This window comes from Thamnophis sirtalis, unplaced genomic scaffold (genome assembly GCF_051295495.1).
Source record: "Thamnophis sirtalis isolate CommonGarterSnake01/CBP01778 unplaced genomic scaffold, rThaSir2_p1.2 scaffold_2, whole genome shotgun sequence".
NCBI lineage: Eukaryota > Metazoa > Chordata > Lepidosauria > Squamata > Natricidae > Thamnophis > Thamnophis sirtalis.
In genome coordinates, this window is record NW_028261382.1 from 44,307,443 (window position 1) to 44,431,601 (window position 124,159).

General features: G+C 46.9%; 4 protein-coding genes across 7 annotated transcripts; 2 read left to right on the forward strand and 2 right to left on the reverse strand.

Moving 5' to 3' along the window:
- Window positions 1–13,831: 13,831 nt before the first annotated feature.
- On the forward strand, window positions 13,832–24,128 carry LOC106553224 (dual specificity protein phosphatase 10). Its single transcript, XM_014071688.2, is given in 5 exon segments — window positions 13,832–13,953; window positions 20,076–21,295; window positions 22,042–22,341; window positions 23,826–23,919; window positions 23,921–24,128. Coding segments are annotated over 4 exon segments (1,770 nt in total). The 5' UTR covers window positions 13,832–13,953; window positions 20,076–20,088; the 3' UTR covers window positions 24,090–24,128.
- Window positions 24,129–28,943: 4,815 nt separating this feature from the next.
- SPINDOC (spindlin interactor and repressor of chromatin binding) lies at window positions 28,944–48,588 on the reverse strand. Of its 2 annotated transcripts, XM_087705240.1 has the most exons (9): window positions 48,438–48,588; window positions 46,567–46,633; window positions 41,893–42,078; window positions 40,202–40,471; window positions 39,974–40,075; window positions 36,756–36,851; window positions 34,456–34,575; window positions 31,655–31,705; window positions 28,944–30,202 (listed from the first exon to the last, which is right to left on the reverse strand). In XM_087705240.1, the coding sequence occupies exons 1-9, from the start codon at window positions 48,498–48,500 to the stop codon at window positions 29,769–29,771; spliced, it is 1,389 nt and encodes a 462-aa protein (XP_087561366.1). In that variant the 5' UTR covers window positions 48,501–48,588; the 3' UTR covers window positions 28,944–29,768. The 2 variants fall into 2 exon arrangements, with proteins under 2 accessions (XP_087561366.1, XP_013927164.2); XM_014071689.2 differs by lacking the exon at window positions 39,974–40,075.
- A 2,316-nt stretch (window positions 48,589–50,904) lies between these two features.
- On the forward strand, window positions 50,905–61,589 carry ZFTA (zinc finger translocation associated). Its single transcript, XM_087705242.1, has 5 exons — window positions 50,905–51,003; window positions 54,724–55,203; window positions 57,553–57,933; window positions 58,285–58,707; window positions 59,870–61,589. The coding sequence occupies exons 1-5, from the start codon at window positions 50,913–50,915 to the stop codon at window positions 60,394–60,396; spliced, it is 1,902 nt and encodes a 633-aa protein (XP_087561368.1). The 5' UTR covers window positions 50,905–50,912; the 3' UTR covers window positions 60,397–61,589.
- A 6,149-nt stretch (window positions 61,590–67,738) lies between these two features.
- On the reverse strand, window positions 67,739–121,508 carry RTN3 (reticulon 3). 3 transcript variants are annotated; one of them, XM_014070463.2, is made up of 9 exons: window positions 121,251–121,508; window positions 98,272–98,322; window positions 85,592–87,541; window positions 76,851–77,058; window positions 75,574–75,712; window positions 74,342–74,411; window positions 72,312–72,358; window positions 70,733–70,791; window positions 67,739–69,646 (listed from the first exon to the last, which is right to left on the reverse strand). In XM_014070463.2, the coding sequence occupies exons 1-9, from the start codon at window positions 121,360–121,362 to the stop codon at window positions 69,601–69,603; spliced, it is 2,682 nt and encodes an 893-aa protein (XP_013925938.2). In that variant the 5' UTR covers window positions 121,363–121,508; the 3' UTR covers window positions 67,739–69,600. The 3 variants fall into 3 exon arrangements, with proteins under 3 accessions (XP_013925938.2, XP_087561369.1, XP_087561370.1); XM_087705243.1 differs by lacking the exon at window positions 85,592–87,541 and having other exon boundaries at window positions 121,251–121,492; XM_087705244.1 differs by lacking the exons at window positions 85,592–87,541; window positions 98,272–98,322 and having other exon boundaries at window positions 121,251–121,489.
- Window positions 121,509–124,159: the final 2,651 nt, after the last annotated feature.

The following is a 124,159-nucleotide window of genomic DNA, read 5'->3' on the forward strand; positions in this document are numbered from 1 at the left end:
CTTGGTGCTTTAACCACTAGGCCAAAGTGGCTCTCGTATTTAAAAAAAAAATCATGGTCATAAAAGCAAGTTAAAAACAGAATTTAAAAAAGATTAAAATAGAGAGTGAAAAGGTGGAGAGTACATATTATGGTCTGGGCCAATGCAGGAAGGCAGTCCTTGACTTATGGCTTACAAATGAGGCCAAAAGTTCTGTTGCTAAGCAAGATATTTATTACATGAACTTTCCGCCCCCCATTTGACATCATTTCTTGCCGCAGAATTTAAATGAATTTACTGCAGTTGTTAGCATAGTAACAGGTTTGTTAAGTGAATCTGACTTCCCGATATGACTTTGCTTGTCCGAAGGTCGCAAAATGGGATCGCGTGACTTTGGGACTTTTGCAACCGTCATAAATATGAACCGGTTACCAAGCATTTGAATTTTGACCATATGACCATGGGGATGCTGCAACGGTCGTTAAGTGTGAAAAACAGTCATAAGTCACTTTTTCCAGCGCCGTTGTAACTTTGAATAGTCACTAAATGAACTGTTGTAAGTCGAGGACTACTTGTGGATCCCATAGAAACCCATGGAAATTTCCCCACATACGCATAGATGTTTCAAACTTGTTCTGACCGAGGCTTCCCAAGAGCACGAGGCAAACTCCTTGTCTCAACAAAAAACCCTTTTATTAATTGACTGTGAATTCTGCTCATTCAACTCCAGCAAAGATTTTCAAAGGAGGATTTACAGTCACAGACCTTATCTGGCTTGGAGAGCTGCCAGGCCGATATCTGCACAACTTGGCCAGGAGTCTCGGAGAGTCACGAACCAATGAAGTGAATTAATGGTCTCCTGCAAACTCCACTCCCCGGTTGCTCCTCTTTTATTCCCTCTGGGAGGGGCCATTCACCGTCCACCTGTGGCCTTCCTCCCAAGTTGACCCCTGTTCGTTAGCTCTTCCCTTCGTCTGGCAGCTCTGCGCATGCGCACACTGGGAACAGGCTCCAGCTGTTCTTCTGCCTCACTGATGCCTGACTCCGAAGGCAGCTAATAACTGTCAGACAGCCCTGGCCCCCTCTCTGCCTCCGACACAGAGCCCTCCTCCGAGCCTTCCCCAGACTCCAGGACTGGCCCAGGTTCCTCCCCAACCCTCCTCAGTGTCTGAATCGGCTGCCTGCTCCACTGTCTGGCCACAACAACACTAGAAAATACTTAGGACTGACTGGGATGTGGGAATCGGGTCATTATGTATCCTTGCCACCTTTATCTTGTCGCTCTTGTCACTTGTCGCCACAATTTGGCACAACCCCAGGTGGAGGTGTGTAGTGGAAGAGGCAGATAGGAATTGGAGCCGTTTCTGCTAAGCTGGTTAAGCATGATGGGTGAAACTAGTTCTGAGCTTATCCTCAGATTATTATGAAGCCGCTGGGTTTCCAAACAATTGGGAGCTTTAATCTGCCTTCCTTCGCAGATGAGATAAGACATTTTCCTCGTTTCTTGTAAAAACACGTGAGAAAACGAGGGGAACCTTCCTGGCATGGAATGGAATGGAGTACAGTGGAATAGAATAAGAATAGAATAAGAATAGATTAGCATAGCATAAGAATAGCATAAGAATGAATGAGAATAGAATATAGAAATAGAATAGAATAAGAATATATTAAGAATAGCATGAGAATGAATAAGAATAGAATAGAATATAGAAACAGAGTAGAATATACAAATAGAGTAGAATAAGAATATATTAAGAATAGCATAAGAATGAATGAGAATAAGAATGAATGAGAATAGAATATAGAAATAGAATAGAATATGTATAAATTAAGAATAGCATAAGAATGAATAAGAATAAGAATGAATGAGAATAGAATAGAATATAGAAATAGAATAGAATAAGAATATATTAAGAATAGCATAAGAATGAATAAGAATAGAATAAGAATAAGAATGAATGAGAATAGAATAGAATATAGAAATAGAATAGAATAAGAATATATTAAGAATAGCATAAGAATGAATAAGAATAGAATAAGAATGAATGAGAATAGAATAGAATATAGAAATAGAATAGAATAAGAATGTATTAAGAACAGCATAAGAATGAATAAGAATAGAACAAGAATTTATGAGAATAGAATAGAATATAGAAATATAATAGAATAAGAATAGAATAAGAATGAATAAGAATAGAATATAGAAAAGAATGGAATAAGAATAGAATAAAGACTAGAATAGCAAAGCATCGCATAGCATAAGAATAGAATAATATAGCATAAGAATATAACAGAGAAATAGAATAAGAATAGAATGGAATTAGAATAGCATAAGAATTAACAATAGAATAGTAAAATACAGAATAGAAACTTGATTGCCACTTTTAAATGTACACTAATCAGCAGACATTGAAATCAAATGTCATTGCATTCAGCTCTCAAAGGATAACCATTATGCAGATGCTCGCATACACACACATATATGAGACAGAAAAACATCAGTCTAGTTTGGATGTATAGATATAAATGGTGAGAAAAATAAATCTTGCGAGTTTACATAAGGACAGATGACATAAAGCATCCACCCCTTACAGAATCGACCCGTTCTATAGATATTCGACTATATATGCAGTGGCTATATGTAGAGAGGGGTTTCTTCTTAAAAATAGAGGATTCTTGTGATGATCTTTTCATCGTCTTCTCAATAAATCTTGTAAATTATCTTATTATTAGTATTTTAGTGGCGTTGCAATGGAAAAAGAGACTTTTTTCAAAGAGAGCATTTTCCGCACTTATGACCGTCGCAGCCTTCCTATCGTCATGTGATCAGAATTCAGACACCTGGCAACTGACTCGTATTTATGATGGTCGCAGTGTTTCGGGGTCAGGTGATTCCCCTTTTTATGACCCTCTGACGAGCAAAATCAATGGGGAAGCCAGATTCACTCAACAACCACGTTACTAACTTAATAACACTGCAGCGATTCGCTTAACGCCTGTGGCAAGAAAGATCACAAAGGGGGACAAAAACTCACCTAACCAGTGTCTCGCTTAGCAACAGAAATCTGGGGCTCCGCCGGGGTCGTAAATCGAGGACTACCTGCATTGTCCTATTTTCCGTCTTGAGGTTGCAGTACCAGATTGAGCCACCAGGGGCAGCCTCCTCTTAAATTCCATTACATGGCCCTATTTTACTCCCTGAGCCTTTAATACCTGAAGTATTGCATTTTTAGTGGGTTAAACAGGGCAACGTGTAATACAGGAATTTTCCATATTGAAATCGCAATACCAGATTGAGCCAACAGAGGGCAATATTTCTTATACAGTAGTTAGTAGATCCTATGTTGCTATTTTCCCTATAGAGGCTGCAATTTTCTCACTGTGCCATCAGATGGCGGTATTTCCTATAGAAACCATTATTTATTTATTTACTTATTTACTTACTTACTTACTTATTATTTATTTATTTATTTATTTATTTATTTATTTATTTATTTATTTATTTATTTATAAAATTTATATGCTGCCCAATCCTGAAGGACTCCGGGTGGCTTACAAAAAAACAATTATAAAACCACGTTGGAAAGGATCTTGGGTATTGCAATTCTAGTCCAACCCACTACCCATGCAAGAGACCCCATACCATTCTGGATAATGACTGTCCAATCTCTTCTTGAAAACGTCCAGCAATGGATCGCCTACAATTTTTAGAGACAAGCCGATCCAATGAATAACTGTTCTCACCCTCAGGAAATAAGATTGTCCTATTTTCCAACTTGACCTTGCAATACCTCATTCAGCCACGAGGGGGAATAATTCAGGCTTGTGCTGGGTTTTATTAATCAGCAAATGCTCCAAGTTCCTAGTTCTCATTGGCGCCTTTCACTCAAGACTTGTAAAGCAAGGAGAGACCCTTTAGCAGAAGAAATATGAAGACGGGTTTGCAAAATGAGATAATTTCCATTTTACTCTTTTGAAAGGGAGCAGGCTAGGCTCAGAATTTCCATCAAGTTAATGAATGTCCTCTCTGCCCCGTCTCTCTAAATATAGAAATCTCGATGCATAAGAAAAGTGAAACTCATAATTTCGCAAGAAATTCCTTAGGAGCAATGAAAAAAAAATCTATAGAATGCTGGAAACAGAACCAACAATTACAGACAAAGCTAACCCATGAAAAATACAGAGAGAGGGGGAGAGAGAGAGAGAGGGAGGGAAAAAGAGAACAAGAGAGAGAATGAGAAAGGGAGAGAATAAGAGAGAGAGAAGAATGTGAGAGAATAAAAAATGAGAGAGAAAAATGAATGAGAGAATGAGAAAGAATGAGAGAGTAAATAAGAGAGAGAAGAGAAAAATGACAAAGGGAGAGAGTGAGAGAAAGAATGTAAGAGAATGAGAGAATGAGAAAAAAAATGAATGAGAGAATGAGAGAGAAAAATGAATGAGAGAATGAGAGAGAAAAACAAATGAGAGAGGATAAGAGAAAGAAGAGAAAGAAAGAATGAGAGATGGAGAGAATAAGAGAGAGAGAGGAAGAATGTGAGGGAATATAAATGAAATCGAAAGAAAAATGAATGAGAGAATGAGAAGGCATGAGAAAAACTAATGAGAGAATAAGAGAGAGAGAACAGAAAGAAAGAATGAGAGAGGGAAAATAAGAGAGAGAGGAAGAATAAGAATTAGAGAATGAGAGCGAAAGAAAAATGAATGAGAAAAATGAATGAGAGAGAGAATAAGAGAGAAGAGAAAGAAAGAATGAGAAAGGGAGAGAATAAGAGAGAAAAAGTGAGAGTGAATAAGAAAGAGAGGAAGAATGAGAAAGAATGAGAGAGAAAGAAAAAAGAATGAGAGAGAGAATAAGAAAGAGAGAATAAGAGAGAGAATGAGAAAGTGAGCGACTAAGGAAGTAAGAATGATAGAGAGAATAAGAGAGAGAATGTGGGAGAGAAAAAAGAATGAGAGAATAAGAGAGAATGAAAGAAAGAGAGAGAATGAGAGGGAATGAATGAGAGAGGGAGAAAATAAGAGAGAGAAAAAAAGAATGATAGAGAGAAAGAAACACCACAGAAGGCCAAATAATAAAATAATAATTCTTGATATGCCGTATTTCGAAAAAGCCGCTCACTTTTTCTAAAATGAAAATTTTAAATTACTCATTCCATCCATTCTCTCTCTCTCCCTCCCTCTCCCTCCCTCCCTCTCTCTCTCTCTCTCTCAGTTACAGATGGAGACACAAAACCCGAAGAAGAATCTGTCCGAATAAATAAAAAGGAAGATTTACAACTGGGGTGAAAGGAGAGGGCTCCTATTGGCCAGAAGTGACATCATGGTTTCGTTTCCCCCCCCCAATTGGGGGGGAAAGAAGCTGAAGGGGGGGGGCTTTTATATGCGTGCGGAGATAGGCCAGCTGGGATGAATCCGCAAAGGAGATGCACCAGCCATAGGCAACGCTCACCCAGCTTTCTTACCCGTTGCTTCCCATCAAATCCTGGGTGGAAATGCCCAGCTCGAAAATGCTTAATGAAAAAAGTGTTGTTGTTGTTGTTGTTGTGTGCCTGAAAATATGACAACAACAACAACATCCAGTTAACTCATAGCAACAAGCTCTCCTTTCGTATAGGGGGAGTTTAATCTTTCCAGCAAGGTTAAAACTTACGAAGAAGGGTTGCAGGAACTGGGTATGTCTAGTCTAGTGAAAGGAAGGTTTAAGGGTGCGGGGGGGGGGGGACACACACGATAGGAGTCTTCCAATATCTGAGGGGCTGCCCCAAAGAAGAGGAGGGGGGGGGTCTACCTGTTCTCCAAAGCACCTGAAGGCAGGGCAAGAAGCAATGGGGGGAAATGAATCAAGGAGAGAAGCAGCATGGGATTATAAGGAGGAATTTCCGGACAGGGAGAACGATTGGCCGGTGGAACAGCTGGCCACCAGGAGTTGTGGCTGCGCCAACATTGCAGGTTTTAAAGAAGAGATTGGACAACCATTTGTCTTAGATGCTATAGAGGCTCCTGCTCTAGCAGGGGGCTGGACTAGAAGACCTCCAAGGTGCTGTCCTACTCCTTCCTTCCTTCCTTCCTTCCTTCCTTCCTTCCTTCCTTCCTTCCAAAAAAGAATGTTTTTAAGAAGGGAACGGAGAACCATTTGTCTCAAATGCTATAGAGGCTCCTGCTCTAGCAGGGGGATGAACTAGAAGACCTCCAAGGTGCTGTCCTACTCCTTCCTTCCTTCCTTCCTTCCTTCCTTCCTTCCTTCCTTCCTTCCTTCCTTCCTTCCTTCCTTCCTTCCAAAAAAGAATGTTTTTAAGAAGGGAACGGAGAACCATTTGTCTCAAATGCTATAGAGGCTCCTGCTCTAGCAGGGGGATGGACTAGAAGACCTCCAAGGTGCTGTCCTACTCCTTCCTTCCTTCCTTCCTTCCTTCCTTCCTTCCTTCCTTCCTTCCTTCCTTCCTTCCTTCCTTCCTTCCAAAAAAGAATGTTTTTAAGAAAGGAATGGACAACCATTTGTCTCAAATGCTATAGAGGCTCCTGCTCTAGCAGGGGGATGAACTAGAAGACCTTCAAGGACCTGTCCTATTCCTTCCTTCCTTCCTTCCTTCCTTCCTTCCTTCCTTCCTTCCTTCCAAAAAAGAATGTTTTTAAGAAAGGAATGGACAACCATTTGTCTCAAATGCTATAGAGGCTCCTGCTCTAGCAGGGGGATGAACTAGAAGACCTTCAAGGACCTGTCCTATTCCTTCCTTCCTTCCTTCCTTCCTTCCTTCCTTCCTTCCTTCCTTCCTTCCTTCCTTCCTTCCTTCCTTCCAAAAAAGAATGTTTTTAAGAAAGGAATGGACAACCATTTGTCTCAAATGCTATAGAGGCTCCTGCTCTAGCAGGGGGATGAACTAGAAGACCTTCAAGGACCTGTCCTATTCCTTCCTTCCTTCCTTCCTTCCCTCCTTCCTCCCTCCCTCCCTCCCTTCCTTCTAAAAAAGGATGTTTTTAAGAAGGGAACAGAGAACCATTTGTCTCAAATGCTATGGAGTCTCCTGCTCTAGCAGGGGGATGAATTAGAAGACCACCAAGGTCCTGTCCAACTCTTTCTTTCTTTCTTTCTTTCCTTCCTTCCTTCCTTCCTTCCTTCCTTCCTTCCTTCCTTCCTTCCTTCCTTCCTTCCTTCCAAAAAAGAATGTTTTTAAGAAGGGAACGGAGAACCATTTGTCTGAAATGCTAGGCTAAAGCAGGTTAAAAAATGCAAGTAGAAAAATAGGAACCACTTTTGGTGGGAAGGGAACAGCGTTTCGTGCGCCTTCGGCCTTGAGTCATGCCGACCACATGACCACGGAAACATCTTCGGACAGCGCTGGCTCTTCGGCTTTGAAACAGAGATGAGCACCGCCCCCTGGAGTCGGGAACGACTAGCACACCTGTGCGAGGGGAATCTTTACTTTTTAGGGCCGATGAGCTATGACCTTATCCAGTCCACAAATACCAACCCAGATCGAAGCAAAAAGCACAACGTTCAAACCTGCGGTTCTTAAAAAGCCAGTCGGGAAAGCCAACTGGGGAGAGATGGATATCAAACGCACTTTTCGCCACGTGTGGCAAAGAATATGAAACATTCAAAATCCCCAGGAATACAACACAATTCCCCCCAAAAAAGGGCAAAGGAGAAGGCTGGCACCTGAAGGAGATTTCACATTTTAAACTCTGCATTCAGCATCCGCTCCCAAAAACCTGTTTGCGTAACATGGCAAGGTAAACAACACCTCTGGATGTGGTCCAACGGGTTTTTGTGTGCAGTAAGGGGATCATTAGAGGCAAATCCACCTCCTTCCAGCGCCTCCTTCCCGCGGGCGTTATTATGAGTGTGTGAAAAAGGGCAAGATTACAGTGGGTTGGAGATCGGTTGATCCCCATGGGTGAGTTCTTCAGGGAAGATATGGCGGCCAATTTTGGGGTGCTTCTTCAAAACGAGGGATAGATAGGCAGGTGTCAATATCTTCCTTCGGGTACCTGCAACAGAAAGCAGAAGAAGATTGCTTAAGGTAAAAGGTAAAAGTTCCCCTTGCACATATGTGCTAGTCGTTCCCAACTCTAGAGGGCGGTGCTCCTCTCCGTTTCAAAGCCGAAGAGCCAGTGCTGTCCGAAGACGTCTCCGTGGTCATGTGGCCAGCATGACTCAACGCCCCCGAAGGCGCACGAAACGCTATTCCCTTCCCACCAAAGGTGGTTCCTATTTTTCTACTTGCATTTTTTACCTGCTTTCGAACTGCTAGGTTGGCAGAAGCTGGGACAAGGAATGGAAGCTCACTCCGTTACGCGGCGCTAGGGATTCGAACCGCCGAACTGCTGAACTTTCTGATTGTCAAGCACAGCGTCTTAGCCATTTATCTTCCTCCCTTCATTTATCTATCTTCTGCAACCGAAAGCAGAAATGGGACAGGAATGGAGATGGTGATGGAAATCGACAGGCCCAGAAATTGAGGCTGGGAGCAAAAAATATCAGGGAGTTTCCACCATGGGAGAGAAGGGGTGTCCCTTTATTTTTTTGGGGGGGGGAAGGGCTGACAAATGAGGAGGTTAGGCAGGTTGTGTTTTGGTTAATCCAGCCATGATGGTTACCTGTTTAAAAAAGGGGGGGTATAGAGAATTGGGGAGGGCTGACAACGTTTGGGGAGCGGATATCTGGCAGATGGGGGAACATTCACGTTCGAGCCAAAATCTGGGAGAAGAAAACAGACATTTCCATGGTTAGAATGGTGTAGGGTGGATATATGTAGGATGCTGAGTTCCACAATGATGGGACCAGGAAGGGCTGGAAAAATGGAGAAGAGTTTGGAGGGAGGGAGGGAGGAAGGAAAAGAAAGAAAGAAAGGCAGGAAGGAAGAGAAAGGAAAGAGGGAGGAAGGGAGAGAGGAGGAAGGAAAAAGGAAACGATATAAAGGAAGGGAAAGAAAGAAGGCAAAGAGAAGAGAAAATGGAGGGACGGAGGAAAGAAGGGAAAAAAATAAAGAAAGAAAGGACTGGAAGGAAAGAGGGAGGGAGGGAAAGAGAGAAAGAAGGAAGGGAACGAGGAGGAAGGAAAGAGGGAGAGAGGGATAAAGGAAGGGAAAGAAAGAAGGAAAAGGAGAGGAAGGGAGAGATAGAGGGAAGGAGAGCGGGACAGAGGAAGGAAGGAACAGGAAGGAAGGAAAAGAAAGAAAGAAAGAAAAAGAAAAGAAGGGACGGGTTGGAAGGAAAGAAGGAAGGAGAGGAAAACAGAGGAGGAAGGAAAAAGGAAGAGAGGGATAAAGAGGGGAAGGAAGGAAGGAAGAAAAAGAAAAGAGGGAGAGAGGAAGAAAAAAAGAAAGAAGTGGAAGGAAAGAGGGATAAAGGAAGGAAAAGATAGAAGGAAAAGAGGAGAGGGAAGGAGAGAGAAAAAAGAAAGAAGTGGAAGAAAAGAGGGATAAAGGAAGGGAAAGATAGAAGGAAAAGAGGAGAGGGAGGGAGAGATAGGGGAAAGGAGGGAGAAACTGAGAAAGAGAGGAAGGAAGGAAGGAAGGACGGAAGGAAGGAAGGGAGGAAGGAAGGAAGAAAGAAAGAAAGAAAAAGAAAGAATGAAAGAAAGGAAGGAAGGAAGGTAGGAAGGATGGAAGGAAGGAAGGAAGGACTCGGTTGTTGTTTTCTCTGCGAGAGCCAAAGTGACAAATCAACTCCCTGATCAGACCAGAGAAGCGGCTTCCTCCTGCCACATGTAATTAAACGATGGAATTTGTAGTCACCGGATGTGGGAGGGAGAGCGGTGGATGGTTTCAGAAAACAGGATCGCCAACCCCTTCATGCAGCACAAAGTTTTTGCCCTAAAACCACCAGAGCCAGTTCCACTGAGGCTAGGTGGAGCTTCCAAGGGCCGGGGCAGTCTACCTGACTCTTCTTCTCTCCCCCCCCCCCCCCCCCGCCCTGCCGTTCACGAATTCTCGCTCAGTGGCGGCTTGGCCTCCGTGCCAGAGTCGGACCAGCGTTAGCATCTAGCTGCTGGGCCTCCCTCCCCGAGCTCAAGGCCAGGAGGATTTTGGCTAACCCAGATTCTCAGCACCAAGGGTGCCAAGAGTGAGCACACACAGGGACAGGCAGAGAGCAGTGTGTGTGTGTGTGTGTTTGTGTGTGTCAAGTGCATGACACACCACCCAAGATGACACATGCACACACCATTCCAATGACCAATGTATAGGCTCACCCTTCTTGTAGGCGGCTGGGCGTTGAGTCACACTGCAAATTTGGGGCTGAGGTTGAGCGAAGTACAAACTTCCCTCCTCGCCAGCCCCAGACAAAGGAAAAACAGAGAGGGCAGGCGGATGGGGGATTTCAGAGCAACAACACACAATGTGTGTGTGTGTGTGAGTGTGTAATTGTACACTTCCCCTATTTCTCCCTCCACTCTCTGGTGGGCATATAAATATTTCAGCCCAAAAGAGTGAACAGCCAGATGTGGTACTCAGCCGGTTCGGATTGGTTTGGCTCAGGGGTCAGCAAACTGCGGCTCTGGAGCCGCATGTGGCTCTTTCCTCCCTCTGCTGCGGCTCCGTCACCGGTTGGCGCCACAATTTTGAGACGAGCTTCCCGGGGGGGAGGGGGGAGAAGCACAGTGCGCCAGGAGGAGACTCTATGGCAAGGGGAGGGTTTTCCAGTTGTCTCCACAATTGATAGGGCTTTCGGTTGGGACAGGTAGAGGAAAAAGTACGCCGCGCTAGGAGGAGACTCTATGATGGGGAAACTGAACTTCCGGTCAGTTCCAGAATTGAACAGGGGGCTTCTGGTTAGGACCTTTGTGGCTCCCGGTGTTTTCTTTTCTGTGGGAAACGGGTCCAAATGGCTCTTTTACGTTTGCCGATCCCTGGTTTGGCTGAACCGGTAGCAGAAATCGGCTCTATGCCGTCCTATTCAGGCAAGTTTTTTGAGGCCAGGCGCATGCGTGGAAGGCGGGCACGAGCGATCAAAGCGCATGCGCGGAAGGGGAAGCGAGCGGGCCACGTGCGAAGCGACGGCCATGTGCGGGAGGCGAACCGGTGGTAACAAAATGTGAAACCCACCGCTGGTAACAGCTATCAAAATGCATCCATTTTAAACACCTTTCGGTGGTGAGATTCGTGTAACAACCAACCTGTTTAGCAACGGAAATTCGGGTCCCTCTTACGGACGTAAATTGAGGACTGTTGGTGTCTATCTCTACCACTTGAGGCCAAGGTGTTGCCTCGCACTCTGGGATCAAATACTGTGGGGGGGGGGAACAAGACATTCCTAACACTCCTTGGGGTCTGTGTTTTGTTAAGATACAGCCTGTTGTGCCTTTAAATGGCTTCTAGTGTCCTGCCGTAAAATGGCTTCTACTGTACAGTGCAGTGAAGTTGCCATGGTAATAGCTTCACAATACATAACAAGGTGGCTCCCTCTGGTAAGGGGAAAAAATCTAACATTCGAAATTACATTTGGTCCGGCATTTTCCCTCTATAAATAAATAACGCTGGATTATATCGGCTAGTTGTTAATACAAACAGTTATAGTAACAAACCAGGTTTTTTGTTTTTTTTTTAGAAAAGATGCCCATTTATGGTACTTTTTAAAAGTTCAATTCTCTACAGTTTGTATATTTTTTTTATTCATTTCAGCTTCCTCCCCTTCTTTTATAATTTTGCTTCTCCTTTCCTCTTTCTTTTTATTTATTCAAGTAATGAAATTCTTAAAACGTATCTTTTATAGATAACAAAAATAATAATATAAATTGGAGTGTCAGCTTGTTGGGGAAAATCAGTTCTAATTCTTTTCCCTACCCCACTTATTCTTATCATCCCATATTATGCCTTATAAGAGAGTATCACAAAATATGAATATCAAGATATTCAACTGTTGTGCAAAAATAGGGCAAATATATATCTGTTCTTCTTTTGCACCATTAGTGATATTTATAGGGATTACCATTGAGGATTATCATTAATATTGAATTAAATATCAAATTCACATTGAATTAAATACCGCATTCATATTGAATTAAATACATCAATATTGAATTAAATATCAAATCAATATCACGATTTCCCATTGTTGTTAAAAAAAATAGGGCACGTAAGTACCGTATCTGCTACTTCGTTCACATAATTCCGGGACACTGCAACTGTTATAAATATGAGTCAGTTTATATCTGAATTTTTGTGGTCGTAAGTGTGAAAAATGGTTCAACCCTGAGTTACAAATATTCTTCTTTAAGCCGTCCTAAATCACTTTTTTCAGTGCTGTTATATCATTTGTAATGATTACCTTTGATGATTATCATTAATATTTAGCTAAGTATCAACTTTATTCATTTATAAAATGTATTGGCCACCCATTATTGGGCCCAGATAAATGAGGACAATATTCTGATTTTGTAAATGGCTTAGAGTGGGCTGTAAAGTAGAATGGAATGGAATAGAATAGGAAATATACGGAATGGAATAGAACAGAATAAGAGGAATAGAATAGAATGGAATATGTGGAATGGAATAGAATAGAATAAGAGAAATAGAATGGAATGGAATAGAATAGGAAATATATGGAATAGAATAGGAAATATACAGAACGGAATAGAATAGATTAAGAGGAATAGAATGGAATGGAATAGAACAGGAAATATATGGAATAGAATAGGAAATATACGGAATGGAATAGAATAGAATAAGAGGAATAGAATAGAATGGAATATGTGGAATGGAATAGAATAAGAGAAATAGAATAGAAAGGAATGGAATAGAATAGAATAGGAAATATATGGAATAGAATAGGAAATATACGGAATGGAATAGAATAGATTAAGAGGAATAGAATGGAATGGAATAGAATAGAATATGAAATATATGGAATAGAATAGGAAATATACAGAATGGAATAGAATAGATTAAGAGGAATAGAATAGAATGGAATGGAATAGAATAGGAAATATACGGAATGGAATAGAGTAGGACGAATAGAATAGAATGGAATAGAACAGAATAAGAGGAATAGAATAGAATAGAATAAAAGGAATAGAATAGAATAGGAAATATACGAAATGGAATAGAATAGAATAGAATAGAATAGAAAAGGAGGAATAGAATAGGAAATATACGGAATGGAATAGTTGGAAGTGACCTTAGAGGTCATCTAGTACACCCCCCTCCCCCAAGCAGGAGACCCTACACCATTTCTGACAGAGGGCAGTCCAGTCTCTTCTTGAAAGCCTCCAGTGATGAAGCTCCCACAACTTCTGGTGGCAAGCTGTTCCATTGGTCGAATAACAACAACAACGACAACAACAAATCATCATTGTACATCTTAAGAAGGTCGATCCCTAGGACGCTGGCAGCAACCCCTATCACCAGTCAGTGGTACTTGCAATGCATTTTTGAATGTTCAGTTGAACATTATAACAACAACAACAAGATTTTCCAAAAACCCAATAACATGGCTTTGAATTGGCCAAAAGCAGAAAAAAAAGGCTGTAATGAGGAGAGTGCATTGCCCTCCACCTTCTCTGGGGGCATCCTGGACAAATGCACGGAGGGAGAGAGGGAGGGGGGTCCCCCCTTCCACCCCCCCTCCGCCCCCCCGCCTTTGCCAAGGGGGTCTCCCCGCGCCGCCCGCCTCCCTGTGAATGGAACCACCTGCCGGCTCACGTGCCGCCCCGTGACGTCACCTTCCCCGGGAGAGCCGCGCCGCCTTCGGATTGGCGGGCGATGAGGTCATCCTGCCAGCTGCCTCTCCTCTCCCCCCCCCTCCCTCCCTCCCGCCCTGCTTTCCCCCAGCGAGGGAGAAGGGAAAGAAAAAAAACCACAACACAACACAACAACGCAACCAGACGGGGCGCAGGTCGGGAACGGGACGGGGCGGGGGGGATCCCCGCCTTGCAAAGCCTGCAAAAAGGGATCCAGGCAGGACGTGGGATCCACTCGCTTTCTTTCTTTCTTTTTTTTGACCCCCAATTTTCGGCTGGAGGATGTGATGCAGGTGAGTGCAAAACACCTGGGGGGGGGGGTGTTGCATGGGAGAAAGGGGTTGGGGGGGGACGAAGATGCTTGCCTTCCCTTTGTCCCCCCACTTTACCTCTTGCAAAGAGGAAAGCGGGGGGGGCGATTTGGGAAGGAGACCCCAATTGCGCTTACCCAATTTTGTGTTGTTTGTGTGCAGGGGGGACAAACTGGATTGGCGTTGGGGAGGGGGAGGGGAAAGGAAGCGCAGCCAGGTGGTCTAACGGTGGAAAGCGCCCCCCACACCCCCAAAAATGCCCACCCCCCCACCCCAGAAAGAGCCCCTATACCCACAAGGGAGCCAAAGGCAAATTGCATCCGTGTTTTTTTGGCATGAAGGGGGAAATTGTGGGAAGAGAATCAAAGGGTTTCCCCCCCCTCTGCCCCGTTTTGGGGGTGCAGAGGAGGTCTTCAAGGGCTGCCCCCCCCTCCGCAGCCACAAAGGTCCCCGGGCAGAGAAAGGTGAGGAGGGGGGGTGCAGGGTTGCTTAAGGAGATGGGCACAGAAAGGAAGAAAGCTTTCCTTCCCCGAGTGGGTGAATTGTGGTGTCTGCCTTGGAGTGTTGTGACAGATCCATCTTCCTGGGTGCGTGGGAGACGAAGGATTAGGGGGGAAGGTTCCTAGGGATTTGGGGAGGGTGGGGGGTAAGGGAAGGGATCTGTTTTGCATCCTAGGTACTGGTTTTTAAAAAAAAGGGGGCATCGTGACTGCCACTCCATGACACCCAGAGTTATTTTTAAGCCTGTGATGCCACCCAGGGTGGGTTTGCAAAGGTGTGTGCTCTGTGTGTGTGTGTGTGTGTACGTGTGTGTGTGTGTACGTGTGTGTGTGTGTGTGTGTGTGTGTGTGTGTCTGTTGCGGGAGGGGGAGTTCTGCCTGTGTGTGCCAATCCACATGGGCATCAAGAAATAGGTTGGGTAAAACAAAGGGACCCCCGGGTGGCTTGAGCTCAACATTATTATTATTTTAATTAAATTTTAATTCGGTTGCAGAGATTTTAATTAGAGGTGTATGTGTGAAGCGGGGGGGGGGAAATGTCTGTTTAAAGACATCCCACCCCCCCCAACCCCCTCCTTCAAAAGCGCAGGGTTTTGGGGGTTGCAAAAAAGGCGAGATTCGAAATTAAATAAGTTGATGCTCAGCATCGCAATGAAAGGGAGAGCCGATTCTCTTGGGGTTTTGGGGGGTTTGTTTGAACAATCCCGTCGTTGCAACAATATTTGTAGATGAGGCGATGCAACAGAGAGAGAGATGTGTGTGTTGCGGTTAGTGAAGCTGTGGACAATTAGGCAATTTATTTGGGGTTTTTTAGATTTATAGATCGCTTTTGCAGAGAGAGAAAAAAAGAGCTCAAATTTGGATCAAAGCCGATGAACCAAGCTTGTTTGGTTTTAAAGTGACTTGGTCGTGCCGTCCATTGGCAAGAAGGGTTCTCTCGGCCTCAGTTTTTCCACCTGCGTAATGGGCATTGCATGGTTGGCGCTGACTTGGCAACAAAAATCTCCCCGGGGGGATTTAGATCGGAGGTTTTCAACTCTCTGCTTGGGGACTCTGGGAGTTGAACTTGAGGCTATGCTGATGTAAAGCAGGAACTATTTTCTGTTAGGCTAAGCTGGTTTATTTAATTAAGCCGCTGGGTGGTGCCTTTCTCACAATTAGATGTGTGCCTTTGCATCTCACCTAGGTTAGATTGTCGTCTGTTCAATCTAGAGCAGTCATTCCCAATCTTGACAGGTTTAAGATGGGTGGACTTCAACTCCCAGAATCCCCCAGCCAGCAGGCTTTGAGATGGGTGGACTTCAACTCCCAGAATCCCCCAGCAAACATCCTTTAAGATGGGTGGACTTCAATTCCCAGAATCCCCTACCCAGCATGCTTTGAGGTGGGTGGACTTCAACTCCCAGAATCCCACTGCAAATATGCTTTATGATGGGTGGACTTCAATTCTCAGAATCCCCTACCCAGCATGCTTTGAGATGGGTGGATTTCAACTTCCAGAATCCCCCAGCCAGCATTCTTTGAGATGGGTGGACTTCAACTCCCAGAATCCTCCAGAAAACATGCTGTAAGATGGGTGGACTTCAACTCCCAGAATCCCCCAGCCCTTATGCTTTGAGATGGGTGGACTTCAATTCCCAGAATCCCCCAGCAAACATGCTTTATGATAGGTGGACTTCAACTCCCAGAATCCCCCAGCCAAGATGCATTAATCCCTTTGCATGGGATTTGGAAGCACCTGTGCCCAATGATTTTACGGTACACAATTTCCCGAATCGAGTTTGCAATCTTGGCGGGCACGTGTGATTGTCATTGCAGGAAGGCCCTCGTTTTTGGCATCATCGTGGTTTGTTGGAGGCAAACTGGCTTATTAAGATCTTCGATGCCCTGACCTCTTTAATCTAACTTAAGAGGGAGTCCCTCATAGGCGGAAGACGTTTTACTCATTCTGAGTTCTTCCTTCTGGGCACAAATGAAGCGTGGTGGTTTTTAACAAGCCAACTCCAGAGACTCCGCTCTGATTGGCGAACACCGGGGCTCGTCTCCATGGCACACGCCAGGAAGCTGCCGTGGCTGGATGCCCGTCGTTGGCAAATCCAGAGGACTAGGAACTTCCCCAAAGAGGCATGTGGGGCTGTGAAGCCACCCTTCCTATCAGCCACCGGGTCAGGATGGGGAAATTCTCACCGACATTTCAAGTTGGGTATCTTAAAGCCGGTTTCCGCTCAAACTCGTCAACTTTTAAGATGGGAGGACCTTAACTCCCAACACCTATCTTAAAACACGCTGGCTGGGGGATTCTGGGAGTTGAAGTCCTACCTTCTTAAAGCGTGTTGACTGGAGAATTCTGGGAATTAAAGTCTACCCATCTTAAAGCATGCTGCCTGGGGAATTCTGGCAGTTGAAGTCCACCCATCTTAAAGCATTCTGACTGGGGAATTCTGGGAGTTGAAGTCCATCCATCTTAAAGCATGACGGCTGGGGGATTCTGGGAGTTGAAGTCCACCCATCTTAAAGCATGCTGGCTGGAGGATTCTGGGAGTTAGAGTCCACCCATCTTAAAGCATGCTGCCTGGGGAATTCTGGGAGTTGAAGTCCACCCATCTTAAAGCATGCTGGCTGGAGGATTCTGGGAGTTAGAGTCCACCCATCTTAAAGCATGAAGGCTGGAGGATTCTGGGAGTTGAAGTCCACCCATCTTAAAGCATGAAGGCTGGAGGATTCTGGGAGTTGAAGTCCACCCATCTTAAAGCATGAGGGCTGGGGGATTCTGGGAGTTGAAGTCCTACCTTCTTAAAGCGTGTTGACTGGAGAATTCTGGGAAGTGAAGTCTACCTATCTCAAAAATATGCTGGCTGAGGAATTCTGGGAGTTGGAAGTCTTATAGCATGAGGGCTGGGGAATTCTGGGAGTTGAAGTCCTTCCATCCTTAAAATAGCCAAGTTGGGGAAATCCTGGCCTGCAAACAGCCAGACTCCCATCCCATTATTTATTATTTTTAAGTCCGGGGAAAACGTTGACCTCTTTCTTCACCCCGGCTCATCTCACTGCCCGCCTCTTCCTCCTTGCCCACCCTGCTTCCCTCAAGAAAGTCGCCCAAGCGTGTCCAGGGCCAAACGGTGAGCTCATCCCGCATGTGAAACCCAAGACCCCCAATGCCCTCATCGCCATGCCAGGCGGTGAGCTCAGGCTGGTATTTTTAGAGGCACCGTCCAACTTTCTCTGGCTGGTAGGAAGGAGAAAAGTACCTTAAAGGGACCTAGCAGGCTGTGGACAGGTTAAGAAGGTAAGCTCTGAAGGTGCCCGCAGATGTGTGTGTTTGTGTGTGTGTGTTTTGGGTGAGCAAAAATCTGTTATTCGACTAGCCTGCGCTGAAGTGTGGCATAACATGCGTGCAAAGAGCCTGCCCAGTTCTGCACAGATTCACGAGGTAGGAGCCGCGATCAGATCCGGGAGGCTGTGTTTCAAATTCCCCTCCTCTACACACCCCTGCGAGGTAGGCCGCAGAGAGATTCAGGGATGAGCTGGGGTGGGGGGGAAAGTGAGATGGGTCCACCCCCAATGGACTTGAACGTGGCTTGTACGGGAAGCCAAATTCGCCCGTGTGCACGTCCCGGCGGGGATTCCCTCCCAAGAGAATTTGCACACCTGTGGATCTGTTCGTAGCCAAGAGCTGCCTCGTGCTGGTTGTGTGTGTGTGTGCGCGGGTGAAAAACACACTCGTTGGGCATTGGTTCACTGGTGCCAAATCGGTGGGATTGGCGCAGAAAAGCGGCGTGCCAAGGAATTTTATGGTAGATTTGAGTGTGCAGCTGGTTCCAGAGAGTGATTTAACTTTGATTAATTGTGATTAGTCAAGGAGACGTTATAAGCAAAATACAGGCAATTCTCAGTTTAGAACAGTTTGTTTAGTGACCAATCGAAGTCGCCGTGGACTTATGACCGTTTCCCCACACTTACGACCACTGCAACATCCTTGAGGTCGCCTGATCAAAATGAAAATAGATTAGATTAGATTAGATTAGATTAGAAGGTTTATTTATATGCCGCCCTTTTCCCTGGGGGGACTCAGGGCGGCTCACAATCCAAATGCTTGGCAATTGACTCAAATTTATGACGGTTGCAGCGTCCCAGGGTCACGAGATCCCCATTTGCGACCGTCTCACCAGCAAAGTCGAAGCCAGACTCACTTAACGACCGTGTGACTAACTGAACACCTGCAGTGGTGTACTTAATAAGCGGGGCGAGGAAGTTGGGGAAAGGGGGCAAAAACTCCCTTAGCAAATGTTTTGCTTCACGACGGAAATTTTGGGAGGGGGGGGTCTCCATTGTGGCCGTAACTCAAGGACTTGCTAACCCAAAGTCTGGATGACAAGTGGAAGTTTTCAGGATTTCTTGGAAATTTGTTGCTAGAGACAGAAAAGGGATTTGGAAAAGGACTTGCAAGAAATGCAAATTCAACTCGGTCCCTAAAAACTCTCTCCTGGCCTCAGTTTCCAGGTCCCTAAAATGGGCATAAGGCTCCCTGAGCTAGATTGTAAACATGTAGCCCTCTGCCCGAGTGGCAAGGATGTGACGGCACGACTGGGAGCATCTGGGAGACAGAATACGATCCGGCTGAGGAAGCTGGAAAGCTGACAAGGGAGGCCTTGCTCAAAAGCTGGACTGGTCCATAAAAAGACATTCGCCTAAAGGCATCGAAATGTTCCTGGATGACAACTGCGTGGCATTGGGGTGAGGGCAGCACGGAGGGTGGCAGCCGTGTGGGAGGCATCGGTAAATAAAAAAGGGTCTCGGAGGCTTCGGGGTTTGAAATAGCAGGAGAGATTGAACTGGGAATGTGAATGATGTGGATGAAGTCCCTTCCTTCCTCCTTCCCTGTTTTCCTTCCTTCCTATCATCTTTCTTCTTTCCTTCTTTCCATGATTTTCCTCCCTCCCTCCATTTTCCTTCCTTCCCATCAGCTTCCTTTTTCCTTCCTTCCTTCAATCCTTCCTTCATGATCTTCCTTCTTTCCATGATTTTCCTCCCTCCCTCCTACTCTTTTCCTTCCTTCCTTCCTTCCTTCCTTCTCATCTTGCTTCTCATCTTTTCTTTCCTTGCTTCCATGATCTTCTTTCTATCCTTCCTCGCTTCCTTTTCCTTCCTTCCCTTCTTTCCTTCCACTTTGCTTTCCTTCCCTCCCTCCCACTCTCTTCCTTCCTTCCCATCTTGCTTCCTTCTCTTCTTTCCTTGCTTCCACCCTCCCTTTTCCTTCCTTCCTTTCTTTCCTTCCTCTTTGCCTTCCTTCCCTTTCCTCCCATTCTTTTCCTTCTTTCCTTCCTTCCCTCCTTCCCATGATTACAATGCAGTACTACAGGTGAACTGCCCACTGCCAGCAGTTCGATCCTGACCGACTCAAGTTTGACTCAGCCTTCCGTTCTTCCCAGGTGGGTCAAATGAGGACCCGGATGGTTGGGGGCAAGAGGCTGGCTCTGTAAACCGCTTAGAGAGGGCTGTAAAAGCACCGTGAAGCGGTATATAAGTCTTAGGGCTGTTGCTAGAGCATGCTAGGAATGGAGACCATCGTAATAATCTCGCTTTGGCCTTTTCCCTTCCCCACAGCTCAGCTTTCCCAATGCCACCCTCGCCCCTCGAAGAGCGGATCGGGGTGCTGCAGAGGCCCAAGACTTTAGCCCTGCGCCTCACCCACAGCTTCGTCACCCAAGGCAGTGGCGGGGAGAAGCCGCTGTCCCCGTCCACCCCCGCCGCGGGCCGAGCGGGCAGCCAGGATCCCTGCGAAGCCATCCGCCGAAGCAGCGTCCTTCTCCCCGGCCATTCTCACACCCTCGACCTCAAGCCTCAGGGACGAGGCTCCGAGCGCGGCTTGGCCTGGCCGCCGGAACTTAAGCAGGGCGAGAAGAAAGGGGCGCTGACTCCGCAGCTGAAGGCCCTCCTGCCCCAGGCCAGGCTCAAGAAACGGGGTCTCAAGGAGAACGCTGACCCTTTGGGGGAGGCCTCCCCCAGTTCGACGCTCTCCAGCCCCGCCACCACCATGCACCCCTTAAAGTGCGGCTGCTGGGGCTGCTGGCGGCTGCTGCGTTGCGAGGAGGCCGGGGCCAAGTCCGGCCTGCGCTCCTTGGGCTGCTTCTCCTCCAGCCGATCCAGCCTGCGCTCTCTCAGCTGCCCCGGCTGCAGCCCGCAGTCCATGAAGAAGCTGGGGTGCTTCTCCTGCGCCCCCGTGGCCCTGCGCTCCCTGGCCTGCCTGGCCTGCAACCTCTCCGTCAAGTCGGCCAGCTCCTCCTGCAGCTTCTGCAGCAGCGACCCCATCGTGGCTTACGACCCCCGGGTGGGGCCCTCCCCGGCGCCCAGCTGCTACGGCGGGGATGAAGAAGAGGACGAGGAAGATGATGATTATAACACCCGCCCCGCCTGGCCCGACGAGTTAGCCAGGAAGATGAACAAGAAGTCGTCCCTGCCCCTGTCGCAGCCCCCGTGGGGCCAGCCGCCATCCTCCCCCTTGATCCTGGACTGCCGCAACCTGGTGGAGTTCACCAAGACTCAGCTGCAAGGCGCCATGCGCTTCGGAGTCGCCGACGCGCCGGGACGGCGGCGTTTCCAGCAAGGGAAACTGGCTGTGCTGGACTTCCTCTCTTCGAGGGGCACCGGCGACGGCCAGGACTCCTCGCGGCAATGCCTGTGGTCCAAGGAAGGATCTGGCTGCGGAGGGGTCCTGGAATCCCCACCGGCTAGCCCCCCCAAGCCGCCCAAAATCCAGCCTATGCAGAACCTGCACCTGGTCCTGGATTTGGTACACAGGGATGAGCAAGGCCTTGGGAAGAGAGGTAAGGAGACATTTTGGGCAGCGGATCTCCAAGGGGTTTAAGCGAAGGGGCCCGAGATAGGATTGGGTGGTGGCTGTTAGCTTGGAGGACGGAGGAAGGGAGGGAGGGAAGAAGGGAAGGAGGGAGGGAGAAAGGAAAGAAGGAAGGAAGGGGAGGAAGGGAAGGAGGGGAGGAAGGGAGCGAAGGAGGAAGGGAGGGAGGAAAGAAGGAAGAGGAAGTGAAGGGCACAATGGGCAAAGCATCTTTTATTCTCTCTCTCTCTCTCTCTCTCTCTCTCTCTCTCTCTCTCACACACACACACACACACACACACACACACCTAGGGGAGCATTTCATCCAGGGGTCTCCAAACTTGACCACTTGTGCACTTCAACTCCCAGAATTCAGCATTTAAAAAAAAAAAAACTTTACGACTGTGTTGCTTCTTCACAGAATTGTGAGTCTCGGTTGCAGTTGGTTAAGCGTCCACTGGGAGGCAGTATGTGACCGGTTTTTGTCCTATCTATAATCCCACCCTGCCTCCTAGTGGTCAGTCTAAGTAAGAACATGCACAACAAAAAGCTAGAAATTAGCTCGGCTGACGGGGGAATTCTGGGAGTTGAAGTCCACAAGTCTTAAAAGAGGCCAACTTTGGAGACACCCCCTCCCCCACATCCCCTGCGCCGCATCTCTCCCGTTTTGCCATGCAATGCATTCTCCGGGGGGCACAAGGAACGCCATCTTCACGTTTTGTATTTTGCCCGCAGGCAGTCCGATTGGGTCGGACGCCCCGGAGATCTCGGACGAGGTGGGCTCCCCGCTGACCCCCGACTTAGAGAACGCCGAGCTGAGCCCCATCCTCCCCTTCCTCTACCTGGGCAACGAGAGGGACGCCCAGAACCTGGAGGTGTTGCTCCACCTCAACGTAGGCCATGTTCTCAACGTCACAACGCACCTGCCTCTCTACCACGCCGACAGTGGGCCCCTCCGTTACAAGCGGCTGCCCGCCACCGATAACAACCGACAGGACCTGCGGCAATATTTCGAGGAGGCGTTTGAGTTCATCGGTACGAGACGAATCTTGACCCAGGTTGAAGGGGCGGGGGGTATTAAGTGGGAAAATGCTGGCAGGAAATCCTCATGATGCTCCCCCCTCAATATTCTTTGCAGGAAACATTTCAGCGGGGTGGGGAAGCTAAAATTCGTGAACCAGAAAATGGAGGGAGTTCAGTTAGTCCCCGAAATGCAGTTCATTTAGCGACCATTCGCACCGAAAAGGTGACTTTTTAAGGCCAGTTTTCACCCTTACGACCATTACAGTGTCATGTGGTTTTACATTGGGATGCTTCACAACGTACGACTCACATTTATGACAGTTGCCGTATCCCAGGGTTGTTGCGTGATTCCCCTTTGGGGGCTGTGTGACTCAAGCAAACTCAATGTTGAATTCAGATTCACTTAACGAACGCCTGACTACCTTGAACAATGGCAGCGATTCGCTTAACGGATGTGTGAAGAAAGGTGGTTGAATCGGGCGAAATTCAGTTAACGAATGTCTCGCTTAGCAACTGAGGTGTTGGACTCAGTTGCGGTTGTAAGCTGTCGTGTCTCCTGCAATCCTTCTTGGGTGTGGGTCATGCAGGTAGTCCTCGATTTACGGCAACAGGGACTCGGAAGTTCCACTGTTAAGTGATGCAGTTCCGTACGGCTCAATGTATATCGGCCGTCCTCAACTTACGACCAGAACTGAGCCCAAAATTTATATAGTCATGCCAGCCACTTGACCACGGAAGCGTCTTCAGACGATGCTGGGTCCCTCGGCTAGGAAAACGAGACAAATACAACCCTAGATCTGGACAAAACTGGACAGGGTAAAATCTTGTTTTAGCTTAGAGTAGGGGTCTCCAAACTTGGCCCCTTTAAGACTGGACTTCAATTCCCAGAATTCCCCAGCTCTTCTGGCTCTTCCTTGCGTGTGTCCTTACTTAGAATGACCACTGGGAGGCAGTGTGGGATTAAAAAGGTAAAGGTTTCCCTTGCAGATAGGTGCTAGCCGTTCCCGACTCTAGGAGGCGGTGCTCATCTCCGTTTCAAAGCCGAAGAGCCCGCGGCATGACTCAGTGCATGGAACGCTGTTCCCTTCCCACCAAAGGTGGTTCCTATTTTCCTACTTGCATTTTTTACCTGCTTTCGAACTGCTAGCTTGGCAGACGCTGGGACAAGTCACGGGGAGCTCACTCCGTTAAGCGGCGCTAGGGATTCGAACCGCCGAACTGCCGAGCTTTCTGATTGACAAGCTCAGCGTCTTTAGCTGCTGAGCCGCTTAGGATTATTGTAGGACAAAACCAATCACATACTGCCTCCTAGTGGTCACTTGCCAACTGCAACTGAGACTGTCTTAAGCAGCAATTAGATTTTAAAGCATTAAAAATGCTGGCTGGGGAATTCTGGGAGTTGAAGTCCACAAGTCTCAAAAGGGGCCATGTAGTTTGTGGACCTTAGCATGTTCTGCCTCCTAACGCTGCCTTTTCTCTCCCTCTCCCAACTCCAGAGGAGGCCCACCAGAGTGGCAAGGGAGTCCTTGTCCACTGCCAGGCCGGCGTCTCGCGCTCGGCCACCATCGTCATCGCGTACCTGATGAAGCACCTTGATGACCATGGGCGACGCCTACAAATACGTCAAGGGCCGCCGGCCCGTCATCTCGCCCAACCTGAACTTCATGGGGCAACTTTTGCAGTTCGAAACGGACCTCAACGCCGGCGTCACGCCCCGCATCCTCACCCCCAAGCTGGCCGGCGTGGAGACGGAAGTGTGAACTGGGATGGAGCACCGCCGGGTGATCTCCATCAACACTCAGGGCTAGGGGGGGGAGGGGAGGGGAAAGGGAGGGAGGGCGTGCAATAAGGGGGAGGGAGGCAGCAGGAGGGTATCCGCTCCCCCCCTCCGAGACGGTCAAAGCAGCAAGCGGACTGCCAAATCCAGAACCTCATAGAAATCAACACACACACCCCTCACCCCAGGGCAGTTCCAATCTCCGTCTGCCTCTGCACGGCGAATCCTTGAGTTGTGTCTCCACGCACCTGGCTGCTGTTCACTTGGGGTTGTGGGTCTGGGTGGCACAAATGGAAGCGGTGACGGTTTCAACCGCAGCTTTTCCAAGCTGGTCTACTACGTTGGCATCCGGGTGGGAAGGGAATGGGGAGTGACTGGGGCGGGGCTGTTGTGTGCCAGGTTAATTTATTGGGTGTGGTGAGGGTGTGTGTGTGTGTAAATTAGAGGGAGTTATTCCTTACCACTGCCTTTTTAAAAAAAGATTTAAAAGCTCCAGTTTACTTCCTCGATATGCTGTGGACAGCAGTATATATATATCTATAATCTCCTGATTCCTTGTGCCAACTGTCTCTGTGTTTGTGCATCTATAAGGAACAGGGAGGGTTTGATGGTGGTGGGTGGGTGGGGGGTTTAAATGGGGTGAGGGTAGGGGGGTGAGGGTGGAACGCATCCCCCAAACTGGGTACTGCAGATTTTCCTTCTGGGCTGGCAAAAGAAAAAAAAAGCTGCAAATAGAAAACCAGGGGTGTCGGAATCATCCTTTTCTCCCCCACTTAAATGGGGGTGGGGGCAACCAGGTTTCTCCCCCCCCCCACACAATTTCTGCTCCTCTCTCTCTCTCTCTCGTCTGAGCATTTCAGAAGCGATTGCAAAATGAGGATTTGTAACGGCGCATCACTGTGGGCTTTTTAAAGCAGCTTCCCCCACCAAGGAAAAAATAAAATAAAATAAGAGGCAGCTGCTTTAATGAGCTGCAAGTGGCACTTACGTTTCACACACTCCCTCCCAGGAAGATATCCAAAAACCTTGCATGGCGAGGATTTAAAGGGGGGGAAGGGATGAGAAACAGGAGCCCCCCACCACCTCTGAGCAGTTAAAGCAGCCCACCTCTCTAAAATGAAGCACTCTTAAAAAGACAAGAGGGATGTTTTAACTTAGAAAAACTCAATGGGGCGGGAAGGATGCTGTGGCTCCCTTCAAAGAGGGGGGGAGAAAGAGTACCCTTCCCATCCTCCTCCACAGCCAGTGACCATAGAGGCCGCTATCTTAATAAAGCAGGGGGTGGGCAATTTTACGACCTGCGGACTTCAACTCCCAGAATCCCTGAGCTGGCTGTGCTGAGGCATTCTGGGAGTTGAAGTCTATAGGTTATAAAGTTCGCTGCCAGTTTCGGAGGCATCCATCACCCACCCGAATTCATTTGGGGAGGGTTAAAGTTCCACTTCTGACTTCAGATGCAATACATAACACACCTTTTTTTTATCGGGGGGGGGGGCTCATTTTATTAAAGCCCCCTGCGCCACCCACCCCCACCCCTAAAAGCGGGGAGTGCAAAGAGCTTTCTGTAGGCTCTGTGGCTTTTTCACTACTAGTCTTCCGGAGTCTCACTTCTCTCTAATCTGCCAGTTTCAAACTGCCAAGCGAGCATAAATATGGGTATGGGTGTGTGTGTGAATGTGGTTTTAGAAAATTGGGGAGGGGGCAATGCAAGGAGTGGGCAGCAGGCAGGTCCTCCATTACCTCCGCTCACTCACCATGCCAAAAGGGGGGGGGGGGGAAGATGCCACACAACTGTGATAAAAAACACAAAATCTTTGTAGTTTCCATGTTTTGTCTCTCTTTGAAAAAGTATCTTGGGTGAGCTGGTTTTTTTTTCCCCACTGTTCCTTTTCCTGTTGGAAATGTCTGATTTTTATTCTGAATCCTGCCAGCGGCAAGGTTTTACAGACCCCTCTGAAATTCCCAAGATGGGGGTATGGTTAGTCCTCGACTTACAACCGTTTAGCGACCACTCAAATTTAACGACAGCACTGGGGGAGAAAAAGTGGCGTTTACGAAGAGTTTTCATGTTTTACAATTGTTGCGGCACCCCCGGGAGGGAGGGTGGGTAGGTGTCACGTGTGATCGAAATTGGGGCGCTTGGCCCAAGAATCCAGGGAAGCCAGATTTGCTTTTGTGACTGTTAGCATTCACTTAACAACGGCAGAGATTTGTTTAACAGCTGTAGCAAGCCAAAAAACAACAACGTCAAACCAGGTTAACAACGGTCTCGCATAACGTTTGGCTCGGTTGGGGTCGTAAGTCAAGGACTTACTTGTAACGGGGGGGGGGGAATGCTCATTAGGATGAGACTGGGGAAGGGGAGACGCTTATCTTGCTGCAAATGCTTCCGTGAAGGTCGGGGTGCAAAACTTATTTTTTTTCCAGCGCACCGGATTATTGTGATGAAATATTGGGAGGGGAAAAAAAGGGTGGAGAAATTAAATAGATTTCGCGGGTGGAGAGATGCGAATTTCAGCATCTGCAAATTGCTGCTCCAACTGAGCAGAACCTGTGATTTAAAAATCTCGGCATAAATATTTTTAAAAGCCTGATCGGGGTTTTATTAAAAGGTGCGATGCGGGGAACGGGCGGCGAGACTGAGAAACATGGACTCTGGTTTCTGAAAACTCAGAAAAGCCAACGGAGGAACCACTTTTAAATGCACACGGCGTTCCAACGCAAAAGCTTCATGGCCGATTTCGTACCTGCATGCGAGTGTACACACAACCAGCATTTGTAAAACCTGCGCTCCTGGCTTTGCTTAAGAGACTCCATACGCCCCCGATCCGAGCAACACCCGCTTTCCGTAGCAGTTGTGACAGTGGTGGGTAGCGAGTTCAACGTCTCCTCTATTTCTCTCTTTTTAGACTATTTTGTACTTTTAAAAAAAAATACTGCCTCTCACTGTTCGGTTCCTCCTTCTGCCTTCTCTCTCTCTCTCTCTCTATCTCTGTACCTTGTTTTTGTTATTTATTGGGCTCGACTGTAAAGGGCCTCTCCTTAATTTATTAAATGTGATTTCTGCTTTTGTAATAAGAGTCTCTTTTGAAGGTGGGGGGGGGAGGCAGGAGGGCTCCCAGCCTCTCGGCCAACTGGTCCCATTTTAATTCAAATTGCCTCCATCAACAAGAGTTGATTGACAACATCCGCAGGAGGACAAATGCTATTCTGGATTCGGTTCCGTCCATTGGCAAAGTCCAATATTTGACATGGGTTTGGGGCAGGGGTGAAATGCCCTGAAGCATGCTACCGGGTTCGCTTCGCGCGTGCACCGCGGGCGCTACCGCACGGAGCTGAAAAAGGAGGATTTTCTGAGCCTGCAAAGGTAGGTAGAACAGCCGGGGGGGGGGGGAAACAGCTGTGCCGCGCTATTTAGATTCGCTAAGAAAGCAGGATTTCTTTTCTAGCGAATATAAATCAGACGGCACAACTGATCGTCAGAACTACCCGTTTGCCGAACTGGTGGCATTTGTTTTTTAGGACCGCTTTGGGTGGACTGGTACGAACCGGTAGCATTTCACCCCTGGTTTTGGGAGGGGTTGCTTGTAGGAGATTTAATTCGCCCTAAAATTGCTTTTATGTAGGATGCATGAAAATGCAGACAGGGGGGGAAAAAACATGCACCTTGCAATGTATGCGCCCCCTATCTGTTTTCGGGATCATCAGACCACAGAAGCAAATATACAGAGAATTCAAATTATGCAGGGGCGTCTTCTCTAGGATTTTGTTCCTCCTCCTCCTCCTCTCTCAACCGGCCCCTTTGACAAGTCAAAGGGCGCCCTCAAGTGGTGGATTCCGAAACTGCAAGCAATAAAAAAGGGGAGGGTTTAAAAAAAGGTCCGTCCCCCCAGTGGTTTTATTGTAATTAAGCAGCGGCACTAACAATCCTTTCACTGGAATTAGGAGAGGACACGAATTGTCCTTCCTCTACCTTTTTAAGTTTCAAGTCAGTTATATAAACCTGCTTTCGTCTACTACAGCACGAAAGTCTGTCCACCTTTGAATAAAGGGGAAAATCTTATTATTTACCTGTTGAACTGCCGCCTGACACCTGGATAATAAAGGCACACACACAGAGATTGCTGCTTCTTCACACGCTGGTTTTCAAAGCTAGGCTTTGCTTAGGTTAGGGGGTCAGCAAGCTGCGGCTCCGGAGCCGCATGTGGCTCTTTCTTTCCTCTGCTGCAGCTCCCTGTCGCCGGTCGGCTCCACAATCGATAGGGCTTTCGGTTAGGACAGGTAGAGGAAAAAGGACACTGTGCTAGGAGAAGACTATGGTGAGGGAACCGGACTTCCAGCTTAGCTCAGGAGTCAGCAAGCTGCGGCTCCGGAGCCGCATGTGGCTCTTTCATCCCTCTGCTGCAGCTCCCTGTCGCCGTTCAGCTCTACAATCGATAGGGTTTTTGGTTAGGACAGATAGAGGAAAAAGGATGCAGCGCTAGGAGACGACTCTATGGTGGGGGGGGGGCAGACTTCCAGTCGGCTCCAGAATTGAATGGGGGCCTCCCGTTAGGACCTTTGTGGCTCTTTTTGAGTGTTTAAAATGGCCGACCCCTGGCTTAGCTGAACATACACACCAGCGTTTGTGGGCCAGATGCAAAACCATAAAGCAACTGAAGGGGGATGATTCAGCACAATTTATGGATCCGGCTACCTTTTTCTTTGCTCAAAAATTCTAACAAAAGATAAATGCCCACCCCATTTCCCCCACCCCACCACCACCACCTGCAGAAGTACAAGAGAAGGGGTGATTGGAACGCAGAACTCAAAACGTAGATAGATAGGAGGCCGCTGGTAGAACATAAAATATAACTTTACTGCTCCCTGTGGTTCAATGAATCTGTTTTTAAAGGCCCAGGTTGATATATTGTAAATCCCCCGGTTAAATCAGGAAGGCCAAAAGCACAGGGGGGGAGGGGGGGTTTGTCCCTTGAATTGCAGAGACACAGCGCTCGGCAATGAACATGACCTCCTGTGGCTGCAAAAGGCAGTCTCAGCCATGAGGAGATGTCTTACTTACTGTCTTCCTGCAGTTTTTTTTTAACGTAAAAAAATTTAAAAATGAAAAAAAGAAAAGAAAAAAAGGCAAAGGGTTAGACTGCAACTGAAAAAAAATTTTTTTCCCCCTGAGTTCCTTTTACTTTTATCTTTTCCTTTTTCAATAAACAGACCCTGTAATAAGGGGAAGGCAGTGGCAACAATCTCCCCTCTCCACTCGCTGACTTAGCGTTGACTCCGTTCTCCGTGGCGGTGTGAAAAAATAAAAATAAGGCTGCGGCCTGAAAGAGAAATCAGAGCTGCTTCTGCTTAGGATGGGAAAACAAAGTTGAAAACAGAAACAAATAATATATATATATATGTGTGTGTGTGTGTTGTGCGTATAAAAAAAAAAGCAGAATTAAGAGTTGAAAAATGGCGGCAGAGTTAGAATCTGTTCAGTTCTCCAGCGAGGGAGAAGGGAGTGATAGCGTTGGGGGCGGGGCTTCCGAGGAGGGGTGGAGCCTCCTTCCCTCAAGCTCCGCCCCATGGCGCCTGCCTGGTCCAACAGAATTTGGTCTCTTTTTAACCCTTTCTCTTGCGGCTTCCCGAGAAAGTCAAGTAGGATGGAGGAGTGAGTCCGTCACTTCCTTGGGGCCTGGGCGGAGGGCTGGCACCGGTTCTCCCAGACTTCACGGATGGTACGCCGCACTTCGCGGGGCATCTGCAGCGTCTCGGCGTGGCACTGGAGGATGTGTTGCTTGACGGTGGCCAGGCAGACGCGCCGCAACGGGTATTCGCAAACCATGCACACCAGGTGGCCGGTGGCGTCGTCGAAGTCCACCAGGAACCGAGCGCGCCACGAGGGGTTGAAGCCTTTCCCGAGGGCAGTGGAGGCCTCCTTGCCAGCAGGGGCTCCCCGTTTGGCCGCTCCCCGAACTGCCCCACAGTCTTTGGGGCGGCTGTCGGCGGAGCTGCCCAGCGGGCAACGGGGAGAGAGGGTGTCCTGGCTTGGGTGGAGGTGACCGCCAGCGTCCCTGGAGTGGAGCCGCAGCAGGGAGACGGAGCAGTCGCGATCTGGGGAAGAGAGGCAAGGGCGCGCGTCATTGGTCAGGTAGTCCTCGACTTACAACCGTCGGTTTAGTGACTGTTCGAGGTAACAACAGCACTGGAAAAAGGGACTCACGACCATTTTTTGCACTTACGACCACTGCAGCCTCCCCGTGGTCACATGATCAAAATTTGGATGCTTGACAACTGATTCACACTTACGACGGTTGCAGTGTCCCGGAGTCATGCAATCCCTTTTTTGTGACCTTTTGATGAACAAAGTCAACGGGGATTCGCTTAACAACCGGGTTACTAACTCATCCATGGCAGTGATTCGCTTAACAACTGTGGCAAGAAAGGTCATAAAATGGGAGCAGAACTCACTTTGCAAATGTCTCATCCCACAAGGCCCACAAACAACTGAGCCTTTTTGTCTTGAGCAGGGGGGTTGGACTAGAAGACCTCCAAGGTCCCTTCCAACTCTTTTAATTCTGTCTTTGCCCATCAAACCGGTCAAGCCACGTCATAACCAAGTGAAGCATCTTCTGAACACGACTTAAAACTGAATTAAAGTACTTCATATGCACACACAGAGATTCAAAACTGAATTAAAGTACCTGATATGCACACACACAAACTTAAAACTGAATTAAAATACCTGATATGCACACACACAAACTTAAAACTGAATTAAAATACCTGATATGCACGCATACAGACTTAGAACTGAATTAAAGTACCTGATATGCAAACACACAAACTTAAAACTGAATTAAAGTACCTGATATGCACGCACACACACTTAAAACTGAATTAAAGTACCTGATATACACGCACACACACACACACACACTTAAAAGTGAATTAAAATACATGATATACACGCACAAAGACTTACAACTGAATTAACGTACTTGATACACACACCCGCAGAATGACTTGCCAATCGGAAATATCCCTTGCAATCCGCGTGCGAACGGTATGGGGCTCGAACCGCACACATTTTTTTGTTTTATCACCGTTTTAACCTGGCATCATTTAAAATAACACTTTTCTAGTTCCTGCATTGCTGACACGAGGCGAGCTTAAAAAAAGGAAGGGCCTGCAATTTGTCAGCTTCCCAGAACTTCACTGCTGATTAATGTACAGATGTGGTAGGATAACCACGTTGCTTCTTAAAGGATCCCAAGACAAACCAGAAAAACAAGGGGAGAAGCAAGACAGCCTCCTATATTAAGTGGGGGGGGGAGAGGGGAAAAAAGGAAGAACCCCCAACTTGTTAATTGGTTTCAGGGCTAAAACATTGACGGATGGACAACAGAAGTCTCTCCTTGGAACCAAGGGGAATCTTCTTACTGGACAATATTAGTGACCTCTGGCGGGGGGAATCCGCCGCTGACCCCTTCCCCGCCCAATGAAACGCAGCCTGATGTAAAACGAAGACCAGCTATTTCAAGGAAACAAAAATATCATGCTTACCCACTGTTTTTTTCCTTGTGTTTGCCTTAGCTCCCGTGCCTGGCGATGGTTCTGCAATCGAAACACATCACAGTTGTCATTGTAAGATACGCACAACAATCCAAATACTCAGCTTCCTGTCCTCCCGCCCTCCTCTTCTCCTGGCAAGGAGTTTTTCTGCAGTTTTGGGGGAACCAAATATCAAGCCAAACACCCAAAAGAATGCAGCCACTTAACAAGGTCGTAAAATGGGCCAAAACTCACTTAACAAGTGTCTTGCTTAGCGACATACATTTCGGGCTCAGTTGTGTTCATAAGTCGAGGACTATTTTATTTGGCCAAGTATGATTAAACACACAAGGAATTTGTGTCTGGCTCAGAAGCAGTCTACATGCAAAGCAACATAATTCCAGTACTAATACTAATAAATAATAATAATTATCGTCGTATATTTTAAGAAGGGACTTGATTGATACCTAGTATGCCGGCAGCAACCCGTATCAACCATCAGCACCAGTCAATGGTATTTGTGATGCGTTTTTGAATGTTCAGTTGACTTGAGTGCATGTTTAATGAAGAAAGTATATAATAATAATAATAATAATAATAATATCATCACAAAATATCGCAACCTGGCCATCGAAACTACCCATTGTCATCGGGGCGCTTGGCACCATGTCCGAGAATTTTGCAAAACACATCAAGAAATTGCAGCTTTCTGCAATAACACCAGTGGGACGGCAAAAAACTGTGCTACTTGGCACATCGTACATCTTAAGAAGGTCCTTGGTTGATACCTAGGATCCTGGCAGCAACCTATATCAACCATCAGCACCAGTCAATGGTATTTGTGATGCATTTTTGAATGTTCAGTTAACTGAGTTGCATGTTTAATGAATAAAAGAAATAATAATAATAACAACAACAACCACCGCACAAATGCCATTAAGGCCAAAATCGAAAAATCCTCTGATGATGCCAAATGCAGACTTTGCAAAGAAGCCGATGAAACTGTTGATCACCTACTCAGCTGCTGTAAAAAAAATCGCGCAGACTGATTATAAATTGCGGCACAATTCAGTAGCATAATTGATCCATTGGAATTTGCGCAAAAATTATAATATTAAAACAGCAACAAACTGGTGGGAACATCAGCCTGAAAGTCACCGAAAATCAGATGGTCAAGATCTTGTGGGATTTTTGCATGCAAACAGACAAAATACTGGTGCATAATACACCAGACATCACACTGGTTGAGAAAAATAAGGTCACAATCATAGACATCGCAATAATAGTAATACCAGGTGATAGCAGGGTCGCCGAGAAGGAACATGAAAAAAATTGCAAAATACCAGGACTTAAAAATTGAAATTCAACGACTATGGCACAAACCAGCAGTGGTAATTCCAGTGGTAATTGGCACACTGGGTGCTATTCCAAAAGCACTGGAATTACATTTAAAACAGTTAAAAATTGGCAAAATCACCATCAGTCAAATGCAAAAAGCCGCACTGCTTGGATCCGCACGCATATTATGAAAATACGTTACGACGTCCTAGGCCCCTGGGTGGGGCCCGACTAGTAACCAATGCCAAATCCGGCGAAACAACTGGCCGCTGTGATACAATTGTATAATAATAATAATAATCTTAAGAAGGTACTTGGTTGATACCTAGGATGCTGGCAGCAACCCGTATCAACCATTAGCACGTCAATGGTATTTTTGATGCATTTTTGAATGTTCAGTTGACTTGAGTTGCATGTTTAATGAATAAAAGAAATAATAATAATAATAATAATAATAACAACAACAACAACAACAACAGTTCCTAGGTCCTTGGTTAGGATTTGAGCTGTTGAGCTACCAACCAGCCCCAAAGGCTGTGAATTTCACCAAAGATTAACCACGCAATAATAATACCTAAAGGGCTACCTTGTTATTTGGAAATTTTAAATTTATCAGACTTGAACATTCTGACTCTACAAAAAACCGCCCTACTTGGAACATCTTATATCCTCCGACGTTACCTTACAAGTTCCTAGGTCCTTGGTAAGGACTTGAACTGTTGAGCTACCAACCAGCCCCAAAGGCTGTGAATCTCACCAAAGATTAACCACATATAATCATCATCATCATCATCATCTTAAGAAGGTCCTTGGTTGATACCTAGGATACTGGCAGCAACCCATATCAACCATCAGCACCAGTCAATGGTATTTGTGATGCATTTTTCAATGTTCAGTTGACTGAGTTGCATGTTTAATGAATAAAAGAAATAATAATAATAATAATCTTAAGAAGGTACTTGGTTGATACCTAGGATGCTGGCAGCAACCCATATCAGCACCAGTTAATAATATTTGTGATACATTTTTAACTGTTCAGTTGACCGAGTTTCATGTTTAATGAGTCAAGTAAATAATAATAATACCACCAATAAAAGGGAGAATGAAGACGATAATAAGAAGGATAAATAATAATGTTACAGCACATGGATTAAAGCGACGTTAGGCAGAGAAGTAGAGGTTCGGCAGAGAAATGGCAGGAGGGGGGGAAAAAAGGGAAAAAACATCCCAGGAACAGCCGACTAAACAATCTCTTTTTAACGTAACAACACCCCCACCTCCGAAAACAAAACAGAAGAGGATTTCCATGTCTGGACTGCCGAGATACCGGATATTGTTGTGTGTGACCTTGGTCTGGTGCAACAGTTGTAGATAAAAACTTTTTGTGATCTTGTGCCAAGGCTGGAGTGGCGCCAATATTTCCAGAGTCTTCAAAAACAAGGTTTGCAAAAAATTGCTTTCGAGTTTCCACCTACCTGGCTGAGAACGGCAGTACAGCTTTAGGGTGAATCCAGCTGGGAAAGAGCCGTCGGTGAAAATGCGGATTTCAGCCGGAGCCGAACTGGGAAGTCCGCATTCTGACAGCCACTCCTTTCCTAGAGAGCAAAAACCAGTGTGAAAAATGACACCGCGCTTATTCCGATTCTCGCACATCTAAAGCCGACGGAGTCCTAAGAGTGGAAATTCAGACTTACGACGGTTCGTTTAGAGACTGTTAGAAGTTACGACGCTGGAAAAAATGACTTACGACCATTTTTCGCACTTACGAAAGTTTCTCGCACTTACGGCCACTGCAGCATCCCCCAAATTCAGAGGCTCGGCAACTGACTCATATTTACGACGGCTGCAGCGTCCTGGGGTCATGTGATCCCCTTTTGCGGCCTTCTCACAAGTCAAGGGGGAAGCCAGATTCACTTAACGACTCTGCTGCTAATTTCACAGCTGCCGTGATTCGTTTAACAACGGTGGCAAGAAAGGTCGTAAAATGGGAAAAAACTTACTTAATGAATGTTTCACTCAGCAAACGGAAATGTTGGGCTCAATTTTGGTCGTAGGTCAAGGATTACCTGCATTTAATCTGAAGATGGCAGGATGTAAATCTAATCGACAGAGATTTTATTTGTTAGTCATTTTATTCTAGAACTTTTAACTAGATACTCTTTGTGTATTTCTCATTGTACTGGTCTTTGAATTAAGTATGGTCTCCTGCTTGGGTGGGAAGGGGTTGGACTAGATGACCTCCAAGGTCTCTCCCGACTCTGTTAATCTGTTATCTGTTAAAATAATAAGTCTGATGTCCTCTCCCGCTGCTCTAATCCAATTTTATTCAAGCCCTGATTAACGGCATAAAAATCAGCAAAGGACGTTTTCATGGCTTCCTCCAGAATCTTGAGGACTAGAAACACCCACAGACCGGGAATCTCAAAGGTGCTTTTTCAGGAGGCAACTGGACTTTTTTGATCAAGTCCAAAATCGCCATCTCTATGGAATCAAAATCCCCCAAAACTTTTGCCAGCTTTCAAGCTTCCCTTTCCTTTTCATAAGGGCTAGAAACTTAAGTTTTGACATCCTGAATTTGTTCCCCACCCCACCAAGTCTTTGATTTTTTTACAAATATATCAAATCAACGCATGAACGGCGTGGCACCTTGGTGTCATACATTTGAATGCAAATAAAACTAATAAAGTTAATCATAATTATTACATTCAAATCAACTTACGTATTTCTAACAATGATACACATTTATATTAGGTTGCAATCTGTCATTGTTCAATTATTCCACGCTTTCTCTTATTACTTTTATTTCATTATATAAAAAATGCATACACTAAGATTCCCCTTTCTCTCATTTCTATCCCTCATTTCTAGCTTTAATCATGTCACCCTTTATTAAAAGACTTTTCCTTTCTATCCTAGCTAACTTCTAATCATGTCACCTACTTAAAAGAAAAGAGAAAGAGAAAGAGAAAGGGAAAAGCAAATCAGAACAACAAAAAAAGAGAAATTATCTGTCTCTTGCCTGCTTCAATACTTTAATTGCTATGCTTTAAAAGAAAGCAAAAGCAAAACAGAACCACCAAAAAGGGAAATTATCTATCCATCATCTCTTGCCCGCTTCAATACTTACAAAGAGAAATCATCAATCCATTGTTTCTTGCCCGCTTTAATATTTTAATTGCTATGCTTTTTAATTTATTTACTTTTTTTGACCAGATTCCTCTCTTGAATCTTTATCCGTTTCTACTTCTTGGCTGTTCAATCTAGGTGTTTCTCCCCAACTCTACTCTCTACTCTCTCTGAGTCCCCTTGGGGAAAAGGGCGGCATATAAATGTAATAAATCTAATAATAATAAATCTATCTCTTCCACTGCCTGGCCGAGGTGGCGCAGTGGTTAAAGGCAGCACTGCAGGCTACTTCAGCTGACTGCAGTTCTGCAGTTTGGCTGTTCAAATCTCACCGGCTCAGGGTTGACTCAGCCTTCCATCCTTCCGAGGTGGGTAAAATGAGGACCCGGATTGTTGTTGGGGGCAATATGCTGACTCGGTAAACCGCTTAGAGAGGGCTGAAAGCCCTATGAAGCGGTATATAAGTCTAACTGCTATTGCTATTGCTATTGGTTTCCAAGATTTCTGCTCAGGCATCCTGAATTCATTGAACAAATTCTTTGTTTTGGCATGAAAACAGAGTCTCAGCACACAAAAGGAGAGGGACAGAGAGGAAAGGAGAATCAGAAAGCTACACTCAACAAGTGGTTCCGAGCCAACCCCGTGTTACCTGCAGCCTTCATGGGCTCCTGGCCCCTCGGATCCTTGGCGGGCGGCCTCTGTCGAACCGAAAGTCGCCGCTCAGCTTCCAAGTTCAACCCCTCTGCTGCGAAAGGGAGAAAAGACGAGAAAAGCACAATTCATGTTCAATTGCGGGGTTTCGAATGGTGTTGTGTAGCTTTGTGAGGACAGAACCTGTTGTTGTTTTTTCACGACAAAACGAAAACGAGAGACTCAAAGAGAAACGGTTAGGAAGCAGCTGCATTAGCACGGACACAAAATACACTTCAAATCAAGGCGTTTCAGAGTTTTCCGTGACTTGTTCGGTGCCGCTTTGTTAACTTGGGTAAAGATGACAGCAGGCAGCCCTCGACTTACAACGGTTCATTTAGTGACCGTTCGAAGTTACGACGCCACTGGCAAAAGCGATTTGTGACCGTTTCACCACACTTACGACCGTTGGGGCATCCCCGCAGTCCCGCGATCAAAATTCAGACGCTTGACAATGGACTCGTATTTGTGACAGTTCCTGGGGTGTGTGTGTGTCCCGTGATCCCCTTTTGCGACCTTCTGACAAGCGAAGTCAATGGGGAAGCTGGATTCACTTAAACGACGGTGGCAAGAAAGTTCTTGTAACGGGGCAAAGTTCAACTTAACAACTGTCTCGCTGAGCAACAGAAACTTTGGGCTCAACTGTGGTCATAAGTCAAGGACTACGTGTAAGTTGCCAAAAGGAAGCAGGATGGAGGCCCTTGGGGAAAAGGACAGGATTTGCCTAGTAGGTTGGGGGCTTCGTTCATACATCTTCTGACTAACTGTGTTACTAACTTAGCGGCGATTCACTCAACAACTGTGCTGAGAAAGGTCGTAAAGATGGGAAGAAACTTAGCAAAAGGGCTCAACTGTGGGTTGTAAGTCGAGGATTATCTGCATTTAGCCAGGGCTGATGTCCTGCAGCAACCCACCTAGGGAAGAATGGCGAGGCAATGGAAGAGGGTAGGTAGTATTAAATTTCTGGGCATTTATATCTCGGAGGACCCTCTCATGGACCACGAATGCTAACATGCTTGTGAAGAAGACACCGAAGAGGCTGTACTTCCTGAGAATGTGAAGGAAGATAAATCTATCTCAGCATCTGCTTCTGTCCTACGATCGCAGCATTATTGAGAGTGTCCTGACATACGGCATTCTTGCATGGTACGGGAGCAACTCTGCAGCGGACGAGAAAGCTCTCCGGAGAATCATTAAAACTGCCCAGAATATCACCGGGCTCCAGCTACCAGCCCTGGATGACGGTTCACCGACAAATGCGTGAACGTCAAAAGCGCACAGACAAAACCGCGGCAAGAAAACAGCGAGGTCGAAATCGCGCACACAGAAGCGTGCCGACGAAAGCGTGCCATCAACAAACAACGCGAAAACAAGGTAATAACCCTAACCCTTACCGTAACCCTAATCGCGCTTTTGTGGGTGCGGTTTTGTCGGCGCTCTTTTGTGGGAGCGCTTTCGACCTCGCTGTTTTCTCGCTGCAGTTTTGTCGGCGCGCTTTTGACGTTGCACGCATTTAACGGGTCACGCGGGATGACATCTTCACATCTCGCTGTTTGAGGAAGTGGCATAACGTTCTCAGAGACTCTTCCCATCCTGCTTACAATCTTCTTAAGACTGTTGTCTTCTGGCAGGACGATTAAAACTAGGGCCACGCGTCTTCCGAATAGCTTTTATCCCAGAGCTGTCATTGCATTCAACGGTGAACGAAAGGGCCACCATCGGTGAGCTATCGGACAGCACTACTTGATCTGTTGTGTTTTGTGTGTGTGTGTGTGTGTGTGTTAGGGGATTGTTATGGGTATTGGGCCTGGTCTCCGGGTGTTATGCGAATTCCATTGTACATGTAAACTGTGTACGTACAATGACAATAAAGTAAAGAAAAACAGGGGGGGGGGGGACTTGGGTTTTTCCAGCGGGTAAACTACAGCTCCCAGAAGCTCTCGGGCCGGGGGGTCCCCCCCGAACTTAGCCTGCAGCAAAGGATGCTGGGATGCCAAGGTGGTGCAGTGGTTAAATGCAGCACTGCAGGCTACTGCTAGATCAGCAGGTCAGCGGTTCAAATCTCACCGGCTCAGGGTTGACTCAGCCTTCCATCCTTCCGAGGTGGGTAAAATGAGGACCCGGATTGTTGGGGGCAATATGCTGACTCTCTGTAAACCGCTTAGAGAGGCCTGAAAGGCCTATGAAGCGGTATATAAGTCTACTGCTATTGCTATATTGCTATATCTCCGAGGAGCCTTAGGCAGGTCTTTGACAGACTCGGAAAGAGGGATACCTTATCTGCCTTTTGAGATCAGCGAGGAATTTTGACTGCCTAATGTCTCTCACACACACAATCACACATTCCCGGCACAGCGTGAATTGCTCATGACAAGACTGGGTGCAGCTGCTTTGAGAACACTCACTTCCAAGGTGGCAGACTTGGGAGACGGGACCCAAGAACTCCGGCAGTCCTGGACTTACGACCGTTCGTTGGAAGATACAATGGCGTTGGGGAAAAAAAAGGGAACTCACACTCCCACAACCCTCCCGGCATCAAGGGCTTGCCGATGGCTACCTCCCCAGCCAGCTTTCGACCAGCGAATTCGATGGGAGACGGACGGACTAGATTCGCTTAATGACTGCGTTAACGAATGCAGTGGTTTTGCTTAATGACTCCGGCCAAAAACAACAACAACTGGGCACGACTTCCGTTTGCCCGACTAAAGAACCCCCGTTGTTTAAGCAGCGGAAATCTTAGTCCCAACTGTGGTCGTAAGTCAAGGACTACTGGAGTCCAACGAGGCCCGAGGGTCTGAAAAGGATGCACTAGGCCAAGGGTGTCAAACTCAAGGCCCGGGGGGGCGGATCTGGCCCACAGGGTGCTTAGATCTGGCCCGCGGGGCCGCCCTGGAAGCAGCGAACGACCGGTGTGCGGTGCTTCCGGCAGCGGAAACGGAGCTCTGTTTTCGTTGGCAGGAGGCCGCCGTGGCCGAAAACAGGGCCCGGAGGTGCGGGGGAATGCGTGGCTCACCCGAGCTCCATTTTCGCCAGCAGGCCACCACAGGCGCCCTTGAGACGTCAAGCTGGCCACGTCCCCCCCACCCCACCCCGAGGCCAAGCACGACCCTGATGCAGCCCTCCATGAGATCGAGTTTGACACCCCTGCTCTAGGCACGTCCATGACCTAGCACTCACCGCGGCGTGCTTGGGCGGGCCCGCGCTTCCGGCTCACGGGCTGCTCCTCCGTATCAAGGAGGACTTCGATCTCGGCAGGCTGCTTGTTCTCGCCGGGACCGCCTGGGGTGGGAAGGGCCAGAAAGGGAATCAGAAGCTGCGGGGCGCAGCGCCAGGCGCCTGGTTTGGCCGTTCTAATCCGCGAGGGTCACACAACGACAACGAAGAGAGAACAGGGAGATGTTTTACCTGCCGGTGGCGAATCGACGGCGGGCAGCACGCCTCCTTCGCTCCAGCCCTCCAGAATGTTGCGTTTCTCTTCCAGGGTGAAGTCCAGCGAGTGGGCGTGCTGCTGCAGGATGTGCTGACGGGCCGCCGCGGGGCCGGAGGTGGCCAAGATGCCCCCGCACACCATGCACACCAGCCGGCCATCGTCCGGGTTCTCGGCAACCAGGTATTCCTGCTTCCAGGAGATCCCGAGCTCATCCTGGCCGGCAGATTCTGAAAATGGGTATTGTCCTGCAGGGGGTGGTGGAAAACGGGGCTTTCATTGAAAAGGAACCGCAAAATTCACACCAAGGGAAAGTTCTAGAACTCAAGATTGTTTCTCTTAAGCACGAGAAGATGCTCTGATGTTTTCGGAATGCCCCAGCCAGCATGAAAGCGAGGAAAAAGGCCTGGTCTATGGTGAAAACCTGGTGGACAATGAGTTCTTTAGCCATGAAAGCCGGCTGGATGACTTTGGGCCAATCCCCAGGAGACTGGGAGTTCTAGTTCCACCTTAGCCATAAAAGTTGGCTAGGTGACTTTGGGCCAGTCCCTCTTTCAGTTGTCGTTTGCCTACAACAACCCGCTTCACAGGATAGTAGTGGGCGAAAGAGGGGGGGAAGACAAGGAGGAAGGAGTATCATGTATGTTTGCCACGTTGAATTACTTAATTACATACTTTCGTTGAGTAATAAAGGTGTAACATAAATAAGCCAAAACAGCAGGGTTACCAAGAACCTTTGATCCAACCCCTGTAATGTTCCCTCTTGCTAAAGAGTTATGACACACGCCCACGAGCTTGCCCTAATCCTACACTTGTCTCTCACTTTGGATTAGACAACTCGCTTCCCTTAAAATTTTCGGTGCCTCTGAAACTGTCGTCCGATACCTTGGTTGTGGCCCGCCAGCAGCCAGCAGAGCTGGCAGCCGATTCAGACAGTGAGGAGGGTTGGGGAGGAACCTTGGCCAGTCCTGGAGTCTGGGGAAGGCTCTGAGGAGGGCTCTGTGTCGGAGGCAGAGAGAGGGCCAGGGCCGTCTGACAGTTATCAGCTGCCTTCGGAGTCAGACATCAGTGAGGGAGAAGAACAGCTGGAGCCTGTTCCCAGTGTGCGCATGCGCAGAGCTGCCAGACGAAGGGAACAGTTAAAGAACAGGGGTCGACTTGGGAGGAAGGCCACAGGTGGACAGTGAATGGGAATAAAAGAGGAGTGAAAGGGGAGTGGAGTTTGCAGGAGACAATTAGTTTGCTTCATTGGTTCGTGACTCTCCCAAGACTCCTTGCCAAGTTTTGCAGAGATCGGCCTGGCAGCTCTCCAAGCCAGATAAGGTCTGTGACTGTAAATCCTCCCTTGAAAGACTTTGCTAGATGTGAAGGAGCAGAATTCACAGGAAATGAATAAAAGGTTTTTTTTGTCAGGACCAGGAGTTGGCTTCATCCTCTCGGGAAGCCTCAGTCAGAACAGGTTTGCTGCAAACGGTGCTTCTAGCACTGATGATGATACCTAGTTGGGTCATGAAACGCCTGCGAGAAAACACCTAAGCTCAGAGAACACCACCTTATTTTAACCCTGAGTCTTGTCTCTGCCCGGGACTCCGGACGCCCCTGCTGAGTTGAGTTCCCACTGTTTGCCCAGTGCCGCCCACGCACCCTGCTTGTGAGGAAAATCCCCCACCTTTGTCCATGGGGTTTACAAGGGCTGCCTCCTGCCTCCCTGAGGGGCGGCGCAGGAGTCGATAATCAGCAGCCATCTTCTCCTTCTCCCTGAAGCGGGAGACCTCGGCGTAGTCCGTCAAGGGAGCCTCTGCCTTCAGCGCCATGGGAGATCGGGAGGCGGCAGAATTGGCACCCCAAATCCCAACTGTGGAAGAGACAGAAATAACATCCCTCGTCAAGAGAAAGGAAGCACAGGTAGTGGACTCACAACAATTTGTTTACGACAGCACTGGTAAAAAGGGACTTACGACCATTTCGCACACTTATGACTGCCCGATCGAAATGCAGAGGCTTGGCAACTGGCTCATATTTACGACGCGATCCCCTTTTGCGACCTTCTGACCAGCAACGTCAATGGGGAAGCCCGATTCCCTTAACATCCGTGGGACTCACAGCAATTCGCTTAACGACCGTGGCAAGGAAAGCCATAAAGGGGTGCGAAACTCACTCAACTGCCTGCTTAGGAATGAGGCACCTTTGTACAGGCAGCCCTCGACTTGCAACAGTCCGCTGGTGTTGCCATGGGCCTGAAAAAAAGTGACTTTTTCAAACTTATATCCGTTGCAGCACCGTCGTAGACACGAATCGGTTGCCTAGTGTCCAGATTTTGATCACGGGGCCGGGGAAAAGCTGCAACGGTTATATAAGCCCGATAAAGGGAGTCGCAAGTCACTTTTTTCAGTGTTGTTGTAACTAAACAAGGACCACCTGCATAGAGGGGAGGCTTAGGCAGAGAAACAGATCTGATTCCCCTCGCAGGTTTTATTGCAAACAAACCAGCTGTTTAATTATAAAAGAGAAGCAGCTGGCTCATCCTTTTCAACCTGATCCAGGCTGTTCTTAAACTTAAGCGCCCGATTAACAAACCACAATCAAGCATTAGCAAACAGCCGATACTCTTCTCAATGAACTTTCGGAGGTTTAACGCACTCATATATCCCGGCTTGTTGCCAAGGTCCCAAGATTTGGGGCATTTTAACACACACACACACACGCGCACGAGAAGGGACTTTCGCAATAGACAAAGCAGATTTCGGGCTGAATCAAGGGTTTTTTTTTTTGATAGTGGCCAAGGACCTGCGGAGTCTCTCGGGATAACCATCTGTGCCTTTAGTTTTTAGATAACAGCATTTGTCTTACCCACACTGACCACGCAAGAAGCCGGACCAAATCATCCAATTCCAGTTTGCTGTAAAATCTACATTAGCAAGACTTTGCAAATTTAGGGATTGGGGGGGGGGGGTGTCATTTTTGAGCTTCTTGCTCTTCCCATTATCCGGCTGAGGCCTCTTATCTGAGCAGCATCTTTCTTTAATCCAATTCCTGCAGATCATTCCCCCAAAGCCATAACATATTGGTATCGATTAGCATGTATTCAAGAAATACGTTAAATACCTCTGCTTTTTCCCATCTAGGGGTTTGTCATAGATGTTGGGTTTTTGCAACCATAACTGCCATTTAGAATGTAATAGAATAACAGAGTTGGAAGGGACCTTGGAGGTCTTCTAGTCCAACCCCCTGCTCAGGCAGGAAACCCTACACCACTTCAGACAAATGTCCAACATCTTCTTTAAAACTTCCAATGTTGGAGCATTCGCAACTTCTGGAGGCAAGTTGTCCCACTGATTAATTGTTCTCACTGTCAGGAAGTTTCTCCTTAGTTCTAAGTTGCTTCTCTCCTTGATTAGTTCCCACCCATTGCTTCTCGTTTTACCCTCAGGTGCTTTGGAGAATAGCTTGACTCCTTCTTCTTTAGGGCAACCCTTGAGATATTGGAACACTGCTATCATGTTTCACACGATCTCGGGATACCACAACTGTCGTAACGACATGCCAGTTGCCACGCCTCTGATTTTTGATCATGTGGCTTTGGGGGATGCTGCGACAGTCGTAAGTATGGAAAAGGATTGTCGTAAGTTGCTTTTTTTCAGTGCGGCTGCAACTTTGGTCCTTAAATGAATGGTTGCAAATCGAGGACTATCGGTATCTAAATGTAGAAACTAAGAGGGGAAGGATCAAGGAGATAGCCAGGGCCTACAGAAAACCAACAACCTTGCAGTATGTTTTTGAAAGAAGCTACCGGTTCCTGCTTCTTCCCCCCCACCCCTTTTGCATTCCTCATCTTCAAAGGTTGGTGTTTCACTTTGAAGAGACAAAGGCGGCTTTGTGTTTTGAGCATGAAAACGAAAACGGACAAAAACCCTAGAGCAAATTGAGGGAAACGGAAGCTGTACTATACAAGAAGGGAGGCGGCGAGGGAGAAATCCCCAGTGTGTATTTATGTAGTTATTAGAATAGAATAAAAAGAGTTGGAAGGGACCTTGGAGGTCTTCTAGTCCAACCCTCTGCTTAGGTAGGAAACCTTACACCGCTTCAGACAAATGGATATCCAGCATCTTCTTAAAAACGTCCAGTGTTGGAGCATTCACAACTTCTGGAGGCAACTTCTGTTCCACTCATTAATTGTTCTCACTGTCAGGAAATTTCTCCTTAGTTCCAAGTTGCTTCTCTCCTGGATTAGTTTCCACCCATGGCTTCTTGTTCTACCCTCAGGTGCTTTGGAGAATAGCTTGACTCCCTCTTCTTTGGGGCATCCCCTGAGATATTGGAAGATTACTATCATGTCTCCCCTAGTCCTTCTTTTCATCAAACTTGACATGCCCAGTTCCTGCAACTGTTCTTCATATGTTTTAGTCTCCAGTCCCCTAATCCTCTTGTTTGCTCTTCTCTGCACTCTTTCTAGAGTCTCCACGTCTTTTCTACATCGTGGCGACCAAAACTGGATACCGTATTCCAAGTGTGCCCTTACCAAGGAATTATAAATTGGCATTAACACTTCACAGGATCTTGATTCCATCCCTCTGTTTGTGCAGCCTAGAACTGTGTTGGCTTTTTGGGAGCTGCTGCACACGGCTGTCTTGTGAGTTCAATCCTAGGTAGAGCCCATGTTTCTCTTTCTGGGCACAATGAGAATATTATCTGCTGAATAAAACTCCGCACTTGCGACACGAAGGGCAGCCGGCCAGTAAACACACTTCTAGCTCCATTCAGTTGCCCAGACTCCACCGCGCCAGGGATTATGGGGTGGTTAAGAGAAAGATGATGATCTGAAAGTAGGACCTATCATCTACCCCAGTGTTTCTCAACCTTGGCGACTTTAAGTCCTGTGGACTTCAACTCCCAGAATCCCCCAGCCAGCACAGCTGGCTGGGGAATTCTGGGAGTTGAAGTCCACAGGACTTAAAGTCGCCAAGGTTGAGAAACACTGATCTACCCAACCCGAGAAATCCCTAACTAGCTTAACACAACTCACAAACCATCCACAGCTCTCCTTTTAGCTTCCTTTAAGGTATTCCTAATCTGCTTTTTAAGGTGGTTTTCAAGAGGTTGCATTTTTCCCCCCTTCTGTGTAAAGATGAATGGGAGAAAAAAAAGAATTATGCAATTCTGCTTGTCTCCTCCTTGCCCCTTTCTCTCATTCTATCGTTTCCTTGACTTTTTTCTTGCTTTTTACATGTTGAAATAAGCTTTTTTGTTGTCGTTATTTCGGACTTTCCGTCACAATGCCTAGTTCATTTTCAGCCTTAGCTTTCCTCGCTTCATCTTTGCAGATTCCGTCTCTTTGCTGATATTCTGTCTAAAAGCCGATTATATCCCTGTTCTTCTTGTTGGGGGGGAATCCAACAATCCATTTTTTTTAAAAAAAGTAAAATAATAATAATAATTAAAGAGCTCCATTTTTAATCATTCTTTTTTTTTGCCTGCAGGTTTTTTTTAATAGCATAAATAAAAGCAGCGTATCTTCCCTTCAAAGGCTAACCACGCAAGGTTAAAAATAACAGAATGTAAAGGTATTGTGTCTCTTGTATGGATCCCAGTTAGTTGGTTTAAGTTAAAAGTCTTAAGTTGGAACAATATGTAATAAAAGGAAATCTTATGGAATTTGGAAATAGCCCGCCCTGGTTTTCTTACAAGGACCATTAAGTCCAACCAACAATCTTTGGATTACCAAGAAGACTTCCAACCAAGCGCTAGCTAACTTGACTAAATAAGCTAGCGTATTTTTCGGACTATTAAGATACACTTTTTTGTCTCCCAAAAGGGGATGAAAATGTCTGTGCATCTTATAAACTGAATATTGCAGAAGTCCCGGCCACCCGCAGGCCATTTTTTGGCCTCCGCAGACACAATTTTCAGCCCTTTTTTTCAGTCCATTCTTGAGGCTTTTTCGGCCCGTTTTTGAAGCTTTTTTTGACCCATTTTTTTGAAAAAACAGGCTGAAAAAAGCCTTGAAAATGGGTCAAAAAAAGCCGAGAAAACAGGCCAAACAAATGGGCCAAGAAAAGGCTCAAAACCAGGCTGAAAAAGCCTCGAAAATGTGTAGAAAAAAAGGCTGGAAAAGGGTAGAAATAAGGTCCCAAAAAGGGCCAAAAGTGGGGCGTGTGAAGGCCAAAAGCCTTTTTTGTTGTTATTTTCCTCTTCTAAATGTAGGTGCGTCTTATAGTCAGGTGCGTCTTATAATCCGAAAAACACACGGTAGTTACTAGTTAGCTTCTGAACTGAGACCTGGTCAGCCAGGTGCCACCGCTTTCCCAGACTTTAGCAAAAACAGGAGAATTTCAGATTTTCTTACCTACGAGAAAGGCTTCCCTGGACTGAGTGATGAGAAAGACTCTGCTCCAGAAACCACTCAGCACAGACTAAAAGAAAGGACATTTAAGCAAAATCAGAGAGAGGGAAGGGGGGGGGGGAGATAATTTAATCAGTTGCCCTCCTAAAGGGATGTTTATTTTGTCAATAAAGACAGAAGGATTTCACTTTCTGTCTCCAAAGCTCTTTGCTCCAAGTACAGCCTCATCTCCCACGCTGTTTAAATTCATTTTCTCTCTCCCAATCTCAGTAGACACAACCTGTTTACACACAGAGAGGCCTCTTTCGGCTCTCGTTTTCTACTTTCCCTTGCATTTCAAATGAGTGAATCACTAAATTTGCTGCCTGCCCCCCACCCACAAAAAAAACACCCACCCACTCACCACCAGATAGTGTTTTATTATTATTATTATTTACATCAATTCTCTTTTTATTTTTCCATTCAGATTCCATTCTGGGGCTTTTAAGCAGCCAGGCCAAGGACTTAAGATTCTTAGCAGGGATTCTCACTCAAGACTCCTAAACACCCCCTCCCCTCTTTGATCCCCCCTCCCACAAATACTCTCCAGGTTTTTTCCCCCATTTACCCCACAAAACCATCTTCCCCTCCATCTTTTCAAAGTCCTTCTGCATCTCCCCTTGCCTGCCTCTTCCAGACCCACCTGAGAAGGCTTTCTCACACATCCCTCCTCTTCCCCACGTGGGAATGAGCAGCCCCCACCCACCCCAAATCCCCTCCCCCAGTTTTCCTCCCTGGTTGCATTTGAATGGGGGAGGGGGGAGACCACCTCTTGAAGGAACCTGGGAGATGCCCCACCTGCCACTCTCATCCCCCCCCCAAAAAACCAGGTGATTTGGCACCTGTGTGGGATTGCCCCCTCCCCTTCTTTCTTTCCACCAAAGAAGTAAATTGGGGAAAGGAGTTTGAAGGCGGAGGAGGGGGATGTAACAGGTCAGCATTTGGGGGTGGGGTGGGAGATGTAGAAGGATGCAGTTTTTAGCTGGCCACCTGTAAATGGGGTGGGGGGGGGAAGAAGAGACCCCCCCACCCCTTCCTGATATCTTGTGTGGGGGGGTTGCTATTAAGATGGGGAAGGGGATAAAAAGCCCCCACTCTTTCCCATGTTTTGGGGTGGGGGAGGCTACTTCACTTGCTCCCTGTCTCAGGTGAGTCATGGAGGGGGGGGGGTTAATACCACCCCCAGGGGGAGAATAGCAGGCCCTGCCCCACAGAGAGGGGATACCCAGGCTTCCCCTCCCCCCCTTTCCTCCCTGGTTGCATTTGAATGGGGGCGGGGGTGGCAGAAGACCACCTCCTCAGGGGAACCTGGGAGACAAGACCCCTCCCCAAGCCAGGTGATATGGCCCCTGCATGGGATTGCCCCCTCCCCTTCTTTCTTTCAGGCAAAGAAGCAAATTGGGGAGGGGGGGAGGTTTTGGAGGAGGGGAAGGGGGGTGTAACAAGTCAGCATTTGGAAGTTGGGGAGGGGGGTGTACGTTTTTAGCCTCCCCCAACTGTAAATGGGGAGGGGGAGAAGAGACCCCCGCCCCTTCCTCATATCTTGGGGGGGGGTTGCTTTAAAGGGTGGAGGGGATAAAAAGGGCCCCTCTTCCCCAAAGGCCTTTTCTTTTTGAACCCACTCATGTTTTTGGGTTGGGGGGGGGGCTACTTCAGTCCCCCCCCCTGCGAGTCATGGGAGGGGTTAATACCACCCTCCACCCCCCCAGGGGGAGAATAGCAGCCCCTCCCCCACACTGAGGGGCTTCCCAGGTTTCCCCCTGCCCCCCCAGGCGTTAAGGGGGGGGCAGAGGGGGGGCTGGAGACCCCCACCCCCCCACCCCGAGAGCTCCCACCTGGCCGCGCAGCTGCTGGGCCTCCTCGGTGCTTCTGCGGCTGCGGCCCCCGCCGCGCATCATAGAGCATGGCGGCTCCCAGCCCCATAGAGCGGCCCCCCTTCGGCCGGACCACTCCCGCTCCCTGGCTGCTCTATGGTCCCATTGTCCGAAGGGCCTTTTCCCCCTCCCCGGAGAGGTAGCCGGAATTTCCGGAGAGAGCGGGCCCGTCTAGCCCTCCCGCGCCTCTATGATTACGCGGCGCCGGAGGGGGGGGCAGAGAGAGAGAGAGAGCGAGAAAGAGAGAGAGAGAGAGGGAGGCCATTTCTGAATGACGTCACGGGAATTAAGGGGGCGGCGACTCTATTTTTGCTCTTGGCTCCAATGTTTGGTGCCTGGTGCCGTCCAGCCAATCGCGGCTTCTTTCTCCGCCCCTTTTCCTGGAGGAAGGCCAATCGGAGACAAGGGACTGGGTGGTGGGGGGTGTCGACGAGAGAGGCTGGAGAAGCAGGGACGGCTGCCACCTGTCGGGAAAGCGGCGGAACTTCAGGGGGAAACGGCAAAAAAGAAACCAAGATGAATTTGGGGTGGGTGGGTGTGGGGGGGGAGGTGTTAATATTTTTTTTTTTGCATTTGAGAAGACCCTCAAAAAAACCAATTCAGTGACGTATAGAAAGCAAAATCCTCAGTTTCTACCTGCTTCCTAGTTGCAGGTAGACTGCTTCTGAACAGGGAGGTTCTGCCTCGACTGTGCATTTGATTTAAATGCATTTTGTTTTATTTTATTGATTTATTTAAATGCATTTGATTTAAATTCTGCATTTGATTTAAATGTGCGATCAGCCTTGGCCGCCGACACCCCCCCCCTCCCAGAAGCCAGCTCCCCACCACCACCCCAGCTGTTTCAACTGGGCCAAAGTTAATTCTGGAAAAATGGGGCGTGGGCTAAAAGGGGTCGCCGGTGCCTCTTTTTCCCAACCTGGGCTCCTCTGCTTTTTGGACAGCTGCAAAGCGGGCGTTTTTCTCCAGCACTTCACGGGTGGAACTTCGGCCCCTTAACAGAATAACAGAATTGGGAGGGACCTTGGAGGTCTTCTAGTCCAACCCCCCCCCCACCCCCTGCTCGAGGCAGGAGTCCTTATACCATTTCAGACAAATGGTTGTCCAGTCTCTTCTTGAAAGAAGGAAGGAAAGCAGAAGAACAGAAAAACAACTGGGAGGGACCCTAGAGGTCTTCTAGTCCAACCCCCTGCCCAGGCAGGGAACCCAATACCATTTCAGACAAATGGGTGTCCATCAGGGTGATTCCCCCCTCCCCTTTTCTCACGTCCAGCTATCAAAAGATGAAAGCAAACCCCCATTACAGTAGACACACACCCAGGGTCCTCTGCACCCCCCCTCTTTCCAGGGGCTGGGCTGCTGGTGGCAGGAGGGGGGGGGACCCCAGCAACCTCCCTCCAGCCCCCTTTCCTACACTTGCAATTTGGTGCCCGCTTCCCCAATAACTGTGCTGCATGGGGAGGATGGGCCTTGTAGTCCCATCGTTGGGTCTCCAGAGACCTGCTTTTAACAGCTGGGTTTGGGCACGTCTGAAACGTGCGCACGTGTCTAAATCCACAACTACTACCCATGGAAGAGGGGGGGGGCAGGGGCCACGCATCCTGCATCTTCCCTCCCACTTTCCCCTCCGCTGGGAAAAAAACCCGCCCGACTAGGTGGTTCTCAGTGGCTAAGGCACCTGAGCTTGTCGATCAGAGAGACCGCCGGTTCGAATCCCTAGTACGGGTCTCCTGCGTGAGCAGGGGGTTGGACTGGATGACCTCCAAGGTCCCTTCCAACTCTTACTGTTTGGATGAGCACGATAGAGAAAGAGAGAGCGTGCAACGTTAGCGTGCAAAATATATAACGCAAAATGCATACAATGCAAAATATGTTTGATGCAAAATGCACATAATGCAAAATATATTTGATGCAAAATACATACAATGCAAAAATATCTATTGCAAAATGCATTGATTGCACAGTTGAGCCGGCGGGGGGGGGAGGGATTCGTGACCGTGCAAACCGATGATTTAATATTATTATGAATTTGATTTCTGCCCCCCCTTTTTTTTTCCTGCTTCCCCTTCTCTTCTTCCTTCCCCCCCACCCCCCGCTGCAGAAATAGGCTGCGTCCCCTTTAAATTTACCCAGGAGCCCTGGAAGGAGCCCCAGGGGCCCCGGGGGGAAAGGTTTCCCCACCCTGACTAAGCCGGAGCCTTGCTCGCGTTGCCTCGCTCGGCCGCAGGCGTGGAGGTTGGGGGGGGAGAGGGAAAGGGACCCCCCCCCGCTTTTGCAAAGCTCGGTTGCAATTCACCGGCCCGGATCGATTGTAGAATTATTGCATTTTATTTGTTGTTGTTATTATTTGCAAGCAAATTGGGGGATTGCATGCAATAGTGCATGCAAAAAATAAGGAGGGGGGAACCGAAAGGAAGTGGGGGGGGGAAGGGATGGATGTCTAAAAAAAAAAAGAGGGGGGGAGCGAGCGAAGGGGCAGGCATGGAGCCCCCCCAACTTTCCATCAAAGAGGAACCCCTGGATTCAGGTGAGAACAAAAGGGTTTGCTTGCAAATCCCCCCTCCCCACCATTTCTCCTTCCCAACAACCCATCCTCCACTCCCGCCCCCTCCCCACCGCCCCAGTTTCTCCATCCACGTCACCTGCTGCTTGCGTGGAAAGTGCCCCCCTCCCCACCCCTTGCCCCATATTCTCCCCCTCCCCTCCCCATCTTCTATCCCCCCCCCTGGATGCAATACACTGCAAAGAGGAGGAGGAGGGGGAGAGGAGCAGTGGGTGGGCCCCAAAAGCTTTGGGGGGGGGAAGGATGGAGGAAGGGGGGGAAGGAAGGGGGGGCAGCAGCCCAAGGGTGGGTGGGTGGGCTTCCCAAGAAGGGGATGAGAGGGAGAGAAAGGAGAGCAGGAAGACCCCAACAGCAGCAGAATTTAAGTTGCATCTCCTTCCTCTCCCCTCCAAGGGTGCTTCGCCTGGCCAGCTGTAAATGTGGGGGGGGGTTTACTCTGGTGCATGGACCCCTTCCTCCTCGGAACCTCTGGAAGGAGGGACCCCCCCCTCTGCTTTGGTGCCCCAGCTTTGGATTTAACACAAACTTTCGGAGTTGTGCCAGCCCCCTTTTCAGTTGTGTTCCTCCTCGCTGTCAAATTACAAGGTTTAGCCAATCTGGGGGCAGGATGTTTTGGGGGAGGGGGGGCTGGAGGATCCCCCCCCCCAAAAAAAAACATCTCCACTTGCCTTTGGGGTTGAGAGCATCAATTCTGCCCTTGGGACTGTGTGTGTTTTGACTGTTGTCTTGTAAAAGGTTCCTTCGCTGGCTGGTTGCTGGTTTTTGGAGGGAGGTGTGCACTGGGACATACAGGTACACACAATCTCACACACTCTGAAAATGTCCACTGGGGTGGGGGGGGGGAGAGAAAGAGACACGCACACAAACACTGGGAGATATATATCCCCCCCACACACAACAAACACAAACACACTTTCATTTTGAAGATGTCCATTGGGAGAATCACCCTCCCCCCCTATACACACACACAAGCAAATACTGGGAGAGACGTCCACTCACACAACACACACAAAAACACACACACAAACACACATCAGCTCTGAAGATGTCCACTGGGCTAGACACACACATACACAAACACAGAAACACAACAAACACAAACCTATTCATTCACTCAGAAGACATCTGCTGGGAGTAGCCAGTGGGGGACACAAAGACACACACACACACACATCACAAACTCACTCATTCTTGGCCTTGGAAATAGCTTTGGGAAGGAGGGGGGGGGGTAATTATCCTGGCAAGAGCCCCTCCTCAAAAGAGCCCCTTCCCCTGAGGGCCGCTGAGAGCTTTCCCTGTAAAGAAGGGATGATTACAGGTAGCCCTCCGCTTACGACCCAGTGGAAATTTTTGTTGCTAAGTGAGTTAAGGCTGTTAAGTGAGCTTTGCCCCGTTTTACGTCCTTTCTTGCCCCCATTGTCAAGGGAATGACCACTGGCCGTTAAGCGGATGCCCCGCCAAAGGGGGATCGCGCGATCCTCGGGGTGCTGCAGCGGTCGTATCTATGAGTCACTTGTCAACTGCCAGCATTTTGATCACGTGGCCACGGGGACGATGCTGCAACGGTCGTAAGTGTGGGAAACGGCCGTAAGTCACTGTTTTCAGAACCGTTGTAACTTCGAACGGACACTCAACAAATTAGTTACAAGTCGAGAACTGTATTATTATTATTATTATTTCTTCTCCTCCTCCTCCTCCTTCCTTCTTCTCCTTCTCCTTCTCTTTCTCCTTTCTCTTTCTTTCTCCTTTCTCCTCCTTCTCCTCCTCCTCCTCCTCCTTTTTTGTATTCTACTGTTCTACTCTATTCTACTCTACTCTGTTCATTTTTCTCTTCTCCTCTCTCTTCTATTCTCCTCTCTTCTCCTCCTCCTCCTCCTCCTCCTCCTCCTCCTCCTCCTCCTCCTCCTCCTCCTCCTCCTCCTCCTCCTCCTCCTCCATCCTTCATGTCCACCCTGGGCCTGTCCACTCCAGCAGACGGGTCTCCTAGTGGCCCACCAACTGCCCCAGGAAGCCCACTGGTCACCTTTCAGTCAAGACCGATAGCCCTGGATCTTTGGCACTTCCACCAAATCAAAATTTTGGGTGGCCACCTTCTCCTCCTGTGGTTGCCTCCCGTACAGGCAAATCAAAACGTATCCCTTCGTTAAGTGTTGGAAGTCACAAGGGCAGTGGAAACGGTGACTCACGGCCAGTTCTCCCCTTCTACTACTGTTGCAACATCCCCACGATAAACCAAATCCCAGTGAACCAGGTGATCAAAGTTTGGGAAACTGGCAACCAACATGTCTTTACGACCTTTACGAACATCCTGGGATCAACATGGCTAGTCTAGGGAAGAGAAGGATCAGGGGAGACAGGAGAGCATCTTCCAATATTTGAGGGGCTGCTACAGAGAGGAGGAAGGGGGGGCGGTCAAGCTATTTTCCAAAGCAGACAAGGAAGAATGGATGGGAACTGACCAAAGAGAGATTCAACCTGGAAATAAGGAGGAATTTCCTGACAATGAGAACCATCAACCCATAGAACAGAAGTTGCTTTTGGAAGTTGTGGGAGCTTCATCCCTGGAGGCTTTCAAGAAGAGACTGGACTGCCCTCTGTCAGAAATGGTGGAGGGTCTCCTGCTTGGGGCGGAGGGGTTGGACTAGATGACCTACAAGGCCCCTTCCAACTCTGCTCATCTGTAGCAATCTACAGGCCCTTCCAGCTGGCTTCCTTCCGACAAGCCAACACAGTGGGGAAAACTAGATTTGCAAAATGGGATTTGTTGAACAACTGCTGTGGTGCGCTTCTAACGGGGACAAAAAGTGACAAAATCAGGTGCAGCTACCTTAAGAACGGCCTTGTTCAACGACGGAAATTCTGCTCCCAATTCTGGTTGTAAGTCGACCAGACCATCGGTCACCAACTGGGGGTCCGCAAGAAAATTATTTGCCTTTTTGATATTGCACTCAATCAGGGGTCCTCGGATTACGGCTCCTGGGACGGATACGTGCGATGAACGCTTGTGTTGCTGCAGGGAGTCTCCCCCTTCGGGGTCTTTTTGGGTGGGTCCGAGGGAGGCAGAAATTCTGATTTGGGGTCTGCTTCAGCCTCCTGGTGGGGGGCTTTGGGCGAAGGCTGGAGGGAAGGGCCACTGGTAGGGAAGAGTCGGAGGGCCTCGTTCCAGTGGGACTGCATCATGGCCTGGAACTGGCTGACCATCTCAGCCCACTGAGCCTCCAAGCACCGGGACCTGGCCTTGCACTCCTGCAGGTCTTCCCTCCGCTTGGAAAGCCTATGCTCCTAGTCCTCAGTGAGGTGCTTCTGCTGAGCCTCCTTCTTGGCCAGATCCAATTTGAACTGAGCTCTTTTGCCAACTCTTTCTCCTGGAGGCTGCTTCGCTCCAGCAACTGCTTCCTGTTGGGGCCCTAAGGAGCCTGGGCGGGCAGGCGAGGAGTGCCTGGGAGGGGAGGGGTGGGGTGAGTAGAGACTGGTGAGGCGCCCTTAGATGTGAGTGACATCGAGTTGGCCACACCCACCCAGTCACATGACCACCTAGCCACACCCACACAGGCGGTCCTTAGGCAGATCGTATTAGCAGTCCGGGGGATTTAAAATGATGAATTTAGTGGTCCCTGAGGTCCGAAAGGTTGGGGACCCCTGGACCAAATGGAGCGAGTAAAACTGAGTATCTTATCTCACCAGGAGATTCCACGTGTCCAGATTCCCAACACAGTGGTGGGTCGAGCTCCGGACGTCTCCTGCGTCCCGCCGGGAACGGTTTGCTACGAGGGATGACCAAAAGAGACCCCATGTCTCTCTTGGCTGGAGGACGCAAATACTTGGACCATTGCGAAGCGCGGGCTTCCAGGCCTGGCAAAAGCCGGATTCCCGGCCGGGACCACCGGCGGTATTACCACGAGCACTGGCGGGCCGAATACCTAATGGACTTCAACGCGGCACGGCATGGCATGATTTGCATGGTGTGCGGCAGTTCGCTGGCCACACTCAAACTGAGCACCATTAAGAGGCACATTCGGCAAAAACACGCCTACTCCCTCACCTGGAGCGCCCAAGAGAAGGAGGTCATCATGAACAGCTGGGATGCGCACCTGGGCCTGGAGATGGAGACGGAGGGGGCCCACGAGTCCGCCAAAGGGTCCATTGCACCCCCTGGGGATCACGGTAGGATGCCCATCTTTCAGGGCGGGATTCGAGATTCAGGTGGGTGGGTGGGTGGGATGTCTGCCTGGGTCTGGACCAGAAGACCCCAAAGTCCATTCATTGGGGAGCTTAATGCAGAAAAGGCATGTAGGTTAGTGAAGAAATCGTGTTGGATATCTATCAAAATATCTTATCGATCTGATTTCTAATTCCTAGCAAATTTCTGATCTTTAATTTTGAATTATCTTTATCTAATTTCTAATCTTTATCTAATTTCTAATCTTTATTCAATTTCTAATCTTTAATTTCAAATTATCTAATTTCTAGCAAATTTCTGTTTAATTTTTAATTATCTTTATCTAATTTCTAATGTTTATCTAATTTCTAATCTTTATCTAATTTCTAATCTTTATCTAATTTCTAGCAAATTTCTGATCTTTAATTTCTAATTATCTAATTACTAGCAAATTTGTTTAATTTCTAATTATCTTTATCTAATTTCTAATCTTTATCTAATTTCTAATCTTTATCTAATTTTTAATCTTTATCTAATTTCTAATCTTTATCTAATTTCTAGCAAATTTCTGATCTTTAATTTCTAGTTATCTAATTTCTAGCAAATTTCTGTTTAATTTCCAATTATCTTTATCTAATTTCTAATCTTTATCTAAATTCTAATCTTTATCTAATTTCTAATCTTTATCTAATTTCTAGCAAATTTCTGATCTTTAATTTCTAATTATCTTTATCTAAATTCTAATCTTTATCTAATTTCTAATCTTTATCTAATTTCTAATCTTTATCTAATTTCTAATCTTTATCTAATTTCTAGCAAATTTCTGATCTTTAATTTCTAATTATCTAATTTCTAGCAAGTTTCTCTTTAATTTCTAATTTTTATCTAATTTCTAATCTTTTATCTATCTAAAATCTATCTAATTTCTGTTTAATGGCTAGTATTTATTTATTTAATATCTATCTAGACAGGCAGTTTGATGCAGTGCTAAAAGCACCAGCTAGAAACTGGGAAATGGTGAGTTCCAGACCCACCTTAAAAAGAAAGCTGGCTGGGCCAGTCACTCTCTCTCAGCCCTGGGAAGAAGGCAATGGCAAATCAGTCTCGAAGTCTTGGCATGAAAACTACAGGGATGAGCGGGGTCTCTCTCTCTCTCTGTCTCTCTCTCTCACCCTCTCCCTCCCTCCCTCCCTCTCTCTCTCAGCTAGCTATTCTCTCTTATCTGTCTCTATCATCTATCTTTCTCTATTTGTCTGTCTGTCTATCTCTAATCTATTATCTCTCTCTCATCTCTACCTACATATATATGTTTTCATAGATTTTCATGAGTGTAGGTATGCTGGTCTTGTTGTATTTGAGGCTTTTTTACATGGGAAAAGACCCAAATACAACAAGACTAGCATATATGTGTGTTTGTTTGTTTGTTTGTTTGTGTGTGTGTGTGTGTGTGTGTGTGTGTGTGTGTGTGTGTGTACACGTGTATTAATAATAGAATTATGGATTGAAGAACTGGAAAGAACATAATTAGAAGTACTTTAAAGGTATAAATGATTGTGATTGGTACTAAAACTGTGTACGGAGATATTGAATAATGGAAGAACGAAATAATGAAATTTTTATTTCATGAAGGAAATATGAATAACAAAATAGGTCAAAAACACATTTTTGAATATTATAGCGATATGAAAGGGGGAAAAAGTTAAAATAGGGATAGAAAATAGAGGGAAATAATAGCAATTATATATTAATATGTTAAGATATAGAGAGACATGGTGGCTCAGGGGCTAAGATGGTGAACTTTTCAATTAGAAAAAGGTCGGCGGTTCGAATCCCTAGCGCCGAGTAATGGAGTGAGCTCCCGTTACTTATCCCAGCTTCTGCCAACCTAGCAGTTCGAAAGCACGTAAAAATGCGAGTAGAAAAATAGGGACTACCTTTGGTGGGAAGGGAACAGCGTTCCGTGCGCCTTTGGCATTGAGTCATGCCAGCCACATGACCATGGAGACGTCTTCGGACAGCGCTGGCTCTTCGGCTTTGAAACGGAGGTGAGCACCGCCCCCTAGAGTCGGGAACGACTAGCTTGTCTGTGCGAGGGGGAACCTTCACCTTACGTTAAGATATACAAAAGGACAGAAGAAAGGTTTAGAAATGAAGGGGGGCAAGAAAAGGCATGTGGAAATTATTTGAAATAATGGAAGTGAAATGTAATATTTAAGAGTAATAAGATTATGTTTATGTGTCCTGAAATGTATGATACCCGTATACCACACCATTCACGCATTGATGTATAAAGAATACAAAAAATAAAAATTGGATTGGGAGGAAAAAGAAAAGATTTACCTGTCTTGTTCCAGGGCTGGACGGAGGCCGCCGGAGATGCCGTGGGCCAGCTCCTCTCCCCTCTCGTGGGAGCCGCCGTCCCTCCGGCCTCCTCACCCTGAAATCTTCCCCGGAGGGCGAATCCCAAAGCCTGGAGCAATATTTGAAGCAGTCCTTGCAGAGCTGGTTCCAGTCCGAGTTCCTGATGGACTACGACCCCCAGGGCAACCGTCTCTTCTGCATGATGTGTGGCTCCTCCCTGCCCAGCTTGAACCTGGACGACATCAAGCGTCACGTGATGGAGGCGCACCCCACTTCTCTCGGCTTCAGCCCCGCCGAGAAGGCGGCCATCCTCCAGGCGTGGAACTCTCGGGAGTTGGTGCTGGGAGCCGAGGGGAGGAACGCAGGGGATGCAGGTGAGGCGGGAGTGGGGAGAGGGAAAGAATCCTCGCTGGACGTGGGGTGACATGATAGCAGTGTTTCAATATTTGGGGGAGGCTGCCCCCGAAAGATATCCGACTCCGAAGGCAGCTGATAACTGTCAGACGGCTCTGGACCCCTCTCTGCTTCCAACGCAGAGCCCTCGTCCGAGCCTTCCCCAGACTCCAGGACTGGCCCAGGTTCCTCCCCAACCCTCCTCACTGACCGAATCCGCTGCCAGCTCTGCTGGCGGGCAACCACAGGATCCTTCCAATCAGGGATGGCAGCCCTTGGCATTGATCAGGAATTAAATTCATTTTTCCCCCTGTTTCTCGTCGCCCATCCAGAAACCGGCGTGTCTGCCCGGCAGGATCTGAGCACGAAAGAGCTGGACTCCTCGGCATCCCCAGATCGCCCCACGGCAGAGGAGGGGACGGATGAGGCTGCTCCGTGGGACTCAGAAGGCAGCAGCCCTCGTGTCCCGGCCCGCGGCCGAGACCACCGCCGCTACTTCCAGGAACACTGGCGGGTGGAGTACTTAATGGACTACAACGGGGTGCGCCACGGGCTGGTGTGCATGGTCTGTGGGAGCACGCTGGCCACGCTCAAGATGAGCACCATCAAGAGGCACATCCAGCAGAAGCACCCCGACTCCACGCAGCTTAGTCACCAGGTCAAAGCTCTCATCGTTCAGGAGTGGAACCAGAAAGTAGCCAGCCTGACGGACGCCGACGACTCCCAGCCGGAAACGGATGCGGAGGTGGACCAAGGTGAGGGGGGGGGTGGTAGGTGTATGTGGGCTTTACAGGTGTCATGAGGAAGCTGGAACTGATCGGGATGATGTACAGATCATTATTATTATTTTGAAAAGTGAAGCATGAGACTGTCTAAGCTAGTGTTTCTCAACTCTGGTCACTTTAAAATTGGTGGGCTTTCCCAGGATTCCCCAGTGAGCATGGGTTAGTTAGGGTTAGGGCTACCTGGGGGATTCTGGGAGTTGAAGGCCACCCATCTTAAAGCATGCTGGCTGAGGGATTCTGGGAGTTGAAGTCCACCCATCTTAAAGCATGCTGGCTGGGGGATTCTGGGAGTTGAAGGCCACCCATCTTAAAGCAAGCCGACTGGGGGATTCTGGGAGTTGAAGTCCACCCATCTTAAAGCATGCTGGCTGAGGGATTCTGGGAGTTGAAGTCCACCCATCTTAAAGCATGCTGGCTGGGGGATTCTGGGAGTTGAAGTCCACCCATCTTAAAGCAAGCCGACTGGGGGATTCTGGGAGTTGAAGTCCACCCATCTTAAAGCAGGCTGGCTAGGGGATTCTGGGAGTTGAAGTCCACCCATCTTAAAGCAAGCCGACTGGGGGATTCTGGGAGTTGAAGTCCACCCATCTTAAAGCATGCTGGATGGGGGATTCTGGGAGTTGAAGTCCACCCATCTTAAAGCAGGCTGGCTGGAAGATTCTGGGAGTTGAAGTCCACCCATCTTAAAGCAAGCCGACTGGGGGATTCTGGGAGTTGAAGTCCACCCATCTTAAAGCATGCTGGCTGAGGGATTCTGGGAGTTGAAGTCCACCCATCTTAAAGCATGCTGGCTGGGGGATTCTGGGAATTGAAGTCCACCCATCTTAAAGCAAGCCGACTGGGGGATTCTGGGAATTGAAATCCACCCCTCTTAAAGCATGCTGGCTGAGGGATTCTGGGAGTTGAAGTCCACCCATCTTAAAGCAAGCTGGCTGGGGGATTCTGGGAGTTGAAGTCCACTTATCTTAATTCTGGGAATTGAAGTCTAGACCCCTTAAAATGGCAAAAGTTGAGTATCACTGCTCCAAGCTGAAAAGGGGATAACCATGATGAATCCCAGCGTCTGTCCCTTTGCATAAAAGCACAATTGCCTCTAACAAGCTCGCCACTCTCTTTTGTTCTCGCTTCCCAGCCGAATCGCACCGTGTTTACAAGCCACCTGCATCCCCAGCAGATTCTCCGGAGGACTGGGCAACTCCTAAGAAGGAGGGAGACGCCCCCGGGGCAGACAGGCTGGCCCCGCCCCAGCCGTCTCCGGGGGCTGCCTCCTCCATGCCCACCGGGACCCTGTCTCGGCGGAGTCAGCGCCGAAACTACCAGCCCCGCTGGCGGGTGCAGTACCTGATGGACTACGACGAGCAGAAGCACGGTTTGATCTGCATGGTCTGCGGGGGCACGCTGGCTACCCTCAAAGTCAGCACCATCAAACGTCACATCCTCCAGGTCCATCGGTTCTCCCTGGAATACACCGAGCTGGAGAAACAGACCATCCTGGACGCTTACGGCGAGAACGCGCGAGTTGCCAGGCGCGGCAGGGCACCGGGTCCCAAAAAGGCACCTGCCCCGGGGCTCGGTTCCGAAACGCGGGATGTGAAGCCCAACGTGGAAGAGGCAGGGAAAATGGCCTTGGGTTACAAACTCTCGGTGTGCGCGGTTTAGCCGCACCGGCTCTGTACAATCGGGGAGGAAACGGCGAACGAGGCGGTTTCTCTTCTCCTTCTGCGGACAGCGGAGGAGGTTGAAATGCATTTTGGAGAGCCGCAACTGGATGCAACGACGCTTTGCGGAGGCCCTCAACATATTCTTTTCCATCTTGTCCAGAAAATTTGTTTGATTGCATGTTGTGTTTCAGCAGCAACAGTTTTATTAATTTTTTTTTTTAAAAAAAAATGCTCTCTGGGCTGCAGAGATTTTGGCTCGGAAAACTTGGCCCTCCCGGGGATTATGGTACTTTGAGAGCTGGAAGAACAACCAAACCAAACAGGAAAAAAGGCTTATTCCCTCAAAAACAAAGGTGTCAGAAACGGAAAAACGAGAGGTAGACTCGTCTCGAAACTGAAATCATCGGGGCGGGGGGGGGGGGAGGGAATAGCAGGCTTGCAAATTGCTAAAACTTTCACGCCTGGCGTTTCTCCTCCTGCGACTTTGCTTCCGGAAAGCACTTAATAGGCTGGTAGATGCGATTTTATTATTATTTTATTTTTTGGAAAGTCTCGCGTTGCAGTATTCGGAGGTACGCGCCGGCCCGCGGCAGATCCGCAGGCCGTGGCAGCTTCGGTGGGTCAACCCGTTTGGGGGGAAAAAACATCCTTGCCTTACTAGAGTTGTTGCTCAGGGTTAGAAAGCAGCTCTCTTAAGCAAGGCTGGGCGGAGGAACACTCACCTGTAACCCAGGTGGCATGGAACCTTGGTGCAGATGGACCCTGTCCTTTCAGGTTCTCCTTTTAAAAAAAATAATAATAATAATTGGGAAGTTGCATGCCACAAAACCACAAGGAATTTCCTCTGGAATCATGGGGGGGTGGGGGGGTTTCTGTGCTTCCTGCCTCAGGAACGTCTTCATGCAAACGTTAGAAAACGAGAGGGAGAACGGGTGGGAAGAGGGAGTGGAGGAAAACGTGACCCAGCCGGTTCCATCACAAAACCGCGTTCGATTAAAGCACGCTCGACGAAACCGCGTACCTGACGTCATCGCAGCGCGACGAAAAAAGCACGCTGTGAGCGCTAAACCTAAAATTAACCCCTAAACCTAACCCCCCGAAACCTAACCCTAAACCTAACCCTTAACCTAACACTAAACCTAACGCTAACCCTTAACCTAACCCTAAACCTAAACCTAAACCTAACCCTTACCTTAACATGAATCGGCTTGCTTTAAAAGCGCTTTTTAAAGCGCCCTTTTTTCTCCGCGGTCGCTGTTGTCGCGCTGCTGATGACGTCAGCGACGCGCTTTAATCGGGCGCGCTTTAGTGGACCGCGGTTTTGTCGTGCCACGACCCAGCCCGCGGCGGGAAGCCGAACCCGCGTTGCGACATTGCCGGGATTAGCACAAGGCATTTGCGGGTGGACGGTGCGTAATCTGAAAGGCACGATTTCGGGTTTTGCGACACCGCCGTGCAATCAGCCTTTTATTTTCGAAAGCTTACTGGAGAAATTTTCTGAAGACATGATCAATTCTGTTTCTCCTGCGGCCCCCGAAGCTGAATAATGGCGGCTTGCACCCAGAAGCGGGGGAGGAGGAGAGGAGAGATTGAGCTTAGGTAGCGTCACTTAAGGAAAAACCCCGGAGAAAAATTTGAGCTGAGTTCGGAATTACCTCTTGGCGCTGCACTTAAAAGCACACGTAGAAGGAGCTGGCGCATCAGAAGATAAATCGATGGATTCCGTGTTTAGTTACCCTGTTTTCCCCCAAAATAAGACCTCCCTGGATAATAAGCCCAATTGGGCTTTTGAGCGCATGCACTAAAATAAGCCCTCCCAAAAAATATTGCAACACAGCAGCCACGAGGTGACCACGCTCTCCACCTCCTGCACCTCAAAAATAATAAGGCCTCCCCAAAAATATTTAAACACGTGCGCAGCCGGTCCCCTCCATTTCCTGGTGGGGAAAACGGGGGACCAGGCCCCATGCGCCCCACAGGCACCTGCCATCCACGCGGAATGGCCTCGCGGAGGCCGCTCCCACAAAGCCTAGTTACTGCGCCCCTTCTCTTAGTGGCGGCTGTAAAAATGGCCTAGGATACCTGCGAGACCGTCTTCTGCCACATACCTCCCTTAGACCAATAAGATCGCACAGGATGGACCTTCTCCGGGTGCCTTCAGCGGGACAATGCCGGCTGGCGACGCCTAGGAGTAGGGCCTTCTCTGTTGCTGCTCCGGCCCTATGGAATGAGCTGCCCCCGGAGATCCGGGCCCTGCCCACTCTCATGGCCTTTCGCAAAGCCATTAAAACCTGGCTTTTTCCGGCAGGCCTGGGGCTGTTGACCCCTCGATTGAGGTCCAGCCCCCTTTCGATTGGGTGTTTGTTGTGTTCCTTTTTAACTTTGTTGTGTCCCATTGTTTTTAAAAATTCTTTTTAACTTGGCCCCCTCTGGGTCAGCTGATCCGCGGGCCGAGGCTAAGGGGCCTCCTGCACCTCAAAAATAGTAAGGCCTCCCCGAAAATAAGGCCAAGCGCTTATTTCAGGGGGATCAAAAGAAAATAAGACCCTGTCTTATTTTCGGGGAGACACGGCAGTTCAATACAGAGGGAAAGAGGAGGAGAGTTTAAGCTGTGATGTTTTTTTGGGGGGTACACAAAAGCAACAGAATTTTTTAAAAAAACCAACCCCTTTAAATATCCCTCCTAATGCAGCCCCCCCAAAAATACCCCACCCAAGTGGACCATCTGGTAGATGGTTTTGCTTTTCTGCTAAATATTTTGGCAATTCCATTCTCCTGGATTCCAGTAGTAAATGGTTAGGAGGCCATGGAGGAGTTTTCACCCGAGCGCTGGGTTTTCCTTCTGCAGTGAGTAGGTGGGTGTAGTAGACCGTCCCAAGGAAGAGGGCCCAAATTTAGAACGGTAGATATAAACCACGGTTAAAGCAATGGGGAGAGAGATGGATGTTTGCTGGTTAAGAAGGAATGAAGGGGGTGGGGGGGGGTTCTCGGACGACCACCCCCCCCTAGGCTGCACCCAAGTTGTTTGACCCTTAATGAGACAGCAAGGAGGGCTTCGGAAAGAAGCAGGGATCAAAATTGGTGCTCTCTGAGCTTGGTGGTTTTCTTCCAGACGTTTAATGACCCGACCGAGTAGCATCATCAGTGCTAGAAGGGAGTGGCGATTGTGGAGAAGGAAAAGGGGAAGGAGGAGGAAGGGCTGGGGAGGGTGTACATTGGTGGTCTCTGAGCTAGGTTGTTTTCTCGCAGGCGTTTCGTGACCCAACTAGGTAACTTCATCTGTGTTAGAGAGGAGTGGGGTTTTGTTGTGGCCCTCCGGCAGAGCTGGCAGCGGATTCGGACAGCGAGGAAGTTGGGGAGGAAGATGGGCCAGTCCTGGAGTCTGGGGAAGGCTCTGAGGAGGGCTCTGTGCCGGAGGCAGAGAGGGGGCCAGGGCCGTATGCCAGTTATCAGCTGCCTTCAGTGAGGCAGAAGAACAGCTGGAGCCTGTTCCCAGTGTGCGCATGCACAGAGTTGCCAGACGAAGGGAACAGCTAAAGAACAGGGGTCGACTTGGGAGAAAGGCCACAGGTGGACGGTGAATGGCCCCTCCCAGAGGAAATAAAAGAGGAGCGAAAGGGGAGTGGAGTTTGCAGGAGACAATTAGTTCGCTTAATCGGTTCATGACTCTCCGAGACTCCTGGCCAAGTTTTACAGAGATGGGCCTGGCATCTCTCCAAGCCAGATAAGGTCTGTGACTGTAAATCCTCCCTTGAAAGACTTTGCTGGAGGTGAAGGAGCAGAATTCACAGCCAATTAATAAAAGTGGTTTTTTTGTCGGGACAACGAGGAGTTGGCTTCATGTTCTCGGGAAGCCTCGGTCAGAACAGGTTTGCTGCAAATGGTGCTTCCAACACTGATGATGATACCTAGTTGGGTCGTGAAACGTCTGCAAGAAAACCCCTCAGCTCAGAGAACACCACCTCATTTTAACCCTGAGCTACAAACGTTCTCCATTATAGGGATCAAACTGGTACGAGATGGGTGGGTGGGGGGAATCAAACTTTGGTATGTAGAGTGACTGGCTAAAAATCTCTTTGGTTTAACTGGATTGCTGGGGCTAAACAAGCTGAACCAGGAATCGTCAATCATGAAGAGACCTTCTGGATTTTCCTGAATGACACCTTCTGTAACTCCCCCCACCCCCCCAATCCTGCATCCTTGGGGTGCCTGAGGCCATCAGCAAAAAAAAGAAAAAACCACACCTAATTTCCTTCCAGTCTTTTAGAGAGAGTTGCAGGCTGCATTTGGGAGCGAAACCAAATTGTGCGTCAGCACCCATAAGCCGAATATTGCTTTGATATTATTCCGCATTGCTTCGAGACAGCAAAAAGCCATCCTTAACTGGGGATTGCAGCGGCTTTGCCCCGAAGGAGCCCTTGATTTTTTTTTAGTTTTTAAGGGCAGAAAATTCTCCCCTAGATTTAGCGGGCTCTCGCTGAATGGGCTAAAAACTAAACTGGTTTTTAAACAGCCCGAAGGCTTGCTTTGAGGATGGAAAAGGAGCGATCTCTTAACAAGGCACACCCATATTTTTGGCAAGCGTGAGTTGCCTGCTCTCTCTCTTTTCTCTCCTCCCAAAACCACGTCGCCTCATTCCTCCCTTCCCTTCCGTCGTCCCTTTTCATGGCTTGGCCCTCGAGTTTTGCCACCCCCAAAAATATTGCTGATAACAACAACCTTGTGACTTATGTGGGAATTTTTAGTCTCCGTCGCTTGTGGGGTGGGGAAAAAAATGTGTTTTGCATCGATACGAAATGTTTTTATATTATATTATATATGTATATTATATATATAAGCACTACGTTTTGTAAAAACAGGTTATGGAGGAGGAGAAGAAAAAAAACCCACCACCCCTTTAAAAGTTCTGCTATTTTAAAATGCAACTCCGAAGGTTATTTTCTTTGGAAAGAGAGAAAATGTTTTGGGGTGGGGGCTTCAAGATTTCCCCTTTTGCTGCTGCGGGTTTGGCGGGGGGTGGGGGGTGCGAACTGGATCAGATTTTGGCAGTATGAGGTCGAATGCCGAGACTGGGAGATTCCCCAGATGGCTATTTTCAAGGGGAAAACGGGCAAGGAGGCGCGTTCGAATCTCTGCCATCTCTGGCGAGGAGGGGAAGCTGTTTGTGGTCCTGGAAGGCAAACCTGTTGGATCAGAACATACGGATTTTTGCTGCTTTACAGCTTCTCTTTGGTTCCAGCTGTTGTCCATCCCCCAAGGGCAGCTTCCCCCATAATGGAGTGGATGACCGGCTGCCGTTTCTAGCCCTTCGGTGGAGCCCTATGGCTGAACCATGGGCCAACTGGTGTCTGCAGCCAAGCAAGTCATCATGTTGTTAGTTGTGAAGTTGTGTCCCACCCATCGCGACCCCATGGACCACGTTCCTCCAGGCCTTCCTGTCCTCTCCCATCCTCTGGAATCCATTGAAGCTCAGGCTGACTGCTTCGGTGACTCCATCCAGCCCCCTCCTTCTCTGCCGTCCCCTTCTTCTTCTTCTGCCCTCCATCCTTCCAGCATGAGGCTCTTCTCCAGGGAGTCCTTCTTCCTTCTCATCAGGTGGCCAAAGTCTTTGAGTTTCCTCTTCAGGATCTGGCCTTCTAAAGAGCAGCCAGGGTTGATCTCCTCCAGGACTGACCGGTTGGATGGCCTTGCAGTCCAAGGGACTCAATGCAGGAGTCTTCTCCAGCCCCAGACTTCAAAGGCCTCGAGTGGTCGTAGTCCTCATCTTAAACCAATGGGCAACTTTTTAAAGACTTGTGGCCTTCCAACGCCCAGAATCCCCCACAGCCATCGAGGCTGGAGAATTCTGGGAGTTGAAGTCCACAAGTCTTAAAATGGTTGCCAACCTTGGGAGAGACCCATCTTAAGACAAATGCAATGCTAGGGAAGAAGTCAACCAGGTTAGCTCTCACTCGGCACCAATGACAGAACTAGTTAGGTTTTGGGGGTTTTTTTGGGGGGGGGGGCGATCTCCCAAATTAAGTAGGAAGTCAGTACGGCTCATTCAACTGTTGGCTGATACCCCCCACCCTGCTTCCATCTGTGTCTGATTATCGGAGAATGCCTAAAGAAATCCCTGCATTTCCTTTCTGCCCAAGATGGTACTAGAACTCTCCCATCTCCTAGGATGCCTTCATCACCCCACCGTGCTTTCCAAGAGGGGCGGTTCAGAAATTTAAATAAACGGGCTTTATTCTTTAGCTTGACACTGCTAGGCAGTTAAAAACAAAGGCAATCAAACCTCAAAGGCACAACAGATTTGAGGCGAGGGGTGGAAGGAACTCCCCCCATCCCAAAGAGGGATTAATTAATTGCTTTAATTTTTTAATTGCAAGAATAAGAGTTTTGATGCGTTGCAAAATCAGCAGAGTGGAAGTATTGCCTTGAAGAAGATAACCACCATCTGGGTTTTGTGTTGCTGTAAGACCACACCTAGAGTACTGCATCCAGTTTTGGTCACCACACTATAAAAAGGGAGGTTGGGACTCTAGAAAGAGGGCAGAGAAGAGCAACTAGGATGATGAGGGGACTGGAGGCTAAAACATACGATGGTTGGCCTGGCTGGTCTAGGGAAGAGAAGGACCAGGGGAGACAGGAGAGCATCTTCTAATATTTGAGGGGCTGCCCCAGAGAGGAGGAAGGGGGTCAAGCTATTCTCCAAAGTACCTTTGAAGACCAGACAAGGCACAATGGATGGAAACTGATCAAGGAGAGATTCAACCTGGAAATAAGGAAGTTCCTGACAGGGAGAAACAATCAACCCATGGAACAGAAGTTGCTTTTGGAAGTTGTGGGAGCTTCATCCCTGGAGGCTTTCAAGAAGAGACTGGACTGCCCTCTGTCAGAAATGATGTAGGGTCTCCTCCTTGGGGCAGAGGGGTCGGACTAGATGACCTATAAGGTCCCTTCCAGCTGTGTTATTCTTGTTATTCAGAAATTGCGGAAGCTTCATCATCAAAGGAGACTTTCAAGAAGAGACTGGACTGCCATCTGTCAGAAGTGGTGTAGGGTCTCCTGCTTGGGCGGGCTGGACTAGATGACCTCCCAAGATCCCTCCCAACTCCATCTTAATTTCTGGAACCAAGAGATTCGAGATCACCAAGTGCTCCTTTATTCAACACCACATCAAAGGACAGTCAAGACCCTCTCTTCCCCCCCACCTTCTGCCCACTGTTAAGTCTCAAGCCCCCCCCCCCAGGCACCCGTGTTTTCCACCCTCCTATAAAGCACATCGGATGCGAAGGGCATTGTGGGTAATTCTTGTTTTTTTTTGCCATCTACGTACAATTTTTTTTGTAAAAAAAAAAAAAGAATAAAAGTCTGCCTGGGGGGGTGGGGGTCGCAAAAGGAGTCAATTCATAGTAGGCAAAACACAGCAGCGACAGAACAGATGTTGGAAGCATCTGGTGCAGAAAAGGGCTTTTAAAAGGGTATTTGGGGTTGAAAGGCAGAGGGAGGGAAAGGAGGGATTTGAAGAGGGGGGAGAAGCCAGAGAATCTCCTTGGGAAATGCATGCAGCTCTTTTAAAGAGGGGGGGTTCCTTAGCACCTGAGTGCCCCCCCCCAATTTTTTTTAACAACCTGGCCCTCTAACCTTGTGGGGCTTTTATCCTTTGTGGAAAAATGATGGCACAGCTGCCCTGCAGTGGCAGGTGGGATGGTCCCCCCCCCCATCAGCCCTGAGCCAAGATTTGGGGCTGATGTGCTTGAGGGTCTCTCTTCCCTGTGGACCCCCTCCTCAATTTTAAACAGGAGCAGTTTGCAAAGGGAAGGGTGTTGGTGGGCTGTGGGAAGGGGAAGAAATTGGGTGGAGTGGGGAAAATGCAATCTTTCCTATTCAAGTTTCCTATTCTGGGGTCCTCCTAACACCCCCCCCCCAAATAACAATCACACACACCCTCAATTGCTCAGCCTAAATAAAGGGAGCCTCTTTATTTCTCCCACTTCAAGCCCTCGCAAAGAAGGGAAAACAGCCATTAGAAATCCTCCCTGGGAATAAAACTTTTGCTCCTCCCTCCGCTCCCAAAAGGCCGCACCTCCACGCGGACTAGCCTCTTTGCGCTCTCTCCCCCAGCTCTGCTCTTCTCTCTTTCCTAACCCTGAATTCCCCTCCTTTCCGAAGCAAGAATAGGGGAGAGGGAGAAAACGAGGGAAGGGCTCGGAAGGATCCCTTGCCATCTTTTGGGATGAGAAAGGGGGAAGGAGAAGGGAGGAGGGTAGGATTATTTTATTTTTTTAAGGACAGCCATTTGTTACAGCAGTTGCTGACTTCTTTTTTTTCTTCAGTTCGGGAATCACACAGCAAAAGAATTAAAATACAGAATTCGGGCGGAGGAGGGATGCACCAGTCAGCTGGTCTCTGGGGTTCTGGCCCTCTGGTGCACACATGCACCCCCGTTTGGGGCATTTAAGTGTCGAAAAGGTTTGCCATCACTACGAGAAAGGAGGGAGCAGAATATTTTTATTTCCAGGGAGAAGAGAAGGGATGGAGGGGAGATAAAGGCTGTCCAGAGCTTCCTAAATTAGGAGCATCTTATCCCTGGTAGTGGGGGGGGGGGGAGAGAGAGAGATAAGGAAGCTGCAAACCTGCAGATTCCCCCACCCACCCAGAATTCGGAAACCCCACATTTTATTAGGGAAGGAGGGCAGCAAAGTGGGGGGGGGAAATACCTAGGTTTGTTGGAGATCTTTTCATCCGAAGGGGTTCCTCGCCTCTTGGGGTGAAAATGAGGCAGGGTGGGTGGTGGAGTGTTTTTCTCCAAGGATTCCCCCCCACTCCCCACTCGTAAGGGGCTCTTCTCAAACCCTTTTAATTCTCAAGTTTTTTTAAAACTACCCGATAACCATGATTATTATATTCCAGTGCATACGGAGAAGCTCAGTGTTTCGGCTTTTTTGGGGGGGTGGGGAGGGGAAAGGGTGAGGATGAGGAGGATAATAATAATAATAATAACAATATAATAATAATAATAATAAAACAACACAATCAGTAAGCTTGGGACGCAGACATCAAGCTGACTTGGTGGCAAGTTCCTTCATAAGGTAAACGAGTAACAGTGATTATAGCCATGACACAGAGAGGGAGTGTTTTCCTTTGTTTTGGGGGTGGGTGGGGGTGTTTTTTGTTTTGTTAATGGCTGGGTCTTCGTGATGCCTGGTGGAGGTTATTCAGGCTTTTTCTTCACGGTGCCGGGAAGCTTTGCTTGGATCCTGGGGAAAGAGAGAGAGAGAGAGAAAGGCGCTGAGAAAGGAGCATGGGGCTGTGGGAAGCTCCCTTGCGGCAGCCGATTCCCAAATTATTTTTTTAAGAATGGAGATTGAAGGCGAAGGGAGAGCCCCTCACCAGCCCATGGAAGGGAGAGAAAAAAAAGACATGAAGGTAAAGCAGAAGGAGAGGAAGGCTAATGGCCTTTTCAGTGTATTTTTTTAGTATCTGTAATTCCTGAATTATTTTTTTAGAGGGTCCATATTTAAGGTGGTTTTTGATGAAAATCAAAAGTGAAATTTATTTCCTTCTTCCTTTCCTCTCTCCCGCTCTATACTTTTCTTCTTTCCCTCCCAACTGTCTTATCCCTTCTTTTCCCTTTTCCTTCCTTCTATATCTTCCTTCCTTCCTTCCAGCTATCTTCCTCCTCTTTATCATCTTCCTTTTCCTTCCATGATCTTCCTTCCTTCATCATCTAATTTCCATCCTTCCATCTTTCTTCCTTCTATCATCTTCCTTCTTTCCATGATCTTCCTTCCTTCTATCCCTTCCTTCCTTTCATCTTCCTTCCTTCCTTCTCTTTATCATCTTCCTTTCCTTCCTTCATCTATTTTTTCCTTCCTTTCCTTCCATCTATCTTCCTTCAATCACCTTTCTTCCTTCTATACTTTCCTTCCTTTTCATCTTCCTTCTTTCCTTCATCTATTTTTTCCTTCCTTTCCTTCCATCTATCTTCCTTCTATCACCCTTCTTTATCATCTTCCTTCCTTATCATCTTCCTTCTCCTTCCTTCCATGATCTTCTTTCCTTTCATCTATCTTTCCTCCTTCTCTTTATCATCTTCTTTCCTTTTCTTCCTTCATATTCTATTTTCCTTCCTTCCTTTCCTTCCATCTATCTTCCTTTTATCACCTTCCTTCCTTCCTCACCTTCCTTCCTTGATCTTCCTTCCTTCTATCATCTTCGTTCCTTCTATCATATTCCTCCCTCCCTCCCTGTGAAGCCCCACTACTTCAGTTTTGGCCTATGGCTTTCTTTCATCGCCAAAGGGGAGTCCTGGGACAAACTCAGGATGTTTTTGTGCGACTCACTTTGTAGCTGCAGATTTGACTTGATCCCGCACGATCCCGACATAATGGTCAATCTGAGTCTGAGGACCGAAAGCAAGAGAGATGATGAGTCAGGGAGACCAAAGATGGGTTGTGCATTGTCAAATTTATACGTCTCTGTCCAGGGTGACAAGTCAGGAAACCCGGCAGTTGATCAAATGAATATAAAGAAGAGTTTATTAGAAGCCTATTCTCTCTACCAGAATATGAACTGCTGTTAAAGCCAATTGGAATTCCGGAATGTCAATGGAATTCAAGGCATCTCTTGTGGGCATGAAGAGACTCAAGACTGATGACGCGTTTGACCCCTCCTTCCCTCTCCCATTCATAGCTCTGCTCTGTCACCAAACCCTGCTCTTAAACCAGTGTTTCCCAATTTCGGGCACTTGAAGATGTGTGGACTTCAACTCCCAGCATTCCCCAGCCAGTCCTGTTTTGGGCCCTGCTGGCTGGGAAATTTGGAGAGTTGAAATCCACACATCTTAAAAGAGCCTGAAGTCGGGGGAAAAACACCATCTTTAGACTTTCAACACAGGTCCCCCCACCCCCCCAATCCTCTTAATTTTCTGTTCCCCATTTTTTTTTTAAAAGAGGGAATAAAATGCCCAAAAAGAATGAGGCAATATTCTACATTTGAAAAATAAAAGAAGGGAATGAAATACATTGGCTTCTGTTCTTATTTACTCTACCAGTTCTAACAAGCTGTCCAGATGCCCCAAAAGATGCGATCACGAATTCTGCTCCGCCTTTTTTTTTTAACATACTGCCCTGTTGCGTGTTTCAAAGCTTGGGAAAAAAACTTCCCGATTCTTTGTTGTTGTGGCCCACCAGCGGCCATTGGAGCTGGCAGCAGATTCGGACAATGAGGAGGAACATGGGCCAGTCCCGGGGGTTGAGGAGAGCTCAGACAAGGGCTTTGTGTCCGAGTCAGAGAGGGAATTAGACAGCAGTGAGGCAGAGGAACAGCTGGAGCCTGTTCCCAGTGTGCGCCTGCGCAGAGCTGCCAGAAGACGAGAACAACTCAGAAATCAGGGTCGACTTGGGAGTAAATCCACACCTTGCAGGTGATTGACCCCTCCCACAGGAGACAAAAGAGGAGCGAATGGGGAGGGGGCTTTTGCAGGAAACAATTCGTCCCTTCGGTCGTTTCAAGAGTGGACAGTTCTGTTTGTGACTATAAGAGACTCTCTGCCAAGTTTTGCCTTGCCCTGCATTTGGAAACTAGCTATCTGGCAGCTCTCCAAGCGAGATAAGGTTCATGTGGATAAACATTCCTTTGAAAGACTGTTTGCTAAGCCTTGCTGACTTATGAATGAAAGGAATTCACAGGTGTGTAAATAAAAGGGGTTTTGCTGGGACCAAGACTCTGCTTTTTGCTTTTTAAAGAAGCCTGGGTCAGAATACCTGTTGCCTATTTTATACGAAGCATATATAATATTATAATATTGTCAAAGCCACCAACTTTCTCTAAAATCCCATTATTTCAGCAATCCTGGGAGACACACAATAATTATTATTTCCGAATGGCTTGCCTAGAATTCTTGAGACTGAAGCTACCCACCTTATATTTCTCATAAACGACCGGCATGCTGAAAACCAGCAATTCCCCTAAAAAAAGAAAGAAGAAGAAAGGCATGATAAGTCAAAAGGGGTGAAGCTGGATTCTGGAGAGGCTTTGGGGCCCAATCAAGAGATCTCCAAAACCCAAAAGCTACCGTATTTTTCAGGGTATAAGATGCTCTGAAGTATAATACGCACCTAGCTTTTTGGGAAGAAAACAAGAAAACCAAAATCTGCCTCTGCATTTGCCTCCTTGCAGCAAACAGCAAACAGCCTGTTTCAGTTTCAGTTTAGCCTGATTAGCACAAGGGGGAAAAATCTGCCTCTACCTCCCAGCAATTTGCCTCCTTGCAGTAAACGAAGTGTTTCAGTTTCAATTTCAGCACAGCCTGATTAGCATAAACAGCTGATTTGTCGGTTGAATTGGCCTCCCAATGATCAGCTGTTTCAGGCTGCAGGGGTTGCCATAGAGGATTGCCGCCTCCACGCCCCCCCCCCCTTTTCAGCACCCCATTTTCTGCCTGTTCCGGGCAACGGGGATCGGAATGGGCAGAAAATGAAATATAAAATTAAAATAAAATAATAAAATAAAAATAAAACTTGGTAGAGACAGGTGGCAAGCAAATAATAATAAAATAAAATAAGAAATGAAATATAAAATAAAATAATAAAATTAAAATAAAATAAACATAAAACTTGGTAGAGACAGGTGGCAAGCAAATAATAAAATAAGAATTGAATTGGTCTCCCGATGATCAGCTGTTTCAGGCTGCAGGGATTTCCATAGACTATTGCCGCCTCCGCGCGCCCTGTTTTCAGCACTCCATTTTCCGCCTGTTCTGGGTGACGGGTTTCGGAATGGGCGGAAAACGGGGCGCAGAGGTCGAAAACGGGGTGTGCGGCACCGGAATACCAATTCCTGCAGCCTGAAACAGCTGACTACAGACTACATTCGATGTATAAGACACAACCAAATTTTCACCCTCTTTTAGGGGGGGATAAAAGTGCGTCTTATACTCCGAAAAATACGGCACTTAAAAAATTGAGGACAGGTCTCAGGATTGAAAGCAGGCCTCTCTACAGTAGATGCTCGTTGCCTCAGGAGGAGGAAGCTGGGATTTTTGAATAGATTAGGCAAGAACCATTGTCTATAGACACTCAGAAAGAGGAAGGTTTAGGGCTGGGAGGAAAGAAGAAGGTGGTGCAGGGACATTGATACCTTCTCTTGGGCAGTCCAGCTAAAAGAAATGCCCTGCTGCTGATATCCCTTTTCTTATCTTTCAATATTTATTTTTTGATTAGCCCTTGGGCAATATCGAAGTGCAGAGTTCCAGAAAGAAATTTATTACTAAAATCTGATTAAAAAAGCAAATTTAAAATGGAATTGGAATAAAATTCGATTTAAAATGCAATGGGAATAATTTTCTTATCATGCTACCGGGACCGTTTTCACTCTGCACGGGTATAAGAACTGCCAGGTTTTTTTTCAAACAGGGGCTTTAGATTTTTTTTTCTTTTTTCTAAACCTTCTCCTTCCTGATGTCTCTTCCTTACCGGCTTCGTACTTTTGAGAGCAAATTTAAGCATCAATCAACGCCGCCTGGAGTTGCTTGGTAGAGAGACGGGTGGCATACAAATAATAATAAAATAAAATGAAAAATGAAAAATAAAATATAAAAGAAAACTAAACTATACTGGGATTCTGTAGAAGGGAAGGGGATAGACTGGTAGTACTGGAGAGACCTGGGTTCGAGTCCTCAGCCCCAAGGATCTCCCGGAGACACTCTGGGTCAATTCATCCCTTGCAAGTTAGCCTACCTCACAGGACTGTTGTTCTGGGAGAAAATGTATGCCGTTTGAGGTCCCCAATGAATCATGGGATATAAATCTAATATCTAAACGAAGAGTAAAGAATGGAGGAGGAAGCAAATGGAAGAAGCCAAGGGGGGTGGGGTGGGGGTCTCCGCCACCTGCCTACTGGTCACTGAGGAACTGTCCATGCTTTCATCTTTATCTCTGTTTGCAACTTACCTAGGATGAGGAGGGTGATCCCATTAAAAATGGCTCCGACGTATGTCATCAGCCACATGACGACCGCGAGCTGCAGACCAAGGAGAGGGCACAGTTAGCAAGAACGGGAGGGCAGGAATGTGCGCCCGGAGGCATCGAATGGTGAAACCCGGGCTGCTAAATCCCTTTTGATAGAGTCATGTTTTCCCCGGCCTACTGTGGTGTCCTACTCTAGGGAGGGTTGCTCACCTCCATTTCTTAACGGAGGGGGCCAGAGTCGTCCGAAGATGCTCCCGTGTCCAGCATGACTATATGCCGAAGGGGCACCGAACGCTGTGACCTTTCCCGCCGAGAGTGGTACCTATTTATCTACTTGTATATGCTTTCAAACTGCTAGGGCAGGGGTTGGCAACCTGCGGCTCTGGAGCCGCATGCGGCCCTTTCATCCCTCTGCTGCAGCTCCCTGTCACCGGTTGGCTCCCCAATTGCTAGGCTTTTCCTTTAGGGTCGCCCAGGTCAGCTTCACTGTGCATGTGCCTCCCACCAGCCAAATGATTTTTCAGGTCTCTGCTGGGGGATGCATGCGCATGCCCGTGGGTGGGGTCACACGTGCATGTGGAGGGGGGGGGTTAGGGTGAGGGGGAATGTGCCCCCCCACCCCATTTTTGGTCTAGTGTGGGTTCCGGATCCCGGTGCAACTAGTACAGTGCAACAGGGCTGGGCGCCCACCACATGAACATGCACGCATGCATGGTTACCACCCGCGACACTCCAGCTGCCGTACGCTCCGTGCATGTAAGCCTCGAAAATTTCAAATACCGGTAAGGAGCGTGGGTGGGCGGGGCCCTCTGGAGCACCGTACCTGAACGGTACCTGGTGCTCCTGGTAGGCATCGGTACACCCGTACCAGGACATACCGGTCGTAACCCACCACTGTTTTGGTCCCAGGGGGCTGCAGGGGGGCCTGCTAGCAGCAAAACAGGGGTTGCGCACGCATGCGCAGGAAGCAGGGGTACAAGGGGTCACGCCCGTATGCGCGGGGTGGTGGTGGAAATATTGCGGGGGGCATTGGATTATGGGTGTTGGCGCTTTTGGCACCCGAGGAAAAAAAGGTTCGCCATCACTACCATAGAGCCAGGGGAAGTGGGTGGCAGCCCGCGTTTTTCGCTACTGGTTCGGGCGAACCGTTCCAAATCGACTGAATACCACCTCCGACCCTGGGCCCAAATTCCTGGGTGAGGCCTCGTGCTGACCTTCAGTGAATCGACCAAATCTTCCACCAGGAAGAGGCGCAGGATGGCTTTCAGGATGTGGTTGACGTGGACCAGGGCAGAGCTGACGTAGTTATGGAAGGTCTCGGAGGAGAGGTTGACGTCCATGTTTAAGTAGGCTCTGCGGAGGGAAATGGCAGAGTGTAACAGCGAAGGAAACGTGTAGCTGGTTTTCGGCTTACGACAGACACACGCCTGCCCAAAAGGTCTTACAACCCAGATCAGAACTTCCAATGGCGGCCCCTTCTGTGGTCACCTGACCACATTTTGGCCGCTCGGCAACCGGCCTATATTTATGGCAGTTTGTGGCGTGCTGTGGATCCTGGGACCACAATTTACCTTTTTGGCTGAAAAGCAGTTTTTACTTCCTGCAGCAAACATGTCACTGAATAAACAGTGTGATTCACTTCACCACCACCCAAAAATGTCATAAAATCGGATTGGTGGTTGAAGAACAGTGGTAGCGCAGTGATTAGAATGCAGTACTCCTTCCTTCCTTCCTCTCTCCCTCCCTCGTGGTTAGAATGCTGTATTGCATGCTAACACTGCCCACCGTCAGGAGTTTGATCCTGACCAGCTCAAGGTTGACTCAGCCTGCCTTCCTTCCTTCCGAGGTGGATAAAACGAGGACCCAGATTGTTGGGGGCAAGAGGCTGACTCTGTAAACCGCTTAGAGAGGGCTGTAAAAGCACCATGAAGTGGTATTTAAGTCTAAGTACTATTGCTATTGCCCTTCCTTCTCTTTCTCCTTTTTCTCGTTCCTTCCTTCCTTCCTCCCTCCCTCCCTCCCAACTACATACCTACCTACCTAAAATGAGGATCGATTGTTGGGGATAAGTGGCAGAATCTGTAAACCGCTTGGAGAGGGCTGGAAAGCACTGTGAAGCGGTATATAAGTCTAAGGGCTAGTGCTTTTGCCTTTCTTTCTTTCTTTCTTTCTTTCTTTCTTTCTTTCTTTCTTTCTTTCTTTCTTTCTTTCTTTCTTTCTTTCTTTCTTTCTTTCTTTCTTTCCCTTCCTTTCCTTTCTAAAAGCACCTTTGGGACACACGCCTTAAAAGTTGCAGTGGTTGAGAAACACCGCACAATAGTGAGCAAGGGTATTTTTTAACGTGCCCCATAAATATACATTTAACACGCTTTTGCCCAGGACTCAGAGGCCACCCATGGGGATCCCAAACCACTGAGTTATGAGATCTGCCCATTTCACAAAAGGGACAACCAGGGGCAGAAGATCCAAGATGGACTTGGAGCCCGCTCACTTGAAGGGATGGCCTTCTTCGGATTTCTGCACAGCTTGGATGACGGACTTGTAGACCCGGAAGCAGATGGTGACAGACAGCAGGGCCAGGATGAGGTACGAGACGACGCTGATGACGCTAAAGGCGGCCAGGGAGAGGAGCAGGATCAGGGTGGTGCTGAACACGGCCCCAGACTTCTTCACATCCCTCCAGAAAACCAGGTCTCGCACTGTGGGGAAAGGGAGAAGAGGAGACACCGGCCGTCAGAGGAGGAGAGCCGTGGGGATGGCGCAGTGGTGAGAGGGCGGTACTGCAGGCTACTTCTGCTGACTGCCTGCAATTTGGCAGTTTGAATCTCACCAGGCTCAAGGTTGACTCAGCCTTCCGTCCTTCCGAGGTGGGTCAAATGAGGACCCAGATTGTTGATAGGCAATAGGCTGACTCTGTAAAACGCTTAGAGAGGGCTGTAAAAACACCGTGAAGCTGTATATAAGTCTAAGTCCTTCCTTCCTTCCTTCCTTCCCCCCCTCCCTCCCTCCCAGTGGTTAGAATGCAGTATTGCAGACTAATTCTGCCCATTGCCAGCAGTTCGATCCTGACCAGCTCAAGGTTGACTCAGCTTTCCATCCTTCAGAGATCAGTAAAGTGAGGGCCCAGATTGTTGGGGGCAAGAGGCTGACTCTGTAAACCGCTTAGAGAGGGCTGTATAGCACTGTGAAGCAGTATATAAGTCTAAGTGCCATTGCTATCTTCCTTCCTTCCTTCCTTCCTTCCTTCCTTCCTTCCTTCCTTCCTTCCTTCCTTCCTTCCTTCCTTCCTTCCTTCCAGAATGCAGTATTGCAGGTTAAATCTGCCCACTGCCAGCAGTTCGATCCTGACTGGCTCAAGGTTGACTCAGCCTTCCATCCTTCAGAGATCAGGAAAATGAGGACCCAGATTGTTGGGGGCAAGAGGCTGACTCTATAAACTGCTTAGAGAGGGCTGTATAGCACTGTGAAGCAGTATATAAGTCTAAGTGCCATTGCTATCTTCCTTCCTTCCTTCCTTCCTTCCTTCCTTCCTTCCTTCCTTCCTTCCTTCCTTCCTTCCTTCCTTCCTTCCTTCCTTCCTTCCTTCCTTCCTTCCTTCCTTCCTTCCCTCCCTCCCTCCCTCCCTCCCTCCCTTCCAGAATGCAGTATTGCAGGTTAAATCTGCCCACTGCCAGCAGTTCGATCCTGACCGGCTCAAGGTTGACTCAGCCTTCCGTCCTTCCGTGGTGGTTAAAATGAGGACCCAGATTGTTGGGGGCAAGAGGCTGACTCTGTAAACCGCTTAGAGAGGGCCGTAAAGCACTGTGAAGTGGTATATAAGTCTAAGTGCTCTTACTATCTACTGTCAAATTGAGCGCATGATCCCTTGCAGGGGAAGCTTGTAACTGTAAAGTGGCTCAGCCGGATGGGCGGTGTCTAAATTTGAAAACTAAAAAATAAATAAAAATAAATAACAACTATACGGGGAGTCCTCGATACATCACAGTTCACTGGGTGAACTAAATATATTTATTTAACCACCAATCTACCTCTCCCCTATATTTCAAAATACTCCCATTTTACAATACAGGTAATCCTCGACTTACAACAGTTCGTTTAGTTTTTCACACTTACGACTGTTGCAACGTCCCCCCAGGGTCATGTGATTTAAAAATTCAGAGGCTTGCCAACTGGTTTGCATTTATGACAGTTGCAGTGGCCCTGTGTGTGTGTGTGTGTTTGTGTGTGTGGCCACGTGATCTGCTTTGGTGACCTTCTGACAAGCAAAATCAATGGGGAAGCCCGATTCATTTAACGACCGTGGGATTAACTTGACAACTGCTGTGATTCGTTTAGACACGGTGGCGAGGAAGGCCGTTAAGATGGGACAATGCTCACTTAAGAAATGCTTGGCTTAGCAACTTGAGAAATTTTGACCTCATTTCCGGTAAGTCAAGGATTCTCATTTTTAACTAAAGGGAACGCCCCCATCCGAATCGGTTTCAAAATACAAGAATGGAATAAAAAAATCTCATTATTATTATTTTTAAAAAAGGTGATTGACACAGATTTGTAGTCGTAGTTGCATAAAACCAGCCTCTAGTCACAACAATTGGGAATTGAAAATCCCAATTCATTTAAGACTCTCGAAAAGCAACACAGAATCGTAAAAAAAAAAAAAAAAAAATTATGGCCGACTAAAATCCTCTTAAATCTTCTTTCATGCTCCTTAGGACGTAGTTTCTGCAAACGGAGCACCAGTTATCTTCTTTCTATCTATCTGTCTATCTGTCTGTCTGTCTGCTTCTTTCCTTCCTTCCTTCCTTCCTTCCTTCTTTCCTTCCTTCTTTCAATCAATCAATCAATGGCTGTGTGTGTGTATGTTCCAGCATAACTCTGGAACGCCTTGAACAATTTCAACAAAACTTGGTACGCAGATGACTTACTCTCCGGAAACAAATACTATGGGGGTAAGACATCCCTCGGGGTGTGTGTTCTGTTAAGATACATCCTGTTGTGCCTCAAAATGGTTTCTACTATACTGCTGTAAAATGGCTTCTACTGTGCAGCGCAGTGGAGTTGCCTTGGTAACGGCTTCACAGTACTCCACAAGGGGGCTTCCCTCTGATAAAGGGGAAAATCCAACATTAGAAATTACGTTTGGTCTGGACATTCCCCCCCTATAAATAAATACCTGGACAAGGCAGATTATCGGCTGGTTTGTAATAAAAGAAATATACCGATAATAATTCTGTGTCCAGAATATTTTGGCAGAGAATAAGCAAAGCGATTATTAAGAGAGACAAGATTTTCTTTTCTTTTTAAATGGAAGCTTTTGTAGATTTTAACTTGATTATTGATGGTGTTTCAGAAAGTTTGCCTCGTCGTTTACCTTTAAACTAAAATTCTGCATTTCAGCTCTTTTTAAGGAGCCAAAGCAAAGAACCCCGTTTCTTAAATTTTGGATAATGCTGTGGAGGAGGAGGAGGAGGGCTTCAAATGCCAAACAATTAAAAATAAAACTTTTGTGTTGTCTTAGCCTGACCTTGAATCTTCCTTTTTCTTCTGCTTTTCCCAAAACCGAAAAGGTGGTGATTTTAGGGCTTAGCAACTTTATATTGCAGGCCGGGTAATTTAAAGTATTCGTACTTAAATAACATAGCAAGGTGTATGCTTTTGATGTGGAGAATACAGATTAGGGAAAGGTTCCGTTTGTACATATGTGCTAGTCCTTCCCGACTCTAGGGGGCGGTGCTCATCTCCGTTTGAAAGCCGAAGAGCCAGCGCTGTCCGAAGACGTCTCCGGGGTCATGTGGCCGGCATGACTCAACGCCGAAGGCGCACGGGACGCTGTTCCCTTCCCACCAAAGGTGGTTCCTGTTTTTCTACTTGCATTTTTTACCTGCTTTTGAACTGCTAGGTTGGCAGAAGCTGGGACAAGTCACGGGAGCTCACTCCATTACGCGGCGCTGGGGATTCGAACCGCCAAACTGCTGGCCTTTCTGATCAACAAGCTCAGCGTCTTAGCCCCTGAGCTACCGCCTCCCTATTCCTATTACACATAATGCAATTTATATTCCCCCAAGAGCAGATTTAATTGAGGTACAAAAGCTACTCTTTCGACATTGTTATGTATTTATTTAGCCACCAACCTACCTCTCCCCTATATTTCGAAATACTCCCATTTCACAATACAGATAGTCCTCGACTTACAACAATTCATTTAGTGAACGTCTGAAGTTACAACGGCACTGAAAAAAAGGGGCCAAGGAGCGTTTTCCCACACTTTACGACCGCTGCGGCATCCCCCCCGGTCATGTGATCAAAATTCAGACGCTTGGCCCCTGACTAGCATTTATGATGGTCATGCGATTCCCCTTTTGCAACCGGCAAAGTCAAGGGGGAAGCCAGGCTCACTTAACGACCGTGCTGACTAACTGCAGTGGTTTACTTAATGACGGAGGCAAGGGGGGGGGACACACAAAACTCATTGAAGAAATGTCTCACTTAGCAACGGAAAGGTTGGAGTCAGCGGTGGGTCGTAAGTTGAGGACTGCCTGGTATTCTGTGTTATTGAACGCTGGGGCTCCCATCTAAGCTGCAGAGCTCAAGAAAAGCAGGGGGAGGGCTAGACCCAGACAAGCCCCCCCCCCAAAAAGAATCGAGACTTGTCTGAACAGCACAGAAAAAGCATTCACAACTCAACACAAGGCTTCCTCTGTTTGAGTAGTGGGGAAATCCACTCCCCCTTGAGGGGGTCCATGGGCCACGGGCAGCTGGCCAAGAATAAAAGTTTATAAAAGCCCATCCTTTGGACAGGGGTGGGGTGGGCTCCCTGAATTAAAAAGGAGAGGGAAGAGAAGAGGGGGGGGGAGGAGTGTCAGCCCCTTTTATCTCTTGTTAAAGATGTCCATCTCCCGAAATTGAGACCGTAGCCCTCCCCACTGGATTTCTTCTGGATATCAAAAAAAACAAATCTTTTATCTTTTATAGCCTTCCACGTTTAAATCACATTCTGGTCTAAACCACAAAGGTATATAGCATAGTGTTTCTCAACCTTGGCAACTTGAAGATGTCCGGACTTCAACTCCCAGAATTCCCCAGCCAGCGAATGCTGGCTGGGGAATTCTGGGAATTGAAGTCCAGACATCTTCAAGTTGCCAAGGTTGAGAAACACTGGTATAGCAGCATCTCCGGAATACTTGGTGGGGACAGACGAACACACACAATTCCAATTTTGCCAGATTTTTCGCCTACTGTTTAGCTCTGGGGTTAGGAAGCTGTGATGCCTCCCCTTCCAACTCTCTTTCTCACACACTTTGACAAGTTACGTGAAATCCCCCAACGGCTCTTCACCATCACCACCCCCGGGCAAAAAAAGAACATATAGAATTGTAGGGCTGGAAGGGTCCTTGGAGGTCTTCTAGTCCATCCCCCCCCTGCTCGAGGCAGGAGTCTTTATACCATTTCAGGCAAATGGTTGTCCAGTCTCTTCTTGAAAAGCTCCAGTGATAAGATAAGATAAGATAAGATAAGATAAGTAAGTAAGTAAGTAAGTAAGTGTACAATAATAGTTGGAAGGGACTTTAGAGGTCTTCTAATCCAACCCTCTGGTCAAGCAGGAAACCCTATCCCATTTCAGACAAATTGCTGTCCAGTCTCTTCTTGAAAACCTCCAGTGGGAAGGAAGGAAGGAAGGAAGGAAGGAAGGAAGGAAGGAAGGAAGGAAGGAAGGAAGGAAGGAAGGAAGGAAGGAAGGAAGGAAGGAAGGAATAGCAGAATAACATAGTTGGAAGGGACTTTAGAGGTCTTCTAGTCCAACCCTCTGCTCAAGCAGGAAACCCTATCCCATTTCAGACAAATTGCTGTCCAGTCTCTTCTTGAAAACCTCCAGTGATAAGGAAGGAAGGAAGGAAGGAAGGAAGGAAGGAAGGAAGGAAGGAAGGCAGAAGAACAGAAAAACAGAGCTGGAAAGGACCTTGAAGGTCTTCTAGTCTAATTGTTCTTACTGTTAGGAAATTTCTCCTTAATTCCAGTTTGCTTCTCTCTTTAATGAACTTCCACCTTTTACTTCTTGTCCTGCCCTTCAGGTGCTTTGGAGAATAAATCCCCCCCCCCATTCTGACCGCCCTCAAGTATTAGAAAACTCAATGCCCCCCTCCCTAATCCTAAACAGCTGACTGGTTACCTTCACAACCAACTGCTTTGAATTTCCTTCGTGATCAGAAATATTCACTGGATTAAAAAAAAAATAGCTGCAAATTAACTGGCAATAGTTGAAGGGGTGCAGTTATGAAAAAGTATTCCATCATGCATTTTCAGGTAGTCCTCGACTTATGGCCGTAAACTGCCCCAGAATTACGGTTGTAAGTCATTGCAGTCACTAAGCAAACACAACAGTGATTAAGTGAATCTGTTTTACCCAGTGAGCATTTTGTAACGGAGCAAATTTGTGTGTGTGTGTGTGTGTGTGTGTGTGTGTGTGTGTGTGTGTGTGTAGCCATCATAATCTTCAAAATCAGGTTGCAAATCGCTTTTGCGGACGGGGTGTCCACTGTAACGGTCACCAAGCAACTGGTCGTAAGTTGAGGATTAAATGTAGTTCTTGTCTAGAAAGTGCTAACTTAGTGACTGATCTTGGTGAGGGTCTATGCACTTTGGATGTTGTGGCCCGCCGGTGGCCAGAGGAGCTGGCAGCATAGTTGGACACTTGGGGAGGAACATGGGCCAGTCCTGCGGGTTGAGGGAAGCTCAGACGAGGGCTCTGCGTCGGAGGCAGAGAGGGAGCTAGACAGCAGTGAGGCAGAGGAACAGCTGGAGCCTGTTCCCAGTGTGCGCCTGAGCAAGAGCTGCCGGAAGACAAGAACAACTAAGAAAGCAGGGTCGACTTGGGAGTAAAGCCACACCTTGGAGGTGATTGGCCCCTCCCAGAGGAAACAAAAGAGGAGCGAATGGGGAGTGGAGTTTGCAGGAGACAATTCATTCATTGGTTGTTTCAAGAGTGGAAAGTCCTGTTTGTGACTATAAGAGACTCTGTGCCAAGTTTTGCCTTGCCCTGCCTTTGGAAACTAGTTATCTGGCAGCTCTCCAAGCGAGATAAGGTTCGTGTGGATAAACATTCCTCAGAAAGACTGTTTGCTAAAGCCTTGCAGACTGTGAGGGAAAGGAATTCACAGTAGTGTAAATAAAAGGGGTTTTGTCGGGACCAATACTTTGTTTCTTGCTTTTTAAGGAAGTTGGGTTAGAACATTAGATGTCTCAGTGAGCATTTCATGAATGGGTAAAAGCATCGTGGCAAAATTAGTAGCCGAGCTGATGAAATTCTCTCTGGAGAAGGAAGAGATCAGGAGATCGCCCTCTTGAACTCTGGATAGTTAGCCCTATTGAGCAGATCTCAAATATTGAGGTTTTTGCACTCAACTGTGCATTGAGCTGTAGGAGGAATGGCAGAAACTGGAGGCGGAGTCAAAAGAGGAATCAGCCTAGAATCCCTATATTGTGGCCCGTCAGTGGCCAGCGGAGGTGGTAGCAGATTCGGATAGTGAGGAGGTTGGAGAGGAACATGGGGCAGTCCTGGAGTCTAGGGAAGGCTCTGATGAGGGCTCCGTGTCGGAGGCAGAGAGGGGGCCAGGGCTGTCTGACAATTATCGGCTGCCATTGGAGTCGGAGATCAGTGGAGCAGAAGAACAGTTGGAGCCTGTTCCTAGTATGCGCATGCACAGAGTTACCAGAGGAAGGGAAGAGCTAAATAACAGGGGGTCGACTTGGGAGGAAGGCCACAGGGGGACGATGAATGGCCCCTCCCAGAGGAAATAAAAGAAGAGGGAAAGGGGAGTGGAGTTTGCAGGAGACAGTTAGTTGCTTAATTGGTTCGCGACTCTCCGAGTATCGGCCTGGCAGCTCTCCAAGCCAGAGAAGGTCTGTGACTGTAAATCCTCCCTTGAAAGACTTTGCTGGATGTGAATGAGAAGAAATCGCAGTGAATTAATAAAAGGGTTTTTTGTCGGGACAAGGAGTTTGCTTCATGCTCTTGGGAAGTCAGAACACCCTACATAGCCATAAGCGGACTAAGTCCAACCTCCCTTGTATTCTGTTGAGCCTTATCTAACTCCAAGCGGCGGCTGATTGTTAGTTGAGAAGATTCTTGTGCATAAGCTTTCAGCAATAAATCAGTTTCATTGGATCTTCACATGTGAATCTGGTCTTGCGATAGACAAGAGTGAAGGAAACACCAACGTGCCTCAAAATCTTTTATGTAGCTTTTATGGATACGACCTACAGAAAGCTCACTTTCTTAAACACTTCGGGATACAACTAATGTACAACGTAAGAGAAATATTTCAAAAAAACCAAAAGCTACTCGGTGAGTTACCTTCATTTTGGAATTAAGTAGAGGGGGGGAGAACCCTACTATGGTTCCACCACAAAACCGCGTTCAACGAAACCGCGTAGCTGACGTCATCAACAGCGCGACAACAGCGCGGAGACAGAAGCATGCTGTAAACGCTAAACCTAAAATTAACCCCTAAACCTAAACCTAACCCCCCTAAACCTAATCCTAAACCTAACCCTAAACCTAACCCTAAACCTAACCCTTAACCTAACCCTTAACCTAACCCTAAACCTAATCCTAACCCTTAACCTAACCCTAAACCTAATCCTAACACTTAACCTAACCCTAAACCTAACCCTAATCCTTAACCTAACCCTAAAGCTAACCCTAAAGCTAACCCTAAACCTAACCCTTACCTTAAGTTGAATCGGCTTGCTTTCAAAGCGCTATTTAAAGCGCCCTTCTTTCTCCGCGCTCGCTGTTGTCGCCCTGTTGATGACGTCAGCGACACAGTTTAATCGGGCGCGGCTTAGTCGAGCGCGGTTTTGTCGTGCCACACCCTACTATCTTAAAAGAATTTCAATTTATAAGCCAAAAGCTTAACAAGACTGTGATGCAAAAAAGTTTTAAACGGATAAACGGGATAGTGTTTTTAGAAAGCAAAAGGAAAAAGTTTTCGCCTTCCGGGCATCAAAAATGTCTTTGAAAACTGTAAAAATTAACCAGACAAATAGACTGGAACTTGGTGGGATAGCTGATTATTATTATTATTATTAAGTGGGATTTTACAAATAAGGAGGTTAAAAAGTAAGCTTATCCAAGTATCCACTGTCACCCCAGTGGAAATAAACAACACAACACCCATGGTTCTTGCAGGGAGCCACATGCAAGCCACATCATTTACCTTCTCGTGGGGTTACCTGAGAATTGAGCCAGTAATTTTGTAAGGGCATGTAGCACAGACGGCGGCTCGGGAGGAAGCGGGTGAGAAGTTTTCCCAAGACTGACGCTGGCGGGAACCAGCATCACATCGACGGCCTGCTCAAGGCAGAGAGGTCTCTTCTCCAAGGCTGACTTTGGAGCAGAGGGTAGCGCGTCGGGCGGGAACTCACAGTACTGTCCAAAGTGCCTCCCTCTGGGGGGAGAGAAGAGTGTGGGTCTCTCAGCTTTCCTCCCCACCTCTTTGAGGGCTGTGATGGTGATGTGCTCGTGTTCGAAATCCTGCTTCCCTTGGGGCGGCTGCTGAAAGGAGGGCCATGCCCCTTGGGAGCGAGCGGCCTTCAGCTCCGCCTCCGAGAACATCTCCACTGGGTCTTCCGGAGATTCAGCCCCCTTGGATTTTAAGCACTCCTTCATGAAGTCCATAAAACTTTCACTGCCCAGACCATCCGGGCACACCACCTCTTTGACGCTGTCCAAAGTAATCTTTCGCGAGGGGTCTTCGGCCTTGGGCGTCTTCCTCGGCACCTCCAGTTCTCCAGCGTCAAACGCCTGCTTGGCTTTAGAAGGTGGGCTCAGATCAGGTTCTCTGGAAGACTGAAAGGCAGGAGACGGTCTCTCTGTAGCTGGGATTACTTTGAACTCATCCGTGAATCGCCAACGGCTTTCCAAGGACTGGGAAACCATTTGGTCTTCCTGAAGCTCATCAGAAGCCTCCTCCTCATCTATATATTCGATTTCTGCCTCAGAGGAGCCGATGAGTTTGGAGAAGCCCTGGCAATTCTCAGCCACCGCCTTATTCGGGAATGTCAGGTCAGCGGGGACATCTTCGATGACCGTGTCATCAGATTCTCCAGAGCTATCCGCATCAGCGGTTTCAGGCAGGCATAGATTGGGCCAAGAGAGCTCGGTTGTCATCTGGACGGCTTCCGGAGGAGCACTTTTCACCACAGTGACGGCTTGGCCAACCACAGCGGCTTGATCCTTGTCTACTTTTGGAGACGGCTTGCCTTTTGGGTGGAGGCTGATTGTCACAGGCTGGTGAGGCGCGGGAGCCTTGCCGGTTTCTGTATCGCTAGGCCTCACGACGGGTTCTGGAACGCCACCGCCGATTTCGCCGGGTGAGGCCTTAAAGCCCGTGTTGATAAAGTCATCCGCCTTGTCTTCCAGATCCTTGGGAATCAGGTCCCAGTTAAGCAGCTCATTGGTGAAACTGTGTAGATCGCGGACGCATTTGGAGACTTCCTCCAGAGCCGCCGTTGTGCCTGAAGACTGGCGGGAGAGCCCCGGTCCTGAGGGAAGCCGCCCACTACTACGGGGTTTTGCCTGGAACTCGCAAATGCTGTCTTCTGGAATATCGGTCAACTGCTCCCTTTCGCCGTGTATCACCCAGTTGCTCCCGATGTCCTTGGAGCTGCTGGTCACGACCTCTTTAAACTCCTTATCAAATTCCAGCTTGTCAGCAATGACTTCAAAGGGAGATTCGGGGGAATCTTTTTCCGCGGGCGGCTCAGCAGTGTCCCCGGGAGACGCGGTGGAATGTGAGCTGAGAATCTCAGAAGGAACCTTCTCGCGTCCATCTTCCGAGCTGGCCAACAGTGCAAACGTGGCGTCTCCTTTTGACGCTCGTTCTTCTTCGGGCCGGCATCCATTCTGATCAGTCTTACCACCCAGGGGCCCGGCTCCTATGAATTCACTCTCCCGCGGAGAAGTCGCTTCCGTGACGGGGCCACGGCTATGAATTTTAGATCCCGCCGAAAAGGGCAATTCCATTTGGCGAGGAGATGCCACCGAAATGGTCTCTATCCTTGAACCTTCCTTGGTCCCTTGGACGCGTCCTTGTTTTGGTCCTTCCTGTTGTTGGTCTTTGGGGAGAGATGATTTGCTGTTGGGTTCCCTCTGATTCCCGGAATGCGTTAAATAAACTCCAGCTGATGGAAGAGAAGAGAGGAAAGGACCAGGGAAACTGCATCCAGCAAGCTGAATCGTGCCAAGGAAGACTTCCCCGATTTAAACAGGGAGGGATACAGAGAGAGAGAGAGAGAGACGCACACAGGATCGGCGACAAATGCCACAATCAAGCAGGCAACATGCTCGTCACGAAACGAAAGCCACGACTCTACCCTACCAAACTCTACGCGCATGCATAAGACCGCCGACCGGAGGACAGGAGTGTCGTAGGGAGGTTGCGATCCACGTAAACGTTCAAAAAATAAAATAAAATAGTGACCGACATTTAATTTCAGGGGAGGGAGACAGCCGAAGTCAGCCAAAGAGAGAAAGGCAAAAGAACAGATCATGCTGGGCAGGTGTGTACAGAAGCAGCCACCCCCTGACCCAAATGCAAATAAACCTCCTCAACAAACTGTAGAAGGTTGCCGGGTGCTTGCAGGTCCGATGTTGTAGAAATGATACAACCCGGGTTTCCCTTTGAAGTATATCTTGTTTCTACGGCTATTTGGGATCACGCTTAATTCTACCTGATCTAGCTGTGGCTACTCCTAAGGTAAATATATCATTACGGGTAGTTTTCCAGTGAACTTAGTTCATTAGTTGGTGTAGTGAATGTCCAAAGTCACAACGGCACTGAAAAAAAGGGAACTTATGGTGGTTTTTCAGACTTACGACCGTCGCAGCATCCCCGTGATCAAAATCCAGATCTTTGATAACGGACTCATATTTACGACGATTGCAGTGTCCCCGGGAAGGTCACACAATCCCCCTTCAGTGACCTTCTGACCAGCCGAGTCAATGGGGAAAGCCAGATTCCCTTAACAATTGTGTGATTAACTTAACGAACTGCAGTGGTTCACTTAACAACCGTGGCAAGAAAGGTGGTAAAATGGGGCAAAAATTCACTTAACAGCTCCGTTTTCACTGGCAGAGGGTTGCCAAAAACGGAGCTCGGGAGTCCATTTTCGCTGAAAGAGCTCTCAGGTCACCATGGATGCCTCCGACACGAGTGCCGTTGAGCTAGCCACGCCCAACCTGCCCCACCCCCCCAACGTCAAACACAACCCTGATGCATCCCTCAATGAAATAAGAGTTTGACACTCCCGGATTAGGTGAACTGGGAGAGAGTAGAACGCCTGTTTTACTTGTAAAGGTTCACCTCGAACATATGTACTAGTCGTGCCTGACTCTAGGGGGTGTTGCTCAACTCCGTTTCAAAGCCGAAGAGCCAGCGCTGTCCGAAGACGTCTCCGTGGTCAAGTGGCCGGCATGACTAAACACTGAAGGCGCACGGAATACGGTTACTTTCCCACCAAAGGTGGTTCCTATTTTTCTACTTGCATTTTTTACCTGCTTTCGAACTGCTAGGTTGGCAGAAGCTGGGACAAGGAACGGGAGCTCACTCCGTTATGTGGCGCTAGGGATTCGAACTGCCAAACTGCCGACCTTTCTGATCGACAAGCTCAGTGTCTTAGCCACTGAGCCACCCGCGTCTCCTTTAGAGCTACAGGCAAAGGCAATTTTTGCAACCTTAATACACACCACCTATCACAGACATCTAATTGCCCAACTGCACCCCTGACCAATGGGAAGCCAGCTGAAAACATGCTCCAGCTTGATCAACGGTGTTGCAGGCACTTCTGGGGTGACCTTCCCAACACCGTCTCACTTTTGCAGTTGAACATGAAGTCTCAGTGTTGGAACCCTGAAAATTGGAAAACACACCTGTGAGCTAAACTCTCAGAACAAGCTCGGGCAAAGGCTAAAGATGAGACGGCAGCGTCTCACCTGCTTAAGGCAACTCAGGCTAAAGGTAAATTCGGTTATCTGCCGAAGCACCTTGCTTTCAAACCCTTCCATCTATCGAAAAGATCTGGGCTACAAGATGCACGGGGAATACCACCCCCACCCCCGAAAAGGCTTTTGACACACTAAAGAAGCTTAGCAGAATAAAACCTTCCTTTCTACTCCCAGCAGCCATACCATTTCTGTACCAGCCTGTTTGAAAGAGCTCCTGTGCTTTTCAAAATCGAGCTTTCTGCGGGGATAATGACTGGGGTTTATATCCCAAGAAGCACAGTATATTTTGCGCAGAGAAAAAGAAAGAATGCTTTTAAGTTAAACCCCACACTTAAAAAAAAGAAGATTTGCAGAGCAGAGTCCAAAATCCTGGAGGGAATCTTAAACACCTGCCAACTAATAAGCAGAAATATAGACATTTTATTGGCTGTGGACAATGATGCTCTGAAGCCTACCACATCGGTGTTGTGGCCCGCTAGCAGAAGTGGCAGCAGAGTCGGACAGTGAGGAGGTTGGGGAGGAGCATGGGCCAGTCCTAGAGGCTGGGGAAGGCTGGACGAGGGCTCTGTGTTGGAGACAGAGAGGGGGCTGAGGCCGCCTGGCAGTGATCAGCTGCCTTTGGAGCTAGACAGCAGTGAGGCAGAGGAACAGCTGGAGCCTGTTCCCAGTGTTGTGTGCATGTGTAGAGCTGCCAGAGGAAAAGAATAGCTAAGAAATCAGGGTCGACTTGGGAGAAAGGCCACAGGTGGATGGGGAATGGCCCCTCCCATAGGACATAAAAGAGGAGCGAAAAGGGAGGGGGCTTTTGCAGGAAACAATTCATTCGTTAAGATTCGTTTCAGGAGTGTGAAGATCTGTCCGTGAACCTCAGAGACTCTGTGCCCAAGTCTTTCCTTGCATTTGGAAAATATTTACATGGCAGCTTTCCAAGATAGATAAGGTCTGTGGTCATAAATACACCTTTGATAGACTGTTTGCCAGGCCTTGGCTGAAGGTGAAGGAGAGAACATTTGTTTAATAAAAGGGGTTTTGTCAGGACCAGGAATCTGTCTTGTAGTTGTTGGGGAAACCAAGGTCAGAACAGCTGGCTGCCATCCCAAACCCAAAATTAAGCTCCAGCAGTACCACAAAGCCAAACTCGTCACCCAAATTCTGAAGCATGGGTAGTCCTTGAGTTATGACAGTTCATTTGGTGACTTTTCGAAGGACGACACTGATAAAAGCGACCATTTTGTGACTATTTTTACACGATCATTTCAGCAATCCCCCCCCATTTTGTTCAAAATTCAAACGCTTGGCAACTGATTCATATTTATGATGGCTGTGGGGGTGACGTGACCCACTCCCCCCCCCTTTTACGACCTTCTGACAAGGGAAAGTCAATGGGGAAACCGGATTCACTTAACAACCACGTTACTAACTGAACAACTGCTGCGACTCCTTTAACAATGGTGGCAAGAAAGCTCATAAAACGGGGCAAAACTCACACAATGATCTCCCTCAATGACGGAAATTTTGACCTCAGCTGTGGTTGTAAGCCGAGGACTACCCATAGGGCAAGATTTCAGCTCTCGTCAAGAACTTTATATCTATCTATCTATCATCTATCTATCTATCTATCTATCTATCTATCTATCTATCTATCTATCTATCTATCTATCTATCTATCATCTATCTATCTATTTATCTATCTATCTATCTATCTATTTATCATCTATCTATCTATCTATCTCTATCTCTATCTATTCTCAGGCAAGAATGCTCAGATTCTTACAGAAGATCTTGGGAAGTTGTGGTGGCATTCCCAAAGACACTTTGGCTATACAGATGGGAATAGAATACCAGTTGGAAGAGACCTTGGAGGTCTTCTAGTCCAACCCCCTGCTTAGGCAGGAAACCCTACACCACTTCAGACAAATGGATATCCAACATCTTCTTAAAAACATCCAGTGTTGGAGCATTCACAACTTCTGGAGGCAACTTCTGTTCCACTGATTAATTGTTCTCACTGTCAGGAAATTCCTCCTTAGTTCTAAGGTTGCTTCTCTCCTTGATTAGTTTCCACCCATTGCTTCTTGTCCTGCCTTCAGGTGTTTTGGAGAATAGCTTGACTCCCAAATCTTCTTTGGGGCAGCCCCTGAGATATCGGAGCACTGCTATCATGTCTCCCCTAGTCCTTATTTTCATTAAACGAGACATATCTAGTCTAGAGGTTACTGCAGGAGGAGGTTAACTGCAATTTGTTGGATAAAACTGGTCTTCCTTTCGCACGAAACCTTTGATTGCAGGAACAACCCATTCCTTTGCAAGCCAGAAGTCCAATGTCTGGCTAACTGATGCCTCCAATTTAAATGAAGTCAAAGTCTGTTATCTCGAAAGGGAACGACCTTCAGCAGGATTAAGTGATTGCAGCCTCCGAGGCGCCTTGGCCTGAATATCTTGCTTAGTCACAGCCCTTAAAGAGAGATGGGAAAAATCAGAGTCATTCTGACTCTCCTTCAAACAAATAAAACTGGTGGCCTTCGTGGTATATGGAGACCATCACTTGGTCCTTCACACCAACAAGACCAAGGAGCCGACTATAGAAGGAATAGATCAGATATCCATCAGCCCTTGCTTACCAAGGGAGACCGGGTGCAGCAAATGGCCAGTTTTAAGTTTCTGGGTGTTGTCATAAAAAGAGGACCTGATTTGGGGTGCTCACATCGCAGCACTGGTCAAAAGCAGGGATTATACTCCCTGAGACTTCTCAGGAAACAACAACTGAAGGGAAAACAGCTGGTGACCTTCTACCGCTGCACCATAGAGAGTGTTTTAACTTAGTGCCCCTCTGTCTGGTTTGCCAATTCCACAGGGGCAGATAGGACAGGGCTCCAGAGGGTCGAAGTCATGGCCCAGAGGATCACGGGTTGCCCCCTCCCCTCTTTGGAAGAGCTTTATAGCCCCCCCGTGCCTTAAGAGAGTTCAAAACATCCTTAAAGATCCATCTCATCCTAAGCATCCTTTTTTTTTCTTTGAACTATTACCATCTGGCAGCCGGTACAGGAGAATAAAAACCAGGACAAACAGGCTGAAAAACAGCTTCTCTTCCAGGGCAGCAACCCTAATGAATTCTACGGTGCAGTGCAATATCGGGTTTTCAATTCAATTGCATAAAATGTGAAGGAGGTGCGTTTTTTGTGTTTTTATTTTGATAGTTATAATGTACCCTGAAGAGGGCATTTAATTTCGTTGTACGAGGTGCAATGGGAATAACGTAAACCAAATAAAAGAGAGGCTAGCTACCCCAATCACTCAGCAAACATCCTGAGAATGGAAGGGATTATTGTGAGCAGCCAAACACACGTGGGTTTTGGATTCCAACATCCCAAATTGGGGCTTCTCGCTCCAGAGAAAGTGTTTGGAATTTGCGCCACTGGATGAAATTCCCAGTTGAGCCCTCAATGCCTGCAAGGTTAGAGAAAGTTGGCTTAGGAGTCCTTAAGGTATTTAGGTATTTTTTCCCCCTAACAAAAAGGGCTGTACCATGAGATTTCCTGGATGATTCATTTACAGAATTTATGACCCTTCATTGCAAACCAATGAGTCAAGTTGAGGAGATCCACTCCTCGTTATTAGTCATGATAGTGAAATAGGAATGTCATTTGTTTCTTGGAAGCTTTATATATTAATGAATATTTATTGTTGTAGTAGAGGGAGTGGGACTGCTACAGACTTTTTTTTTGGGGGGGGGGTAACTGAAACTCCTTATGAAGAAAAAATGTTGCATTTGAGAGATGCTGGCCACCATTAGATCGCTTCCCATTTTGGAAAAGAGTTTAGACCAGTGGTTCTTAATCTTTACTTCACCATAAGGTAAAGATAAAGGTTCCCCTTGCAAATATGTGCTAGTCGTTCCCGACTCTAGGGGGCGGTGCTCATCTCCCTGGTATCTGCCGATATCTGCAAAACTTGGCCAGGAGTCTCGGAGAGTCACGAACCAATGAAGCGAAGTAATGGTCTCCTGCAAACTCCACTCCCCTTTCGCTCCTCTTTTATTTCCTCTGGGAGGGGCCATTCACCGTCCACCTGTGGCCTTCCTCCCAAGTCGACCCCTGTTCTTTAGCTGTTCCCTTCGTCTGGCAACTCTGCGCATGCGCACACTGGGAACAGGCTCCAGCTCTTCTTCTGCCTCACTGATGTCTGACTCTGAAGGCAGCTGATAACTGGCATATGGCTCTGGCCCCTCTCTGCCTCCAACACAGAGCCCTCATCCGAGCCTTCCCCAGACTCCAGGACTGGCCCAGGTTCCTCCCCAACCCTCCTCATTCTCTGAATCGGCTGCCAGCTCTGCTGGCCATTGGCAGGCCACAACCCTCACCTTCAGAGGTTGTGTGTAGCTCCATCACTGGAGGGTTTTAAGAAGGGAATGGACAACAATTTGTCTAAAGTGGTAGAGGGTCTCCTGCTTGAGCAGGGAGCTTGGACTAGAAGACCTCCAAGGTCCCTTCCAACTCTGTTATTCTAAAAAGATCTTAGAAGCACCTGGAATGATGCTCCCTAGAGGGATGAGAGATGGAAAGAGATGTCAGCAGACTGAAGGACTCTTGGATTAAAGCTTTCAAAACAGAATTAATCCGAGAGGGCTCTGAATGACGAAATTTAAAACCAGCTTTGCCAGGCCACTCCGCCTCCAAAGGACTACAGCACCCAGAATTCCTACCTAGCATAACTTTGGAGTAATAAACTGACGCACTGTCCGTATTCGCAAATGGTGACGGATGAAGCAAACCATTCGGAGTGCTCAAACCTGGCTTCGCGGTGCAGCCCACATGAGAACGGCATGCTCAATCAAGGTTTATTCAATAAAACCAACGTCACACTGCACTGGCGAGGTTCATAAAACACCTCCAACTAAATCCGATCCGACCATCACAGAACGGCAACCTTGGGGACGAGCATCCCAAAGGTGCTTTTTCAAAAGGTCACTGAACATTTTTCTCTGTTTGAAGACGTTTCGCTTCTCGCCCAAGAAGCTTCCTCACTTCTGAAGAACTGAAGCATCTCCGGGAGAAACCGTGTCCCGGCTGACTTGAGTATCTCCACAGACCAGGGCTGACCCCTGTCTACGGCAGAAGTCTGCAACCTTAAACACTCATGGGCCTATTTCCCACAGAAAACACAGGGAGCCACAAAACCTGGATGGGCGTGGCCAACTTGACATCACTCACTCCCACCCAGTCACATGACCCCGCAAGCCACACCTACCCGGGTTTTGTGGCTCCCGGTGTTTTCTTTTGTAGGGGAAATGGGTATCTCTCTTTCTGTCTCATTCTTTCTCTCCGCGCTCTCCCACCCAGATTCATGTGTCGAGTGATTGGGAGAGGAGGGCGAGGCCAGACTACAGGGAGCCACAGCAGAAGGACGAAAGAGCCGCATGCGGAACCGGAGCTGCAGGTTGCCGACACCTGGTTCTTGGAGTCCTCCCCAGCCCCTTCTCAACATTTTGTCCTGGGAGAAAAAATCCTTCAATTGTTGCTACAACCACTCTCAACCTCCATGCACCTTCCAAAATAAATCTTCCTTCTTTCCTTCCCTTCTTTCCTTCCTTCCTTCTTTGCATTCGGTATTTCGGGGGACATGAAACAAAAAAATAAGCGCAAGCTTAACGAGACAGAAGACGGGAGGTGGACGAAATCAATTCACGCAAGAAACACAGCGCGGAGAAGCAGCCAACAGAGCCAGAGCACGTCATATAATTAAACAGCACCACGATAGGAACATTTCAGGATTTTGTAGCCAAGCTGGGTCCACCGGTGGACGCGGAGGGAGGAAAAAAAAGCAGGAAGAAAAATGTTTTACAGTTTCCAGAAAGAAAAAAAAAGGAGGAGGGGGAAAAAAGGCTGTAACTGCTATCCCACTCCTGAAATATCCCTCCCCCCAGTCTCTTTTGGGGTAGCTTCCTATTCCTACAGCAGTGCAAAAAAAACCCAACAACACGGAGGCTACAATTATGGACGTTAAAAACCTCTATTATTGGAGCATCCTGTAAGGCACAAGTTACTAGGCTGGTATGTTTCTGCCACAAGGGTCAAAAGTATCCCCCCCCAAAAAAATCCTTCAGAGGTGGCCATAGATGGAAGTTATAGTTCACAAGTATCTAGACCAGCGCCACCCCCCATTTTGTGGGGGGTACCAGGGACCAGTTCCGTGGAGAGAGGTTTTCTCACGGACTGGAGGGGGGGGCGTGATTTGGTGTGCTGTCTTCATCCCACAGATGGGGCTTCGATTGTTGGCACGACCAGGTTTCTGGCATCGGGGAGTGGGTTGGGGGACCCCTGATCTAAAGGGCCACAGCCCTCCACTCCTACAGAGCCTCAGGTAGCTTCTTCTTAGAAAACCGAGCCGAGGTGGCGCAGTGGTTAGAGGGCGGTACTGCAGGCTACTTCAGCTGACGTGTTAGTTGTAGTTCGGCAGTTCAAATCTCACCAAGCTCAAGGTTGACTCAGTCTTCCGTCTTTCCGAGGTGGGTAAAACGAGGACCCGGATTGTTGGGGGCAAGAGATGCGGGAGAGAGAGAGATGACGCTGCGGGGGAGAGAGGTTTCTTAACTTCAGCCCCTTAAAGATGGGTGGAATTCTGGGAACTGTAGTTAGCCACACATCTTGAAGCATGCTGGCTGGGGAATTCTGGGAGCTGAAGTCCACCCTAGTGGCTAACTTGAGAATCACTGCTACAGATCCTCCTCCCCCCCAAATCTAGCCTTCTTTATATTTGTTGGGCCTAATGGAAAGGCAACCCAGAACAGGAAAAACAACTTTGGCAAGAGAGTTTTGCTTGGGAAAGCACATGACGTGGTCGCGTGGAAGCTGACAACGGAGATCTTGATTCTTCTTAAAGCTATCAAAGCTTCACTGTTTGGAAAGATTATTATTGGCTTTAGATTTTTTTCCCCTCCAGCTTTGCAGATGCACGCAATGTTGGGCCCGCCAGCAGCCGGCCAGCGAAGCTGGCAGCAGATTCGGACAGTGAGGAGGTTGGGGAGGAACATGGGCCAGTCCTGGAGACTAGGGAAGGCTCAGACGAAGGCTTTGCATTGGAAGCAGAGAGGGGGCCAAGGCCATCTGGTAGTTATTTGTTGCCTCTGGAGCCTGACACCAGCAAGGCAGAAGAACAGCGGGAGCCTGTTCCCAGTGTACGCGTGCGCAGAGCTGCCAGAAGGCAGCGACCGGTAAGATCCCACAGGGTGAGCCTCCTTCAGATGTCGTCAGCCAGACAATGTCGGCTGGCGGCTCCCCGGAGGAGAGCCTTCTCTGTGGCTGCCCCGACCCTTTGGAACGAACTACCCCCAGAAATCCGGACCTCACCCACTCTCATGGCCTTCAGAAAAGCTGTCAAGACCTGGCTTTTCCGGCCGGCCTGGGGCTGCTGACCTCATCGTTGAGGTCCAGCCCCGACTGAAATGAATGGATCTGCGTTGTTTTTTAACTTGTCTATTTTATTTTTATTTTCTTTTGTTTTCTTTTCTTTCCCCTCTCTGTAAGCCGCCCGGAGTCCTCCGGGATTGGGCGGCCTATAGATAAAATTAAACTTGAAACTTGACAATTAAGAAAACAGGGTCAACTTGGGAGTAAGGCTTGGAGACGATTGGTCCTTCCCATAAGACATAAAAGAGGAGCGAACGGGACGTGAACTTTTGCAGGAAGCAATTAGTTTGTCTGGTCGGTTCAAGCTTTGAAAAGTTCTGTTTGACTCTGTGCTAAGTTTGGCCTTGCTCTGCCTTTGGCAATTAGGTCCCTGGCAGCATTCCCAGGGAGATAAAGGTGGGTGTTTATCAACATTCCCCTGAAAGACTGCGGCAACTCGAGCAGACATCTGTCGGAATCTTCACAGGCTGTTTGTGAAGCCTCGCGGACTGTGAATGACCATGAATAAGAGGGTTTTGGGGGCTAAGATTGTGATTTATGCTTACTCAAGGAAGCCTAGGTCACAACACGCAACTCAACTCTGCTCTCATCAGCGCCCCTGTCTCGTTCCCCTGCAAACAGAATCAGATCGGATCGGAAATTATTTTCGGATTCATGGGAAAAATCCTTGCGCTGATGGATGCAACCTACTGTATTTTTCAGAGTATAAGATGCACCTTCCCCCCCTCCAAAAAAAGAGGGTGAAAATCTGGGTGCGTCTTATACACTGAACACAGCATTTTTGGCTTCCTGAAACCCCGCCCCCTTTGCAAAAATGGCCATGTATAGCCTTTAGCAGGCTTAGAGAGTGGTCCTGGGGGCTGGGGAGGGCAAAAATGAATGAAAAAGGGGCCGTTTTTTCGCTCATTTTCGCCCCCCCCAAACCTCCAGGAGCACTCTATAAACCTCCTAAAGGCTATGCATGGCAAAAAATGGGCCGTTTTTGGGAGGCCTGCAAGAGTGCAAAAACTTTTTTTTTTAAAATTGCCTCTTCAAAATCTATGTGTGTCTGACAAATACGGTAACTTTTTTCCTTTTTCTTTAAAGAAAATAAAAAGCTCATTGCCAATTCTGGTCCATCCAGACCCCAAGGCTCAGCAAACTGGCTCGTCAAGACTTTCCGAAAAGTCTGTAGAGATTTCTCAGCCATCCCGAACATGAGAAAAAGCCACTTCGGGACAACCTTTTCGGATGTTTTTGCGACCTTTTCCGAATTCCAACACTTAAGCCTTTGACCAGAAATGATTTTAAGGGAAAGCCACGGACGAGCAAGCTGGGGGACGGTAGCCTCACCCCAGCAGCCATAGAGATCCCATTTGTGGGTTTGACCGAAAAGGAGGGGGGGGGAACCTTCTCTTGTCCCCAGTTACAGCCTCTTTCAACATTTTTCTTTCAGAAGCGGGGGGGGGGGGGTGAAGGGGGGGGTGAAAGGTGGGGATTGTACAAGAAAATGACAAACTTGCCTTGTGAGGTCGAAAAGAGAGAGACAGGCTGAGAGGAAGTAACAAAGGAATCTGAAAGGGAAATACACAGGATGAGACGTGGTAACCCTAAAAGAGGAGGCAAGCAATTTATACGGTTAATCAGGAAAGGGGGCCAAGAGACCTGTTCTCAGGTGCCCGGCAGGGGGGATGGGGGGGTGGCGGTTGGGAAAATGGGAGAGTGGTCACTCACCTTGATGCAAAGCACATAGGAAACCCCAGGGCTACTGCCCAGCTCTACCCATCTGCTCCAGAAGGGAAAAGGACAGGTGGGGAACATGAGAGCGTTGACTTAAGTGGTTCAGTTTTTAAAAAACCAATTTCAGTTTAAGAAAGACGCAAAATTGGCTTGGAGATTGTGAAAAGCCACAGTGTAGGTGGCCCTCGACCTGGGGTTTCCTGCCTGAGCAGAAGGTTGGACTAGAAGACCTCCAAGGCGCCTTCCAACTCTGGGAAGCGAGGGAGGGAGGAAGAAAGGAAGGAAATGAGAATAGCAATAGCAGTTAAACTTATATACGGCTTCCTAGGGCTTTCAGCCCTCTCTAAGCGGTTTACAGAGTCAGCATATCGCCCTCACAGTCTGGGTCCTCATTTTACCCACCTCGGAAGGATGGAAGGCTGAGTCAACCTTGAGCCGGTGAGATTTGAATAGCCAAACTGCAGAACTGCAGTCAGCTGAAGTAGAGGAAATGAGAAGGAAGGAAGAATGAGAAGGAAGGAAGGAAATGGGAATGAGAAGAAGGAAGAAAGGAAGAATGAGAAGGAGGAAGGAAGGAAATGAGAATGAATGAATAAAGGAAGGAAGGAAATGAGAATGAAGGAAGGAAGGAAGGAAGGAAATGGGAATGAGAAGGAGGAAGGAAGGAAGGAAGGGAGAAGGAGGAAGGAAGGAAATGAGAATCAATGAATAAATGAAGGAAGGGAGAGAGGAAATGGGAATGAGAAGAAGGAAGGAAGGAAGGAAATGAGAATGAAGGAAGGAAATGGGAATGGGAAGGAAGGAAGGAAGGAAGGGAAAATGAGAAGGAGGGAGGAAGGAAATGGGAATGAATGAATAAATGAAGGAAGGAAGGAATTGGGAATGAGAAGAAGGAAGGAAGGAAATGAGAATGAATGAATAAATGAAGGAAGGGAGGAAATGGGAATGAGAAGGAAGGAAGGAAGGGAGGAAATGGGAATGAGAAGGAGGAAGGAAGGAAGGACAATAGCAATATTTAGGCTTATATACTGCTTTAAAGTGCTTTACAGCCCTCTCTAAGCAGTTTACAGAGTCAGCATATTTGTCCCTAACAATTTGGCTCCTCATTTTACCCACCTCAGAAGGACAGAAAGCTGAGTCAACCTTGAACCTGGTGAAATTCGAACTGCCAAATTGCTGGCAGACGGCAGTCAGCAGAAGTAGTAGTACCACACTCTAACCACTGCGCCACCAAGCCTCAATAGAGGTTGGGTGGCTACCTTAAAGGGGGGAGGGGCTCTGGGAATGGACGTTACTATGGCAAGGGATGGATTAAATCAGGGGTCCCAAAAGGTTGGGGAGGGGCAATGGATCAAATGATCTCCAGGGCCCCATTCCCTTCCCGATGTCACAAAATTACACCACCATACACCACCATACGAAGTCCCCATCCTCAGCCCTGCAAATCCATTTTTGGCTCAGTGTGGATGGAAAAGATACACCTGAAAAGATGTTAAACTGGTTTGGCTCGGCAACTATTTTCCTGAGAGGATGCTTGATGGGAGAGGGGGAGGTAGATTTATCCAACCTTTCTCCAACCTCAAACTCAAGCAGTTTGGAAAGAAAGAAAGAACGAACGAAAGAGGAAGGAGATGAAGAAAAAGAAAGAGGAAGGAGGAAGAAAAAAAGAAAAAGGAGTGAGAGAAGGAAAGAAAGAAAAGGAAGGAGAGAAAGAAGGAAAGAGAAAGGAAGGAGAAAGGGAAAGGAAGAGAAAGGAAGGGGGAGAAAAAGGAAGAAAAAGGAGGGAGAGAAGGAAAGAAAGAAAATGAAGGAGAGAAAGAAAAAGAGAAAGGAAGAGGAAGGAGAGAAAGAAAGAAAGGGAGGGAGGGAGGGGAAGGAGAGGAAGAAAAAGAAAGAAAAAGGAGGGAGAGAAGGAAAGAAAAAAGGAGGGAAAGGAAAAGGAAGGAAGGAATGAAGGAGAGAAAGAAGGAAAGAGAAAGTTGTGAAGTAACCATCCTCTGCTACCAAATGTGATGTTCCCGTGGGTCGTCCATGAGGCCAATGTTGAGAAAAGACAGGACACGAACTTTCTCGAGATGGAGCGACCCAGATTGGGGGTCTGAGAGCCCCTTTTATTGAGAGAGGACAAAGGCAGGAGGAGCAATAGCATGTGCTTAAAAACAGCCTGTAAAAAGTACAATTTCTAATCTACTGCTTCAGGAAAGTTCTTTCTATATATGGTCAAATCCTGGACGTCAATGGTAGGGCACATCTCAGAATGTTATGTTATTCACTATCAGGATGTTATGGCTTTCTAGGAGTTTGTTTTCTCCTGTGTGGTTCAGCGTGACTCTGCAAACCCTAGTATGAACTAGGCCATGGAGGACACACACCTACACAAGGAACTATATTACAACAGAAAGTAAGGAGAAAGGAAAAGGAAAAGAAAGAAAAGAAGGAAGGGGAAGGAGAGGAAAAGAAAAAGGAGGGAGAGAAGGAAAGAAAGAAAGAAAAGGAAGGAGAAAGAAAAAGAGAAAGGAAGAGGAAGAAGAGAAAGAAAGAAAAAGGAAGGAGAAAGGAAAAAAAGGAAGGAGAAGGGAAAAAAGGGAAAGAAAGGGAAAGAAAGAAAGAAAGAAAGAAAGAAAGAAAGAAAGAAAGAAAGAAAGAGTAATAAGTGCCCAAAACTCGAGATGTACCAATTTAGCAATGCTTCTGGCGTGGTACCCAGGACCAAAAGCATCCTCGCCCTTCCTCTCCTCTTCACCCCAAAATTTCAACACCCAACCTATTTAATTAGCCACAAAGGGTGACTCTTATCTTTGCCAAGGGCTAGCTGGCAATTCGGGCTTTTCTATTTTTTAATGGGTTGGCACCTGGGGGCACTGCAGGGAGGTGGGGGGGGGGAAAGTCTCTGCTTTTCACAAAAAGCACATTGTACATCCTTGGCAATGTGCTTCAGCCCGCCCACCCCCCCCCCTCTGGCTCCAGCGTGCGTTTATACTGACTGCGTTTATAGAAAAGGTGCATCTCTGGAATAAACGAATAACACGAAAACTTTAAAAAAAATAATAATAATAAAGTTGGTTATAATCCTCCTCCTCCCTGCCAGGATATCTCCAACCTCAGCAGTCCTCCAAAGGAGCAATCGAGTCTCACTTGGTCACAAGATTATAGAATTCTTTATTGGCCAAGACTGATTGGAGGGAGAGAAGGAAAGAAAGAAAAGGAAGGAGAGAAAGAAAAAGGGAAAGAAAGAGGAAGAAGATAAAGAAAGAAAAAGGAAGGAGAAAGAAAAGGAAAGAGAAGGGAAAAGAAAGGAATTTTGTCTTTGGTGAATGTTTATTTAGATCTATTGGACCCTTGCAAAGATTTTACAATCCGGGCTGTGGGTGAGTAATTGCCGAGGTTCTGGATGGTTCTTTTTGGTGGCTCCCCAGCGGGGATTTCTATTCGAGCGAAGTCACCCTGCCAAAGCTTTAAAAACACAGGGAAAAGAATAGAATAGAATAACAGAGTTGGAAGGGACCTTGGAGGTCTTCTAGTCCAACCCCCTGCCTAGGCAGGAAACCTTCTACTATTTCAGACAAATGGTTATCCAACATCTTCTTGAAAACTTCCAGTGTTGGAGCATTCACAACTTCTGGAGGCAAGTTGTTCTATTGATTAATTGTTCTCACTATCAGGAAATTTCTCCTTGGTTCCAAGTTGCTTCTCTCCTGGATTAGTTTCCACCCATTGCTTCTTGTTCTACCCTCAGGTGCCTTGGAGAATAGCTTGACTCCCTCTTCTTTGAACCCCTGAGATATTGGAAGACTGCTATCATGTCTCCCCTGGTCCTTCTTTTCATTAAACTAGTCATACCTGGTTCCTGCAACCGTTCTTCCTATGTTTTAGCCTCCAGTCCCCTAATCCTCTTTGTTGCTCTTCTCTGCACCCTTTCTAGAGTCTCCACATCTTTTTTACATCGTGGCGACCAAAATTGGATGCCGTATTTCAAGTGTGGCCTAACCAAAGCCTTATAAAGTGGCATTAACACACTTCACGGGACCTTGATTCAATCCCTCTTGTTTATGCAAAGCTTCATGCGAAGAAATAATTATAAAAATTGTCGCAGACAGCGTGAAGCAAGACGATGGAAAACCCACGGGCAAAAATTTGCAGGTCAACATTTATAACAGAGCCAAAGGATAACACAAACGCACATATGAATAACCAGATCGAGAGAAGCGGCTTAAAAGCTACCTTGGAAACGTTTAAACAGGTTGAGCTCGGGAATAAACCGGTGCTGAGCTATGGAAAAACACCCCCAATGAAGCAGTCACATTTTCCTTGATTCATCAAGAGCGAAGGGAGCGACCTAACTCACATATTCAGCCCGCTTTTTGATTTGCAAATTAAGTGCTTAATTTAATTTGCCAGGCAGCCATTTTTATATGCTACTTCCTGCAAAACAGTGTCAGCAACGGAAAGGGAAGCTGAGGCTGGGGAAAAAAATAAAATTAAAATAAAGCTATCGAAAGGCTGTCTAACTGACTCATCAGGGAAGATACAAAATGCAACACACACACACCCGCTTTTTTTGGGGGGGGGTCCTCTTATGTACGCTGCTGGTTACCGCTTAATAAACACAAGAAAGAAAAGTTTTGTCTGCTTTTCGGGTCAGTTGGTTGGTAGGAAGCCAACCAGCCTGGCGAAGTTAACGTGGGGGGGAAAAAGGAGGGGAGATCATCCATGGTGGGCATGTGATAAAGCAATAAAGCGTGTGATAAAAAGCATGTGATAAAATTTTTGGATGAGGATTCGTTTCTTAGCCACAGGAAAGTGGAGGGGGCTATGAAAATATCTACTGACCCTTCACATCCTGGACATGAATTATTTCAATTCCTACCCTCAAAACGAGGCTATAGGCCACCGCACACCACAACAACTGGACACAAGGACAGTTCCTCCCCCCCCCCCCCCCCGGAATGCCATCACTCTTGCTAAACAACCAATTCCCTCAACGCTGTCAAATAATTTACTAAGGCTGTATTACTATTCTTCTTCTCTTCCTTCCTAAGTGCATCTCTCTTCCCACTTATGGCTATAACCATGTTGCTTGTATCTTTCAATTTATATTGCTTTTATTTGTTTCCAAGTACGATTTGATAGCTTATTAGTAACCTATGCCTATCACTAGGTTCTGTATTTTATGATTCTTGATGAATGTATTTTATTTTCCTTATATACACAGAGAGCAGATGCACCAAAGACAAATTCCTTGTGTGTCCAATCACACTTGGCCAATAAAGAATTCTATTCTATTTTCTATTCTTATTCTATTCTCTCATATCCTATTCATTTTATTCTACTCTTCTAACTCTAATTCTATTCTATTCATTCCATATTTCTATTCTATTCTATTTTCTATTCTTATTCTATTCTCTCCTATCCTATTCATTTTACTTCTACTAATTCTATTCATTCCATATTTCTATTCTATTTTCTATTCTTATTCTATTCTATCCTATTCATTTTACTTCTACTCTTCTAATTCTATTCATTCCATATTTCTATTCTATCTTCTATTCCTATTCTCTCCTCTCCTATTCATTCTACTTCTAATTCTATTCTATTCATTCCATATTTCTATTCTATTTTCTATTCTTATTCTATTCTCTCCTATTCATTTTACTTCTACTCTTCTAATTCTATTCTATTCATTCCATATTTCTATTCTATTCTCTATTCTTATTCTATTCTCTCCTCCTATTCATTTTACTTCTACTCTTCTAATTCTATTCATTCCATATTTCTATTCTATTCTATTCTCTATTCTTATTCTATTCTCTCCTCTCCTATTCATTTTACTTCTACTCTTCTAATTCTATTCTATTCATTCCATATTTCTATACTATTCTATTTTCTATTCTTAGTCTATTCTATCCTATTCATTTTACTTCTACTCTTCTAATTCTATTCTATTCATTCCATATTTCTATTCTATTCTATTTTCTATTCTTATTCTATTCTCTCCTATCCTATTCATTTTACTAACTCTAATTCTATTCATTCCATATTTCTATTCTATTCTATTTTCTATTCTTATTCTATTCTCTCCTCTCCTATTCATTTTACTTCTACTAATTCTAATTCTATTCATTCCATATTTCTATTCTATTCTATTTTCTATTCTTATTCTATTCTATCCTATTTATTTTACTTCTACTCTTCTAATTCTATTCTATTCATTCCATATTTCTATTCTATTCTATTCTCTATTCTTATTCTATTCTCTCCTCCCCTATTCATTTTACTTCTACTAATTCTAATTCTATTCATTCCATATTTATATTCTATTCTATTTTCTATTCTTATTCTATTCTATCATATTCATCTTACTTCTACTCTTCTAATTCTATTCTATTCATTCCATATTTCTATTCTATTCTATTTTCTATTCTTATTCTATTCTCTCCTCTCCTATTCATTTTACTTCTAATTCTATTCTATCCATTCCATATTTCTATTCTATTCTAAATATGAAACTAGAACTTCTCCTCTTGGGTCTAATGGAGAAAGAATTGGAGAAAGTTTGGGACTTTGTTACTCTGTATATAGCAAGACTATTGCAGGCGCAAAAATGGAAGGACGCTTCTATTCCTAGCATGGTTGCAGAAGCTGATGGAATTGGCAATGGTAAAGGTTCCCCTCACACATACGTGCCAGTCATTCCAGACTCTAGGGGCAGTGCTCATCTCCGTTTCAAAGCCGAAGAGCCAGCGCTGTCCGAAGACGTCTCCGTGGTCATGTGGTCGGCATGACTCAACGCCGAAGGCGCACGTAACGCTGTTCCCTAGAACCACCTATTTTTCTACTTGCATTTTTTATGTGCTTTCAAACTGCTAGGTTGGCAGAAGCTGGGACAAGTCACGGGAGCTCACTCCGTTACGCGGCGCTAGGGATTCGAACTGCCCAACTGCCGACCTTCCTGATCGGCAAGCTCAGTGTCTTAGCCCTTGAGCCACCCCGTCCCATGTTCATGCGATTATGGTAAAACAAAAGTTGTGATTTGTTGTTAATGTCTTATTTTACGTAACAGAGAGAGTTGAAAGTCAATGTTTCCTTTCCTTTTTCTTTTGCTATCCTTCCTCACTTTTCTTTCCCCTTCCCCCCCCCACTCTCTCTCCTCCTATTTGCTTTTGTGTTCTTATAATACTTTATAACCCGATAAAAAAACGTATTCAGAAAAAAAAAGGAGGGCAGATCTAATCAGGTCTAAATCTTAGATCTCATCTAAGCTTGATTACCTACCTGTGCATTTTATTTACTTGAGCCTGTTTCCCACGTTTTAATGCAGTTTTTCAGGCTCTGCTCCTCATAAGAGTTTGGCAAGTGGAAAATGTGAAGCAATTTCGCCCACAGAGCGAGCATCGAGGTTACTGAAATCTGTTTGAAATGCCAGCTCCATTGTACAAGGAGTCATTGACTTAAAAACTATTTGCTTAGCAACTGTTTGAAGTTACAACAGCGGGGTTATTTGTTTTTAAATAAGGTGACTTACAACCACTCCTTGGCCCTTGGTACCAGAAGATTCAGGTAGTCTTCGACTTAAAACAGTTCATTTAGTCACCGTTTGAAGTTACAAGGCCACTGTCTGGTTTACGAAAGACGTCCTAATAGATTTCATGAGCCTCAAGCCAAGTTTCAAAAGAAAACCAGTTATTTATTAGGAGCACCATTTTGGCAATACACCATGTTCCAGTCAGATCTAATCATTTGAATTATAGCTGAACTTTATGAGCTGAACTATGAGTTCACAGCCACTGTAAAATGAGACATGTGACCCTTTTCCACACTTACGACCGTCGCACCATTCCCATGTTCAAGGGAGCAAAATTCACACGCTTGCCCCGTTGTACTACCTTTTTTTTGCCAGTCGTTACGTGAATCACTGCAGTTATTAAGGTAGTTACTATAGTTGTTAAGCAAATCTGGCTTTCCCTCCCCCCACCCCCCCGGACTTGGCTTGTCGGAAGGTCGCAAGAGGGGATCGTGTGACACACACACACACCCTCGGGACACTGTGACCGTCATAAATATTGGGCGAACTTGCTAGGCGTCTGAATTTTGATCCCGTGACCACGGGGAGGCTGCAGTGGTCGTTAAGTGCGGAGAAACGGTCCTAAGTCAACTTTTTCAATGCAGCTGTAAGTTTGCATGGTTACTAAGTTAACTGTTATAAGTCAAGGACTAACTGTAATTCTTTGCAGAGAAGAGCAATCAAGATGATTAGGGAACTGGAGGCTAAAACATATGATGAACAGTTGCAGGAACTGGGCTTGGCTAGTCTAGGGAAGAGAAGGACCAGCGGAGACAGGATAGCAGTCTTCCAATATTTGAGGGGCTGCCACAGAGAGGAGGAAGGGGGTCAAGCTATTCCCCAAAGCACCCGAAGGCCAGACAAGGAAGAATGGATGGAAACTGACCAAGGAGAGATTCAACCTGGAAATAAGGAGGAATTTCCTGACAGGGAGAACAATCCACCCATGGAACAGAAGTTGCCTTCAGAAGTTGTGGGAGCTTCATCTCTGGAGGCTTTCAAGAAGAGACTGGACTGCCCTCTGTCAGAAATGGTGGAGGGTCTCCTGCTTGGAGGTTTTTTTTTGGAGTAGATGACCTAAAAGGTCCCTTCCATCTCTGTTAATCTGAATCTGTCTAAGATAATCAAAGGCCTGGAGGCTAAAACCTACGATGAACGGTTGCAGGAACTGGACATGGCTAGTCTAGGGAAGAGAAGGACCAGGGGAGACAGGAGAGCATCTTCCAATATTTGAGGGGCTGCCACAGAGAGGAGGAAGGGGGTCAAGCTATTCTCCAAAGCACCAGACAAGGAACAATGGATGGAAACTGACCAAGGAGAGATTCAACCTAGAAATGAGGAGGAATTTCCTGACAGTGAGAACAATCCATCCATGGAACAGAAGTTGCCTTCAGAAGTTGTGGGAGCTTCATCCCTGGAGACTTTCAAGAAGAGACAGGACTTCCCTCTGTAGGGTCTCCTGCTTGGGCAGAGGGTTGGACTAGATGACCTACAAGGTCCCTTCCAACTCTGTTAATCTGTACCCTTCATCAAAAAAGCAAAGCTACCCTCTTTCCCTTCCCAACTGCCCATGTTTACTGAGGATCTTCGGTCAAGTGGAGATAAAATTGTCCTTTCAAAAAAAAACAAACACAAATAAATCCCAAGCCTTAATGGGCATATTTGTTTTTGCTGAGCCAACCTTGGCACGCTCCGTGGATCAAAGTGGAGAGCCACAAGTGACGAGGGCCGGGGAGGGTGCGGGGCCGAGAGGGAACTGGAAGCCTGCCCTAGAATGCCTTTGTGTAAAGAGCACAAAGTGTGTGTGTGTGTGTGTGTGTGTTGTCTCGGGGCAAATGAGGCAGAGCGACGGGAAAAGCATGGATGCGTGGCTATCTTATGCAAGGCTCGATCTATCCGATCGGCCTGTGGTAATAATGGCTTGAGGGCTAGAAACCGGGCCAAATGCACTCGCCGAGGCCGTTTGAAGTCCGGTGTTCTGGGATTAGCCAGCGGGCCACAACATTGCGTACATATGCGAAGCTGGAGGCGGGGAAAAAATCTAAAGCCAATAATAATCTGGGTTGTTATAAAAAACAAAAGGCCAGCACCGAACCCAGATAACAATATTATCAGTCCCACGAGAACCCATTATTTTGGCTGCTTATTTTTTAAAAATTGTTTATTTATATATTTTTCTTCTCCTTTAAACTACCACGTAAAGGCTTAATGAGCAGCATGTTGTCTGGGTCCATTTATCCATACAAAGGATTAATAAACTGATAGGGTAATATTAATAATAAAAAGGTAAAGGTTCCCCTCACACACAGGTGCCAGTCATTCCCGACTCTAGGGGGCGGTGCTCATCTTCGTTTCAAAGCCGAAGAGCCAGCGCTGTCCGAAGACATCTGCGGGGTCATGTGGCCAGCATGACTCAATGCCGAAGGCACGCAGAACGCTGTTCCCTTCCTACCAAAGGTGGTTCCTATTTTCTACTTGCATTTTTTACCTGTTTTCCAACTGTTAGGTTGGCAGAAGCTGGTAACAAGTAACGGGAGCTCACTCCATTACAGGGCGCTAGGGGTTTGAACCGCCGAACTGCTGACCTTTCTGATCAACAAGCTCAGCGTCTTAATCCCTGAGTCATAGGCTCCCTTAACCATTTATCTATACAAAGGAATATTAAACTGATAGTAAGAGTAATATTAATAACAACTGTAATTAAAATACTAATAATTGCTTATTTGTAATAATCCTTACATCATTTACTTATAATATGCAATAATCATACTGGTAATAGTAGTAATAATTGTAATATTAATACTAATATTTGCTTGTATGTAATACAATTTCTTGCATTCTTTTCTTATATATATATTACTAGCTGGATACCCGTGCTTTGCTACGAAACCATGTGACCAGGCCATCCCGCAGGCCGGATGAGTTACATGCTGGCCACGCCTATGTAAGGCAACTGGCAGTTGGAACAGAATTCCTTTCAAGTGGGGAGGGGGAGTAGAACGTTTAACTCTAGCATTGATAACTGTTAATATAATACTGTATAAGAAATCCTTTCTTATCGAGCGACCTAGAAACCAAGAGGAACATACATGCCGAATTTCAAGTCTGTAGGCTTTACGGTTCTGGAGATTTTGTGTTGTGGAGTGAGCGCTTTTTAAAACATATCCCAGGTTGTTCTGTTTCTTCCTTATCCTTTATAATGAATGTTAACCTATCCATCTCTCCGTAGTCTAATGTTTTTCTAATTATACTTTCATCTGCTTCTTTTGAAAACACTCGTTCCACCTGATGGTGGATAGTTAAACGAGCTGGAAAAGATTGGGATGGCCACTTTCGCCTTTGATTCTTTGAATTTCTACGTCCTTACAACTTTTTTGGGGGAGGGGGCACGGTTCCAGGCCGTGATGCAGTCCCACTGGAACGAGGCCCTCTGGCTCTTCGCCACCAGCAACACTTCCCTCCAGCCTTCGCCCTAAGCCCCCCACCAGGAGGCTGAAGCAGACCCCAAGTGGGAATTTCTGCCCCCCTCTGACCCACCCAAAAAGACCCCGAAGGGGGAGACTCTCTGCAGCAACACAAGCGTTCATCGCACGTATCCGCCCCAGGGGCCGTAGTTTGAGGACCCCTGATTGAGTGCAATATAAAAAATGCAAATAATTTTTCTGCGGACCACCAAAGTTTCCCCACAGAGCACCAGTTGGTGACCGCTGGGATAGAGGAAGATGGCAGGATTCGATCTTATACATCCCAGAATATTGTTCAGCGTCCTAAACCTTGATAGCTTTTCCGATAGGCGGACTTATCCCAGCTGGGGAATTCTGGGGTTGAAGGCCACTTATCTTAAAGTTGCCAAGGTTGAGAAACCACAGATTTCGGGCAAATCTCAGAAAAAAACAAGCGTTGAATTGAAATGATTATCCCCACTGGAGAACATCCTTAAAGGCTGAAAAATGACCCAAGGGCAAACTTTTAAGTTTTTCTGATAAAAGACTCTTTTAGTGTTACTCAACTCTCAGGAAGTGAGATTGTTGTTGTTTTTTAAGTGGCAAGATAAGACAAAAGAACTGGAAGGAAACACTTGTGTTTTTCTTATAAGTTCATCACTGCCAAAAAAACAGAGCGTTAAGAAACACCCCACTTAAGCGAGAGCAACACCCCAATTTTAAGGATTGACCTATAATTTCTCTCTCCCAAAAAGTTTATGCAGGTCACAAGAATTGCGAATCGTTTTTAAAAGGTACGAATTTAGTGCTTCGTTGTGGACCTGGCAAGAGATTCCTGTTTGAGGCAGATCAGATAGTGTTTCCTTTAATTACGCTTTTATTGGGAAGCCACCGGGTTGGATAAAAACCGATTTTTAAAATAAATAAATAAATTGGATTTCTTTTTTGAACTTTTTATCAAATTCTTTTTAATCAAATGCTTTTGGAATAAAAAAAATCAATCTGAAGTTAGTTTTCTCTTTAAGACACATTAATAATTTAATTTATTCAGCATGAAACGGAGTTTAGTTAGAGTTGGTGAGTCAACGGCGGGTCAGAGATGACAAGCTGCTCTTTAAAAATTATGATTTAAATTGAGTCAGTTTAAATCAAGCCTCTTTACTAGCGTAATTTAAATCGTGATTTAAATCGACTCAATTTAAATCATATCCACCCTAGAAGCCACATTGGCTGAGTTTATACATTGCACTGTAATCAGTGGAACAAAAAAGTTGCCTCCAGAAGCTGTGAATGCCCCAACACTGGAAGTCTTTAAGATGATGTTGGATAGCCATTTGTCTGAAACGGTATAGGGTTTCCTGCCTAGGCAGGGGGTTGGACTAGAAGACCTCCAAGGTCCCTTCCAACTCTGCTATTGTATTGAATTGTAATGCCAAGCTGTAGTTTTCCAAACAGAATTAAGTGAACTCAGCCAGGTAGATCCAGGCAGGTTACCAAGTTCTGATTTGTTCTTCCCGAAAGTTTATGAGCCTTTGTGTTCCCTTCCACCACTTAGGAAGGTAGGTTCCCTCCCATAGAATGACTAATGCCGTAACAGTTGGTCAAACCTGGCCTTTGCCAATTAATCCGCATCCGAATCTATTTGGAAGCATCACTCAAACCGTAGTTTGAGAGACTAGACAAATATGTGGTGAGAGTGTGACAGTGCACAAAAAATACGGGACAAGGTGTTTAGAGAAATTGTAAATTCAGACAGGTCACCGAGAATGGCGTTACTGTTGCTGGTGGAAAAACGGGATTGATTGTAAAATTGATAATGGCAGCTAGATTAGAGGTGGCTAAATATTGGGGACGAGATTGGGATATTCAAAGAAACGAGTGGGATAATGAAATTTGGAGTATGGCAACAAAGGATACATTAACAATGGAGATTAATTTTTTTTTAAAAAGGGGTGATCAAAGCAAACGATTGTAATGGATTTTATTCCATAAAATTATAATTTTGTAAAATCAGTTGGTGGAAGGCAAAGTGTCAGCCTCTGCTTTGCTGTTGCTTCGACTGCCATGAAACAGGGAGGGAGGGCATGGTATTTGGGAGGGGTTACTCATTGTGCTGGAGGAAGGTTCTGGAGTTCAGCTGCCTGTCGGACTACGCATGCATAGGAGATTCCCGCCAGGACTAACGGCACCGACATTCCATCTTCGTGATGCCTTTTGAAGTTATCTCACACCTGACACTTGAGAGAATTATGATTGGACTGTAACCGTGATGCCAAGGGGTGGGGAATGGGCTATTCTATATATCAATCGCTTTCGCGCCTAAATAATCAGACTTCGCTTCGCTATGCCTTTAATCATTTATAATTAGTAAAAGTACACTTGATTTCTACTCATGGAGTCTCGTGGTCTTCTTTCCTAATTATCTAATGGAGAGGATCTGACACAAAGTGAATAAACCTATTTACGAATATATTCTTGAACATATGTTCAAGAATATATGTTGTTTTGGAGGGGATAAGGGCACAAATGGGATATATTGCATATTCTTTAGTTGTTACAGAAGAAGAAATATAAGGGGGAAGCAAAGAGGGTCTCCAGGGGATATGGGGTGCACTTAGTCCCCCCCCTTTTTTTGTATTTAAATGTATATTTCTATGTTTGCACTATTTGCATTTTTAAAAAAAGAGACTGGACAGAACGGTTACCAGAATTTGGGTATATTTAGTCTAATGAAAAGAAGGGCTAGGGGGAGACATGATGGTTGTCTTCCAAATATTTGAGAGGCTCCTACGAAGACTGGGGGATCAAACTATTTCCCGAAGCACCAAAAGGCAAGACGAGAAACAATGGGTGGAAATTAAACCAGGAGAGGAGCAACCTAGAACTAAAGGAGGAATTTCCTGACGGTGAGAACAATCAACCCATGGAACAGAAGTTGCCTTCGGAAGTTGTGGGAGCTTCATTCCCCCGGAGACTGGGCTGCCCTCTGTCAGAAATGGCGTAGGGTCTAGGGTTGGACTAGATGACCTCAAAGATCCCTTCCCACTGTATTATTCTAGGCGAAGCGAAAACTGGCATTCAGGGGAAGGAAGCACAGCCAAAAGTCATTCGTGCTGGCTAAGGCATGAATTGACAAATTCCACTTCGATCCAGACAGAAAAACATGTTATTTCTTGCCTTCAAGCTGCCTACAGAACAAAAAATAAATAAATAAATCGAGTGAATTAACTTTCCAAGCCCTCTGCTTTGTTCTAGACATAAGCGATTCGATGTTTAAACATAGAGCTTCAGAAAAAAAAAATCCGAATGCACCATAACGTTGCATAATTCATATTTATCTGGCAGCAGAAGTCTGATGCAGCATTTCAAAATGTCTGTTAGGCTGAAAGCACCTTCAGCCCAATCCTTAATTCTTTAAAAAATCAGCAGAAACTAGTCCGAAACCATCATAGGGGGCGCGTCGGAAACCGCTTCTCTAAGGTTTAAACAAGAGGGTAGGAGTAGTAGTAGAAATCCTACATTAATCGTGCTTCTTGATGGCTCCTGCCTGCTGGGGATGATGGGGCCTTTTACACTGAAAAGGTTTGCCACGAGCTATAGAAAAAAACCGACAATCACAACATGGAATCATTGTCTGTACTTCAACTGTCTTAATTCTGGAATTGAGTTCCCAACTCAAGAAATCTTCAGCAGCCACAGGGAACACCAACATGAGTCAAGAAACTGAAGATGGACAAGGGACCTTTCAAGCAAATCCCAAGACTTCTGAACAAGTTCTACCACTTGGGTAGAAATATGTTAATTATCACAGCGCCTTAATTTGCCCACTTCTTGCCTTTTAGTCATGATTTACTAATTTGGCAAGTGGTACTCCACCCTTACCCCAGGTAAGCCCGCGTTATTCTGTCCGCAGGGAGAAATGTACTCAAGTCAGTGGATGAATTCCTACACCACTCAAACATTGACAAATTCTAGGGGTTTTTGTTTTTTTTAGATCTCTCTCTGTTACAACCCTAATGGGGTTGAACTTCACACAGTTTGAGGGATAAAACATTTCCCATTTTGCAATGGGCCAAAGGAAATATCACACACACACACACACACACACACACACACACACATGCCCAAGAGATGCAAAATGGAATTTGGCCATCATTTCCTAACAAATTAGATTTTTAAAATGGGATTAAAACACCCTTCTAATATGAATATATACATATACATACATATACATACACACACACACACATATATAGATAGATAGATAGATAGATAGATAGATAGATAGATAGATAGATATAGATATAGATATATATGATTTTTTTTACAACCCCCGGTATGCCCAAATATGGGAGGAAGATCACTACTTCCATTCTCTGTCCTTCGGCTCATCACAAGAGACCATCCAGGCAGAAACCCAATATTTTTACTGTTGCCTTTTTGTTACATTTTGTTGTATTTGTGCTGATAAATAAATAAAAGGAGACTAGTATAGATCTATTTCAAGCTATTTAGCTCTCATCAGCTAGCCATACCCTTACTGAGATTGGAACCTGGGCTATATTACATACTAGGCAGACTTCTTAGCCATTAGGCCATAGGCTCTTATCCGTTATCAGTGATAAGAGCGATAAAAAAATCTAATAGATACCTTTCACCCTGGCTTCGCTGATAACGGAAAAGTCCAAAGAGAGACAAAGAGGAGCTCCTGGCTTAAGAAAACTATCGTGTGGATCACAAAAATGCCAATAATTTTTGCAAATCAGCAAAAGGTGAGCAGTGAAATCTACATCATATAGAGCACCAATTAAAAAATATTACATATAACATTATATTTTAATATATATCTATATCTATCTATATCTATCTATCTATATCTATCTATCTATATCTACATCTATCTAGATCTATCAATATCTATCTATCTATCTATCTATCTATCTATCTATCTATCTATCTATCTATCTATCTATCTATCTAATGTTGGATTCAAAAGGACAAACTTAAGTGGTAGATTTATAAAAAGGTAGAAGTATAGTATATGCGCTAATCGTGCCCGACTCCATTTCAAAGCCGAAGAGCCAGCGCTGCCCGAAGATGTCTCCATGGTCATGTGGCCAGCATGACTCAACGCCGAAGGTGCATGGAACTCTGTTCCCTTCCCACCAAAGGTGGTTCCTATTTTTCTACTTGCATTTTTTACGTGCTTTCTAACGGCTAGGTTGGCAGAAGCTGAGATAAGTAACGGAGCTTACTCCATTATGCCACACTAGGGATTCGAACCGCCGAACTTTCTGATCGACAAGCTCAGCGTCTTAGCCCCTGAGCCACCGCCTCCCCTGGCAGATGTATACCTTGGTTTAAATCAAAACAAGCCACCTGTCATGGAATGGAGCCCCCTCACCCGCGCCCACTCCCAAAAGCATTCAAGCCCTCCACATATCTTGTTGCTTCTACAATTTCACAGATCGCTGCTGTTATGAGCTCTCACGCTCCACTCAGCAGCCCGAAGGGCTAGAAACCTGATCTCTTCAACACAATCCAGAGCCATCCGTCGCCCCCGTGCCAATTCCTGGCTTTGTCTGGGTTTTTTTTTTGCAGAGCAGATGCTCCGACACTCTTCCAAGACCCCTTAAAAATTATGTCACTGTTGGAAGATGAGACATATGGCTGGCAGTTCATCAATGCTGATCGTGTGTGTGCTCGGAGCAAATGCAAGACATTTTTTTTAAAAAAAAAAACCTGTTTGTGTTAGCAACAAGGGCACACCTGGTTCTGTGCATCACACTGGGCCTTAAAATGTGACCCGTGGGCGTAAACACAGCCCGTTGCATTTTGCATACCAAAAATGCAAAGGCCGACGAGGGCTTATCCAAGAAACGACGGCGAACCCCAAAAAAGCGATGGCGATGTATAATAAATGCAAAATTCCATGCAGGTTATATTTCAGATTTAAAACATCTCGTTGCCAAGGGCAGCTTTTCTGCGGTTACCAACTGGGGCCTTCGCTCTCGGGATGCCTAAAGTGAGTGAGATGGGTTTCGGAAATCTCTTTTGTGATGGCGTTTCATTTGTGGAGGGGTACCGCAACTGCCTGGTTCCACAACATCATCGTTCTCCTTTTGGGGGGGGGGGGGGCAGATTAAAAAAAGATTTTATTTAATTTTTCTACCCGGGTTTTTCCTTCTGAAAAAACCACCTTAGGTGGTTGAGATCTTCCAAATGTCACTTTAACGGATATGTACGTGTACTGCACTTCATACCACGGGCTCCCCCTCCCTTTTCCAAACGGCTACAGCAGAAAACCACAATAAAGACTCACAATAAATAAATAAAAAGATGAAGCCAGCAATGCTACGAAGGTTTTCTTTGAGAATGCGAAGAACGAGCCCAGCGGGGCAAACGCCACTAAATTGAAACGACTCGCAAGCATAAGCATCCTCTGGTGTATTTTGGTAGCGGGCAGCTGAAGATGGGACTCGCGCAGTGGAGAGGTGGGTAGAGAAAAGGTGGGGGGGGGGGAAGCGACGTTCAAGGAGCAGCTGGCTTGGATGTGCGAGAGAAAGGTGGTCGAGGGAATGATTAACCTGGTTTGCTTCATCAGGGCAAGGGGTGAAGCCGCAGACGGAGAGAATGGTGCAGAATCAAAATCTTTCTCGGTCTGGCATGGAATCTTTTTTAGCAAACCGATTTTCTGATCAGCAGGTCCCTGCAAAAACCCTGGGGGTTTTAAAGAAGAGACAGGACACCATTCATCTGAAATGTTAGGGCTTCCTGCTTGAGCAGGGGGTTGGACGAGAAGACCTCCAAGGTCCCTTCCAATGCTTTCATTGTTTTTTTCCTTCTTTCCTTCCTTCCTTTCTTCTTTCCTTCCTTCTCCATCACTGGAGGTTTTTAAGAAGAGACCGGACAGCCACTTATCTGAAATGGTATAGGGTCTCCTGCTTGAGCAAGGGGTTAGACTAGAAGACCTCCAAGGTCCCTTCCAATGCTTTCATTGTTTTTTCCTTCCTTTCTTCTTTCCTTCCTTCTCCATCACTGCAGGTTTTAAGAAGAGACTGGACAGCCACTTGTCTGAAATGGTATAGGGTCCCTGCTTGAGCAGGGGGTTAGACTAGAAGACCTCCAAGGTCCCTTCCAATGCTTCGTTGTTTCTTTCCTTCCTCTCTTCTTCTTCTTTTCTTTCCTCCTCCATCATTGGAAGTTTTTAAGAAGAGACTGGACAGCCACTTGTCTGAAATGGTATAGGGTCTCCTGCTTGAGCAGTGGGTTAGACTAGAAGACCTCTAAGGTCCCTTCCAATGCTTTCGTTGTTTCTTCCTTCCCTCCTTCCTTCTTCTTTCTTTCCTCCTCCATCATTGGAAGTTTTTAAGAAGAGACTGGACAGCCACTTGTCTGAAATGGTATAAGGTCTCCTGCTTGAGCAGTGGGTTAGACTAGAAGACCTCCAAGGTCCCTTCCAATGCTTTCATTGTTTTTTCCTTCTTTCCTTCCTTCTCCATCACTGGAGGTTTTTAAGAAGAGACAGCCACTTGTCTGAAATGGTATAGGGTCTCCTGCTTGAGCAAGGGGTTAGACTAGAAGACCTCCAAGGTCCCTTCCAATGCTTTCATTGTTTTTTTCCCCCTTCCTTCCCTTCCAAAAAAGAAACAACTTGACAAACCATTTGTCCGAAATGATACAGGGTCTCCTGCCTGAGGAGGGGGTTGGACTAGACGTCTTCCAAGGCCCCATTCCAGCCTCTTATTATTCAATCAGACGGCGAGCACATGTTCAACCCCTTCCGATCTTGATCTTTAACTCTACGCCCTGCAGAGAAACCACGCCGCTTGCTCCCAAACCAGCATCCATAGCTGGAATACCAGAGGCAGAGACAGGTGGGTGGGGGAGGCATTACAAGCCCCCCCCCCCCCCGATCCCGAGGAAAGGCCCCAAGCGGAACCATCAGCTGCCTGCTGGATTATATACTGAAAACCAATAAGGCGGCAGGGTCGCGGGCCCCCAAAGGGGCTTGTGCTGTCGAGACGGGAGGGGTGGGAAGGTTGGGCAGACTCAGTCCCCTTTAAAGTAGCGTCACCTGCCCCGCCGTGCTTCCCTCTCTCGCCCTGACAGACATCTGCACTGCAGATTTTCGTTCAACGAAGAAGAAGAGGCGGCTTGCTTCCCAGGTTTCCCCCCCCCCTCCCGTTTCCCAATCCTTCCAGACGATGCCCCCACCCCCGTTTTAGCTAATCGGAGCTTTGTCTTCATCCCTTCGGCAGTCTCCAAAAGGCATTAAAAAGAAAAAGAATGAAAAATCAGAGCGACGGAGGGGGGGGGGGGCTTTCCCAGAAGCAGTTTTTAATGCATTCTCGCCCTTCCTCCACCACCCCTCAAAAGCAGCAGCAAAGGATTTTTTTTTGAAAGGAAGATTTAAATGACAATAGATTGCTTTCTTTTTCCACAGTGGTCGCATTACGAAACCACCCAGACACAGAGAGAAAATTGTCTGGGGGAAAAAAACCCACCAATGCTCTTTCTCTCTCCCCCCCTCCCAATCGACTGGGTCACCTGCGTGGCGTGGGAATTATTCAGGACGCCCTCCAGAATCCTGGACCTTTGGGGCAAAAGGGAAGGAGGGGCGACAAGCCACGCTTCCAAGACGATGCCAGTGAAGTGGCCCCCTGTTGGGGACTTCGATGGATCCAAAACAGAGCGGGGTGCCCCTTCCTGCAATTGCAAGGGGAGATTTTCGTGTCCCCCCCCCCCCAAAAAAATCCCATATCAGCGAGGGAGACTATGCCAAGCTGGTGCAAAACCCACATTCGGGCTCCGTTCCTGGGATCCAATGCCTCGAATTAAAAAATGAAAACTAGGATTCACTTCCAACCCACCCACATTCACCCTCCTCCTCGCTTTTGTAGCAAGAGAAAAGCATGATTTTCAGAGCTTCCCAGGCCACTCCCCAATCTGTCTCCCCCCCCCCCCGCCAGGTCAGACAAGACACCTGGAATGGAGGACTGGGGAAGGGGTTTGCAGCTGGGGTGGGGGTGGGAAACACCCACCAAAGAAACGGAGGGTTTGTAACAGCCAGACGTCTTGCAATGCTAACCTGCAGTTGTGATCCTAAACTACTCCAACCGAGATTGCTTCATTTCCCCGTGCGGGAACATTGCCTAAGAATTTTTCCACGGGATTAGTGTGCCACACCCAGCACTAGCTTGCCTGCCCCTGGCATCTTGGCAAGCCCCCCCCCCCTTCCACAGCCCATTTCCCAGCTCCTCCAACCTTCAATTTATCCTCTTGGTTTGGCACGTAGAGTTTTTGCTCCCCCTTTCTACGTTTTCCAAATGATAGCAGGAGGCAGAGCTGAATGCTAAATCCCCATTTTCTCCCAAGCCCTGGGAACTGCCACGCCCTTCCCCTGTCCCCAGGGCTCAAACGGAGGCCTCTTCCTATGTCTCAGACCCCTATGTGATCCCCACACCATACTTTCCAGGAAAATATCTATCTATCTATCTATCTATCTATCTATCTATCTATCTATCTATCTATCTATCTATCTATCTATCTATCTATCCGTGGCAGCTCTCAAAAAAAGGATAAAGGGAGACAGAAATATTTGTCACAAAGAGGCTACCAGTCCTGCTTAGAAATGAATCTCTTATTATTATTATTTTTTAAAGAATATTTTACATGTCAAGAGTGGGAAATCTGCAAGGAGGAAGGGGGGGAGGGGTTGCGCTGAAAACTGGTCACGTTAAATAAATTATCTCGATTTCGAATTCATATCCCTATTGTAATGGTGTGCAGCCAGAAAACATGCTTGTTTTGAGCAATCTCCCCCCCTCCCTGCAATCCCACGAGCCGCTACCTTTTCTTCCTGCCATATGGTTTATTATTTTCCCACAATCTTCCATTTTTCGGGGAGGGGGGGGGGAAACGAGACAGATGGACAGGCGGACAACAGTCAAGTGGAGGAAAGGTTTTCAAAGCCCAGAATCTGTATTTCGGATTAGAGTTCTTGTTTTTTATTTAAAGGACAGAGACCTTTCCTATTCATAAAAGAGCTGTCATCCCCCCCCCCCACACTACCAGCGAAGGGGCTGAATTTTTAAATTCCTTTTGTGTGTGGGGAGCGTGGGGTGGGGGGGAATGATGACTTCCACCTGGTTTAGATGCTTCCCATGGTTGCAAAACTGCATTGCAAGGCAAAAAAAAAAATGAAAAGGTCGGCATGCAACTGTCACCGGAATCTCATTTTGGGTAGGACCTGGAGGATCTTCCCTGCTTCCCGCTGAGGGGAGTGGCAGACACCCCCTCCCCAGGGATTGGGGGGGGGGAGGTTGTAGAAAACAGCTGTAATCAGCCATCATCACATCAACAGACAGTTTGATCTTGTCCTCCAGGGCAGAGTACATATAATGGAGCCAAGAGCGGCAGGGAACCGAACCCCCCCCCTCCCCACTTTCTTTGAGAAAAGACTGTAGGGTTCATCTTCCCAAGCTTTTTAGTGTCACCCTTAAATTGTGTGTGTGTGTGTGTGTATTTCAAAGCATTTCAACATTGCTTTTGCTGAAGCCATCTGCAGCCATTAAGGAACTGCAAGGCAGAGAGAGAGAGAGAGAGATTTCCTAGATCAATAAACATAAAAATTTTAATTGATCCTGCATTCTGCTAGCTAGGGGGGAAAGGGGGTGCTCTGAAGCCCCTCCCCCCCAATTCTTGTTTTAAAGATGGGAGCAACAAATATCTGATCTAGGTAAGACAACACCAAGGTGCATTTCCTGGCAAATCCACAGACCCTGTTGTATTTTTAAAAAATTTTGTGCATTAAATGCAAGGGTGGGTTCTACCCTACATCCCAGCTAACCTTAATTGGGGGAGGGGAGAAAGCAAACAAAATACAGATTCTCAATAAAATAAATAATGCAAATAGGGGCACATTTATTGGCAAATCAGCAGACCCTGTCACATTTTTTTTGCATTAAATGCAAGGGCGTACTCTACCCTACATCCCAGCTCATTGGGGGAGGGGGGGGAGAAAGCAAAAAATAATAACTGAGTCTCGATAAATATTGCAAATGGGGGCACATTTATTGGCAAATCAGCAGACCCTGCCATTTTTTATTTTAATTTTTTGCATTAAATGCAAGGGTGCACTCTACCCTACATCCCACCTAATTGGGGGAGAGGGGAGAAAGCAAATAAAATACTGGATAAAATAAATAATGCAAATGGGGGCACATTTACTGGCAAATCAGCGGACCCTGTCATTTTTAATTTTTTGCATTAAATGCAAGGGTGCACTCTACCCTACATCCCACCTAATTGGGGGAGGGGGGGAGAAAGCAAATAAAATACTGGATAAAATAAATAATGCAAATGGGGGCACATTTACTGGCAAGTCAGCAGACCCCTGTCATTTTTATTTTTTTGCATTAAATGCAAGGGTGCACTCTACCCTACATCCCACCTAATTGGGGGAGGGGGGGAGAAAGCAAATAAAATACTGGATAAAATAAATAATGCAAATGGGGGCACATTTCCTGGCAAGTCAGCAGACCCCTGTCATTTTTATTTTTTTGCATGAAATGCCAAGGGTGCCAAAAAAATGCGCATTTCTCTCCCCCCGTTTCCCCCCCCCCCATCTCGTGCTTGACAAGGCAACCTTACGGCTCTTCCCGTCAACGCGCACTCCCCCCTCCCCTCCCGCGCAGCCGCCGCCGCCGCCGTTCCTTCCACTGCCCACTCCCCCCCCCCACCGCTCCGTCCTTACCAGCGCAAGATTGGGGGGAACCTGCCCCCTTCAGGTCTCGTCCTCCCGCCTCGGAGGAGCCGCCTCCGGCCGAAGAAGAAATAAACGGGGACTGGGCGGCCGGATCAGCCATTTTCGCCTACGACCGGGGTGGGATATATAGATAAGAGATATATTTTAAAAAAAAAAAAAAACGTCGACGAAGGCTCTCCTCCAAACGACCGCTCCGCTCAACGGACGAGCACCGACTGGTCAACCTGAGGCGACGAGGCCGCAGTGCGCAGGCGCGAGAAGAGGGCGGTGAGCAAACGTGCCGCGAAGGGGCGTGTCGGGCTGGGCGCTTTCGAGCGCAGGCGCAGTGAGGGAGGAGGGCGGGAAGTAGGCGTGTCTTTGGCCTATCAAAATTGCTTCCTTTTTTAAAAAAACGTAAAGGAAGACATTCGTATATTATTATATTGTATTGTATTGTATTGTATTGTATTGTATTGTAATATATAATATAATATAATATAATATAATATAATATAATATAATATAATATAATATTATATTATATTATATTATATTATATTATATTATATTATATTATATTATATTATATTATATTATATTTATTATATTATATTATATTAATTATATTATTATTACATTACATTACATTACATTACATTACATTACATTACATTACATTACATTAATGTTATGTTAGTTTATGTTATATTATTATACAGACACACACACATATACATACACACAAATATATATATTGCATACACACACAGAAGCTGATTTATAATTTAAATAAATAGGGAAGTGGCTAAACATACATAATGTAGCTTTTGTTGTTATAAAGAATTTGAAGGTGATTTTTTTAAGCTGCCCAAGAGTTTAGGAAATGATGACATCAATTTTTTGTTTTTTAAAGAAGATTGATGCTATTTTGGAATAACAGAGTTGAAAGGGACCTTGGAGGTCTTCTAGTCCAACCCCCTGCTCAAGCAGGAGACCCTATACCACCCCAGACAAATGGCTGTCCAATTTCTTCTTAAAATGATCCAGTGTTGGAGCATTCACAACTTCTGGAGGCAACAATTAATCCACTGATAAATGGTTCTCACTGTCAGGAAATTTCTCCTCGGTTCTAAATTGCTTCTCTCCTTGATTAGTTTCCACCCATTGCTTCTTGTTCTACCCTTAGGTGCTTTGGAGAATAGCTTGACTCCCTCTTCTTTGGGGCAACCCTTGAGATATTGGAAGACTGCTATCATGTCTCCCCTAGTCCTTCTTTTCATTAAACCAGACATACCCAGTTTCTGCAACTGCTCTTTACATGTTTTAGCCTCCAGTCCCCTAATCATCTTTGTTGCTCTTCTCTGCACTCTTTCTAGAATCTCGACATCTTTTTTTACATTGTGGCGACCAAATCTGGACGCCGTATTCCTCACCAAGGCCTTATAAAATGGTACTAACACTTCACGGGATCTTGATTCCCTCCCTCTGTTTATGCAGCCTAGAACTGCGTTGGCTTTTTTGGCAGCTGCTGCACACGGCTGGCTCCTACTTAAGTGGTTGTTTTAATGCCAGGTAATGCCATTTTAAAGATGACTTTTAGGGATGAGTATATTTTAATTGTAAATGAGGCACTTCCCTTTTACTGGATGGCGAGTCATGGCAAACATCATTGTTTTAAAAGAAAAAGTAAACATGCCTCTGAATAATAATAGTGATATTATAACATCATTGGTTTGTGTTTGTTCTAGGCTAGCTATTCTCAGATGCCATTTTTCTTCTTGTTTTGGATTTTAAATGTGTTTTTTTAATTGCATCCTGTTACTGCATGGATGTTTTGTTTAGCCGTCTCAGATTTTGCTGAGGTCAGATAAGTGGACGTATAAATATAGCCCATATAGTAAATAAATAATAAGAATACTGTAAAAAAAAGAAATCCCCATACCTATTCAACTCTGGTTGACCTTGGAAAAGCCTTGGGGGTTTCTGTAGGCTGGACATAGAAGTAGAAACGGTTCTTGAAAGTAGAATATGGCAAACCATTTTTATACGATGCGTGTTGATGTCTTTGTAATGTGTCCTGGAATTCATCAGTGGACTCTTAAAAAAAAAAAGATATGAAAAGTTCTGTATCAGAAAATGTCAACTTAGCTGTAAACCATCAAACATGGCTCTTTGTTTTTTTCATACATAATCCATACAGGTTGTCCTTGACTTAGAACTTTTAGTTTACTGGGGAAAAAAGTGACTTATGCCTGGTCTTTGCATTACAAACATTTCAGCATCCCCATGCTCAGGGGATATCAAAATTCAGGCGCTTAGCTACCCGCATGTATTTATGAGGGTTGCAGCATCCGGCTGCCAGCTGCCTGCAATTTGGCAGTTCGAATCCCACCAGGCTCAGCCTCCCGTCCTTCCGAGGTGGGTCAAATGAAGAGCCAGATTGTTGGGGGGCAAGAGGCTGACTCTGTAAACCAGTTAGAGAGGACTGTAAAAGCACTGTGAAGAAGTACATAAGTCTAAGTGCTATTGCTATTACCCTCCCTCCCTCCTTTCCTTCCTTCCTTCCTTCCTTCCTTCCTTCCTTCCTTCCTTCCTTCCTTCCTTTCCTTTCCTTTCCTTTCCTTTCCTCTCCTTCCTTCCTGTTAGAATGCAGCCCTACAGGCTAAACTCTGCCCACTGCAAAGAGTTTGATCCTGACCGGCTCAAGGTTGACTCAGCCTTCCGTCCTTCCAAGGTTGGTAAAATGAGGACCCAGATTGTTGGGGGCAACAGGCTGACCCTGTAAACTGCTTAGAGAGGGCTGGAAAGTACTCTGAAGCGGTATATAAGTCTAAGTGCTATTGCCCTCCCTCCCTCCCTCCCTCCCTTCCTTCCTTCCTTAACTCCCTCCCAGTGGTTAGAGAGCTGAGGTGGCGCAG

Bases quoted from the DNA above. Each gene is read 5' to 3' on its own strand.
- SPINDOC (XM_087705240.1), bottom strand. From the start codon at position 48,500: ATGATGCGCGGCGGGGGCCGCAGCCGCAGAAGCACCGAGGAGGCCCAG. The intron at 40,076-40,201 runs GTAAAACATCTC...TTCCCACCCCAG, and splicing joins CGTCGATTCGCCACCGGCAG to GCGGTCCCGGCGAGAACAAG. The intron at 31,706-34,455 runs GTAGGTGGAAAC...TTTCGATTGCAG, and splicing joins GTACTGCCGTTCTCAGCCAG to AACCATCGCCAGGCACGGGA.
- ZFTA (XM_087705242.1), top strand. From the start codon at position 50,913: ATGTCTAAAAAAAAAAAGAGGGGGGGAGCGAGCGAAGGGGCAGGCATG. The intron at 51,004-54,723 runs GTGAGAACAAAA...TTATCTCACCAG, and splicing joins AGAGGAACCCCTGGATTCAG to GAGATTCCACGTGTCCAGAT. The intron at 55,204-57,552 runs GTAGGATGCCCA...GTCTTGTTCCAG, and splicing joins TGCACCCCCTGGGGATCACG to GGCTGGACGGAGGCCGCCGG.
- RTN3 (XM_014070463.2), bottom strand. From the start codon at position 121,362: ATGGCTGATCCGGCCGCCCAGTCCCCGTTTATTTCTTCTTCGGCCGGA. The intron at 87,542-98,271 runs GCAAGTTTGTCA...CTCTTCCATCAG, and splicing joins TCTCTTTTCGACCTCACAAG to CTGGAGTTTATTTAACGCAT. The intron at 77,059-85,591 runs GTAACCCCACGA...CTTTCCCCACAG, and splicing joins ATTACTGGCTCAATTCTCAG to TGCGAGACCTGGTTTTCTGG.